This window comes from Podarcis gaigeae (genome assembly GCF_964106915.1).
Source record: "Podarcis gaigeae genome assembly, chromosome: 1".
Taxonomy (NCBI): Eukaryota; Metazoa; Chordata; class Lepidosauria; order Squamata; family Lacertidae; genus Podarcis; species Podarcis gaigeae.
The window spans coordinates 93,759,126-93,901,785 of record NC_139678.1 but is presented as its reverse complement, the minus strand read 5'-3'; the positions used below and the strand labels follow the sequence as shown (position 1 = coordinate 93,901,785).

General features: G+C 43.4%; 6 protein-coding genes across 16 annotated transcripts; 4 read left to right on the top strand and 2 right to left on the bottom strand.

The window, feature by feature from the left end:
• Positions 1-10,967: 10,967 nt before the first annotated feature.
• Positions 10,968-39,830, top strand: STEAP3 (STEAP3 metalloreductase). 2 transcript variants are annotated; one of them, XM_083710699.1, is made up of 5 exons: positions 10,968-11,066; positions 25,671-26,165; positions 27,051-27,578; positions 31,110-31,271; positions 33,838-39,830. In XM_083710699.1, exons 2-5 carry the CDS (start codon positions 25,680-25,682, stop codon positions 34,126-34,128), a joined length of 1,467 nt encoding a protein of 488 aa, XP_083566825.1. In that variant the 5' UTR covers positions 10,968-11,066; positions 25,671-25,679; the 3' UTR covers positions 34,129-39,830. The 2 variants fall into 2 exon arrangements, with proteins under 2 accessions (XP_083566825.1, XP_083566826.1); XM_083710700.1 differs by lacking the exon at positions 10,968-11,066 and adding an exon at positions 23,321-23,465.
• LOC310832905 (UPF0538 protein C2orf76 homolog) lies at positions 27,558-57,594 on the bottom strand. Of its 5 annotated transcripts, XM_083715234.1 has the most exons (8): positions 57,488-57,594; positions 56,727-57,002; positions 55,172-55,324; positions 53,906-53,956; positions 51,465-51,502; positions 51,242-51,319; positions 45,596-45,714; positions 27,558-27,626 (listed from the first exon to the last, which is right to left on the bottom strand). In XM_083715234.1, the coding sequence occupies exons 3-8, from the start codon at positions 55,302-55,304 to the stop codon at positions 27,575-27,577; spliced, it is 471 nt and encodes a 156-aa protein (XP_083571360.1). In that variant the 5' UTR covers positions 55,305-55,324; positions 56,727-57,002; positions 57,488-57,594; the 3' UTR covers positions 27,558-27,574. The 5 variants fall into 5 exon arrangements, with proteins under 5 accessions (XP_083571360.1, XP_083571358.1, XP_083571361.1 ...); XM_083715232.1 differs by lacking the exon at positions 56,727-57,002 and having other exon boundaries at positions 57,488-57,588; XM_083715235.1 differs by lacking the exons at positions 56,727-57,002; positions 57,488-57,594 and adding an exon at positions 56,512-56,720.
• Positions 57,595-58,458: 864 nt separating this feature from the next.
• DBI (diazepam binding inhibitor, acyl-CoA binding protein) lies at positions 58,459-64,592 on the top strand. Its single transcript, XM_083715638.1, has 4 exons — positions 58,459-58,588; positions 59,958-60,075; positions 63,604-63,666; positions 64,362-64,592. The coding sequence occupies exons 1-4, from the start codon at positions 58,580-58,582 to the stop codon at positions 64,436-64,438; spliced, it is 267 nt and encodes an 88-aa protein (XP_083571764.1). The 5' UTR covers positions 58,459-58,579; the 3' UTR covers positions 64,439-64,592.
• Positions 64,593-72,806: 8,214 nt separating this feature from the next.
• TMEM37 (transmembrane protein 37) lies at positions 72,807-81,429 on the top strand. Its single transcript, XM_083715101.1, has 2 exons — positions 72,807-73,397; positions 77,614-81,429. Exons 1-2 carry the CDS (start codon positions 73,377-73,379, stop codon positions 78,184-78,186), a joined length of 594 nt encoding a protein of 197 aa, XP_083571227.1. The 5' UTR covers positions 72,807-73,376; the 3' UTR covers positions 78,187-81,429.
• Positions 81,430-82,330: 901 nt separating this feature from the next.
• Positions 82,331-112,422, bottom strand: SCTR (secretin receptor). Of its 6 annotated transcripts, XM_083711346.1 has the most exons (15): positions 112,343-112,422; positions 108,496-108,881; positions 102,195-102,324; positions 99,392-99,502; positions 95,711-95,829; positions 94,338-94,435; positions 93,185-93,320; positions 92,066-92,219; positions 90,676-90,736; positions 88,636-88,702; positions 88,345-88,436; positions 87,228-87,366; positions 87,085-87,120; positions 85,487-85,528; positions 82,331-85,400 (listed from the first exon to the last, which is right to left on the bottom strand). In XM_083711346.1, exons 2-15 carry the CDS (start codon positions 108,538-108,540, stop codon positions 85,218-85,220), a joined length of 1,413 nt encoding a protein of 470 aa, XP_083567472.1. In that variant the 5' UTR covers positions 108,541-108,881; positions 112,343-112,422; the 3' UTR covers positions 82,331-85,217. The 6 variants fall into 6 exon arrangements, with proteins under 6 accessions (XP_083567472.1, XP_083567473.1, XP_083567474.1 ...); XM_083711347.1 differs by lacking the exon at positions 112,343-112,422 and having other exon boundaries at positions 102,195-102,321; positions 108,496-111,194; XM_083711350.1 differs by lacking the exon at positions 112,343-112,422 and having other exon boundaries at positions 85,232-85,400; positions 87,068-87,120; positions 108,496-111,199.
• A 10-nt stretch (positions 112,423-112,432) lies between these two features.
• CFAP221 (cilia and flagella associated protein 221) lies at positions 112,433-140,941 on the top strand. The gene is made up of 25 exons (XM_083707052.1): positions 112,433-112,763; positions 116,999-117,186; positions 117,944-118,044; positions 119,090-119,176; positions 119,296-119,391; positions 121,018-121,118; positions 124,048-124,151; positions 124,998-125,157; positions 125,666-125,798; positions 125,894-126,005; positions 127,143-127,254; positions 128,233-128,320; positions 129,255-129,344; positions 130,571-130,666; positions 131,791-131,887; positions 132,857-132,984; positions 133,838-133,918; positions 134,597-134,704; positions 134,847-134,984; positions 135,239-135,397; positions 135,499-135,599; positions 136,844-136,936; positions 137,430-137,537; positions 139,457-139,522; positions 140,722-140,941. Exons 2-25 carry the CDS (start codon positions 117,045-117,047, stop codon positions 140,843-140,845), a joined length of 2,625 nt encoding a protein of 874 aa, XP_083563178.1. The 5' UTR covers positions 112,433-112,763; positions 116,999-117,044; the 3' UTR covers positions 140,846-140,941.
• The last annotated feature ends 1,719 nt before the right edge of the window (positions 140,942-142,660 follow it).

The window sequence follows — 142,660 nt, the reverse complement described above, 5'->3', positions numbered from 1 at the left end:
TTTAATCTTCCCCTTTCAATTAAACTGAATTGTCTGTGATCTTCTTAACTTCCTTTGCTTCTCTGAATCGCAAATTCAGAGCGAAGGCTAATTTTGGCTCGACCCTTCATTTTAATATTCTGCTTTGTTTTGCCTTCCAAAGGAACTTTCTTTTTACAAATCCGACTTTCAAGCAGATACTTTAGATAAAGATTCTAATCTTATGAGGCCAATGATGATATTTGGTTTGGAAGACTTTCCTGCTCAAGTTCTCATTTGAATTTAATTCCACGCACACACCAACACCACCTGTGCCTAATCTCAAGAAACAAAGGTTTTTTGATGTGGAGTGGAAATCCATTCTCTACTTACTGGATAAGTTTAATTAGCACATGAAAGTTGTGCCAGCACATGTGCAGTGAAACATACAAATCCCTTATGTGTGATCACAATATCTGTGAGACCATCATCTGATGATGACAATTATGGTGATAATAAAAGATTTGGAAAGAGTCTCAAAATATCCTCCTCTGTACTTTGGGCACCTTTAGAAGAGGCAGCAAAAACTGGAATGTTTTGCACATCTTTTTCCACCTTGTTTTAATTTAGGGCAGACCATCATCTGCTGGAAGAACTCTCAGGTGGTTTGGGGCCTGGACAGGCCGGGTTGTCCTCTTATATACTTGCTGGGATTGACAAGGCATCTGACCCTCACCTGAATCTCATAGCTTTCCTGTAACTGCCTGTGATTAGTTATCATTAACTCTTGGGCATCACACGTCATGTGCATGGAAGTTGCTGAACCAATTAACCAACTAGAAGGATTACTGTTAATAACACCAGTTTTCCTATAACTTGATATTGCTGGATAGTTTTGGTGAACTGCAAAAACATTTTTAGTTTGCTTTCTGTTTCCACCCTGGAACTTTTCTTTATTAGTGCCCATTGTATGCATTGCTCTTCCCAGACCTGCTCTCTTTTGGCCTGTATTTTAGAGCTTTATAATTTAGGAAGACTTTGGAAGAACAGGTTGACAAGTCTTATCAGTCGCTGACATATGAGCGGATTTTATTTGCTGCTATTCTGTTCTTCTGATGCACCAGGGTTTACACCAGCATAATAGAGTTGGCCAGGATGCCAGAAGGGATACAATTTACCAGCTTTCTCCATTATCTGCACAGCAGGAGGTGTTCAGTCAACAGTGCAAAGGCTGAGCTGAAGTATTCCCTGCTGGTTACCTGCTTTCAGCAATAGGAGTCGCTGTTTGGTATTGCCCAAAAAGTCAGAAGCCCAAGGCAGTATAAGTTCCTCAACTAAGTTTATTCAACATTTGTCAGTGACAACAGCTCACTCACTCATTCATTGCCATGAATTCCACAACCGCCCTATATCCCACAGTTTGCATCAATCAAAATCATTGCAGAACAGAACTGTGGCATCAGCATCCAGTTACAGGCCAAGCAGCTGCAGCACTGATGACAAAGCCTGGTTTTAATCAAATGCCAGTCCTATTTATGTCTTGATGAAGTTGTTAAACCCCACGGCTGCACTTCTGGATTAAGAGCAGATGCAGATAAACAGTGGAATCCTATACATGTTTACTCAGAAGTAAGTTCCCCTGTGTTCAGAGGGGCTTACTTCTTAGCAGCATTTAGGGCTGAACTGTGCTGAAATCCTGACCTACTCACAAAGGAGTATGAACCCATTGAAGGCAACGAGCTTCATTTCTGACTAAACATGCATAGAAACACACTAATTGTTCATTCACTTAACAGATTTGTGATCTGCTTTTCAAGAGAGATTACGCTATTTTTATTTCTGTAACAGATTTATAATCTACAATTCGAAAGGCATTATTTACAAAGCAGCTTACAAAACGTACATCAAAATATAATAACCACTTAGGTTTTTGACCACAATATAATTTCTACAGTTTGGTTTGCAACTAGCCATCAAAGTCCATGACAAAAAGGTGTTCAGGGTCTGTTTAAAATAGCTTGCCTGATTGTACACAGTCTGAAACCTTGCAATGTCTCTTCTACGGCTCATTTCTAACCTGCATATTCTGCTTTCACAGCTTCTGGTAATCAGTGTAAGTTGATTTGCTTGTTTGTTGCTCCAGGGGGCCTCTTGGCACTGCCACCGCTGCTTCCCAGACAACATGCACGTACTGCTTCCCCACACACACCTCCCTTCATGCATGGACATTATTCTGTCTAGCAGAAATAATGGTTGGGCTGTAGGAGGGAAGCTGTGGCAGTAACATCATTTGGAAATGGCAACTGGATACTGAGGCTGTGTACACACTATACCTTTAGAGCACACCTGAAATAACATTCTTCCCCTCATAGAATTCTGAGCACTACAGTTTGTTAAGGGTTGCTTGTAATTGTGACTCTGAGGGGGGAACTACAGGGCCCAGAATTTTTGTTTTTCGAATCTGCTTTGAAGGTGTAGTGTGTACACAGCCTCTGTGTTCAGGGACAAATGTTTCATTTGCTCAATAAGAAACATACCCTCCAACATTTCTCTGATGAAAATAGGGACGTCCCAATCCATAATGATAATTTTACTATTTATACCCCACACATCTGACTGGGTTGCCCCAGCCACTCTGGGCAGCTTCCAACGTATATAAAAACATAATGAAACATTTAATATATTTTTTTAAGCTTCACTATGCAGGATTGCCTTCAGATGGCTCGGGGGGTCGGATAACTCCATACCCTCCAAAATTTCTCCATTCAAAATAGGGACGTCCTAAGGAAAAGTGGGGGACGTGGGTGGCGCTGTGGGTAAAACCGCAGTGCCTAGGACTTGCTGATCATATGGTCGGCGATTTGAATCCCCGCGGCGGGGTGAGCTCCTGTCTTTCGGTCCCAGCTCCTGCCCACCTAGCAGTTCAAAAGCACTCCTAAATGCGGGAAGGTAAACGGCGTTTCCGTGTGCTGCACTGGTGCTGGCTCGCCAGAGCAGCTTCGTCACGCTGGCCACGTGACCCAGAAGTGTCTCTGGACAGCGCTGGCCTCCGGCCTCTTAAGTGAGATGGGCACACAACCCTAGAGTCGGACAAGGGTACCTTTACCTTTTTTAAGGAAAAGCGGGACATTTCGAGATCAATCAAAAACCGGGATGGCTTCTCTAAATCAGGGGTGTCCCTGTAAATTAGGGACACTTGGAGGATCAGAAATAAGCTGGTATTCATCATGTTAAACACGGTATCAAATTAAGAAGGACATATTTGTCTCCTCCAATTTACCACTGTGCACAAAAAAAACAAAGGAAAGGAAAGGAAACATGTCTTAGGAATTATATATCTCAGATCCTCCAAGTGTCCCTATTTTCTAGGGACACCCTGAATTTACAGAAGCCATCCTAGTTTTTGATTTGATCCCAGGTGGTCCCACTTTTCCTTAGGATGTCCCTATTTTCATCACAGAAAAGTTGGAGGGTATGATATCTTGACTGTATTTTTCAATATTAGTAGCTTAGGGGAGAAGATAGAAACATTTGTATGCATGTGTGTGTGTGTGTGCTGAATGTATGTGGGGGGGCGGAGTTCGGTGTCCCCACCCACTTTCAGTTCTGGATGCTTACCCACTTTGATTTTGGCATTGTCTGCCATTGCCATGCGGCCCCCAAAACATGGTCCTCAGACTGGGGCATACTCCAGCTAGAGTTAAGGGGCTGAAGTCAGGATCGTCGCCTAGTATAACTTTTCCAGAGGTAAACAAACAATGAGCATATTCCAATATGCGGAATGCTCACATAATCAAATACATATTTTCTATATTAACCACTAGATGGTGCTCAGGGTGGCTGCTCAGGATCTTCAAAAGCAGATTCTGTCTTTACTATTGATTTTCCCTGTCTTGGGGAAAAATGCCAGATATGCGTCTGTCATAGAAATTGTTATAATCATAGTGTCAGCTATGGAAAAAAGCCTTCTCTGAGAAAGCTGATTAAGGTGAATTTGAACTGAAACAAGAATTCAGAGCACGATTAATACTCAATCCATTCCGCAAAATTATTCAGTCCTAACTCATACTTCTGCTCCACTTCGTGGCTTCTCGGTGGGGTTCATCAAGCGATTGTGAAATGTGTTCAGCGATGACCTTGCCATTGTCTTCCCCCAAAGATAATAGGGATGGGGGGGGATGCCTGGGAGAGCAAGGGTTAAGCACCACCACACACCAACCACAGGCACTGTGCTACAATTCACCCCCTCCTGAAGTGGTGTGGCCTAGGGGTGGCTGCAGGCCATTAGGTTCAGTTACATGCATTTGTGTGTCTTTAAGCTCAAGTCTCCAGTATTGTTCAGCAGCTAGTCTCATATCCTGCCTGCTCCTCTTTTTTCATGCTCATATAAACTAACCTAATTCAAATCTCTCAGGGCCAGGGCGCATAGGACATTTCAGGCAGGAAGCAGCGTGAACGCCACATGTCACTCATTATGTTTTGCTAAACATAAGATGCTCTTATTCCATTCACTCGGAAGCTGCTGCCAGTTGTGGCTTCCTCCCATACCTACAGGCAGCTAAATAAGGAAAATCTGCACTTGTCGCTGTTGATGGACTGAATGGAGCTCGTGTGATTTGATGCTCGGAAATGACTTCCTTCGGGGAAACTTGCCTTGTGCAAAGTTTTTACTTTTACTCCCTTATGCTGCAACAGTCAGAAGGACTCCACTCCCCCACCGACCCCATGAAGTTACAGTGGTACCTCGGGTTAAGAACTTAATTCGTTCTGGAGATCTGGTCTTAACCTGAAACTGTTCTTAACCTGAAGCACCACTTTAGCTAATGGGGCCTCCTGCTGCCGCCGCACCGCCAGAGCATGATTTCTGTTCTCATCCTGAAGCAAAGTTCTTAACCCGAGGTATTATTTCTGGGTTAGCGGAGTCTGTAACCTGAAGCCTATGTAACCCAAGGTAGCACTGTATCTGGAAATGGACACCATACATTCAGCAAAGGGAATATATATATATATACATGTTTAAAAATTGAATTGGGGGTCATCTCTGCTCTTTTCAAACCAATCAGGCAGGATCCAAGTCTCACCTGTTACAAAAGGATCTAGAGGTCAACTGCTCCTTCATCCAAATAAATGAAGATCTGTCAGGACGCGTTGTTAGCCCTCAACAGCTTAAAAGTGCCTGAGAAGAATAATCTGAAAGGGGGCAAAAGATCGGCATCCTGCTGAACTAGCATTCAGATTCCCAAAGCACATGCATTCTCCCTTCATAGTCATAGCTAACATGCTTGACCCCTCTAAGCTGCAGAGATCTGACAAGATAATTGCCCCCAGTGGCATGGCTGCAGGCGAATCAGTGGCAGGCAGGGGGGGTGAGAGGGAGAGGGAGAGGGAGAGAGAGAGAAGTGCTCCATGTAAAGGAGCAGAGTGAAGCAGCTGCTCCTCTGCTCCAGCTCTTATTTGTTCTCCTGATCCTTTTCTTTTCCTGGTGGCACGGATGACATCAAACAAAAGGGAACAAAACCCAGAAAGAAATTAAAAGGGGATGATGTGAGGATGGAGAAGAATGAAGAGAGGGAAATATTCCTTGGGTGGCTGGTAGAAAAAGAAGATTAAACGATCACTCTGCCCAGACCTGACATTGTTATGCTAGCCTGAAGCATCCATTGTCCACGCACTGTCCACAGGGCACCATGCCACCTTGTGAACTCAGCCTGCCAGCCAGGAGGATGCCCTTCTTCCTTGGTCCCCCGCCTGCCTGGCTGAACGCCTGGATTCCTCCCAATATTAGAAAGTTATTCTAGGGAGTTGCCCTGTCAGCATTTATACGTCTTTTTAATCAGCCCAGAGATTGAGGGAGACTGCCTGGCTGACCAAGGCAAGGCTCAGAGTGCCTTTCCAATAGGACACTTGGACAGACACACACCTATAGCACATTTATCCTAAAACAAATAATACAGCATTTTGTGGAACAAGGATATTGCTAAGTGGCTATAACTCAGCGCTACATTGGATGCAACCCATTATACCTATAAAGTAAGCCTGCAGCTTACATGGGGGTTACATTCCGGGGAGCGGGCCCAGTGTAAGAAATTAGCCGGGGGCCAGGTGTGTTTTGCAACTGGCACAGGTCCAATTGTGACCATCTCTGGATGCCAGGTTAGCAACTGACATCTCCATCAGGCTGGCCCCTCCAGCTCTCTTAAGCAGCTAAGCAAAAGAACTTATTTATTGCAGGTTTCTCCCACCTTTTCCTCCAAGAAGTACATTGTTCACATACACACCATTCAGATAATCCCTACAATGACCCTGTGATATAGGTTAAGAGGCTGGAGCTGGCTTATGGTTACCCAGAGAGCTTCATGACTGAGTGGGGATTTGAACCCAGATCTCCCAGGTCCTAGTCCGACACTCTAACCACTACACCACCCAGCCTTCCTAGGGTACTTCTGCTATGGAGCAGCTGTATAAACTAAGAAGGTCAATCAATATGGGGAAAGCAAAATGTCACTTAGATAAGGATCTGAAATATTTCCCCTGAAGCTTGAATTTGTTTTATTCTGGATTGTTTCATCTGATGTTTTAATGTGTTGTCAACTGCTTTGAGATTCTTTTTCTTTAAAATATAAAGCGGTATAGAAAGGAAATGAACAACAACAACAACAACACATAGTCGAGGATGAGATGCCTAAATTTTCCTTTGCAGTGACTGCAACCTAAATTTAAGGTGCCATTTAGCAATTAGCTTATACAGTATATCTGTGTTTCTAACACTGAACGTGCCTAAAGCCAAAATCATATATAGCCAAAACACATTGGGTGCAATGGTGGGTGGGATTGCCAAAGAATTTTTCCTGCAACCCCACCTCTTTTCTGCCCCCTTTTGATTTATTTATTTATTTAGCTAGCTAGCTACATGCCTACAACTGAATGCACACAAGTTAAATCTGGATTCTTTAAAATCTCAAGCAGTGGAGTGAGGAAGGAAGCTGCCTGAAGCAGGGAGGGGGGAAACAGAAACCACAGAGGGAGAAAAAGGCTTCTTCTATCTTTTCTATGTAGCTGTATATTTTCATTTAGCAATGGGGAGGAAAGAGTGATGCTGACAAAAGTGATGAGTAACTCAATAAACAATAAAGAAGCACTTGGCCCTCTGTTCTTAATTTCATTAAGGTTTTCATTTTTTTACTAAAGTTATATAAGCATGGGTGTAGCCAGGATTTGGGGGGAGGTAGGGGCAGCCAAAGTTGTTGAGTTTTTTTAAGGAAATTGAGTTGTTGAGCTTTGTAGAGGAAATATTTCGATACAGTGGTACCTCGGGTTCCATACACTTCAGGTTACATACGCTTCAGGTTTCAGACTCTGCTAACCCAGAAATAGTACCTGGGTTAAGAACTTTGCTTCAGGATGAGAACAGAAATCATGCTCTGGCGGTGCGGCGGCAGCAGGAGGCTCCATTAGCTAAAGTGGTGCTTCAGGTTAAGAACAGCTTCAGATTAAGAACGGACCTCCGGAACGAATTAAGTACTTAACTCGAGGTACCACTGTATTTCAAATATTTCAATAATATTTGTGGATCTAGGGCCGCACAGTTGCCTCCCCTGCCCCCCCCCCGATTATACCCATGTATGAAGTATAAGGAATCAAATGACAGTTCCAGACACCTTTATGGGTCTTCTGTTGTTGTTCCACACTGACTTAATTTGTCCTCCTCCTCCCACCGTGTCCCACATTTTCCACATTCAGGCCGGGGTCAAACTTACAAAGTTATCAAATCATTTAACTACCTCCCTCCCCCCCCTCCCTTTAACATCTTGCATCATTCCAGTTCCCCAGATGCCTTGGGATCTGTAGCAGCTTCAACAGGAATGTATGCTGGGAATCCATCCCAGAATGCCTCAGGAAACTACAGCGGTTACTGCAGCAACAGGCCAAATATGTGTTGCTGCAAACTCAGCTGTCCTCAGCTAGTCAACCCCACCACCACCTATAGCGGCGACTGTTGAAGGCCTCATAACTTGTCTAACACCACCCTTCCTCTGAATCTATTGCCTCAGCCCACATGGGGAGTTTTCCAGGTAGAAGCAGCTCAGCTGCAAAGAAGCTGGAGAGGGAGCCACAGCCGTGGAGATATGTGAACAAAAGAATATGACCATCGCCCTACTTTCTAGTTTTAAATCAGATGCTGCCGACTGTTTGTAATCAGATCCGTTCGTCACTAGCTGCCTGGTGATTTTATTCATAAGATCGTCCTTTATTCACAGTAGGGGTTAAATACAATCTCCTTTCCTGAAGTATAACATTGCCTTCCGCAGGCGCTCCTAGCGTGCGTTTGGAGGCTAATGGAACAAAGCTGCAAGGGGCCAAGTTAGCTGCATTGTTTTCAACACATCAGCTTTTCTCCCTGTCTAGCGAGGGTAAATTCTATTATCTCCTTTACACCCTTTGGCATCTCTGGGCTTGGCTATTGATAGCACGCAGAGAAGTTATAAACAAAAATCCCACACTTTCTCCTAAGGAAAAGGAAGAGGCCACATCTTTGCAGCTGTAAAATGTGCTCACTAATAGAAAATTAAGATCTGTGTCGGACTCCTGTCTCGGAGCAGAAACTGGAGCTATCTTGTTCCAGCATGCTGATGGCGCGATAATCCACCTGTCATTATTTCATCTCTGTGGGTTTATTCAAACTGGATTTCACATATAATCAGCTCCCTACTCCTTTGCCTCTAAAATACTTTCAGCTTTGGGTTTAGAAAAGACTGTACCATGTCAGACCACAGATGAAGCAGGAGTAATCACATTTTTTTTAATACTCTTCTATGTAAATATCCCTTGGAAATATATATATATATATATATATATATATATATATATATATATATGTAATTTAAAAGCTAGCACATCAAGGAGAAAGGTTCTCTCCCCGATGTGCTAGCTTTCTTACTTGCAGGGAGATGTCACCAAAATGAATGCATTCACAATTATTATCTCCAGCCTGAAACCTGAAGTGACCTCCCCCCCAATTCTGTCACCTCATATCTCTGCCACCTCATTCCGCTGCATGTATAGACCAAGCCTTGGAGTGCAAGTGCCTTTGGAGATTTCAGTGCATTGCTTGCACACAAGTACAACCAAGTCTTTCACCACTTTGCAGTGTGTGTCCGTAAATGTTTGACAGTGTTTTCTCCTGACTTTGTAGAGAACAGTTCTACATTTTACACAGGAGGTGGTAGAATGCTGGACATATTTTTAAATACTCCACATTTAGGGCAGCCACTTATGCATCACCAGAAAAAGAGGACAAAAGGCTTTGCATAAAATTTGCACTTGCCGAGTCAGTTTTGCACATACTAATTGATACATTTAGATGCACATTTAGAAACAATGACTACAATCTAAGTAGAAATAAAATACAGTTCCCCATAGGAAAGAAGACTGTGAAGAAGCAACTTGATTGGTCAGCTGTCCAGCAATTCCACAGATGGAGGCAGCAATACTTCTGAATCCCAGGAGAGGAGAGTGCTCTTGTGTTCGAATCCTGCTTGCTGGCTTTCCCCAGGCAACTGTTCAGCCACTGTAAGAATAGGATGCTGGGCCAGATGGGCCATTGGCCTGATTCACTAAGCTCTTCTTATGCCCTTAGCTCCTGTTCTTACTTCTTTGGGTTTAGCAGCTTTATCCTGGCTTGGACCAGACAGCCCTACAATAAAGCAAAACACATGGTCTCATATCAATTGTAAAAATACCTGGCGCATGGCCCCTTTAAGAGACCAACTCTTGGACAGCTGAAAAGGTTTGATTGCTGCTCTGTGCAGACTCTCGGGCCTTATGACAAATCAACTTTATTTAGCCGCTAACTCACCTTGTGGTGCTGAGAACAATGCCTTGACATTTTTTGTTTCCAAAGCAAAACTCTCTGCATGTAGTAAACAGGAAAAACAGCTATGCTAAATATATCACCAAATGATACTGGCATTATTCCTTGATCAAGAAAAACCGCTGCCACTTTGCAGCCAAGCTGGTGCCTTGCTTTCCTTAGGGTCACATCAGCGAGGCCTCTTGTCATCTGGGCAACCCAGGACCTACACACACACACTGCCCAGGCTTGCACCCTGGGGATGGCACTTCAGTGCTACTAACACAGCCGTTTGACTTCACCCCAGAGGCACACCCTATTGTTGATGCCAACATCGACCAAAACTAAGGCCCTCTTAAAGGTAAAGGTAAAGCACCCCTGACAGTTAAGTTCAGTCGCATATAGGCTGTTTTTCCGGGTCATGTGGCCAGCATGACTAAGCCGCTTCTGGCACAACGGAACAGCGAAACCAGAGCAATGCATGGAAATGCCGTTTACCTTCCCGCTGGAGCAGTACCTATTTATCTATTCACACTTTTTGGCATACTTTCGAACTGGTAGGTTGACAGGAGCTGGGACCGAGCAACAGGAGCTCACCCCATCGCCGGGATTCAAACTGCTGGCCTTCTGATCGGCAAGCCCAAGAGGCTCAGTGGTTTAGACCACATCGCCACCCGCATCCCTTAAGGCCCTCTTATGTTGTCCCAAACCTAGGAAAGTGGAAGCTAAGGCAAATGCTTCAACAGGAGAGCCACCTGTGGTCCACAAAGATGTTGCACAATGTCACAACGGTGTGTTCCTCCATGTACCCCCAAATCCACCTGGGGCAGTGCCTGGGACCTGCTGAAGCTACCCCACGTTACCCTGGTCCTATATGGCTTTAGGAAGCTTTCTTGCTAGAGGACTGCTCCTGCGTTGTGGCTTGTTGGCGTTGTGGCTTGTTGCTGCTGCTGTCACCACCGACCAAGCTAGGGCTGCATCTGGGTGGGTGGGTCTGGCACGATATGTCTGCACAGAGAGATGCCCAAAGCCACAACGCGCCACAGCCTGGCCTGGATAAGGAGAGGCGAGGCAGGTCGACTCCTCACGCGAAGCAAAGGCGGGGAAGGGAGGGAGGCTGGAGGGAAGCGGGCGGGCGGGCGGGCGGGCAGGCGAGGGAGGGAGGGAAGAGGCGGAGTCCCGCGCTTACTCCATTACGCTCCGAGCGCCCATAAACCAGCCTGCGTGCTCTTGCTCGCTGCCCGGGGCCCGAGGAGCGGTGAGTAAACAGCCCCAGGTGGCGAGGCGGCTGGGGAGCCGAGCGCGCACCGAGAGCGCAGCGCGACTCCGGCTGAATCCCATTTGCTGGTCGCAGGTGTCAAGGAGGAACTCGGGCGGGGGGGAGAGGACGCGGAACTGGATCGCCGTCCGCAGAGGGGAGCGGGCTTGCGCTCCCGGGACTCGGCAAGGAAGGGCGCGGAGACCCGGGGAGGCTCCGGGCCGCCCCAAAAGGCGCCTGCCTGCGCGCAGAGAGCTCTTTCTGCGCGCCCCTCTCTCTCTCTGGTAAGAGGCAGGCCTCAAAGTAGGGTCTCTCCTCCTTGGCCTTTCCGAAGCCCACAGGCCAAATACCCAATCCATGATTCTCTGAAAACACCGTTTGTTTTTAAGGGGGTGGGGTGGATAAGTGCGCGCGCGAAGGACACGGCCAATTTCCTCTTGACCACCTCGGCTGCATTTGCTCGCCCGTCTCCCTTGCCCCGTTCAGCCCCGCCGCCTCCGAGTTGTGTTTGTTTAGTATCGCATTGTAGAAATAGGCTCCGAAAGGTGGTGTCCTCGGGGTCAGTAGTTCACGGTTGGCGTCCCCACCCTTCCCTCTGTTACAAAGGCATGGGTACTTTGTCGTTTCCCACCCCAGAGGAGCTCCCATAGAAAGGAGGCCCTTTCCCTGTCCGCCCCACGCCCCATGAAGATTTAGTATAGCATGCATAGGAAGGATGTCTTGAAAACCTGAATGAGAGGGGAGCATCCGGGCTTGCTCCGCTTTCTGGTGTGTGTGTGTATAGATATGATTGCTTTCTGACAGTGATTTTTTTCTTTAAAAAAATGTTTAGGGGTACTCTCGTTTTCCTACTTATATTGAAATACTGCCCCTCAATGAGGCCAAACTTAGATTCACAAAATGTTTAGGGGTATGCGGCCCCCCAGGAAAAAAAGTACTGCTCTCTGATAATGTTCTGATTAAGACTTCCAGGACTGTCTCGTTGAACTCAATGGTACTTGCTTCCGAGTAAATGGGATCATGCTGTTAACATCACATGTGGCCAAGGCTGCATGCACACGCTACATTTAAAGCACACCCTAACCCAAGAACTGGGAACTATAGTTTACCCTTCATGTAGCCTAGCACCCTTAAACTACAGTTCCCAGGATTCTTGAGGGGTGTCTTAAATGCATGGTATGTACAGTCTTAGGGACATTTGTTCTGTAGGCCCACTGATAAGCAAGTGTTGGGTGGGGTGGGTTGTGTTATCTCTTCAGACCCTTGAACTACAAAAGTTACTAGCCTGCAAAAAAAGAGATATGTTACTAGCCTGCTGGAGCTCTGTTGTCCCTCTTCTCCAAGCCCACCCTGGCCCTGGAACTTCTGTTTCTGTTCCAGCCACCTGCATGCATTTCTTGTTTACAGCCAACGGAGAGACCTTGCTCTGTTCACACATCTTAAACCCCAGTAATTCAAGTTCAGCAGAAACATCATCTGCAAAGTACTCCTCTTCTGTCTCCTCCATACTACCAAAGCAGTAGGTAGTAAATGCTTTACAGTCATACCTTGGGTTACAGCCGCTTCAGGTTGTGTCTTTTCAGGTTACGGACCGCCGAAACCCAGAAGTACCGGAATGAGCTACTTCCGGGTTTTGGCGGTCGCGCATGCGCAGAAGCACTAAATTGTGCTTTGTGCGTGCGCAGAAACGCCGAATCGCAACCTGCGCATGCGCAGATGTGGGTTGCGAACGCTGCTGGTTGCGAACGTGCATCCCGCACAAATCACGTTCGCAACCTGAGCGTCCACTGTACTGTGTAAATTACTGCTGGAGGAAACCACAGCTGATTGAAGGATAAATGTGAATGCATTTTAGTAAGAGTTATCGGGTCATGCATTGGGGTTGGTTCTGATACACTTTACTGAATCCCATTTGCTCAGAAGTAAGCCCTACTGGATCCAGTGAGACCAACTCCCAACACTTAGGATTGCAACCTGTGGGCATAGAGGTCTTCCATGCTAATTCCAGCTCTGCGTAAAAAAAAAAAAAAAAAAGCTCTGACCTTGCATATGGTCGCTATTCTCGGTCAGTGTGTTTCTGGTTTCGAATTTCTAGAGAGCCAAGTGTGTTAATCTGCTGCAGTAGAAACAACAACAGAATCCTGTAGCACCTTGAAAGACTAAGGCTAAGATCCTGCTCTCACAGAAGCAGTTTTCAGCAACTTGCCCTGTAGCTTCCTGTGCTCCCTGGAAATCTGCTCCGGAAACCTGGGGAGGGGACCCTCTGGAACAACATTGAGGTGGGGTAATACAGAGGGGCTGCAAGGTGTCCACAGAGGGCTTATGCCACAATAAATCAGTTTGTCTTTAAGGTGCCATGAGACTATTGGTATCGGTTGATAATTGTGCCATTCTCTATTGCCAATTCTTAATGCCTCTTAATTTTTCTGGAGGTGTTGTGGAAATGCTGTAATGTTATCAGCACTTCTGTCCCATGATCAGAGTTAAGGACACTTCCAGATGACCTGTTTGTCAAGCATTCATCCTGATTTTGCACCACATTTGTGGGAAAGCTAGGTGCCATTGTGCCAAATTTCCAGTGCATTTCCCCATCACTTTTCTTATCACAAAAAGTCCAGCTTGGGGGTGGGAAGTGGATATGTTGTGCACAGCCTCCCAATCAATTATAATTCGTGTGCTGAATTTGCCAGTATGTGGCTAAGTCTCACCCCAAAGTAGCGACTCTCTGGAAAGGGCCTTTAGCCCACATTGTGTGTGTGCATGTGCATGTGGGGGAGGGGGAGAAGCCAGTGATGTTTCACTTTGCAGATGATGTTTCTGCTGAACTTGAATTACTGGGGTTTAAGATGCTTCGCTTCACCCAGGTAATAATGAAGAATGAGACATTAAGGGTTTGGTGTGGTTTCACATAGCAGAATGCTAAATGAATGTTAAAAATGAAGATGGCGCTTGAGTTTTCATCCCTTTTCTTCCCAGGTTTGCTTTTGCTGCTTTGAAAGTATTAACATAAATACAGGAGAAGAAGAAACTTGACTAAAGAAAAAGTGGCCACTCTGATGAGGAAGGGCTTCACGCTTTGAGTTTCAGAGCGGAGAAAGGGAGAGAGAAGCCTTTAGGTTTTCTTAGTTGTTAGGGTATATCAGAAGGGTTCTCCTGCATGTACCAATTCAAGGTTTTGGTATTTTATGGAAGTACCTGAACAGTTTTGATACCCCAGCAGTGAGTGAAGCAGCTAGGCCCCAGGATCTTCATTATACCTAGGTTCGACAGTGTTCACTCTTCGTTGAGCATTTGTTCGGATTTGTTTGTGGGGAGGTTGTACAAAAGTAGACGTTTGTCCTGATTTGCCTGCATGGAGCATATACATCTTCCTGTCAATTGGTCATTCATCCCATGTTGCCTGTGCATTTCCATGTCACCTTCCTAACTGCAAAAAGCCCACTGTGTTTTCTTTTAAGTGGATATGTTGTGACAAAGTACTTCACTTCACTTTAATTGCTCAGACATAAATTTCCAGTGTGTGAGTGAATCCATCTTGCAAAAGTTCTTATAGGCTAAACTAGAGGCAACCTACATCTGATTCCATAGCATCCTCCAAAGTGTTGGTGCTGATCTCAGCCCTGTAGACCCGAAGGAGCATCTCCACCCCCATCATTCAGCCCAGACACTAAGATCTAGTTCTGAGGGCCTTCTGGCAGTTCCCTCACGGCGAGAAGTGAGGTTACAGGGAACCAGGCAGAGGGCTTTTTCGGTAGTGGCACACACCCTCCCATCAGATGTCAAGGAGATACACAACCTTTAGAAGACATCTGAAGGCAGCTCTGTACAGGGAACATTTTATTGCTGGGTGTTTTATTATGTTTCTGTATATGCTGGAAGCTGCTCAAAGTGGCTGGGGCAACCCAGTCAGATGGGTGGGGTACAAATAATAATAATAATAATAATAATCCTGCATGTAGGGGAGCCTTCAAATTACTTTAGGGCAGCTGAGAAGTTTTCTTGCCCAATTAAATAAAAGAAAACGTGCATCTCTTCACTGGTTGTGGTGGTGTTTGTGCAGGAGAACTTGCCAGTGGACTGTGGACCTAGTGCTTGGCTGTTTGTGGTTGGAGTCAGTCAGGGTCGTAATCTTCCAAAATGTACTGATGTTCCGGAAATTGAGAAAGGGGATTGGAAGCAATATCAAATATTGATTTTGGTGCTTGTGTGAGTATATAAGGTCAGGTAAGATCAAATCCTGAATGCAGCAAGCTGTTAGGTGACAGAAAGTTAATGAATGCATCAAATATGGCATCTGTTTGTACAAGACCCCCCCCCACACACACACACCTTTTGTCCTTGCTGGTGCACACACATTTATTACAGGAATATGAGCCCTTCTCCTAAGAACATTTAAATTGCTTTCAGAATACAATGTATGCATTGAAATATGCCACTTCCTGGCGTGGCCAAACATGCTGGGAAAGGAGGTGTAGTTTATAGTATCAAAATTCCTGCAAAGCTTTTTTTTCCTCCTTTTAAAAAAAAAAGATTTAAGAATGACACTAAGACTCTTTGTGCTGCTTGTTGTAGCAGATACCAATTTGGTGGTGCAGTTTTATATGCCATAATTGCATACAACAAAAACTGAAGGGGAAAAAATCCCCAAGATTGAGTGAATTATGCAACAACAAAAACGTAGGAAAATATGCATTATAGATGCCAGTTGTTTAGTCTAGCATTCAAGAATGCCTTGACTTTGCCCTTGAACATCTCCAGTAAGAGACTAAATGGAAATAATCTTGATCAAAGGTTCTCAAAGCGTGTCGTGCCAGCATCTGCTAAGCATTTTTATATGAAAAAAATCACATCTCCAAAAATATAATTACGAGGAAATAGAATCCAACAGATGTGCAATGGTCATTATCTTTTCAGGTCTGGCAGTAGGGTAGGCAGATTATGGAAAACAAACAGGAGAATGAACAAAACACACTGTAGCCAGAAATACTATGCAGTATTTAAGGTAAAGGTACCCCTGACCATTAGGTCCAGTCATGGATGACTCTGGGGTTGCACGCTCATCTCGCTCTATAGGCCGAGGGAGCCAGTGTTTATCCGCAGACAGCTTCCAGGTCATGTGACCAGCATGACTAAGCCATTTCTGGCGAACCAGAGCAGCGCACGGAAATGCCTTTTACCTTCCCGCTGAAGCGGTACCTATTTATCTACTTCCACTTGACGTGCTTTTGAACTGCTAGGTGGGCAGGAGCTGGGACTGTGCAGTAAATAAACATGATATATTTCAGCCACATCACAAATTGCATGCAATAGAATAGTATCAAAACATTATCTGGGAGAAAACTTACAGATAAAAATAAAAGAAGCATTATATTTTAAAAGCCAAAAATTGCAAATATAATAGTTTGAAATTCAGTTAAGTCTATCTAGGCGTAAGTCCTATTAAGGCTGCAGTTCCATAGACACTTACTTGGGAGAAAACTGCACTGAGTGCCATGGGCCTTACTCCCTGAGTAAGCATACATAGGATTGCAGAGTCAGTAATCTAATGAAGAAACAATCTTCTGTGATGTTTTTTCCCAGTGGGAGAAGCCTGTTTCAACCCAAATTCTTTCTCATGGAGCTTTTGCTTCATTTCATGTGTGCAAGGCAACATTCAAACATGTAGCCCTTTAAGAGCTGAGGGAAATCTCTTTTGTAAACCTGTAACAACCTTTCTGGCCTCCTTGCTTTGTATCTAAGCAAACAACACAGTGTTGCAGGTGAGTTCTAAACAAGACTGTAGAAAGAAGTTTTTAAAAATAAATAAAAAGAAGGCGGGGGACCATTTCAAAGTATTCATAGTAGTAACTAAGTACCAAACAGGAAAGTTAAAAAGTTGAAAATACCCATTTTCTGGAACTACCAATAAGCTCTACTAGAAAATAGAGGCTCCTGATGTTCTCAGAAGTGACTGTTAATGCCAAAAAGGGGCAGGCAGCCTTTGCATGTCACTCAGAGTGCATGTAGGAAAGTTGGTGCAAAAGGAGTCATGAGAGAGCACAGCTAACCACAACCACCTTTCTAGAAAAGTAGGGCAGCAAATGTGCAGAGAACCAGGGTTGGAGTAATGGTTAGAACATTGGACTAAGATTCAGGAAGACGTGGGTTCAAATCCCGCCCACCCCACTGCCATGAAGCTCATTGGGTAACCTTGGACCAGCCCCTATCTCTCAGCCTAGCCTACTTTGCAGGGTTCTTGTGAGGCAAAATGCAGGGCTGTATACACACATGCCGTCCTAAGCTCGTTTGGAAAAGGGTGGGATGTGCATTTAAACAATAATAGTTTAAAATAAAAATACATCTGTTCCAGTATAAACTTGGTGATTTTGTGCAATAATTAATTCGGCCACTTGCCCAGCCAGGTTTCATTTCTATTTATTTAACTTTCAGCATTTTATTAGTGTTGTGGTTTGGTAGTCATTTCATTAAAGAACATTTTCATATACAGCTCTATGCTATATTTGTAATGACTAAACCGCTTCTGACACAATGGAACACCGTGACAGAAGCCAGAGAGCACGGAAACGCCATTTACCTTCCCGCCGTAGTGATATCTATTTATCTACTTGCACTGGCATGCTTTCAAAGTGCTAGGTAAGCAGGAGCTGGGACAGAGCAACAGAAGCTTCCCCCGTCACAGGGATTTGAGCCGCGGACCACCTGATCTGGCAAGCCCAAGAGGCTCAGTGGTTTAGATTACAGAGCCACCCACATCCCTTGCTGGCCACATGACCCGGAAAGCTGTCTGTGGACAAATGCCGGCTCCCTTGGCCTGAAAGCAAGATGAGCACCACAACCCCAGAGTCTCCTTCGACTGCACTTAATCGTACAGGGGTACTTTATCTTATATTTGTAATGAATAATAATAATAAAAACCTTCAGCAACAATGTGACCACTGCAGTCAGCAAACCCGTATAGATCCAAAAACAAAACATCCTGAACATGGCCATCTCAGGAGCAAAGCTGAGCCCAACTGGCTGTTGTCAGTGGGAGCTCAGTGCACATGCATTGTTTCTTCCATTGTTTCTTCCAGTAGGTTTCGTTAAAAGATAGTGACTGGCTCAAAGTCACCCAGTGAGCTTCACATCTGAGTGGAGATTTGAACCCAGCATCCCCAGTTCAAGTCCAATACACTGATTACTACACCACACCTGCTCAATGACAATAATAATAATAATAATAATAATAATAATAATAATAATAATAATAATTTATTATTTATACTCTGCCTATCTGGGGGTAGTTTCCCCAGCCACTCTGGGCAGCTCCCAACAGAGTAATAATAAGAAGAAGAGAAAGCAAGCAAGCAATAAAACATTAAAAACTTCCCTTACAGCTAGCTCCACAACCCTCTATGCTGTTTCCTGTCCCCATTCTCCACCTAAATTCATCTCACATTCTCTTCTCTAATTCCGTTCACCTCCTTCATGGCCTGCAGCCTTGTGTGTCTTTGGAGAGAGATTCTAAAATTATTGCAAAGTCTTTGTTTCCAAAGTAGACTAAATAAGGCATAGTGAGTGCAAGTGTGCTTAATTATCATAGTGATAATGATAGGCTTGACTTTGGATATTTATCTTTAGCATTGCCTCTTGTGAAACACAGCTTCAGAAAATAATTCGCAATGCAAATTTCTGGAAACAATTAAACTTCCAATCCCGTTTCTGCGAACTTGTGTGTGTGTAAATATATATTCACATGGTGGGGGGAGGGAAGGAAGTGCTTGACTCCCTTGCCACAAAAACTGTAAATTTGCATTATTTGTTAGGCTAAAATCATGGTTGATCATCAAAAGTGATTAGGGATTGGGTAATGGTAGCAAAAAGCAACAGGAGATGTGAGTAGTAAATGTCACCTCTTATTAATAGGAAAGAATTAACTTTGTTTACTGGCGGTTGTTTGGCATAGGCACTGGGCAAGTTTCCAGAGGCCTGACAGGTAGGATTTAAGGTTAATTAAGCCTCGGTTACTTGATTGCCTATCATGAGTAGGGGCTTCTGGCATGCTAAATGCAATCAACCATCCACTGGTCATGTTATGTCATGCATCTAGAATGGTGAGGTCCATTTCCACAAATCTCTGGCTCTACCTAATAAGTGCTATCTGACCAAAGAGGCTTCTAGCCCCCCCAAAAAACTATTGATTGCTGAGTGGGCCCATATTGATTCATAGCCTGCCTTAGTTACCTTTACAAACAAAGACTCCAAGGGACACAGTACAATTTCTAGGTTTTCTTGATCATCACAACAACCCTGTGAAGTTTCAAATAGCTGAACAATTCAAAAACTTAAAATTGTAGTAATATATATTAGCTGCTTTCTCTTTTAAATCAGTGGAGGTTTTTATTGCAATCTCTTATTCTGCTGCTTTTTAGTGATGGCTCTGATTTTTAGGGTTTTTAAAATTTGCTATTAGTTTTATTTATTGTAATGCTTTAAATGAATAAAATTGGCAGTATTAAAAGCAACTGGTCCCAATAAAATCAATATTGTTTTTAAAAAAGAAAGGCAATCAGCAAGCAAATTTTTTTTCAAACAGGTATCTTTTAACTTGCCATTCATCTTTGAAAGGACAACAGAGGAAAGAGGCTGCACACACCTCTTGCAGAGAAATAGGAAGATAAACTAGCCTCAGTGAAGGATATAATTTGTAGCCGGTCCTCATCATTAGTGCATCTCAAATGCTGGGGAGGATCACGTAGATTACATGAGTCTTTGCCAACCTGGCGCCCTCCAGATGTTTTTGACTATAACTTCCATCAGCCAAAGCCAGCACAGTTATGTCGGCTGTGGTGTTGATGAGAGTTGTGGTCAAAAGCATTTAGAGGTCACCAGCTTGGCAAAAGTCTGGGCTAAAAGGAATGCAGAAACAAAATAAAATCAGAGAGCAGCAACAGCGGCAATGGTTTAAAAGATTAATGGATATATTTCATGGCATAGTTAATCTCATAATTGGCCCTGATTGCTATGCTAGGTTCTTCTGTGGCAAATCTTTGTGGAATCATAACATTCTTGGCATGATGGCGGAAGCCATTGTGGTGGGTCTGCAAGTCAACAAGAGCCTCTTTTAAGACCTTTCCTGTATGTTCATTGACCACAGTGCCCTGTTGCGCTAGCAGGACTTAGTGTGCTGGCTTCTGCTAGCGCAACAACAAAGTTGAATCTGGCCCATTGGCAGTGATGGTATCAAATGTGAACACCTGTTATGCATAGACAAGCAAACAAATCTCTGGCAATTATTATCAAAACAACCTTTAACATTTTCAGACTTTCCAAAGAAAGAGTTCTTTAAAAAAACAAATCTATTATCGCCAGGTATTTGAGTAGTTAATGGAATTTGAGAGGTATTTTGCTGGTCAGTAAATGCATATTTAAATGTACACAAGAAATGCTTATGACCCTTACACAACCATATTCCACAATTAAACTGCAACAGCAATTATTGTGCTGTCTGGGAGAAGCATCACATTTTCTGAACTGGAAAATAAAGTCTTTTGACTGCTTGGAAAAATGAGACTTCCTTGAAGCAGTCTATATGGAAACTGTTTGCTAGAAATAAAAGACAAATGTGTGAAAAAAGGTCTTAAAGAGCCCTTAGATAATCAGCCATTAGCTTTTCATAGTTGTGAGTGAGGAGCCAGGGCTTCCTGCACTGCGGTCAAAAAAGGCTGTTGCTATTTGTGGTGTCTATTAGGATATTGGGAATCTTACAGATGGCCATGATGTTACTCTGCCTACTTTATAGCGTCTATAGTCTTAAGAACCTGATTCAGCTAAGCCCTTGCGATTCAATCCCAAGGGGATTCAGTTATGCTCTTAGTGTCTTAGTGTTAAATACATGCTTAAGTAGAATGCTGAGTCAAACTCCTTGACTTTTATCTGCTCTACAAAAATAACTATATTTATACACAGTTGGTTATGTAATATGCCTTCTGGGCTGGATGCTGTGCTCCAGCAACAGAACATATGATCTATACTAGGGTTTCAGTGTTGGAGCAAAAGGGTTGTTTGTCCTTTTGCTTAGACACCAAGAACTGGTTCTGTCTCCTGCATTAGGTAAAGGTAGGCAAAGGACCCCTGGATGGTTAAATCCAGTCAGGCAACTATGGGGTGCAGCACTCATTTCTCTTACCAGGTCGAGGGAGCCAGCGTTTGTCTAGACAGCTTTCCGGGTCATGTGGCCAGCATCACTAAACCATTTCTGGTGCAACGGAACACTGTGATGGAAGCCAGAGCGCATGGAAACGCCGTTTACCTTCCCGCCGCAACAGTACCAATTTATCTACTTGCACTGGCATGCTTTTGAACTGCTAGGTTGGCAGAAGCTGGGACAGAGCAACAGAAGTTCACCCCATCCCACAGATTTGAACTGCTGACCTTCCAATCGGCAAGCCAAGAGGCTCAGTGGTTTATACCACTGCGCCACTCGCACCCCTATGGCAATGGTGCCATGGTGGCAGCAATTGACTCTGCTCAGTTAAAGCCCATGTACAGTATTTCCCCATGGATTTGCTCCATGCTGGTTTTATTGGGCAAGAACAGGACACACAAGCCTCTCCCAGACTGGAGAGCTGCCCTATAGGAGAAGAGTGGGAAAGCCCTTCACTAAATACAACACAGCTGTACAAGAACGTAGGCTTAAAGTTACACTATCAAATTCTAATGTAATTATATTCTTTATTACGAAATGGATTCATGCAGGTCATTCCATTATTGCACTGGAGGAGTAACTGCATTCAGAAAATCCTGCAAACTGCGTTTTTTATTATAGCAAATAAAGGCATCATATTAACTCACATGCTGACTTCTTCCAGTTCTCAAGCTTGGCAAACAGAGATGTTTAAGGTACAGGCTCTTCGCAATCATGTATTATTTTTAAATATCTCTCCTGTAGCTATGGGGGCAAGGGAGGTAGCTATGCACAATGTATCATGTGTGGCAATTGTGTTGGACTTCCTTCTAGATGTTGTAGCCTAGCTTTGGAAGCCCCTCATGTCCCAGAAAGAGAAATCGGAACAGCACATTTTCTTGCCCTGAAGCACAAAATACGTATTGGGCAAATCACATTCCCAATTTTTGGCACTCTCAAGACATGTAGGTGGCTGCCTCCCTCCCACTCTCATGCTGCAATCTTATGCAGAGTACAATTGCCTGGGAGTACACCCTACTGAGCACAGAGGGACTTACTTCCAAAGATACATGCAAAGGATCATACCGTCAGTTTCCTAACTTTCAAAAGAGGTTGACAGGAGCCTTTGCCTTACTGTTAATTTTGCCTCGCATACTGCTGGTTGTGATGCCAGTAAAAGGTACCATGACTGACACTCACCTTCGTAAATTTGTCTTGCTAGATATTACTGCTGCTGCTACTGCTATATCGGAGGTGTGCTTAACCTGTCCTGGAAACCAAGCCGTTAGTGTTGCCTCTCCAGCACTCATGAATCCATTACCAGCTGAAATCAGACAGGCACTGAGTGTGTGGTGTTGTGTAGACACCTGCTAAAGACATTTCTGTTTGGGAAGGCTTTCCCTGAGGTGCAACTCAGTCATTTACGGAAGATCAATTTTATATTTGAGGAAATGTTTCATGTTTTTTTAAGTGTTTGCATGGGTGGCTTTATTGGTCTAGAATTCGTAGAATTGATTTTGTTCTTACAAGTTCGTGTTCCTGTGTTTTAATTCTGTTTAACAGTGTACTCCACTTTGATGGGTTTGTGCCATGAAATGGTCTCTACATTTTAATAATAATAATAATAATAATAATAATAATAATAATAATAATATCCCAGCTTTCTTACAAGGAGCTCAGTGTGGCATCCTTGTTTTTCCCCTTCCCTATTTTATGCTCACAGCGATAGTGTGAAGTAGCATAGACTGAAAGATGGTAAGTGGCCCAAGGTCACCCACTGAGGTTCATGGCTGTGTGGGGATTTGAACCCTGGCCTCTCACATCCTAGTCCAATGCTCTAAACATGACAACACAGTAGCTCTACTTTTCCTCTACGCCGGTGGTGGTGCTGAGATATATATGATTTCTGCTTAGCATCTTTGCTGCGGTAACTGCAAATTGTATGCAGATGGGTCAGGTTTATTAACTTTCTTTCTGGATGGTGAGACTCTTGGGATATCTTGTGGAGCTGGAGACAAAAAAAGAGTCTTTGATTAAAAGGTCTCTGTCTTACCAAAATCTGTTCAGTTCACAGCAGGGATGTGGCACCTGCTCAGTTCTTCTGAGAGAAGCCTCTCCAGATCTGAGGAAGGAATTAAATGACTTTGTTTCCCTCATAATGAAGCAGCTGCAGGAAGTTTTTGGGGGCCCACTTTTTTAAAAGAAAAATTGGTTAAAACTGACGTTTATTTTAGGTGCCAATGTTCTTCTTATTTTCCTATCTTCCTTTAATGATGACTAATTGCACAGTCCTGAGACCAAATAAATATGTATAGAACTGAGTAATTAATATAGTGCCCAAATTTATACCAGATGTGTTGAAAAATTAAAATGTAAATTTTAAAATGACATGATTAAATGAGAGCCTATCCACTTATCTGCAGCCTTTTAAAAAGAATAATAAAGCAGTGCACATTTTATTTCCTTCTGACCAGTGCCCTGACATTAAAGAAACTCTCGGTCAGGAGTAGAATTAAGCAGGGCTGCTTGCAAATTGGTAAATCAATTTCGCCACCTCTTTGACTTGAAGAGGAGTAGAAATTGCTGTCCTTGGGATATGGGTTAGGAATTCAGCATACTTTTCAACCAGCAGTACGGCTGCCTCTCAAACTGGCAACATTGGATGAGAGCTGTTCCTGGTTGCATTGAGGTTGAAGTTATTTCCACTGCTCTTAAGAATAAGTGCCAATTATGGGAAGGAGAAACAAGAGCAGAGTACGTATGTATGACCAGTCCCAGATAAACATTACATGTGAATCAGCAAAATAAGGTTTTGGACCACCAATGATGCATACTTTAGCTCTTACCAGCCATTCTGCTAGACCACACTGTTTCTTAAACAATCATCTTACAACTTGGCTTAATCGCCTTGAGCTCATGATAGCGCAGTATTTAAAACAAGGGAGTTTGTTTAATCCACCTTTAATTACAGAGGCCATGCCTGTTCATCTCCTTTAAAGCACCTTGGCTTGACTTACATTTTTTCAACCATTGAATTGTCAGTGTTTGTGCAAGCCACATCATCCATCAATTTGCCCCGTGAAAAACAAAACAAAAACCTGCTTCTCTCAAAACTTTGCAAACACATCTTTCTTCCGTTTCTGAAAGGCACTTAATTACAGAATATAAATGCCAAGCTATGAAAGAGAGCAGAGCAGTTTGCTGCTCCTTAGGGAGAACGTAACTGTGCTTTTGCAGTGCTGTGGGCCCATTGTGAGAGAAGTTGCCAGGGGGAAAAAACCTACCTTGATGTGTAAAATATTAATATATCTTTATTTCACTCGCTCAGAAATGCATTTCTCTTTGTTTTGAGACAGGTATGAAGAACTTGTGGGCCCTCCAGATGTTGTAGGACTATGCCTTCTGTCACCATCCCAGACCATTGGCCATGCTCGATGGGGTACATCAACATCTGGAGGATCTCAAATTCTTCACCTTTGCTTTAAGACTACTTCTTACTTACAATGCAGCTCAAACGAATAAATAACCCAAGTGACCTTTCATAGCCTGACTCAAGCTTTGTCTACTCCTGTGTTCCTTCAAAGGCAAAAACTTAACATGTGTCTGCAACTGCACTATTCTCACACGTATGTTGGGCAGAGCAATAGAAACTATGTCACTCAACCCTCTTATGGTAGCTACCTCACTCTTGTGACTGCTACCTCAAGGCTGTTTGCATCAGAGCAGCAAAAAGCACTGGTCCATCTTATCCATATGTTCATGAGTGTGAGAACTTTCCTAAATATTTATTCCAGAGTAAAACACATAGATTAAGGTAGGGCTGAGTGAAGCCTAAAGATGCCAAGAAAACAATGTGTTGGAGGATGGAAGAGATTCTTCCCAAGCCTGAATATGTGAACAAAAAAAAGGTGGTTAAAATTAATTCAGGCTAAGCTAATCTACTCGAAGCAATTATGATAATATGGCATAAGGCTGCAATTCTAACCCCAGCTGTTTATCTTGAGTCCTGAAATATAGACATACATTCACTTACTAGTTAGGAATAAGAGACCACCCGTTTACAGATTTCCTGTTAAGCTCTAAAATGTTATTTGTTTTGTTTGTTTGCAAAATTATATCCCACCCTTCGCTGTCAAACCAAACGGCATGAAACCAATCAATAAACATTGAAACATGCAATTCGCTACATAAATCATTCCATCTGTCAGCATACTACTAGATAGACCAGGGCTCCTAAATCAGAAGGTCTGGAGAAAAGGGTGGACTTCCAGCTGGCCCCAAAAGATGGCCAATGGTGGTGCCAGCTAGACTTCAGGGGGAAAAGAGATTCTGCAACTGGTCCCAGAAGAAATTCCACAACTTTCATACAAAGTGGGGTGAAAGGAAGGTGCCATTTTCAGCCAGGTATCTGATGCGACTTTGTGTTTTGTTTGCTTTAGCTTATCGTGATGCCGGAGGGTGACATGGCCAAGCCACTCCTCGGCCGACAAAATGTGGAAAGTAATGCAAGCCTCATCGCAGCCACTGGTAACACGACGGTGGGGATCCTGGGCAGTGGTGACTTTGCACGCTCCTTGTCTATGCGCCTGGTGTGCTCAGGTTTCAAAGTGGTGATTGGAAGCCGGAACCCAAAGCGCAATGCCACCCTCTTTCCATCAGCAGCTGAAGTAACTTTCCAGGCAGATGCTATAAAGAAGACAGATATTATCTTTGTGGCGGTTTTCAGAGAACATTACACCACACTCTGCGACCTCAGCGATGAGCTGTCTGGCAAAATCCTGGTGGATGTCAGCAACAACGATGAAATCAACCATCACAAAGAATCAAATGCTGAGTATTTGGCGTCACTTTTCCCATCATGCACTGTTGTCAAAGGATTTAATGTCATCTCAGCGTGGACGTTACAGTCAGGCCCAAGGGACGGGAATAAGCAGGTACTGTTCTGATATATCGGTTGTGTGTATACATCCAGACCTGTCACACTTGGAGAGAAAGAAATTATGGTGGGAGGGAGGGAGAAAACATGGCTAAAAATGCAGTTACAATACATTTTTCTCATACCTGTGATGAGGGCTCTTTGCAGTTTGGAGATATCTTGTACACAGCCTGCTGCCTTGCATACACCTCAGCAAAACCCCAAAACTCTCAGCTTCCTTTAAAGTAAAACACTAAATTCTGGGTCTCAGAGTTGCGAGAGCCATGATTTTTATGCAAATGGATTGATTATCTGATTGAGTCAAACAGAATTAATTCAAGCAATCAATTAAGCTGTCTTTATATTAGCAGTTCGAAAGCACGTCAAAGTGCAAGTAGATAAATAGGTACCACTCCAGCGGGAAGGTAAACGGCGTTTCCGTGCGCTGCTCTGGTTTGCCAGAAGTGGCTTAGTCATGCTGGCCACATGACTTCCGGAAGCTGTACGCCGGCTCCCTCAGCCAATAAAACGAGATGAGCGCCGCAACCCCAGAGTCGGTCATGACTGGACCTAATGGTCAGGGGTCCCTTTACCTTTTATAATCTAGTGACAGCCCTTGTGAAACAAAAACCAAAAAAAGCCACCCTCTCTGGTATTCAGGTTCTCTAGGAGTCTGGGTCATAGCCTACAACGTACCTCAAAATTCAAGAAACTTGGGAAGAGGAAGTACATATGAGTCAACAGAGACAAAGGTGCACACATGAAATGCTCAGGTGTGTCTGTATTATTGCTTTGTATGGCACTCGCCATGCCATCGCTCGTCGTCCTTCCCTTGAACCCCGTACCTGTGCTCCTGGTCTCTGCTTGCCAGTCGCTGCCATCACATGTCCTCTGTTTCCTGCAGGTCTTCATATGCTCCAACAACCAAGAAGCCAAGCGTGCCATTGCTGAAATTGCTCACATGCTGGGCTTCACCCCGGTGGACATGGGCTCCTTGTGCTCAGCTCGTGAGATTGAGAATATTCCGCTGCGGCTTCTCCCTGCCTGGAAGATCCCCGTCTTCTTGGCCCTGGGTCTCTTTCTCTGCTTCTACACATACAACTTCATCCGGCAAGTTTTGCACCCTTACATCCGGGAGCAAAAGAACAAGTTTTACAAGATCCCTGTGGAGGTCGTCAACACCACGTTGCCTTGCGTCGCCTACGTCATGCTATCCCTCGTCTACCTGCCTGGAGTGCTGGCGGCCATTTTCCAGCTCTACCGCTGCACCAAGTATAGGCGGTTCCCTGACTGGCTTGACCAGTGGCTGCAGCACAGGAAGCAGATAGGGCTGCTAAGCTTTTTCTGTGCAGCCCTGCACGCTGTGTACAGCTTGTGCCTACCCATGCGGCGGTCCCATCGTTACTCGTTGCTCAGAGATGCTGTCAGTCAGGTACTGTACTTCCAATTCTTTGGAATGCTGGTACGTGGTCTGTTCTGTCTGCAAATGATGTGGGTGTAAAAAAAAATGCTGGTGATCTTAGCTCGTCCCTAAGATCAGCCTCCATACCTGAGGACTGGAAAGTGGTCAATTTAGCACCATTTAAATAAATAAAAAAGCAATTTGGGTCAGAGAAGATTTTGGGAAATTACAGGGCAGGTAGCTTAACATCTGAACCAGGATAAGGGGTGGAAAGCATTATTAAAGCTAAAATTACCAAGCACATAGTCTTGCATAGTTTCTGCAAAGTTAAGTCTTGTCTCGAGTGTGTCAAATAAGTATATGGATAAGGGTAATCCAGCAGACACTGTGTACTTGAACTTTCAAACAGCTTTTCATTCTGCCCCCTCACCAAAGTCACTTTATGGTCCTTTTATGGATCAGTAACTGGCTAAAGAACAGGAAGCAGAGAGTAGGACTAAACTGACAGTTAAGACAGTGGAGGGATTTAAGTAGTCAGTACTGGGACCAGTGCTTTTAACTTGTTCACAAATGATCTAGAGTTGCTGTTGTTGTTTCTACCCCATCCATCTGGCTGGGTTTCCCCAGCCACTCTGGGCAGCTTTCAACAGAACATTAAAAACAGAATAAAACTTCAAACATTAAAAACTTCCCTAAACAAGGCTGCCTTCAGATGTCTTCTAAAAGTCAGATACTTGTTTATTTCCTTGACATCTGATGGGAGGGCGTTCCACGGGGTGGGCGCCACTACCGAGAAGACCCTCTGCCTGGTTAGAGGTGATTAGTAAGGTGGCCAAGTTTGCTGATGACACCAAATTGTTTAGGCTGGGTAAGAACAAAACAGGTTTGAAAGGAGCTGCAGAAAGATATTTCCAAACAGGGCAAATGAGCAGTAAAATTGGCAAATGCAATTCAACGTAAACAAGTGTAACTTCACATGTACACTAATGGGGTTCTGAGCTAGATACGCCTGACCATCGTGATCTTGGGATCACGATGGATAGCTTGATGAAAATGTCAACCCCACTGTGTGTACTAGCTGTGAAAAAGGCAAATTCCCTCATTAGGAAAATAAGCTGCCATTATCATAGTGTGTTATACAAATCTATGCTGCGGCTGCACTTGTAATACTGTCTATAGTTCTGGTCTCCACACCTCCCAAAGGATACAGTGGTACTTCTGGTTATGTACTTAATTTGTTCCAGAGGTTCTTTCTTAACCTGAAACTGTTCTTAACCTGAAGCAGCACTTTAGCTAATGGGGCCTCCTGCTGCCGCGCAATTTCTGTTCTCATCCTGAAGCAAAGTACTTAACCCGAGGTAATATTTCTGGGTTAGTGGAGTATGTAACCTGAAGCATATGTAACCTGAGGTACCACAGTATTGTACAGCTGGGGGGGTGGGGAAGGTACAGAAAAGGGCAATCAAAATTACCAAGGGCCTGGAGCGACTCTCCTTTGGAGTAAAGGTTGGAATGTTTGCGGCTTTTTCATTTTAGGGGGGGGAAGGCAAGAAAGGGTGGACGTTGCAGAGGTGTATAAAACCATTCCTGATGTGAGGAAAGTGGACACACACACACAAACTATGGAATTCATTATCACAAGGTATAGAAATGGCCACCAATTTGGACGGCTTAAAAAGAGAATTAGACAGATTGATCAAAGATAAGGCTACCAGTGACAATGAATCATGCTGACTGCATACTAACCCCCCGTATCAGAGACTGTCTGCCTCTTAAGTAGCAGTTGCTGGAGATCATAAATTGGAGAGTGCTGTTGTCGCCAATGTCCTGCTTATGGGGCTTCTCATGAGCAGCTGATGGACCACTCCGGAAAACAGGATGCTGGATGAAACGGGCCTTTTGTCTAATAGCAGAGATCTTCTCTGCTTTTGCAGCTAGTGGAAATATATTCCACATTAGCATTTTTAGACTCACAGCCTAAGAAATACTGATGAATGCAAGATGCCGCAATGAGTTAGCACTTTTCAGTTTTTTTATTCCTGCTAATATTGTCTGAGCCTCCTTCCCGATCACCTTGCTGTATTCGGTGCAAGGGATGCAGTCCCCCAACAGCCTCTTAATTCCAGCTGCATTTATTTCTCTTCTGTGATTCTTGTAAATAAATCCCTTGCAAGCCGTTGATGCCCATTTCCCTCTTTTCTTGCGTTGTTTCTTTCTTTTTTTTTCCCCCCTGAGCAACATCCTTGCTTCATGAATCGCATTGATTTTAATGGAATAAATGGCTGGGTCTAAGTGTCAGTCTCTGTAATATAGTACAAATCCCATTTCTTTTTTTCCATTAGCCTGAACGCTTCTCTCCTAAATGCACTTAAACCAAATCCCATTAAGCCCTGAGCAGTCAAGTATTCAGAGAGCGACACTTGTGGACTTAGCTCGAAACTGGAGCTGATTTCACATATTAATTGCAGCCTTCGATGGCAAAGCATGGTCTGATCATGGAGGTGCCAAGTTATTGGCAAGCCCTGCAGAGGTCAGCGAGAAATTGTGGCTGATACAACAGAGGTGTTGTGTATTTGACATTCTCTGGTCCAAGAGGTGGGAAGACAGTCTGCTGTGAACAGGGCTGCACACTTCTGGAAGGAGCAGGTCTGTAGCTTCCTCCAGTGGAGTCGCTGGAGGATCTCTGTGGCTAGGAATGCCTGTTTCCAGTTACCTGGCTGCTGCATTTTGGACCAGCTGAAGTTTCCTAGTTGACCAGCTACAGCGCTTTGGAACAGAAGCGAAGCCACTGAAACTTCCAGCTTGAATTGTTGCAACATGCTGCAAGTGGGGCTGGCCTTGAAAACAACTAGGAAATTTCAGCTGGTCCAAAACGCAGCAGCCAGGTTACGGGATTGGCTTCCATTTAGAACACACATAAACCCCTATATCCTTTTAAATGTGTTGTGGACGGGGGGGGGGGTGTTTTTATTAAGTATTTTGTGTTCTTTTCCTTTGTATTTTAATGTTGTGAACTGCCCTGTGATCTTCGGATGAAGTTAATTTAATTGTTTAATAAATAAAATAAATGTCCAGACCCAATTCGGTCCCCAAAATGTCTGAAAGGCTACCTCCTTTCTCAGAGACCCCCTCAAGTGTTAAGATCAGATTACCTTCTTGATAATTCCACCATCCTCGGTAGTGTGGCAGCACAGGAGAGGGTATTCTTTGTGGCAGTTGCAAAATATAACTTGTAAATGGTGATGGCAGCGATGGATGAAATATAAGGTTGCTGGATGGACAACACTGGTGCAAACTCATTTTATCCAGGAGTGGAGGCAGGGTGCACCAGCAGCAGATAGAGGCCAATGGCAGAATTAAATGCCTAGACTGGAATGGGAGTTAGCCATGTGCTGGTGCAGAAGAATTTAATCATTGCCACCTTTGACAGAAGGGCCACCAGGCGGCTGCTGTTAAAGAAAAGAAACCCCATGAAAATGCTTCATGGGTACAGAGCGAACTGTGTGTATCTTTTAAACCCTCTTTTGTTGCTCCTACACACCTTTGCTCTTGTTCCTTCAGGTGGAGAAGAAAACAGATCCATGGGTAGAGGAGGAAGTCTGGCGGATGGAGATGTACATCTCTTTTGGCATCATGGCCTTGGGCTTGCTGTCTTTGCTTGCCATAACCTCACTTCCTTCCATCTCCAACTCTCTCAACTGGAGGGAATTCAGTTTCATTCAGGTAAGTGCTGCAATTCAAGGGTTTTTAGAGAGGGAGGAAGACAGTTCTCAGGGCCAAACCAGACACAACAATGCTGTGGTTCACATAAAAAGCAAGGGATGTTTTTCTAATCTCATTCCAGTGCAGGGTGGCTGGAGAAAACTTTCCTTTTCTTGTTTTCACCGTAAAACAAGTAAAAGTAATGAAAGTAGTTCAGAAGATTGAAAAGAAGGGTCAAGAGCTGTTTTAGCCATGCCCAACATTAAAGCATTTGAACAACCCCTTGGTTTCTCAAGCCATTTGCTGCTGCTGTTTGAGAAGTACAAGCCCTAAGTTCCTCTGGTGCACAGGATGAGTGTTGGGGTTCTTTGGACCTCAGACAATTCTGCAGCATAGATTTGACACTTAAAAACTGATTTGCGGCTGCCACCCCATATTAAATATAGAAAATATCAGCACAAAATACGTTCAATACTAGTTCAAATCCATTTTTTTTATTTTCCTTTTCATTTTGTCATTTGCTATTTGTTTCTCTACATTGCATTACCCTAACAAAGGACTTTGTTGTTCCTCTGCCCCCCAGTGGTGAAAGTTTGTGTTTGTGTGTGTAAAAACTACTGGTAGTTTAGAAGATCTCTACTAGGACATGCATGTTGTAAAACGACATCAATAATTTATTTTCCATGCATGTGTATTAGGATACAGTCCACTGCACACTTGCTTAATAATAAGCCCTACTGAATCCAATGGCCATTTACTTCTGACCAAATATCCATAGGATTGTGCTGCTCTTTATTTTAAAGGAAGCCATTGGACTAAGACAATGGTCTGGATACTGAATTGCCCTTCCATAAACAGAAGGGACTCCCAAATCAACAATTCTTCCTGTTAGAAGAAAGAGGTTAGGGGTTGGAGAGAGGGGAGAGGCCATTTACGTACATCAATTCCCCTGCAGCGCCCAGCACATACCCCAAGCTGTTCTGGAGCGTCCCCTCTATACTGTACTCTGGAGTGGATTTGCAGAGGACATACAGTGGGAACCTGCAAAAAAATCACCGCCGCCAGCAGCAGGATCTCATGAGCAGAGTTCCACTCTCAGGAACTTAGGATCCATGCCAAGGACTCATCAGAAGCAAATCGCTGGAAAGTATCCTGCTCCAGTCATTGTATCTATTTTAGGCTGAATTTTAGCTGCCTGAGTTTTGCTCACTTATAAGAAAAGAAAGGCTTGTGTTACAGTTGTTCCATACCTATAGTTAGAGTGGTTTGTGTTAAAACTGCTTCACTGTGGTGGTGGTTGCATAAAGGGAGCTGTAAACTTTTACAAATCATTACTTAAAATGGACCTGATTACTTTGTGCCAGCCTTTGACCAGGAATGTAAATGTGAGGACAGCTCATCTGATCAGGCCAATCCGCTGTGAGAGTCTGGGAATTTGAAAAGAGTAGCTTCATTCTGCCCAAGTAAAATGCCCTAGAACAGGGGTCAGCAAACTTTTTCAGCAGGGGGCCAGTTCACTGTCCCTCAGACCTTGTGGAGGGCCAGACTATATTGGGGGGGGGGTAATGAATGAATTCCTATGCCCCACAAATAACCCAGAGATGCATTTAAAATAAAAAGGCACATTCTACTAATGTAAAAACACGCTGATTCCTGGAACGTCCATGGGCCGGATTTAGAAGGCGATTGGGCCGTATCTGGCCCCTGGGCCTTAGTTTGCCTACCCATGCCCTAGAAGCTCATATATTCCCATCAACAGAATCTGGCCTAATAATAACAACAACAACAACAACAACAACAACAACAAAAATGTCAGCATGACCCATTTTAGCTCCTATCCCACTCAAATTAGTTATAACTACATCACATTGAAATCAACAGCTTAGCAGTTTGGTTAGGAGGTAAATCAGGGCCATTCGGGTGTGGTGGCTTTGTCCAGTTTGCTGCTCAGGATGCCAGGAGCCCCAGAGAACCCACATGCACCTTGTTGGAGGTCCCAATAGATACGCCTGTTTCAAATACTAGGTCATCCACCCACCCACCCTCTCCATCATATCATTCCTATTCATTTTCTCTTTCCAGTCTCTTGTTCTTTTTGGATTTGCCCGCCCCCCTCATTCTCCAAGTCTGTGTCCCTTATTGTGACAAAGCTAAAGTATACCTAATTGACATAAGCACATATTGCCTGTATGCCTCCATTTCCCCCTCCATCTGCTTTCCCTTATTTTAGCATTCAGGGACCTGTCATGCTTGCTCTATTGACGCACATTCACATGGCTACTAATCATAATTTTCATTGGTTTCGGACCTAATTAAAACTTACTTGACCTGGATGGAGGGCCACCTTTGGGGATAAGGCGCATTTCAAAGCTGCTGCTCAGGTGTGTCCCAACCCTGTGCTTACTCAGAAGTAAATCCCACTGAGGAAAGTGGGACTTGCAGCCAAGGAATTGTGTATTGGACTGTAGCATTGGGTAGGATACAGCTACATACAAAGGATAAGCAACACTTGGGGAAACAAGAGTACCCAACTCCAGCCACATCACTGAAAACAATGTTGTTGTTGTTCTTCTGCTCCCCTTTTCAGTCCTCCCTTGGCTTTGTCGCTCTGGTGATCAGCACTCTGCACACCCTGACTTACGGCTGGACCAGGGCCTTTGATGAAAGCCAGTACAAGTTCTACCTGCCTCCCACCTTTACTCTCACGCTGCTGGTACCGTGTGCTGTGATCCTGGCCAAACTCTTCTTCCAGCTCCCTTGTATGAACCAAAGACTGCGGCGCATCAGGAACGGGTGGGAGAGAGGCAGGTATGTCAAGTTCACCTTGCCCAGAGCATCGGGGGAATTTTCGAGTGGAGAAACCAGCAGCACTGTGTGATCCAGCATCTCTCTCTCTTTCTTCCATCATGACAAGTTTTCAAAGAGCACTATGAAGATTCTGGGGGGGTTTCTTAAAATAGTTTTTGTTTGTTTTTTGAAGCTTGTAAGTTTGGTATTATTGAATGGTGGTGATAATTATCATCTTGTTTCAGGCACTTAAGGAAGGAATGTTACCAGTGTTTTAGAATATACTGGTAATTCTGGGGAGAGTGGTTGCCTTAAAACTTAAATCTTTTGGGGGGTGTTTGATGCGGCAGGGGAGAGACGTTACCAATGTATCTGGCTTACACCGCAGTATTTGGAATATACTGGTAATTATGTAAGGCAGGGGTGGCCAACATGGTGCCCCTGCCAGAAGTTTTAGACTACAACTTCCATCAGTCCTGACTATTGCCTAGCCTGTCACTGATAGGACTTGCAGTCCACAACACACAGAGGGGCCCATGTTGGCTAACCCTGACGTAGGGGGTGCAGAATGTTTGCCTTAAAACCTCAGTGCACAATTTTAGTGGCACAGTTTAATGATGCATGGGAAAATAGAATCACTCTGCTGATGCATTCAACAAAGGGGTGGGACACAGCATTTTCTGCGCACCTGGCAAATGGTTTCTGCCTTCTTCTTTTAAGCCAGCATTCCTGCATGATCACACAGAGCACACAATCAGTCCACCCGTAAACCAAAGTGGCAACTCTGGAAGGGCCTATTCTCCAATAACAAACGGTGTAAAAAAAATATACTCTAGGTCAGATTGGAAGTTTATTACACGGCTGCCATTAAAACAGCAACCACATGTTTATAAATCCCTCCTCCCCTTCTGTATACAAACTACCTGTGCCCCGATGCCACAGCCTGTGCATTTGCCCACCCGGCATGATGGTCTGAAGCTGACGGGACAAAACCAAAAAGTGTCATCGGTTGTTGCAGAGGAAGAACTAAGTGTGAAACTGCCACACATTTAAATGCAGTTCCAGCCTCACTTTTCCTTTGCATGGGCCAAATTCACACATTACTACTTATGTATTTATTACATTTATATAACACCTTTCTGCCAAGGAGCCCAAGTCAATTTATGATTTTTTAAATATTGAACAAATAAATGATGCAAAATGTAAAGTTGGCCCCGACTGAGCTGGTGGGGGAGGAGGGAATAGGTCCGACTGGAGCAAACCAAACCATGATGTTGTCTTTGCCTGCTTGCCTCTCTCTTCTCCTTCCCACACAACTGGTGTCCATTGACTGGAGGAGGCGACTATGTCATCCATGCAGCAATTGTTCAAGTCTCTTTGGCAGCTTTGAATAAGTGAAACGGCAGGTGTGCCAGTGATCGTTTTAGCATGTCAACAAATTAGGTAAAGTGAGCTTAAGAGGAACCAGGCTGCAAACTGAGCACATGCTGGCCCTCAACATGAATTCCCTCAAGATGTCTTGCAAACAAATGGTGCAAAAGTTGGAAAGCAACCTCCATTCCCAAGAGGGAGTAACAAGAAGCTGGTAGCTCTCTAGAAACATGGAACAGTTGATTCTAAGCAGAGCCTGTTGACCTATGAAACGTCCTCCTGTGTCCTCATCTGCAGCATGTCGGTCTCCCCATCCACCTCGCCCTCCAGCCACTTCAGGTGACACACAGGGAAAGATCTCCTGGAATGGCTCACAAAGTTTGTAGTGGCTGGCGAGGAATCTCTTCAGTCCAAGGGTTACACTCCCTTCTGAGGAAACCTTTGGGGGCTGTGTGCAAGTGGTGGGTGTGGCCAGAGGCAAAAGTGGGCCAAGCAATGGATGCAACTCTTTGTGCCTTGGTATTGTAGACCATGTTCCAGCCGGGCAGAAGCACTTAAGGAGGGCTCTGAGCAGGGCTGGTCAAGGGCTGAACAGGGTGGTCTGAAGGCTGCATTTGGCCCCTGCAGTCGTGGTTCCCCACCCATTTAATATGGAGGAAGGAATACGTACAACAGTTTATAGAAAGAGAAGAAATGAGCCTTCCCACCACCTCATCTAGTGTGCCCCTTTTATATGATAGAATTGCAGAGTTGTTTTAAAACCGCACAAGGGAAATTGGGGGTGGTGAGGCAAGGAGGGAGAAAAACAAGGGAGCAGCAGTAATTTGGTTGCTGGCCAACCACTTGAGAAAACAATGAAAACTTCCAAACGCAACTACTGACCAGGAGCTTCTACAACCAGCTGACATGGCTGAAGAGCATCCATTTTTATAGCATCTTGTAGGGAAGAAAGAGGCTCATTGGCCCACTTAGAGGTGACCAGAGGGCAAGCATTTAATGTGACATTTCAAATTCACATCCTTCAAGACTGCCAGTCAAATGCCCCCAAACACCAGGGCACCTCAACTCCCTGCATCTTAAATCTTCATTTAATGAGCTGCTGTATTCCCACCCAACCTTTTCCACAACTTTGATGCCAAAGCATTATCTAATGAAGCAACTTCCACAGTTGATGTACAACGGAAAGGCATTTCTGCACGCCAAATATAAGTCCTGAGGTTCTGGACGGTAAAAACGCATACAAAGTTCTAAATGAGGAATGAATTCATCGGCTCAGAACCACTTGTTCCAGGACCTGGAAAAGCCAATGAAGGAAGCTGGAACACCTGTAATTAAAAAAAGCCATGGTTCAACCTTAACAAAAAGAAACAGCTGAGCAGAAAGTGGGATGAAGCTGCTTTCAGTATTGTCTGGAAAAACCATGTCTCCTAAGTTAACACTAGTGCAAGTCACTATAAACAAATAAAATAACGACCCAAGACTACTGATTCACAGCACGGACAGCTTATTACTCCATTAAAGCAACAGAAATCTTTGTCTAGAAACGGGCTGCTGCACCCATGCACACTCCACTTGCATTGCAAAGCAACCCTGTTGAACTGACCCGATAGTGGTTTCAATGCCACCAGGGATGCATGTTACCGTCAGCTGCTACACATACAGTATGTAGAGTGGGACTCGGGCTGCTAGCTCTGATGTGTTGTCTCATATCTTGAGGACAAACGCTGTAACCCTGGCCAGATCAGATCCTGACTGCTGAATGGATTAAATGGTGCAAAAATGTTTTGAAACTACAGACATGCTCGTTGAATCTGAAGATACAGCATAGACATTTAGAAGTAGTAGCATTATTTGATTACTGTTAGGATATTAGATACGGAACCTGTCTTGATACATACCACAGGACCATTTAGACCACAATATGCAGCTTCCTTTTGGGCTACTCTGCCTATACAATTTAGAAGGGGCATATCAAGGCAAGTATCAGGCTGTAGCCTACAATCATAAGAAGCATGAATACATTCTCTACATGTACCGGAAGATGTTCTTGGGGACTGTACTAGTAATAATTCCCCCCACCCTTGCCTCTTACACTTGGCTTGAGTTCAGAAAGGCAGTTTTGAAAGTTTGGGTAAAAAAAAAACAATTTACAGGGAAACCTGGGGAGTATTGACTGTCGTGCACGATTTACAATTTCCCATAATTTAACTGCTGTCATACAAAATCTTGGGAGGAGTTTAAAAAGCAGTTTGGGAGTTCTGCAAGGGCAATCTTTGAAAAGCTAACTAAAGAACATTCAGGTGCATGCAAAGAGCACTCCTTTGGGTCACAATGTTGTGTAACACATGAATCGTCTGAAAGGCTTTCAAAACGCTGCAGAGGGAGGAAGAATCAGGCAGAAGGCAAACAAGGATTCTGTCGAAGGTAACAAACTCAGGCAGCAAAAAAATGTTAGTAATGGGCTGGCCTTAAGCCATTGTTACCACGGAGGATGGAAAGACAGAAATGCAATTGTTCCTTTCAAGAGTTTGACATGGATCTGAGCTGTCTTCATCTGGTATAGAAAAGTGAACACTGGCACCAGATGTAACACAATCGTATAGGACACCCACGGTTCTTTGTTGTAAGTCACTGTGAGCATGATTTTTTGTGTGTGTGGGAAAGCGGCATACGAAGAAAATTGAATGAATGAATGGCATTCCAGTCAGGGCGCTATGAAAGCAAATGTATCTGAATGTCTCTTCCAGAGAGTTGTGCTTGCTTCGGTGGGGGCTGGTCTATGGGGGCAATGGAACACTGGACAATCAAGCTCAGGCTGCCAGCTGCCAGCTCTCTGCCTTCTGACTTACATTCAGTCCAGGGAGTGGCCCAGCCTATCTGCTTCCTCCTCTTCAGTCTCAGAGGTCCCCTTGCAGAACTCAGCAGTGAGAAGGATGGGGACAAAACTAGAATTAGTCGGCTCACCTAGTCATTGCCTCTGGTTCTGCCTCCCCCCCCCCCCAGTCCCAATGGGACACCAGATACCACTGACTCCATTCACACGCTATCCTTTCAAAATCAAGCCTGCAGCTGCAAGATCAAGAAACCTCTCTCCTTGAAAAGTAGCCAGTTGACCCTATTTATAAGCAAAAACCCAGTGAGGACAAGAATCGAGAAATCCAATGTGACCAAAGAGCTGAGACGGAGAGGTGGAGTATTACTTGTCACAATTTTATGCAGGTCTAGAGGAGAAACTTCCCAGTGATCAGACAGCTAAGTGCTACCTGCTTTTCTTTAGCAAGCAACAGGGTAGCTACCGCACTACCATGGGAGAAGCAAAAGGACTGGGAGAGAAAAGCACCACCAACCATAGGCAAGTAGTCCCTTATGTTCTCTAACCTGCCCCTCCCTTGCTAAACTGTGCCAAGACTGCTACTCGGGAGTAGCAAAGCGTAGCTCCTCCCCAGATATTCTGAAAAAATGTCAACCTATTTCCACAGGGTTGCTTTCCACATTTTTGTCTGCTTTCAAGACGCGAAATTCAGCAGGGAGGGCTAAGCTTGTACTGTGCTGCCCGGGGGGCCAAGCAGAAGGAGGGGGTGCAGTTGTTTGGGGACCTGGAAGATAACGACAGTCATGGTGAGAGAACTGTAAGCCTCCGTGACTGTGCCCTTGCAATGGAAATCCTGTGGGGATCCAGCCTCTTTGCTTTTAACAGATACCACTGATATTTTCCGACTTCCCTCCACAACCACAAGATCCAGAAATACACAAACACACACCCTCTAGCCCCAGACAGATCCTTGTGCAGTGCACACAAGGAAGACCCAGAGCTCTGGCAGCTGTAACTTGACAGGCCACCTGTTCCTATTGTAAGATGCCCATATAGTTGTTACATTCTCACTCATCATTTCTTCAAACGAACCCCAGCTGCTTTACATACAAACATGGAGGAGGCCAGGTTTCAGCACCTTCCTTTGTCTACAATGAACAACCCATAAAACATACAAGAACATACGAGAAGTTAAACAGAATAAAGCCTCTTTATAAATAAAAAAAGTTGCAAAACAAAAATCTTTTGTAAATAGTTTCTGCATTTTTAACCCATCAGTACTGGGATAGAAGGGTTACGTGACGCTTGTTTGAAGATACATACCTATGTTGTTTTTCTATTTATATTCTGTATGGATATACTGCTGCAAAATGAGAGACATGAAAATGTATACTGCTTACCATTGATGTTTTCTGCACTGCCCCAATTGTGCCTTGGGAGTTTTAACCAGTTACTATCCTGCCTCATACTGGAACTTTAATGCGTCCTGTTGCTATCTTGTACAAAGTGTAACCAGGATATAGATCTATGAAATGGAAGCACTGATACTAGCGAAGCCCTGCTATTTATTTTCTTTCTTATTCGCAGTAAAAAAAAAAGTTCTTTCTAAAGTTCCTTTGCATTTTATCCTAGTTCGGTTGTTTGAGGCACATTTTCTCCCCTTGCGAAACACCAAGTTCCAGGGAGGGAGGGAAGAATCCTAAGGCCAATAGAGATTCCCCTGCACTAATATTTATTGTTTTTATTTAATATTTATTTGATATTATTTTTATTTAATAGGCTAGTCACCTGGCCTCTGAGCTTCTTCTAAGGAAGGGTGAGCCATTATTTTATTTTATTTATTTTATTTTTTGAGAAAGTGATGACTTTCTTGAGAGGGGAGATGTTACTGAAACAGTCAAGTTTCTTCCAGCCTCTCCACTTCCTCAGAGGCAGATGGAACAAGAGAAGGCCTCCTACTGCAAGATACAGAGCTGAGTTGTAAGAAAATAAGAAATGGAACTCTGCCTCTACTCCTTTGATGCCATGTGAACCAACAAGTCTACCACGAGGTTGCTGTATCCATATTCATTGTCGTACCAGGAGACCAGCTTCACAAAGTGATCGTTGAGAGCAATGCCAGCAGCAGCAGCATCAAAGATGGAGGAGTAGGTATCACCACTGAAGTCACAGGAGACAGCCTGGTCCTCGGTGTATCCCAGGATACCCTTCATAGGGCCGTCGGCAGCTGCCTTCACAACCTTCTGAATGTCATCATACTTGGCTGGTTTCTCCAAGTGGCATGTTAAGTCCACGACAGAAACATTGGGAGTTGGGATGCGGAAAGCCATCCCTGTGAGTTTTCCATTCAGCTCAGGGATGAGCTAGCCAACAGCCTTCGCTGCACCTGTAGATGCTGGGATGATGTTCTGAGCAGCTCCTCTGCCATCTCGCCACAGTTTCATTCTTGGCTTAAGATAGGGAGGAAACACTGTCAGGGAACCTTTACTGATCCATACAATGACCTAGGATATCTCGAGGCAACAAAAGTCACTTCATTCTCTATTTTTAAAAGCTATAGCAGGAAAAAGCGAAGAAGCAAAAGAGGAAAGGCAACGATTGCCTTCCCTCTTCATCACTTTTCTTTTTAGCCACTACCTCAAAAGAATGCAACATGTTGAAGACACCATCTCCTACTTAGGAGATGCAGAATTTTGATGAGCTTATTTGGCACATGGCTTCAAGTGAGTTCATTTAAATTCTTGCACTGAAGCTTAACCTCTGCAGGTAAAGCTTTCAAACACTCCCTAGGTATTTGCACTGGATTTTTTTGATTTTTTTCAATTCCACTAGTTTCCATTATGCAAAGCTTTCCCTTTCAAAGTCTTAGGATCTAGCGAGCGCTTAATTTGAAGCAGGATTTATGGGGGGGGGGGGGATGTTTTATATTCACCCCTAAGATCAACACACCCAACAACTGTAATTTAATACAACGAAATAGACACGAAATACCCCAGCTATATTTGCATCCATTGTAGGCAAGTATTGGTTATGTTTTGTAAATTAATAAATACATGTTACTTAGTGCTATTCTTATGGGGAAAAAGGGGCCGGAATTCACCGTGAATGCCTCCCTTGTTCTCTTATAATGGCAATGGCATCCACCTGAGAGGTGCCAGAACTGAGTTCAGGTGAGTTCCAGCGGGGGGGGGGGGGCTGATGTTAGCACTCAGTACTGACCATATTTATTCCTACAGAAGCCCCATCAGTTTCAGCCACACCTGCTTCTGCATATGTATTCTTAAGGAAGCTGAACAGCCTAATCCTATGCATCCACACTCAGAAGTAACAGTACAATGGCAGTTGCTCCCAAGTAAACATGCAGATGACTTTTTCTGTGATCAATATCTTTAACGACCAAATTGCAATGAATGCACACTATTTCAGCAAACCAGATCTGTTTTACACAAACAGAACTAAATTAACAGCATGAAGAAGATTCCACATCCATGATCTGCAGGGAATAGATTCAGGTTAGCATATAATAAAGAGGATTAACATACAGGAGAAGCAAGCTAGGAGTTTCCCCTGGCTTTTTGCTTAACATCAGTCCAGCAAATATTTGTCTGCGCAGCCTTTGGCATTTCGTCGGGCATAGAGAACACAGGCCCCTTGGGTTAAACCAGTTCACTAATGGTTATTCATAAAGGCATCGCTATTTTTCCTTGCACCTGCAAAACAAAAGCACAGGCTGTGCTGACACCTTGTGGCTTTTGCCGCAGACAAATCCGCTTCTCCCTTCTCCCTGCAGAGTAAAATTGCATTGGTCTTTCTTCAAAAGCAACTAGTGCGTCTGTCTGCCACAGTCGTGCTTGCTGAAATTCCAGAAACGGCTGTCGGCAAACCATGTGCTTCTCACTCGGAGAACAGCTGCAAGGTGACACGACACGAGTAAACCAAACTGAATGGGACACTCGCACCAACTCAAGTAGAGGACAAGCGTCCTGATGTGCTAGGCGGCTAAATGGGGGGGGAGGAGTCTCTGCCCCTTACCTTTGCAGAAAAATAGCATGCTAGCACAGCTCAGACAACACAAGGAGCTGAAAATCCCTCGCCTAACAAGACTCCCAATGCTCTCTTTGCTCTGTGACCCTGTCACTGGGTGCATATCCATCAGTTCAAAGCAGCTGGTGACAGGGAGATTAAAAACTGCAGGGTTTTGGATGAGAAGAGGATGTATACAGAAACTTTGTCTCTTGCCTCCTGCACCCCGTAGTTCATCCACAACTCCCCCAACGTGTCTCTTACATTCCTTGGGCACCAAAGAAATCTCTCACTTTGCTTCCCAATCACTGCTTTATCTCTTCTATGTAATAAACATCAAAACTCTTTCCAAGCCCTTCTGTGTTCTCCTCAAATCCATCATCACAGAAGTGCAAGGCAGTTTCACCCAGGTTCAGAAGGATATACGTTCTTTCTGCATTTGTGACTTTTCATCCAAAGAGTTTTGGTCCCCCTGTAGGCATGGTTTTCTCACCGGCTACAAATTTTTTATCCTCCTGACCATTTCTCCTACAGTCAATTCAATTCAGCACTCTAGAAACCATAAATTTGCTTTTTAACCTTGAAGCCAAGAGCAGCTACACATTTGTGTTCTCCCTACAATAAAAGATGTTTCCCTTATGACCATGGCAGAGTCATCCACTTCTCTACATGGCAGTATATCTAAATGATTGCAGTGACATGAAAACAGGTTCAATTCACATGTTATTTTGGTAGCAGAGATTATTTTATCTGCAATCGCTTGCACTTCCAAATCACCACCAACACCCCACATTCTTGAAGCATCGTGATTGATCTAACCCTGTAAGGTATCTGCCACAAGCTGAACTGCACAGCACACACAAGGAGATGCATCTGTTTCCATTTCAGGTATTAATTTAATCAAATATTCAGAAGTTAGTTATTCGTGCATCTGGAATCCCTCATAAAATCTGAATGAGTTATAAAACACATTTATTTCAATTGGGACTAAATTCTAAGGAAGCCTAGGCATTTTCACACCCACCATTTTGCAGAAAAGAAAATTGGAAGGCACAGTTTATGCATTCCCAAAGGCCAAAAATTACTTGGGGTTTCTGATGTTCCAGCCATCATCTTGTATTGCAGTTCAAAACGTTATACCTCAGAGCTCCACCAGTACTTTTTTTGCTGCTTGCCAACCAAAGCTTATCACTACACAATTTTGAACTATGTACTTCTGACTCCTTCTGTAAGCAGAAATGAGGCACTCAACTTGTAGAGGAAAGAGGATGGGGTAGAAATCTAAAACTAAAATTTTTCAATGTTAGTGTTTCTCCATGCCTTTGGGGGCGGGGAGTCATTTTAAATAGCTAGTGAAAACACACAATAATCAGTACTTCAGAAAGTCGTAATTCAGAAGCATCGTTGCCAGGAATAAAACAGAGACCCTATTGTTAAAGCTCACTCAAACAATGAAGTGCCCCTGCTTTCGCACTGGAGAATTCCTGAAACAGCACCAGCATTAACTCTTCTCTCAAGAGTTTCTTTATATATTTCCAGATTTTTTACACTGGGCAATACAACTAGACAATGTGGGAACACTAGGCACAGAGTGGAACAACTGTAATAACCTTCAAAAAGAGCCAGTGCACAATGGACAAAGTGCATAAAAAAAAAACACTGCCAGGTTCTGAAAATATCTGAACCACACCTGTACCTCTCTTCTTTAAAGAACACCACAAAACGGAAGCTGCAGACTTTAAATCTGCAATGCATTTATGTTACTATCCACCTCTTAAATACGCATTCTGGTCTCCAAATGGCTATCCCTTAAGACCAAAGTATATTCTATTATTCTAACAGAGAAAATAATCCCAACATGCCTTGGGATGGCCACTGACCAAATGGCAACACACCACCTTGTTGGAAGCCCCAGTAACCAGCCAATATGATGCAAAGAATTTTACTGCATATCTACACCCAATCAGAAAACCAAGGAAGGAAAGTAGGTGGGGCTGCTAGAAATTATTGACTCTGCAAATGGTTCTATGCCCTCCAGGGTAAATGACTGGTTAGTAGGGGGCAGGTTCAGCTACAAGGAAGCTTCTTCTTCTGCCCCAAATCTACTCTAGTGGGTCAGGAGAAACCAAAGAACAACATGTGATGGCGGATGGGGGGAAAGAGGAGCTCGTTCCGTAAGGCAAGCCGAAATACTTACGGTGATGGAACAATCTCCTCAGTGCTACAAGGAATTCCAACCTATTTCCAAAAAGAACAAACAAAATTCTCCATTTGCTGCCCACAAATCCACCAAGCATCACCCCTGTGCTTTACAAGAACGTATTTCACTTAGAACTCTAGCCATCCCTTTAAAAAAAAAAGCATTTTGTCTGCAAGGCTGAAGAAATGAATTTGAATATGGAACATGAAAGATTTGGCATGAGTTAGTGCTAATGGATCAGTCACACCTGTTCCTTTATTATTTTCCTCACAGAAAAGGATCTTTGAGAGTGAGCTCTGAGGGAGGAACTGGCTATGGTGTGACAAGATTTTGAACAGCAGCCATTCTGACAAAACCCCACAGGATTCCCAGCCCCAGCAGTAATGACTCACTTGCGATAAATAATCCTTTATTTCAAAAGTTTCCAAGTTTGTACACAACACTTCCCACCCCCTGCCCCGTGAAATTTTTCAGATTTGTAGCAATAACATATAACCATTCAGCAGCAAGTAACCATTTACATTTTATCCAGAAGACACAGAAAGGATTTTTTTTACAAAGGGAAAAGAATGGAAAATTAGCTTACATATATATTTGGGTTGTGTACAGAAAAAACCCACCTCATAGGCTTGGCTATGACTTCGTAGCTCAGATTAGCATCATATTTTGACTCAGATCCAAAGCAGAGCTCATCTTGCCATATTTCCCAAATTCTGAGATGTCTTCCCCTTGAACAGAATTATAAAAAAATATAGCCCAATATATTTCCTAAGTCTTGAAGTCAGCCAGCTTCACCTCGGACTCAAGCTGCCTTGGATTCTAAGGAGGTCCAAGTGCCTCCAAGGAAGAGATTCTTGCCTCTGACTTGCATCTCATCCAAGGCCAAGGCACAGCCCTAATAAAATACTGGTGTTAGTTAATTACATTTTACATCTTGTCCACAGCCAACCTTTCACATTTTTAAAATGTATGGTGGATTGGTATGTTTCCACTGTAAAACACTTCCCATACGATTTGTGATTAGGGGCTTGTGTTTGAAAAGAACTGAAGATAGCAACTGTATGAAAAGAAGGGTTTGTTGTTCCTGCAAACAAAATTCATAATACTTATAATATACAGCTTTTTAAGGTTTAAGAATTTACAAAGCCTCACAAAACAAGCAGCGGGGGAATCTTCTCCCAAGTTGCAAAGTCTTCACCAGGTAGCGACGGGATTGGCTTTATATTTCCTGTAATCATCCATGCAGAAAAATGCGAGCTCCGTTTCATTTGCTGAAAGGGAAAATATTGAGCGTGTTTGGTGAAAACATTAATTTTCAAGCCACAGAACGTTAGATTAACATTAATTAGAATCACAGATGGTGCTGAATACTCTATGGTTCAAGGCTATTGCTAGATATTCGCTTGTTTGTTTTTACATCAGATCCAAATAGCAAGAATGCGCTTAGTACACCCAACCCCAAAAGCATACTACAGCCAGGGGCAAGAACAGCACCCTTGTTAAAAGGCACCATTTTAAAACAAGGGCTATGAAACCATTTGCAGAGCATTCCATAAATGAATCCAGTGCTTCTCTTCAGAATACATGGGAAAATAACAAAGTTCCTCATTCTGTTCCGCGGGAGGGGGGATATCCCCCTGAAATTAACCTGTAGCCATAATAATTTAACACTTAGAGGATGAGTAGAATATTTTACAGATCACTTTACATTCTCCCTCATGACCCATAAAAAAAGTGCGTCTGAGGGAGCTAATTTTTTTGCCCTGCCGATGATTAATTCATGAGGCTTCAACAATATGCAAAGTGAAAGACACAAATTGGCTTCTCCAGCAATACCTTCAAATGCCTCTAATTATCCACAGGGGATATGGCAGAGCTGAAGGACCCGCAAAGGTTCAGAGCAGCCACAATTCTTCCCACCAGCGGGTCAAGGACTTCCTCTTCTAAAACAGTAAGTCAGCAACATTACTAATTCAGAGCGGGGGATGGAGCTGATGGAAAGCCATCACAATTAAGAGACGTCGGATTCTTTTGAAGTGGCAAGCCACGACTAAGTTCCACCGGTTTTATTTTTTTTAATAAACTAAACCAGAAGTTAATGAAGTCTGCCTGTGTAATGCAAAACAGGAACGAGGGATGGCAACTCTGAATATTGGCTAGGATGCCTGCGGAAACTGGGGGCAAGGGAAAGTGAGGAAGATACACCAGCAGTTCCCAAACTTTTTTGCCCTCCCCCCTGGACCTCTTAAAAATGGTTGAGGGTCTTGGTGGGTCACTTAATCATATTTCTTCTTCCTTTTTTCACAATTGTAATGTGCTATGTTGTAATTCTTAATTGTATTTCTATTGCTTCTTTTATTTCTTATATGGCGTTTTATTGAATGCCATAAAATTCTACAGCATTCAAATTCTAAATGTTCCTCACAGGCCCGTTGCAAACCATCTGAATGAAGCTCGTGGACCACAGTTTGGGAACCTCGGTCATTCAATATACAGTGGTACCTTGGGTTAAGAATTTAATTCGTTCTGGAGGTCCGTTCTTAACCTGAAACTGTTCTTAACCTGAAGCACCACTTTAGCTAATGGGGCCTCCCGCTGCCACCGCACGATTTCTGTTCTCATCCTGAAGCAAAGTTCTTAACCCGAGGTACTATTTCTGGGTTAGTGGAGTCTGTAACCTGAAGCGTCTGTAACCTGAAGTGTCTGTAACCCGAGGTACCACTGTACTTGCAAAACAAAAGGGAGATGGTGGGATGCTGCTTTAAGTCAAGGCGGACCACTGGTGCATTTAGCTCAGTATTGTCGGCAGCAGCTCTCGCAAGGTTTCTAGCAGAACTTCTTCACATGTTGGGGATTGAATCTTCTGCAAGCCACCCTGAGACCTTTGGGGATAGGGCAGAATATAAATTAAATAAATAAATAAAATAAATCTTCAACCTTCTGCATGCAAAGCAGATGCTCTACCACTGAGTTCCAGCCCTTCCCCACGAGACAGTTAAGCCTCATTTATCAGACAATTGTTGCCAATTTAAAAAAAAGTTAATTCTCCCAAGCACTTCCAGTTATAGGGCCTGTTTCTACAGGGTGAGTCCTTTAAAAGAGGCCCCATGGATACAGAGTACACATGTTCCACGGGGCCTCTTTTAAAAGACTCAGCCTGTATATAACATTTCACTCCTGGGTTTATAACCTGGGAGAAATAAGCAGCAAGCTTCAGGTTCACACACTGACCCCCACTGTCCACTCCCTCAAGAACCACATTTCTTTGAATGCAGGATCTTTCTGGTTTAGTTACTAGAGCCTCCTTGTGACAAGGAGACTGTCGTCTTCAAAAGCAACTACTCTACTCTGAACTTTAAAATGGTAGGCGCAATGCCGGTGGTGAACAAAAGAGGTTCAAAGACTCTCTCAAGGCAAATCTTTAAAAATGTAGTATAAACACCAAAAACTGGGAAACACTGGCATGCGAGCGCTCCAGTTGGGGAACAGCCTTTACCAAAAGTGTCATGGGTTTTGAAGATGCTCAAACTCAGAATGAAAGGGGGAAACGTGCTAAGAGGAAGGCACGCTTGGCAAACCCTTACCGTGATCAACTCCTGCCCGGAAATCTATGTCCCTGCTGTGAAAGGACATGTGGATCCAGAACTGGCCTCCACAGTCACTTATGGACTCACTGTTAAAACTGTGTTTATGGAAGACAATCTTACTTGGCTACAAGTGATCGCCAAAGCAGCAGCAGCAGCACAGGTTGAGAAGTGGGTAACTTGTGGCACTCCTGATGCTGCAGCCCTGGTTTCTGGCCAAGCATGTTGGGCTTTTAGGAGTTGGGAGTCCAACAGCAGCTGGAAGGCTGCAAGTTTCTGCACCCCTGCCATAAAGGAAGGATGCATTTCCCAACTTCAGAAAGTAGAGAACGCAAAGGTCCATATCCCCTCCTCTGTATCTTCTTGGGCTACATCACTAGCCAAACCAAAATAGTAAAAAGGGGCAGTAATGACAGCCCTCTGTATCTGACTCAATTCAAACAGAGAGTCTTTTTTAAAGTGCCCAAGTCTCTTAGCTTTTCAATTTAATTTTTCAATTTGATTGATCAATTCAAATTCAATTCATTAAGTGTTTCACCAGCTGAGAACCCCATTCTGGGGAGGGTTGAACATAATTCTTCCACTTCATGAAGCAAAATTTCTATGGTCCAAATATTCAGGCAAAAGGTATACAGCTTCCTTTAATGCTTGCCTCCTACATCTCCACCACGAGAAGACTGGCCTAAGAAAGCCAATCTCACAAGACAGCAAAAAAGCATTTAGGTCAGGCAACCCCCAGATGTTTGGGGACTACAATTCCCATCATCCCTGACCACTGGTCCTGTTAGCTAGGGATGATGGGAGTTGTAGTCCCAAAACATCTGGAGGGCCGAGTTTGGGCATGTCTGGTTTAGGTTCTTACAGGACTCATCTGTTCCAGGGCTTTCGTTGAGAGTATATCTACATAGCAGCTGCCCATGTTTCTGGTTCAGTGCAGATGATAAGAATTCTGGAGCTTTCCCCCCCGCCCCATGCAAAGTTTTCCATTTCCATAAGTTCATTAGCAACAATTAATGGATGCCAATTGCAAATACGGGAACTGGCAGCTTCAAAGTGGCTGGATTTGCTTACAAAATCCAAGTAGCATCAGCATGCGAAATCAGGTCACTCTCTAGGGCGCCATAACATTTTCCAATGATAATTACCCCTTACAAATTAGCCGAATATGCAAATTAGCCTAAATGAGCCAATTCAAACATTTCTGGAAAGCCCACATCCCTATTACTCTGTTTATAACCACAGTCATTCCCTCCATTCCTGATGTTTACACTGTGAGTGCCATTGCTTACGATGCTACCGTCAGAGGGCAAGAAGGGGTGGGAGGAGGGGAACTGAAAAGTTTGAAGAGGTGCAAAAAGCTTTAGGAAGGGAGAGAGAAGCCCTAAGGGGGATCAGAGCCCAAAACAATCCAATGAGGGCTGCGTATGCTCAGAGACCATGGAATGCTGACTGTCGGAGAGAGGCAGGAAAAACTGAAGAGATGGGATGGAACAGCCACCTCCATGCTGTAACATTTTGCTGCGGATCCCACCAGTGCTCCACTAAACAGCTGTTTTAGAACACTTCCAAGAAGCAAAGGAAGTTTTCCCTTACAGTAGCAAAAGCATATTTCTGCCAGGAGAAAGAGGCCAGCCATGCAGATACAGCGTATCATTGTCTCATAATGAAGCTCCCCTGTAAGTGCAGAGCTTTTAACAACACTACATCAGCTTTCCAGTCAGGTGCCCTCCTTGTGTTTTGCACTACAACTCCCATGATCCCCCACCAGCAAGAGCTAAGGATGATGGAGAGTTATAGTCCCAAACATCTGGAAATACCAGGTTGGGATCTTATCAACCCCCAAAATTAATTGAATGCAGAAATGCCCTAACACACCTTACTGATTTAATATTTAAAATCTCTTCATCATGTAATACAGTGGTGCCCCACAAGACGAATGCCTCGCAAGACGAAAAACCCGCTAGACAAAAGGGTTTTCCGTTTTTCGATGCGCTTCGCAAGACAAATTTCCCTATGGGCTTGCTTCGCAAGAAGAAAACGTCTTGCGAGTCTTGCGATTTTTTTCGTCCCCCCCCCTTTTTCTAAGCTGCTAAGCCGCTAATAGCCTTTTAGCCGCTAAGCCTTTAATAGCCGCTAAGCCGCTAAACCGCTAATCAGCTAAGCCGCTAATAGGGTTGCTTCGCAAGACGAAAAAACCGCTAGACGAAGAGACTCGCGGAACGGATTATTTTCGTCTTGCGATGCACCACTGTACATTTGATTGCTGAATATGTAAGCGAGTGTATAAAGGTATAAAGCAAGCACCATTAGCTGTACTGCTGGATAAGTGTTTAATGGTTCTTGTATTTGTACTTGTTTAAAAACCCAATAAAATTTTGTTTTAAAATACATATATTTAAAATCTCAGCAGTTAACTGGGAAGCTTGCTGGTCCAGTAAACAAAAGACCAGAACCTAGATCCCCTCATGCCATCAGTAAGCCTGAGTAGTTTGCCTACCTCACAGGCCAGCCAGAGTATCAACCCAAAAGCTTACTTTTCATTTCGTATAACGTGAATCGAATGAGATGTGATCGCTACCTGCTCAACGAATGTTTCAGAAGTTCAGCTGGCTTATGTGGAGCAAAAGTTTACACCCACCCAGCGGACACCTGGTTTGCCACACAACACTGTTACCTTGCATTTATCGCTGCATGACATGGCCTATGGCACTTCCCAATCGGGTAGCAAGCAAATGTGTTCCAATATTCCCTTTTTATACTTATATTCCCTCTCAAGTACATTATGCACATTATTGAACAGGCTCTCCTCATGACTCCTCACTAGTTACACTGCTTAAATTTCCAACCGAAGCATCAGTGTAAACGTCGCTGAAAAGATGAGGCAGGCACGGTACGAATAACCAAGCTGTCAGTCATTTAAAATTACCCTCAACAGAATTCCAAGCATAACCTTTTTATTTCGCGGTGGGGACAGGACGACAGAGGGAATACCCCCATTAGCATTCTGAAGAGAGGTACATGGGGCCCTCGAACCCAATGATTTGAATGTACGTTAAGCACACATACACACTGGTCCTCAATAATAGTCAGGTTGCGTATGGAACATCAGGTTTAGCATTTGCTTTTCAGCAGGCTATCCAAACATAATCAGCCAGGATAATGACAAGAACAACGAGCTGAGGCTTCAGTCAATCCCAGCCCACTACCAACCTACGCCAGCGGCTTTCAGGGTGCTGTCCTCTGCCAAAATGAGTTTGTCATCATCTTCTAAACTCACGACGAGTTCATTGGTCTAGAAATGGAGGGGGAGGAGGGGATGAAAATAAATACGGAGTAGTCAAATAACATTATACCCTACTAGAAGGCAGGCACCTTCCAGCATGAACAAATTAAATTTAGAGAGATTTAGGAGGGGAGTGAGCAGTCATAAGATGTACCTTAGAGCCATGCGCCTGGTGAAGAATCTTCATTGTATCTGAAAGAGATTGCTTGCTTTGAGATAGGTTTTTTGTTTTTTCTACTGGGCATTTAGCTATAATGCTCCATCTAAGGTCTTGTGCATCACACCATACATTCTTCCCGCACATTTGTTACCTTGCAATATTTTTCTTCTTATTTTGCTTCTCTCAACTAGAATTGGACAGGCAGTACAACATCATCACAATCCTAGAAAATCCCTCCGAATTCAACAGAGACTTGTTCTTTACAAGCTCAAAAATACTAATGGAATCAGCTGTAGAAGGTTTATATACTTAGAAACATGCAATCTAATCTCACATCCATTAAGCCCTGAACACAAACACCGAGCAGAATCCTTAAGACTACTCAAAAATACAAATAAATTAAAAACCCAGTTGACAGTATAGGCTGCAGAATTCAAGCCACAAAATGAATCTGAATTTCCAATCGCAGTTTTGATTAGTAGTTATATGGTTTAAAAGTAAAAACTCACACACACACACAGAAAGCAGGTCCCTTTTTAAACTGTTAATCAGAAGTTGTGTGATACGAGATCATCTTTCTTCCTAATATAATCACAGTTTCCCAATCCGGATTGGAGGCAACCTCAGAATACATCCCTACTTGATAAACCTCTACTTGCAACAAACATGTTGAATTGTGCATGAAATATAAAAGCTGGTGGTGTTTGCTAAGGACACTCACTGAGGACCTTTTATACCAAACACAGAGAGGCCACATTACAACTGACTTTTTCTTTATCTTTGCAAAGTAAGTGGCAATCACCTATTTAAAGTAATCTCAGTAAAAATATGAAACAACCACCATGTCTTGCAATTGCTATACTGTTGCTGAATGTCCAGCCTACCTATCGGTGTTTTCAGGAAAGTCATACCCTCAAGCTATGAGCAGCATTTTATTTTAAAGTAGGTGTGCTTCAAATGGCTGTTTTTTCTGATAATTGCACTCTGGTTTCTTATTATCAATACCTGCTGCTTTTGTAACCATTATTATGTTATGCATTAGCAAAGCAAGGCAAAAGGCAAATGTTCACAACCAAAAAACCACCCATCCATTAGCTAAACTGCTGTTTTCTTGCCGACAGTTAATGAAGAACTATAATGGATTGTGTGGGAGAGGGCGAAACCTGTCAGTTTCGGTTCTCAGTTTCTTATTTTTTTCAATCTTAAACTCAGTTCTCCAAGATGCTGCAGCAGTTTGCAATTTTTTCATAAAAATTAAGTGCTATGATCATTAAAATTTAGTGCTATTGTTTCATTAAAATTTTAATGCTATTTTCACCTAATGTACACATTTTGCAAGGATTTTTTCCTAATATGGTACTGTATGTTTTGCATGCTGTTTTCACTAATATCTTCATTTTTATACACATTTCCCCAGCTATGTGCATGTTTGTAAACACTGGTTAGAGAACTTTGTTTCAGAAAATGCAAATTTGATACATTCAGCATTAAAGGCAAACTGAATTCAGTTTCTTCCCCCTATCCCAAGACAGGGCTGAACTGCAAAGCACTGCAACTAGTAACCACTACAAATGTCCCCTGTAACTCCTGAGCCAAGCCTAGATCTTCTTGACAACAAACAGGAGAAACCTGCTGTTTAATTGTTGCTCCCTGAAAGTTGAAAGTTTTCAAAATGTCAGATTCCAAGCTAGATATATTATATATACTATATTGCCAAATCAAATATATTTGATTTTGCAGCCCAAATCCTGTTTGTTTTCAATGATTAATAAAATACTTTGCTTTAATTTTATACCCGTTTCACAAATTCATACTTAAGCTCTTTCCTGTTTACCTCCAGCCTCATTCCCACTCTCTTCTTATTTACTATGTAAATTCTTTCCACACATAAGCCTCTCATTCCATGCTTCTTGCTCCTGCTTGGCTACCCCTTCTGACCTCACAATTAGTTGCTGGATATTGAAATGCAGAAGCACGGAGGAAACTGCAGTTCCAAAGGATTGTGGGTCATGAGCAGCACTTCAACATGTGAGGCGAGTTTAAAAGGCACTTAAGGAAGATGATAAAAAAATTAATACCCAAAAGACAATGCTGCCAATTAACACCAGCATGAATAATCTGCAGGCTAATACTGAAATGAATTCCAAGATGTACAACGGTTTAATTATTCCATGAGGTAAAGCTTAACCTGTCATGGAACCAAACTCCCAATTATTTTCCAGCCCAACCTCTACATCCAGCTTCCCCTCACAAAAAACCACAATGAGTATCTAATTAGGTTCCCTCCAGATGTTGTTGAACTACATCTTCCATCATCCCTCACCAAGCTAGCTGAGGCTCACGGGAGTTGTAGTCCAACAACATCCAGAAGGCATCACAGGCTAACCCTGATGCAAATAAACCAATTTAATGGAAGTGCAAGGAAAGATACATACCGTATCTATATTTTTTAAAAGGAGGTGGAAGTCCTGTCCTTAATACCACATCTAGAAAAAAAAATGTTGAAAAGGAACATTAACCATTTTCACTTGGATTTAACAAGATACACACAATGGGTAAAATTCAACACTGCATTCTTCCAGTTGTTCCATTTGTATAAGCATTTCCAGGTGGAGCAATCATCCCTACTTCCCCTGCACGCTCTTTTGAGGGTTCTCCCAAGCCCCCCAGAGCCAGTTTGGGGGGGCACGGGGAGAAGATGGGGGAAGCCCCATTTCACAAGCAGAAGTTCTTGCCCTGGGCTCCTGCTTTAAGTGAATCCTGCCCACAGTTATTATCTGTTCTTAGAATCAGCAGCACAATCCTATGCATGTCTACTCAAAAATATGTTCATCTGCGTCCAATGGAGCTTACTCCCAAGTAAGTGCTCCTGCAGTCCAAGTCATACAAATCAATGGAATCCAAGTTCCAAAATAAAAAACATGGAAAAGGCTTATAGTGGCACATTAAGTGTACCAAAGGATGTTTGAAATTACAGGTTAAAATCATGCACAATACATCCCAGTATCTGTGAACAGTCATCATAATCCCATGAATTCCATCCACACTGTTACAGTGGTACCTCGGGTTAAGTACTTAATTTGTTCCGGAGGTCCGTTCTTAACCTGAAACTGTTCTTAACCTGAAGCACCACTTTAGCTAATGGGGCCTCCTGCTGCCGCTGCACCACCGGAGCACAATTTCTGTTCTCATCCTGAAGCAAAGTTCTTAACCTGAAACACTATTTCTGGGTTAGTGGAGTCTGTAACCTGAAGCGTATGTAACCTGAAGAATATGTAACCCGAGGTACCACTGTAGATCCATAACTGCAAGAAGCCTTATATGTGACATGTCTCTGAGAAGCTGAGGGTCCTCTGAAGGATGAGCAATAGAATGGAACCTACGGATGCCTAGAGCGTTGTTCATCCAGGCGATGACATAGTAAAAACATAGGAAGTTGCCTTATACCAAATCAGACCATTGGGTTCATCTATCCTAGTATCATGAACACTGATTGGCTTTCCAGGAGTTCAGGAAGGAGCTTTTCCCAGCACTACCTAGAGATGCCAGGGATTGAACTTGGTACCTTTTGTATGCAAAGCACTAGGCTACAGCTCTTCCCTGGGGCCTATCAGCATGGGGCAGTGTCCCCCCACTTTCCCCCCCTGCCACATGTTCCTTGGCACACCAAGAAGCACTAGCCAGCCGTAACAGTTTCTTACCATTCTTCACAAATTCAATAAACTCTCCGACAGTCTGATCCAGAGTAACATCATGGTACACAACAGGTTTAAAATTACGGTGCTCAAAGGAGCGAACTAGACGAACAGTGACAGTAACGTCTTCCGATGACATGTGAGTTATCCAACAAGTACCTGGAAGGCAAAAATGTAAAGCAACATAATGAAGGAGCTTGCTTTTGGAAAAAACAAGAGCATAAGGTCCTAGCATTGGATACAATCAATGTTTCCGTAGCAAAAAACTTCAAGTTCTTTTGTTTATTTGTTTAAGATGTAATCCAGCGTTGTACATAAAAGAATTGTACCCAAAATGCATATTGATATCTAACCAGAACTATATATATATATATATATACACACACACACACACACACACACACACACAAAGAGCAGCCCCTAGGGGATAACAATTGGCAGGCTTGTAGTAGACAGCAAAGGGGAATTTAACCCATCCCTGCCCTGTGGAATACTGTATCATTCTTTTGAATCTAGCATTTGCACTGGAAGGATTCCCCTCCGGCACCAATTGAGGATTCTACTCACTTTCAAGTGAACAAAATTTATATACCGCTTGACTGCAATAAAACCTCTAAGCAGTTGACAATAAGTAACCTATTGAAACAAATCTAAAATGGTGACTTGCAGGTACTATTGGGTGAATAATATTTATTAAATTTCTATACTGCCCTCCATCCTGAGATCACAGGGAGGTTTAAAATATAAAACACAAAAATACATAGCATAATAACAAACAAAAAAATACCCCTGCTGCTCAAAAGGCCAGATTGTTTAATCAGTGATTTAGCAAAGTGTTTACAATGTTCATTCTTGTGCCACTTCCAGTTTGTTGTAATACGGTTTGTACTTGTAAACAGATGTTTCATTTACTTGTGGTACCTTATTTGCTAGAATATACTATTTTGTCGTTTTAACCATTTAAGTAAAAGGGTGTTTAAGAATCACATCGGTTGCCCCACCCACTTTTGGTCTGGCACGTTCAGAGCATCATGCAAGCTACACCAATACCACACGGAGGCATAAATAATGTTTAGTAAAAGTCAAGCAGCGCTGTGTCTAACTAAGGCACTTAGTTTTTAGCACCATGAACTGTACATTTGCTCATAATGCACAAATACAAACGTTGTACTCTCCCAGATACTATTTTTCGCTACACACAATGTACCAGGGCACTGGGGTCGGAGCCACCCAACCCAAATCTCCCTATCACTCCAAACTCTATTTTTATTTTATTAGTCTCTTGCTCAATGGTGTAGCGGTGCAGGGACGAAGCACCGCCACTTAGCTCAGAGTGGTGAAATCACCTTATGGCGGGCGCCAATATATAAATAATTGCGTCAATCCTCTGCAAAACCACTATAGCGACCAACCAAAGTGTCAAACAGAACGTGGAGCAATTCTGCGCTTGACACCATTCTCATGTCAGGCTAGGAAATGTCATTCTTGCTGCTACTGGGAATCCCCGACCAACTCGCACGACGAATCCCGCTCTCCTCATGCTCCCCGCACTTTGCCTCACCGGCGCTCCAGGCAAACGCCTTCCCTCCAAACACGTGGCCCAATCTCAGGCAGAGGTCTTCCACTTCCTGGTACTGTACTTAGACGCCGCGTTTCCCCGGCGGCCTCCAGACACAGCCTCGCCTCCTCTGCAAACGCCTTCCACGAACTCGCCAACGATTGGCTGTCGCGAGCACATTTATCCCGCCCTACTGGGTGAGTTGCGTCGCCCACTTGTCCCTTTATAATTGACGGCAACTTTGCCCATAGAGAGAGCAAAACCCATGGCCGGTTAACACTATATGGGAAATATAGAGATATGGAACTGTAGAAAGCTTAACCTGCAATCTTATATACATACACGTTCTTGAAACTCGAGAGGTTTACATACGTGTTTCATGTTCTCTGCTTTATTTGGGATTTGCACTGTACAGCGGAATCTGTTGGGAGCTGCCCGGAGTTGCTAGGGAAACCCAGCCAGATGAGCGGGGTATAATTTATTATTATTATTATTCACGTTTACATTCGCGTGAAAAGTGTAATCAGAATTTTAAAATGTATTAAAATTGCTTTGCTGTATAGTCCATTCTCCCCATTGTTGCAGGTTGGGGAGAAGGCTGTGGCCAATAGTGGCTTATGACAACCCTGCAGTGTAGCCCACTGTTAATACTGCAAAACGCTCCTTTCGTCGCAGCAAATATTTAATGCGCTGAAGTTGCCTTGAGACACCCACTTCCAACCCAAATCAACCGCTCAGTTTCATATTAAAATAGCATGATTTACGGTCTACGGAGACGGGAACAATCTTCTCCTTTGGCGAGGTGGGGTCTAGGGCTTGAAGCTGCGCGTTCGGCATTCCCTTTCGACTGCAGGCGCTTCTCTTTTCGGGCTTATTATCCAGAGGCCGCCGTCATTAACGTTGATATACTTCCGGTTGTCGACTAGTCTGTTCGAATACTCCATGTGCGGGTCAAGAATGGGGGAAGCCGCGCATTGATAGAAATCATGACATTTTCTCAGCATAGTCTGCATCTATCAATTAGAGCAATTTCCATGATTTGAAATTGCTAATCAAGAGTTCTTACCCCAGATAAGAACCGTAGCTATTCTGAGCATGCAGTTTTGCTTAAGAACATAAAAAAAGAAACCCCGGCTTGCAAAGTCCACCTATCGTAGCATTACCTCTGCAAACGAAAAAACAAGCCAGCAGGCGCTGGACGGTCCACTAATAATCGCGGCTGCCTGCTTTTTAAAGTTGCATGCACGCGCACGACTTCCGAAAGTCCTTATGTGCAGCCCGCAGCTTCCTCGATAGACGTCATCGTTGTTGCTGCTTTTCCCCCATCCCCCCAAAATACTTGCTTACTTTAACCTTAATATGAATCCTTATGTATTTTTATCAGCTTTTGTCATGGGCCTAGCCAAAGGAGGGGCAGCTGCCCCTGCCCTGATCAAGTAAAACAATAGGAATGCCTACTTAATTGGCCAATCACGTCGGTTCTTTCCCCCTTAACAAAAGTCCTGCCCCTTCCTAACAAAAATACAGTATTGGCTACGCCTATGGGCCTTTGCCTCACTCGCGAAGAGGGTCTTCAAACAACGTAAGGAACCAGGGAGGAAGGCTAGTCTTCCATTTTGGTTATACGTACATCTGTGGCCACCATCAGAGTCAGGCGTTGCCTTTCGCCCGTCAGTCCCAGCCGCTTGCCGAATCGTGGTGGGAACAAAGGCCGGCGAGCGCCCGCCCCCTCTCTTCTGATTGGCCGCGCGAGCTGGGCTGATTCGTGAAATAGAGACTTTGGGGCAAGAAGCTGCAACGGGCGCAGTTCAGCCTTTTGTTGCACCGGGAGGAGGTCGCTGCGCGCTTCTGCAACCATGGCACAGGTAAGTCCCCTTGTCCCTAACGAAAGGGCGCTCTTCCAAGACACCCCCCCCCCTTTGCAGGCGCGGCAAGTCTGCTTCTCTTTCGCTAGGCTTTTCTCAGTGTCGGTTTCGCTTTTCTCTGCAGTAGTCGGCGGAAAGGTGTACGCGCCTCTGTTGAGGTCTTGTTCCTGCTTTCTTTCTAGTTGGAAGTGTCTTCCGCATTTCTCCCTCTGGCCGCTGCCTAATAAGTTTCTGTTTTACTGTATGTTGCTCCTGCAAGCACCCACACAAACCCCACCCCGCAATATAGGCGGCCCGGAAGGAGGTGGGGGGGTATCTCTTTCTTTCCTCGGGGAGGAGGAGAAATGAAGCGCCCTTGTTCTCCCATTGCAGAGCACGCGCTTGTGCCTTGGTAGGCAGTGCTAAGTTCTCCAGGTGCTTATTCCTCTGCAAAGTTGCGGCCAACTATTAGAAGTAGGTCGCTGCTTCTGAAATAATAGCCAGTGATCATTATAAAACCACAAATGTGAAGCGTGTACTAGCCAGGTAAATTATTCCAAAGCCGTTACTTTGTATCTTCAGTCATGGTGGTTGAAACTTTTCAGAAGCCAGACTTTCAAGATTTTGCACAGTGGGTCTGCAGTCCTTATGCATAATAGCTTGAAGCTGAGTTCTTGTTTAGAATTGCTAATACTGTACAGGCAGCCTTTTCTTCTCTCTCTCTCCCTCCCTCCCCTCCCAATCTGGAACAGGCACTTTTGCCTAACTGATCTAGTGGTTGAAGGATAGGTGATAAAACCTCAGTTTTTATGGTATGCGAGGCTCTTGTGTGAAAGGATTCCTTAGCATGCTGACTGCGGATGCAACAAGAGAATTTACAAAGTTGGGCCTGGGAAAAAGCATGCAAATGTAGCTGGAGATAATGGCCCCATGTGGCTTCCGCTGCCAAGGGTACGAGCAGCAGCACTTGGTGGCGTGTGCAATGTCTTGGTGAAAGTGGCTTGCAGGAACTTGAACTTGAAAAGAAATTGGGCAACATCGGAGGCAGCCCTCGTAAGTCGTGCTGGGACAGCTTTTCTGCCAAGTGTTAGTAAAGCAACTCGTTTTGCAACCTTCCACCCTCAGGATAGTTATCAAGCTTCAAAACTCCACACTTTTTGCCCAACTAAATTCCCACACCTTGAATCTTATGCATGCTTGTCTGGGAATAAGTCCAACTAACCTGGTGGGACTTATTTCAAAGTAAACATGTAAAGGACTGTACCACAGTTCATGAAGCTCTAAAACGTTTGGTGCTAAAATTTATTCCGATTTAGATGAATTATGTTTGCCTACATTAAGTGTACTGAACAGCAGTAAATCCCTTAATTTGAATCCTTATTTGAAATAGGCAGAGTTTGAAAAAGCTGCAGAAGAAGTCAAGAAGCTGAAGACCCAACCAACAGATCAAGAAATGCTGGATATCTACAGCCATTACAAGCAGGCCACAGTTGGAGATGTAAATACAGGTATGAGTTAACTTCATACCACATTCAAATCCATGCTTAGGGATTGGTCACTGAGCAATCGTTGCTTATTGTGATTGCTCATTGAGCAATTCTTTCATCCTAATCTATTGAGTTATTTCATTGAGAACTATAAACTACTATATGCTGAAAGGTAACGGAACTTACACCAGGTAGATAAAGATCCTATATGCTGTGTGTCCAAATGAGCACCGTAAGTTAAATGTGGGTATATTAACTGTATGCAACACTTGATAGTAAATGTGCTCCCTCAATACAGAGCTCCTTAAATGCTCAGGGCAGCCTTTCAACGAGATCAACTTGCCTTTCATTTCAGACTTGCTCGTTTGCTTGAAAGCAACTTGCAATAGTAAGCAATTTACTTAGCTGCTTATAACCTCTTTCAAAATCTGCTTCATACCATAAATAGTTAAAAGCATCAATTGCTACTGCTTGCATACATAGCATGGAGTACAACAGCATATAAATAAGTGGATTAAAAAGTAATATTGCAGCAAACATAACTATAGTTTCAGGTACATCATTTCACATCAAGTCTCCCTATTGAGGTGACCATCACGGCTAACTTCTGCTACAGCAGCTCCTTTGAAATATGTAATACCTCACATACTTCAAGGAGTGTAGCCAGATTTAGCTGATTCTTATGAAACAGTAGAAACTGTAAGTGGGATGTAACTTGCAATAGTGCCTGTAGAAATGTTCTACATTGCAAAGGCCTAGTCAGGACGAGTTGTCTGATCCTTGCAGAGATTCCATGTTCTAAGTGAAGCAATTTACCCAATCCAGTAGTTCAGGGCCTTGCTTAACTTTTTGGTGTCCTAGTCTAACTGACTCTCAAGAGCTTTGGGCTAGGAGCACTCGCAGCTCTGAAAGATACCGTATTTTTCGTCCTATAGGACGCACCTCGTTTTTCGGCGTGGGGAATGAATAAAAAAAATATATTTGCCGCCCCAAGCCTTGCACACGCCTGCCCGAAGCACAGGGAGCCCTCCGGAGGAGCCCTCCGGAGTGTATACCATCAGATACACTATCTGAAGAAGTGTGCTCCCGAGGGCTCCCTGTGCTTCGGGCAACAGGCTGCCGCCCCAAGCCTTGCGCGCTCGGCGGGAGCTCCTGCCGGGCGCGCAAGGCTTGCAGACACTCGCCCGAAGCATGGGGAGCCCTCGGGAGCACACTTCTTCAGATAGTGTATCTGATGGTATCTGAAGAAGTGTGCATGCACACGAAAGCTCATACCAAGAACTGACTTAGTTGGTCTTTAAGGTGCTACTGGAAGGATTTTTTTTTAATTTTTTTTCAGTTTCAGTATGTAAAACTGGATGGAAAGTCTGTAGCTTGTGTGTGTTTTGGAGGATGGGGAGGGGAGAGAGGCTTGGTAGATGAATAAAGGATAGCATACTGGTTCTTGATAATGGGTCCAACCAGAAGACTGACATGAGTGCCCCTGTTTTATTTTGCAACAGTGTGGTTACTGATGGACATGCTGCAGGAGGGAGATCTGAAACTCTTGGCTAATTGCCTCCGCTTCCAGTGCCAGCAGTGCAAGGGTCAGGCAGTAACTTAGCTTCCCTCTGGGATGACGGTGCCAACTAGAGCTAAAGGTCACCCAGTACCTTGCAAGCAGCTGGTTTTCATGAATAGCCCCATTGCCAATCCTGGGGTAAAAATGACAGTGCTGTGTTGGCATGCAATTCATTCTAAAATGCTAACCATAGAACTTGAGCACAATACATTTGTTTATGTATGCCTCACCCCTCTCCAGCCACTCCTAAAGCACAGGCATGGAAAGTAGGTCAAAAGGCAATATTTGACCATCCTGGGCCTTCAGGCAAGTCCTTCTAAAAGAGCAGTCAAATACGGACAAACCTACCAGACCAAATGCTAGTGTTCAATAGATTGCCAAGGAAAGAAAGGGTGCTCTGGTACAGTAGCCACTACATTAGGCCAAGGCACAAATGGTTAACTGGAAGTCAGATGAGAAGTTGCTGGCTCAGAGTTCATTCAATCCTTGGGAGGATGCTGTCTCTTTTCATACAGGGTAGCTGTACAATGATTACTGGAAATATATGTGAACTTACTCAGATGCTTGATGTTCACTATATAAATGCAAAATAACATGGTATGATGGAGATTGTGATCAGTTACCAAAAAACCAGAATCGGTTGGAACCAAAAGGAAGAGGTCGTTTGTTCCAGGTGAACATTTCTACAATGGAATCTGCCCCTGTATCTCTGTGTACCATAGAGTGGCTAGTTGGGCAGATCAGAGAAGAAGAGAGTGCCAGAATATTGTCTTCCTTATTGCTGAAAAGGATCCTCCTTGTAGATGGAAGTGGAACAACCAATATGGCAGCAGTGGTCCCAAAGTGAACACTAAGTAACTACCAGAGCTTGCTCCTGAGATGTTCTGTGCATTTTCTGTCCCAGTGAAGGGTTGTCTGAAGTGTCCTTGGATATATATAGAGAGAAATCTATCTTTTCGTATCTTTTTTATTTCCAAATGGAATATTACAACACATATGGCATGCAATTTTCATGAAAATGTAGGGTGATTCCCTAATGTCCAACTACAGGGCATTGCACCCTGCATGAGATTGAGCAAGTTGCCTACCATTAAAATTAGTTGTGAATTGATGAGTCAGTTTCTGATAGGTGCAGCCAGTATGGGCATATTTGTCTTAACATCTAGGCTGCCTAACTTGGCAACACAGGCTTCCTACCTTATGGAAGAACAAATATGCAGGCACTTCTGTTGATGTGTTAGTGAGTTGAGTTAGATGATCCAAAGGAAACTTGCTCATCTTGGTTCAGGGGGCTCCATTGTGGGCAATGCGGTGCTTATTTTGCTGTCTCTCCAGCACTTGGTTATTCTGGTTCTGAGAATATAGGTTGGCTTTTAGGTTGCACATTAAACCGTGTATGCGAAATCATTTTGAACAATGATTAGTAAATACTCTTCATCCAGGAACAAACACACCATGTTGACTGAACAATCCTTGGATTAAAGCTGTCCTTCAAAAGTTGAGAGGCAGCAACTTTGCTATCGTTAGCAACTCTTCAAGGAAGTACCTCTAGATTGGATATCAACTTGAGAAAAACAGCTAGAATCGGCACACAGCAAAATGTGATCTATCCTAATGGAAACTCAGAGTTAACAAACAGCTTACTATACAATGAACAAAAAACGGGCAGGAAGTAAATATTTGGCAGGCTTAAAGTTTTTTAACAAGCAGGACTAAACTTCTGTTTCTAGGCTGAAAAAAACAAACAGTAAGTAACAAAAGGATGCCAAAATCTATACCCCAACCATGCTGTTGCCTCTTAAATCTAAATGGGAAGCTTAAGATAAATAAGACTCTAACTGGTCAGGATCATGATCATCTTTATTTTTAAGAAGTTGCACCTGCAAGTTGATGTAGTTTGCCTTTGTTCGTATACCCAAAGTGATCTCTTGTACTGTGGGGGGAAAGCAAGGCTGTTGAATTACTATGTTAAAATGTCACTGTTTCAGACCGTCCTGGGATGCTTGATTTCAAAGGGAAGGCCAAGTGGGACGCCTGGAATTCCTTGAAAGGTAAGCCTTAAGTGCAACAGCAAATACAACTCAATTGCTATCAAATCATTGGGATGGCTGACTCAACTTAATCTCACCCATAGATCAATGTTACTTGCCTTAACTCTAGCAGTTCATTCCTTCAGCTTTATGGCCTTCCTTTAAGCCCTTAGTTTCAGTGTCACAAAAGCTGGCTGTACTGCAGCCATTTCATGTTTCCACATGTGCACAGATGTGCTGGTGTCGATGGATGCAGTGGAGGGAGGGTATCTGTGTTGAAACTCCTCCTAGCAGGCTGTTTCAGCACCTTTAGAATTGCCAAGAGTCGACTTTTATAGATTCCCAGCTCTGTACCTGAGAAGCTAGGAGGTTCCTTTGGCCAAAACGCATAACTTGTAAGGTGTACATGGGAGTCAAGGTTGTTTGTTGCTTTCCTTTCCCCACCTTCTCCATTTTAAGGGTTCATGATCTCCACCACTTAATCCGGTTTCAACATACAGCTGGGCCATCTTTTAGACTGAGTTGACTATTCGTGTTCACACGCCACTGAAGTAAAGGTTAACCTACCATACGGTTACGTAACAAATAGGCACAGAGGAGTCCTTGCTTAGGTGACCAGGGCGAGGGAGGCAGGCTGATACCATAGATCTAGCATGGATTGAACACTACTTCATGTTTTATCTCTGCTCACATACACAATCCTTTTTCTCTTTTAGGAATGTCCAAAGAAGATGCAATGAAAGCATATATTAAAAAAGTGGAAGAGCTGAAGGAAAAATATGGAATGCAATAAACCCCTTTCCTGCATGCCTTAAAATGGAATCATGCCTTACTCTACTAACTTAAACTGTGTTACACAGTATGGCAGTGCCAAGACTTGATGCCAGTTTCTATAATTTGTGCAAATTTACTTCTAATGGTTTGTATAATAAACACTATCAAATTCACTTGTTGGTAGTCTCGTGGATCTCGTATCAGGAGGAGTCCATTACTGTGCATGATACCTGCTCAAGTTGTATAGAGGACCACTAGTATAGAGGCTGGCCTCTGTCTGGCTCTCCAGCAAGGATGGCAGGATACTGTTGAAATATCTGAAGCCAGCCACAGATTGCTTTTAGCTGGAGTCCCATGGCACTTCCTCTCTTTGTCCCTTGGCCAGTCATTAAGAGCTGCTCAGCTGCTTCCAGTGCTGGGGCAGACACTGCTTCACAGTTCCAAGTCTCTTGCCCATCTCATGTGTGAACAAACAGTGTGACACTCCACTGGTCAGAAAAGTGGCGAGTTCAATTCACGAAGGCTAAGGAGCCTTGTTCTTGATGTAAGATTGGAAGTGCATTGCAAATATTGTTGTCTGTGCAGCTTATAAAACTTGTAGGTGCCAAGCACAATGATGCCGCACTTACTGTAATTGAACAATGCAGCCATTGTGAGGCACACCTTCAATAAAAAGGTAAAGGACCGCTGACAGTTAAGTCCAGTCGCAGACAACTCGGGGGTTGCAGCGCTCATCTCACTTTACAGGCTGAGGGAGCAGGCATTTGTCCACAGACAGTTTTTCCGGGTCATGTGGCCAACATGACTAAGCTGCTTCTGGCGCAACGGAACACCGAAACCAGAGCAGTGCATGGAAACGCTGTTTACCTTCCCGTCAGAGTAGTACCTATTTATCTACTTGCACTTTTTGGTGTGCTTTCGAACTTGTAGGTTGGCAGGAGCTGGGACTGAGCAACAGGAGCTCACCCCATCACAGGAATTCGAACCACCGACCTTCTGATCAGCAAGCCCAAGACCGCATCCTAAACCTTCAATAGCAGCTGTACAAATAATGTAGTATAAAGCACTGGAGGGAACTCAACAACACATGACTCACCTGCACGAGCATTTCAGCTTCCCCTATGCACTCTTCTGGGAGTTTTGTAGAATCACGGAATTGTAAGGGACGCTGATGACCATGTCGTCCAATTCCCTACAATGCAGAAATATGAAGCTGTCAAACCTGCAACTGTAGTGTTGTTAGCACCTCTAACTAGCTGGGCTATATCTATGCTCCCTCCAGGCCTCCATAGCTGGTTTCAAGAGGAGCAGAAGGAAAACCCATATTGTGAGAGCCCTTGTGCAGTCCTTCTGCTCATGAGATGCATTAGGCATATTCCCCTCAAGTTGTTTGGAAAATACTAGAAGTGATATCAAGCTGCTCCATACCTGGAGTTAGACCCACTGAAATAAATGGGCTGATTTTGTTAGATTGCATTGGCTTCAGGGAGTCTGCTCTGAGCAGCACTTGACATTGGATGTTGCCCTATGATCTAGCCTCAAATAGCAAAGATGACCCTTCAGTACAGGATGGGGCAAGCCAGCTTAATCCCTTGGATGCAGGCATAGTCTTTGAAAACTGCCTATTCACAGGCGGTCTTAGACTGTGTCACCTTAAAGGCTTAGTATCTTCCACAGGTTTCATTCAAACAAGTGCCAGCACAAGGGACCCCAGGACAAGCAGTGAAATGGTGTGAAGGTGTTTTTTGGCAGGGCAGAGCCATGGCCCTGAGACATGGCAGCCTGTATTGTATTGGGACAGGGCCGGATTTAGGTTTGATGAGGCCCTAAGCTACTGAAGGTCATAGGGCCCTTTATATGTCCAGCTGCCCTTTGTCAACAACAAATTGTCGCTGTTTTTTGTGTTGAATATATGCTATATGGTAATTTATGGACCCAATATGTATCTAAAGCCATTTGCACATAACCGATAGGAGCCTACACAACACAAAACACTGTTGCTGTATGTAGGTTTTATTTTATTTGTTTTTTATCTTATATTTTGGAAATGTACATCCAGTTGTTTTTTTCCTTTAAATTTTTTTGGGGCCCTAAGCTATAGCTTCTTTAGCTTATAGGTAAATCCGGCACAATAGGGAAGATTCCTAAATCCTACTATGGGCAACAATCTAGGTGATGCTTCTAGGACGATGAGGTGTTCCCTGCTGCAATTTTGAGAAGCAAATTGGGTCATAACTCAGAGATGAGCTGCAAAGCCTATCCTGGTCACCAGATGGAGCCAAATAACTCTTAATGTAGGCGATTTGGACGCCCTTGCCTACTCTTGGCAAATAAAGTTCTTAACTGCATCTACTGTTTTTTAAAGGGTATTCAAGCAGTATCTGTTAGAATATTCAATTGGAAGGATTAAGTAGAATCTTTTCACTCCTAAAGCTCTAGTGTGTGCTGCTCAAAAACCTTGCTGGTTCAGCTCAGATTTGTTTTATCTGTTTGGAGGTAGCCAAAAGAACCTGAAGCTTAGTGGAATCAAGAGGGAAGAACTAAGGCTGGCAGGCTTCGTACAGAAGCAGGTAAGAAGGCCTAAGCTGGATCATATCAGAGTAGACTTGGAATTCCATGATGCCTGTTAACACTGAATGCTGACTCTCCTTGAGTAGTTGCTGGGACCAAAAGAAGTTCCCAGGCCCTGCTCCTTAGAGCTCTGCAGGTAAAATGAGCAGAAGTGTGCCACTTGGACCAAGCCTTTCCAGTTAAAAGCTATAAAAAACATATCCTGTGAGAAGGCTAAGCTACATACACAAATGAAGTCTGGCTATGTGTTTTCCTCATGGATGTGTGTGTTATGTGCTTCAGAAGACAAGTACAGTCATACCTTGGTTCTCAAACGGAATGCTTGCAGAAGTCTGTTCGACTTCTGAAAATGTTCAAAAACCAAGGCACGGCTTCCAATTGGCTGCAGGAGCTTCCTGCACTCAATTAGAAGCCGCGTCGGACATTAGACTTCCAAAACAAGTTCACAAAACTTCACTCACTTCTGGGTTTGCGGCGTTCAGGAGCCAAAACATTCGAGTCTTGAGGCGTTCAAGAACCAAGGTACGACTGTACAGGGGTTGAGTCTTTTTTTTCTTCCTAAAAAATGCTGTTCTCCATCTTGGGAGTTTAAGATTTCTCCCATGGAAGAAAATATATAGCTCCCATATCTTTTTCCTTTGGGAGTAGTTGTGGGTAGGTGGGCTATTTTCAGCAAAAAAATACTGCTAGGAGGAAAGGGGAGAAGATCTTTTTCCTTATCACCTACTTTTCTGAGGCTGAGTGTTGCCTTGAGAGGGGAGTCACAAGCTAGATGTGACTCAAGGATTTGTTCCTAAACAAATAAAAACTTATCTCTTGAGTGTGTGTAGGGGTCTATACCATGACACAACAACAGCCTCTTGCCAGACATTCAAAAACAAACCCTTGCACTATTTAGACCATTGCTAGATATGTTTTGAAAATGGCCTTATTTGTGGATTTGAAGAGCTCATGCTACAACTCTTGAAGGTTGATTAAGCTGCCACTTTGCCTGCTCAGCCTAGAAGAAAATCTGATAACTGGGCAGACTCTTGTTTTTATGGATGCATTGTAACAAAGGATGCCAATCTGAACTTTTTCTACGGTTTATTTCTGTTGATCACAGTATCACTGCAGTTGGCACTACTTCATATGAAAAGAGGCCCCCATTCTGACCCTGATACTATTCCTTAACTTAAATGTGACCTAGAAAATGTAAGTAAATATCCTGACCTAATACGTAATGTAATGGTCAGCACACACAATCCTGTGTTACCAGAAAATGTTAACTGCCATTTCCTGTAAGAAATAATTGGGTTCAGCATAGGCAGTGCCATCTTTCTCCAAAGGTAAAGTAATGATTCAGGAAACATACAATCAACAGTCATGTCTCACTAGGGTCATGTCCTTCCAACTTCAGACTTGGTAAACAGACAGTAACTTGTAGGAATAAACAATAGTACAATGAATAAATGAAGTATAACAGTCAGGAAGATCCTGCCTCTCCCCAGAGAGTTATGTTCAAAATTATACTTAAACCCCATATTTAAGTTGGTTGGGATTCTGGGAAGTTCACAACATCAGGGACCCACTTTTCACACCACAATCTCAAGGATAAACTAACAGATCAAGAAACAGGTGAGAGACACTGTAGTTGTGCTGCTATAGAATATCAACATAGGGAGCTTGGCACACAATGCACAGATCTTTAGTTCTGATTGCTTCAAGACAAATACATGTGACCCCCCACCCTTTTTTTAGGGTAGATACTACAACAAATCATATCCACTCCAGGCTTTTAGATAGATAAGGATCCTGGGGGGAGGATCACTTCACCTTTATGATCAAGGTATGTACTGCATGATTTGCTGCCTATTATTATTATTAATTTTATTATTATTATTAGTGCTTTTTACTGGGGGCCGCAGGGGTACGCATACCCCTAAACATTTTGTGAATCTAAGTTTGGTCTCACTGAGTGGCAGTATTTCAATATGAGTAGGAAAATGAGAATACCCCTAACCTTTTTTTTAGGAAAAAAAGCACTGGTTGGTTGTTTATTTATTTAATTTCTGTATGTAAACAGGCTGCCTTAAGCAGCATCCGTATGCTCTCTCTCCATCTTATTTCATGTAAGAAACCAACCTTTATTCCTCTGTTTTGTGGACTTCATTATTGGGCGTAAGGTTAAAGGTAGAAGCACTTATTCATAAATGGACACATACAAACTCCACCCAAAGTTCCCAAACGTCTTCAAAACTGCGGAGATATACGCATGGGTTCACCTGTACACCTTGTATCTGCAAGTGTCTCCACTGTTGGGGAAAAATTGACTGCTGTGTAATGAATGACTTTCAGAGCTGCACATTGCATGAGTTCTCTATAAGAGTTGAGAGCACACAATTCTAGAGCTCGCTCATAGCTGTACTGATGCCTTTAATGCAAATTTGCCCTGGAATGTAGCTAAAACTGTTAAACACTCCAAATCTCTCTTCTCTTTCTCCTTCAACCCCCTGTATCTTTTGAGCTTCAGATTGTTTCGCAATACATTGGCTGACTAGCTTTGTTTTGCACAGAACCCTTTCCACTGGACATCCTGTTTTTCATTACAAGGTCTGCATCGAAAAAGGCCAAACTATCTTGCAGTGTTGAAGTGAGTCAACATGATGAGCCCTTCTTTCAGTCTCAGTCCTTGTAGTTGAGCAAGCTTTTCCATCATGCCTCTATTCTACACTGATATACCACTGATATAACATGAGCCTGTAACCTTGTATTTATCTCATTTGTGTGTGCTATGAAAGGGCGCATTCAAATATTTGTACAGTGGTACCTCAAACGTCTCGGAAGTCGAACATTTCAGTTTTCAAATGCCGAAAACCTGGAAGTAAATGCTTCAATTTTCAAACGCACCTTGGAAGTCGAACGGCTTCCTCAGGGTTTTTTTCTTTCTTTCTTTTCAATTTCCTCTATTGATTTTGCAGGCCGCCCTTTGAGCCTCGGTTTTCGAATGTTTGGGAAGTGAAAGGGTCTTCTGGAATGGATTACGTTTGACAACCGAGGTACCACTGTATTTTCTATAGCATCTGAAAGAAAGGGTGGAGAACAATGATTTGGGATTATGGGAGTTGTAGTCCAACATCATCTGGTCCCATATTTCACACCTAAAGACCGCAAATATCATCTCAGCCCCAAATGTATTTTGGTGGCACTCTTTTCAAGCACCACTTTCTTTTCTCTCTGCCCCAGCATTAAAATAGAACTTTATAATACGGGCCTACCTTACAAGACTGTTGTAAAAATGATTGAGGTGACCATAAATCATGCTGAACACTTTGAATGTGCTAAGGTATGCTTAATCAAGATGAGGCAGCTGTTTTAAAGTGTTGCCTTACATTTCTCATTATGCAGAGTTAGACCACTGGACTATCTAGGCTTGTATTTTCTACTTGGGCGCACAGTGCCTCTCCACAAAGCCTTTCCCAGTACACCTACCTGAGATTCTTTTAACTAGAGATGCCAAAGATTGAAACATGGTCTCACCCTGAACTATGAGCCTTCCACTTGGTTTGGAGTATTTCCTTGGTGGGGTTGCGAACTGCCCTAATCACACTCTTAAAATGCTAGATTGCTATGTTTTCAAGACAAAGCTTGGACTTTGACAGCAGACTCTGATAAAGTTGGATGTTTTTCCTTGTGATTCACATGCTGCAATCTTTTCAAAGCAGTAACGACTTTATCAAATATAATGAGAGAGTGCAAAAGTTCGCTGTTTTATTATTCTGGCTAGGAGCTTCCTTACTTTTATGTGGAGTAACTATAACACTATCAGATCTCAGGCATGTAAAATTGGAGACCTTTAGCCCGTTCCCTCACTTTATACAAGGCTGTATCCCCTAAGGTGTGCTGCAGAGGACTATATCTGCTCTATTTCACTCTACTAACTGCTGTTTCAGTTGATCCTGAAAACTAGCTGCTGCTCTCAGAAAAGAGACTTGACTCCTAATTTGTGACATAGTCCAAAGGGAGCATGAAACAAGAAAATAGCTGACCAGTGCTACAAGTACATGAAATCCCAATAAAGTGGCTTAGATTTCTTTCCATTTTGTTTTTTCTTCCACATAACCTGATTTAAGCAATGAAACAGTCACCAAGTACGAAACAATATTGGCCTTTGAATGCAGAAATATGGAATGATCAAGGAAAGCATGTGGATGACAGCTTGCAAGAAATAACATTTCTCAGTGCTGGTGAAAATACTGCGTGGGCAATTATCAAACACAAGAAGATAGCTTTTTAAATGTTAAGAGCTATAGATTTCACAACCAGGAAGAAACTGAGGATATATACTTTACATGGATATGACAGCAGACAAATCAATAAGCCCACCCATCCTGCTCCAACAATCAATTTACTGCAAGGGTGAGCAGCAAGAGAGTAAGAAGGATCCTCTGTCCACCCTGCCTCCCTTATTTTGCTCAGCAATGCCTTGATAGCTGCAGGCGGTGAACATAAGAAGGACTTGAGGGTACAAATATGTTAGAGCATCAGCCTTCAATCATCCTAGCATGCCAATGCCAGTTTAACTGCAAGCATGTGCAGTCTTCCCCAGGCAAGAAGCTGGCACTGGATCCAGTTTTCACAGGCTGCTCAGAGCTGCCCAACTGGCATTTATCTTGTGTTTTTCTTATGTTAAATGTTGTGCAATCATTGCTGGGAGATCCCTACTGTGAGTAAGAACTCCCAGAGAGAGTGCGTGGGGGGGGGGAGTGTCTAGTGACACCTCTAAAACAAACAAAATGGAGGCGATATGCTTCTCTCAGTGGCAAAACACTTCTGAATACCAGTTGCTGGAAACCACAGGACAAGGGAATGTTATTGGGCTCATGTCCTACTTGCAGGCTTCCCATGGGCATCTGGTTAACCACTGTGAGAACAGGATGCTGGATTAGATGGGCCTCTGGCCTGATCCATCAGGGCTTTTCTTATGTCCTTAGGATTATTTCAGAAGCTTTTTTGTGACACGTTATCCCCAATTGACTAGTAGACTTTCAAAGGGTGACTTTAGATGATAATGAAATGCAAAAATGCAACCTGTTGCTGTTGTCGGCCTCTCTCTGTCTCAGGAGACAGTGGAGAAGTGTGCCTTTGGGGGTGAAGTCAAACTGTTGCAAGGTTGCAGTGGAGGCTGTAGAGACTAATACCTGTATGGAAGAGACATGTTTTGTTGAAAGTGTCTGGTTTTGCTTCTGCAGATGCACCATGGTGCTTCATTTCTCTGCGCTTCTCCCCATGGTCATTCCTCCTCTGGTCACAATTTGATCACAACGCCTAGAGACAGTCCAAGCTATCTGAAAGACCACATTCCCTCATACAAACCTGCTTGGGTTTTGAGACCTTTGGGGGAGGCCCTTCTCCCAATCTCCACCTGAGAGAATGTGGGGAAAGGCCTTCTTGGTGGTAGCAACTCCGGAACTCCCTCCCTGAGGAAGCTAGCCTGGCTCTCTTTGTTGTCCTTCCATTGGCAGGTGAAGACCTTGTTCCAACAGGCTTTTGCCAAGTGTCTGCTTTTAATGAAAGGGCTGGTGCCCTGCTGCTTTTTATCACAATTGTTGGTATTTTTAAAACACGTGCTACAAAAACGCTTGGTTTTTCTACGTTTTTAGTGATCCCCCCTCCCCTTTGTAAGCCACCTTGAATCCCGTCAGGGGCAAATAAGTTGTTGTTACTGACAAATTGACAAACTGTATTCCAAGTCTTGTTTTGTTTGCGGTTATTGCCCTGCTGTGGAAAAAAAACAATAAAATGCCTATTTCACAAAGAAAGGCAGCACAACTGAAAGAGGCGGCTTGGAGCACTCCAGGTCACCTGCGCATGTAAGCGCGCAGAAAACAGCGGATCCCCCCGGAAAAGGCGATCCGTGGAGATCTGCGTGGATCCCTACCACCCCCGGCGACCCAGGAGGGGACCCTGCACTTCTGCCGCGGCCCCGGCGAGGACGGCAGTTGTGCCCCCCGGCGGCCCTTCCCTGGCGCCGGGCTTGCCCGGAGCGCCCTCCGCCTCTCTCGGCCCTCCTCCCCCTGCTCCTCCTCCAGCCGCTCGCCGGCTCCAGCCGCTTTCGGCGGCCTCCTCCCCTCCTCGGCTCCGCTGCTGACTCAGCCACAGGGAAAACTCAAAGGGCAGTTCGCCTGCCTGCCTGCCTGCCTCCCGCCGCTCTCGGCAGGACGCGCGGGCGAGAGCGGCCTTTGACGCGCCCCACTCCGCCGCCATGGGCCCCTGGCCGGGAGCGGGCGCGTGAAGCGGGCGCCCGGGAGACATTTCTCGCGCTCTCCTCCGCCGCGCAGCCGCCGACCTCAAAGTTGCTCCCCGGACTTCGCCGCCTCGCTCCGCGGGAAGGGGCGCAAGGCAACATGACAGCCATCGCAGTGCAGGTAAAATCGGGAGCTCAGGAGGAGCCATTCTTCCTCTCTGGCGGGTGGGACAAATATATATATGTATCTTTTTGTTTGGGCTGGAGCTGCGTGTTTTGTTGGCATCGCTGTGTGCCGCCGCCGCCCTTTGTTCTGGCGTTGCAGCGCCTCTGCCCGCGTTTCCCCCTCGCCCTACAGGCAGAGCCGCTCATCGCAGCCCGCGCTTCAAACTAGCCGACTTTCTTTTGCCACCTGTTGCTCGATGCAAATTCCCCGCTTATTATCATCGCTTTGTCTTAAAGCAAGGCGGAAAAAGGTATCTTATGTGTTATTGTGTCGATCCCCCTTAGCTGTGGCCAACTCTCTGTCTCTCCCTGTCGTTTCCTTTAGGAGAGCTTCCCGGATAGAAGATCTTCTGTCCTCCTGCAATCTCAAAATCTCTCTCTCCATCGCTCCTCTTCCTGTAGGTGTGTGTGTGTGTGTTTCAGATCCTCCAACATTTCTCCGATGAAAATAGGGACACCCTATTCCATCATAATAATAATTTCACTATTTATACACCGTCCATCTGACTGGTTTGCCCCAGCCACTCTGGGAGATTTCATACATACATACATACACAGTGGCGTAGCATGGGTTGTCAGCACCCGGGGCAAGGCAAGTAATTTGCGCCCCCTAACCCGTGGATTTTAGCACTCGAGTGCGAGCGCCCCCCCCCCAGATGTTGCGCCCGGTGTGGCCGGGCCCCCCTGCACCCCCACGCTACGCCACTGTACATACATACATACATACATACATACATATAACACTAAACTTTTTTAAAAAAAACTTCCCTATACAGGGCAGCCTTCAAACATCTAAAAATGGTACCTTATCTCCTTGGCTGGGAAGGGATCACATAACTCCATACCCTCCAACATTTCTCCCATGAGAACATTCCAGGGACATTCCAGGATCAAATCAGAAACCAGAACAGTTTTTGTAAATCTGGGACTGTCTCTGGAAAATAGAGACACTTGGAGGGTCTGGCATTTACATCTGACTTTGAATGTCTGGACTGCTTTTCTAGATTTACATTCACCATCCAATGAGGGAAATCTGATGAGAGACAGTAGTTAGAGCATGGGGGTTAGGGTTCGAATCCTCCCCGCTCGACATAAAGCTCACTGGGTGTCCTTGGGCCAGTCGCTGCCTCACAGCCAAACCTACCTCACAGGGTTGTTGTCCCATTGAATATGCAAACTCTGTATGCTTTCTAGCTGCATTCTTGGGGGGTGGAGACTTTTAAAAAACTTGTTTGCTTTCTGACATTTCTGCCCTGCCTTTCTTCCGCCATGAAACCCCTTTTAACATCACGTGTACAAAACGATTCTGCTCCAGAGGCAGAGCTATGGTCCGCTGGGGTTTCACTGTGTAAGCTTTTGTCAACTTAAGGACTCAAATAACATTCTGAACTTGCTCCATTTCCTCCCTTCTCTCCTGGAATGCAATGAGTTGTTTACAAAGATCAGTGGCTCTGTTCCTCCCTGGGACATGATTACTGATGTTTCAGCAAAACCGACTCTCGCTCAGTGGATCTTGTGAGGATATTTTGTGCAAGAGCCATATTTTAATATATAGAGATAGATAGATATATAATGAACCACAGGGGCTGCAATTAAGAAAAGAAGAGATATAGGATGTTACAAGGAAGATATGCTCACAGCGAATGTTTTTAGCTTGTGAACTAAGCTCCTGAGAAATGGGAGCAGGATGGCATCATAGAGACTTGCTTTATACTGAGTCTGACCATTGGTCCTTCTAACTGAATCCTCTGCACTGGCATCTGCTCTCCAGGATTTCAGACAGAGGTTTCTCCTTGCCCTGGAGATGCTGGGATTAGAACCCATGACCTTCTGTATGGAGAGTGGATGCTCCAACCACTGAGCTACAGCCTTTTCCTCAAATTTCCATTTCAGCAGTTTCCAGCGAAATCATATAAATCTATGCATGTGTACACACACACACACACCCCCTTAAAATTATTAAATAATATTATCAAGCATTTAAAAACACTTAACCTTTAAGCAACTCCTATCCAGCATTTATTATTCCTCTGCAGGATGTCTCATCATCAACGCAAGCTCTGCTTGACTGAATTTCCCATCTTCCCCCCCAAGTTGTCCTCTCCTGCTTCACACTCCTTATCCTTTGAAAACATCACCATTCATTGCGCTGATCAGAGAGGAAGTCCTGGTTTTCTCTTTGATACCTCTCTGCCTGGGATAGCTCACTCGGTAGAGTATGAGACCCTAAATCGCAGGGTTGTGGGTTCGAGCACCCACATTAGGCAAAAGATCCCTGCATTGCAGGAGGTTGGACTAGATTACCCTTGAGGTCCCTTCCAGCTGTACAATGCAATGATATTCCTTTCCTCCTTATGTTGTGCCCATATCCAAAGCAGCCTGGATAGCTCAGTTGGTTAGAGCATGGTGCTGATTATGCCAAGGTTGCAGGTACAATCTCTGTATGGGACAGCTGTATATTCCTGCATTGCAGGGGGTTGGAATAGATGATCCTCAGGGTCCTTCAAACTCTACAATTCTGTGAAATCATGTCACAACATTATAAAATGATGGCCCTGGAAAACCCATGGGACAGCTCCTCAGGCAATAAAGGTTATCTTGATGGAGACATCAAAATAGTCACGGTCCTTTCCTCCAGGAAATCAGAACTCGTGGAGCTGCAATACTCATTACTAGAAAAGTGTGTATAGGGAGAAGTAGAACATTTTAATCTCTCACTTTTAAAACTCTGGAAGCGGCGTCAATGACAGCCAACACTTCTGCACAGAACAAGCCATGGCAAGACAGATCGAAATGTTAAGCTGGGGAAGTTTCAATGCAGCCTTGGGCGGGCGGCCTGGGCAGGCAAGCTTGCAGTGGCAGCGAGGGAGGCAAGTTCGTAAAGTGGGGCAAGCCACATGCGCAATAGGCTTGTTCCTACACACACAATTAAAAAAAAATGCTCTGATGGTGGGAGGATTTCCTGGTTCAGCCAAGAACAGGTCTGTGCTGCTTTGTTGTTGTTGTGTAGTTGTTTAGTCGTGTCCGACTCTTTGTGACCCCATGGACCAGAGCACGCCAGGCACTCCTGTCTTCCACTGCTTCCTGCAGTTTGGTCAGACTCATGTTTGTAGCTTCGAGAACACTGTCCAACCATCTCGTCCTCTGTCGTCCCCTTCTCCTTGTGCCCTCCATCTTTCCCAACATCAGGGTCTTTTCCAGGGAGTCTTCTCTTCTCATGAGGTGGCCAAAGTATTGGAGCCTCAGCTTCACGATCTGTCCTTCCAGTGAGCACTCAGGGCTAATTTCCTTAAGAATGGATGCGTTTGATCTTCTTGCAGTCCATGGGACTCTCAAGAGTCTCCTCCAGCACCATAATTCAAAAGCATCAATTATTCAGCAATCAGCCTTCTTTATGGTCCAGCTAGTGGGAAATAAAAACTCTGTTTGCTAGTATATGGTGCCTTGTTGCTTCTCTGAATAGTAGTCAGCCAGGGCATTGCCTACAAGACCAAAGAAAGATGTGACTAAGTGTAGCCTGCTTCACTTTTCTTTTTCTTATGAATGAAATATGGCAGATAATTTACTTTCTTTCCAGACTCTTTTCTTAACAGCATAAATGTAGCATCTCTCTCCCTCTCTCTCTCTCTCTCTCTCTCTGTCTGTCTCTGTCTCTGTCTCTGTCTGTCTGTCTGTCTGTCTGTCTGTCTGTCTGTCTGTCTCTCTCACACACACACACACACGATGTTATATTCAAAAGATTGGTTTGGTAAGACTTCCACTGCTTCTGTGGCATTTTAAATGTTTTATCACTGTCTTCCCTTTCTCACAGCACTCTCAAATCATTTGTATATTAAGGCTGCGTACACACCATAGATGTAAGGCACATTGCTTCCCCCAAAGAATCCTGGGAACCCTTCGCAGATCTAAAGTTCCCTGCACCATTAACAAACTACAATTCCCAAGATTCTTTGAGGGTAGCAGTGTGCTTTAAATGTATAGTGTGTACCCAACCAAGCTTGTCTGCCCGGTGTATTTAACCGACTTCAACGACTCTTGCTGTTATTGAGCATCCTTTCTAACTGGTCACAACATCAATAGCAATATAATTGCTGGCTGCGATTTAAAAGCAATCTGTGTTGCTTTAATATGAGGGGTATTTAACTTCTTTCTCTCTGGACCGTCTCTTTAAGGCCCAGTGGTTACTCACTCGTAGAAGACGGACAAGATCGTTTTTTGAGATGTTCATCAGGAGCCTGATTATCCTCTGCGTTGCGATAGCCATTGTCCTGTCCTCCATTGCTGTGTGCGATGGGCACTGGCTTTTTGCCAAAGGGAAGCTCTTTGGACTGTGGCACTTCTGCACAGTCGGGAACAATAGTGCCCTGAAATGTGCCACTGATCTCACGTTGGCCAACATTCGAGGGATCAACGCGGGAATGACTTTTGCAAGAAGTCTGGTGTCTTTTGCTGTTGTCGTCGCAATCTTTGGCCTGGAACTTCTTATGGTCTCCCAAGTCTGTGAAGACGTCAACTCCAGGAAGAAGTGGTCGATGGGATCGATCCTCGTTCTTCTCTCGTTCCTGCTCTCATTCACTGGAGTTTTGAGCTTCTTATTCCTTCTGAGGGACCACATCACTCTCACGGGTTTCACACTAACCTATTGGTGCGAATTCATTTCTGCCTTCCTTTTCTTCCTGAATGGAATCAGTGGACTTCATCTTAACAACATCACATTTCCGTGGAATAGAATGAGGAAAAATTAAAAGAATGGTGGATATTAGCTTCACCAGATACACAGAAAAGTAAACTGAGGCCTTTCAAAAGGAGACCAAGTTTTCTTAGTTTACATTAAGAGAAAACATATGAAATGGATGTCTCCAAGATCACTTGATGCTGGATACTGGAAGTTGGCTATTATGACCTGCTTAGATTTTGAATGATGTAACTCTCCACAGAAATGGAAGTGCAAAAGACTGGTTTCCTTTGTTTAAAGCTCATTCATTTAAAAGTGGCCCAGTAAAAGCAAAACAAACTTGGTTTGCTGGTTTTAATGCTATTTAAGGCGCATCCTGACTGTAATCTATCTGGAGTTCTTAGATTTATTAATCAAAAGCCCCAATCAGGTCACAGTTAATCTCATTAAAACCAATAGGTCAGATTGTCAGGACTAAGAAATCTCACTGGAGGTCATACTCAGTATCCAAGTGAGAAAAGATTATAAATGTGCTTTGTCCTTTTCAGAAAACTTCATGGTTTCATTTTTGCACATCAGCTGGGATCAAGATTAGGATCATTTGTACTATGCAAAATGCTGAGAATGCTAACTAGGGTCTCACCTCCAAATTCAAATAATTTGCATTTTAGCATAACCTATTCAAAAAACATTATATGGGCTTTGGTCCTTGTTGTTTCTGCCATGAGAGTATATCTGATTTATATACAATGCCAACATTTCAACAAACCAGCCGTGCACTGTGGAGATTATTGCTCTCATCTGAACTGTACCTCCCATGAAGCTTTTTATGGTGACAATTTGGTTTCACGAGATACAGGGCTTGTCTTACATCTCACCACATTCTGGTGTCTCTCTTAACCATTTTCCAAGTGGGAAAGGAAGAGATCTCAGGCCAGAGTGCAAGAGGTGGCTGGGCTGCCCTGGAATGGATTTCAGTGGCTTTCCAGATGTGGTTGGACTCCATTTCCCATCAGCTGCTGCTGCCAGCATGGCCTGTGGTCAGGAATGATGGGAGTTGAAGTCCAACAATACATGGAGGGCCACAGGTTCGAAGCACTGCCCAGCCGCATCTCCTACCTGGAAGCAGGATGGTTTGAAGGGGAACCACAGGAAGGCGCATTGATGGAGACGGACACAGACAACCAGACTTTGGTCATCATGACAAAGCTGCTTGCCTGATTTGAACCACAACAAGTAGCCTAATGACAGTAGGTATACTCTTAACAACACCGGCCAAATGATAAAATAACACCTGCAGTATTCATTTGGTTCAGTATAAGTGATTTTAAAAGAAACTTCCTTAAGATGTCCACCTTTAATTTTGTAACATTCAGGCACCCCTGTTGCTAGAGAGCAACACAGAGAATCAAAATGCTTAATATATAGGTTTCAGTCATCTCTTACATGGCTGGAACTTATGCTATATAATTTAATATTATGTCTGATTGTTATTTCTTTCATTCATGAATAGCAAGCATGGACCCCAGTCATTTCTATCTTAGAGTAGGCATCTTTACGAATAAGTATTATTCTCCCTCTCCCTTTTTCTTCACATGATTCCACAATCTCATTATGTGGCCAGATGGGTTAGAATGATTTCAATTATGGAAGATCCACAAGCCTCATTGTGTTGGAGCCGAAGAGGTGAATTGGGCAGCTTAGCAGCAACAAAGGCACTTTGCTGCAGAGAGGCAGAGCTATCTGCCCAATATATTGTTAAAGAGGTCTTTGCTACTCAGAGTTAATGAGGAAAAAACAAGGCAAACTCTTCCCTATGGGCTAGAGATGATCTTTCAAAACGCCATCACTCTATGCAGTCCTCAGAGAACAGGATGTAGATCAGGGAATGCTGTGCTAGCATTGCCAATTTCACTTCCCCCTTCTCAAAATCACAGGAAGCAAAGTTCCTGCTCTCTCTTTCTCTGAAGGCAGTCATCCAAGCTGGGAGTGTTGTTCAAATTCTCTTCTTGTTTTTTTTAAAAATTATGCTTTGATAAAAATGCTTGGAAATTTTTTTGTTTGTGTTTCAGGAGTGATCTAGTGTATATCTGCTGGCAGGATTGTTTTGAAAATACATCTAGGGACACGTAACTACCTATGTAGTTCTGTATGGATTGCCAATTGTTTATTGGTGAAACAACAGCTGTAATACCCTCAAGAACCACCATTTACCCAGTGCAGCCATTTCATGACTAGTGGAGAAAGAAGTATCCTCACGATGGCTTAAAAGGGGTTGGTCAAGGTGGCTTTTATGTGAAGCTGTTCAACACACCTGACCCCCAAATAGTTGTCAAAATGGTGAGCGGTTGGCACACATTTGTTCATGATTATGTTGCAGAAGTGTTGACCAACTGTCCACAAATGGGTCAGGCGTTCTAGGTGAGTTGTCAAATGGTAGAAAGGGCTAATGAACGCAAACCCTTATCAGAAACATGTGACGTGTGGACAGGCCCTCAGACTGTGCTTTAAGCACAGTCCTTTTAAAATAATGGACATCTGGCAACTGGAAAGAGGCAATATTGTGCCATGGATTTCATTCAAGGGCAATCCCAAACGTTTGTTTAGGAAACATGATGTCTTTTTGGAAGAACGGTCTAGTGAATGAAGGAATTGTGGCAAGGCTTTGTTCCCCATGGGCCTCCCCAGATAATCATCTTGTAGCACAACAACTGTGCAATTGTGACTAATCTGCTGTGTAAGAGCCACAGAAGTGATAGCTTCCCTTAAATAAGTACACATGCTTGGGGGATTTTGCATTCCCTCCCCCTATCACTGGCTGCTTCTTAAGAGTTTCAGCTCCATTTTTTAAAAAAGCTCAACACTCCAACACTCCCTGAAGTACACATCATTCAGACTTTTCTAAAATTGGCACATTATGATAAGGCATCCCACATGCATTAGGCGGGCCTGGGTATCACACCATTTCCACTGAACTGAAGCTTTCAAGACTATCCCATGGAGGTTAAAACGCATTAGAGACCCATTTTGAGCTGACAATCTGAAGGAGCCCTCCATGCCATTCTATAGCTGGTTCTTCATATGGGCGTATGATTCCATTCCTATTAAAGGCCATTTTGTCAGTAAAGACTGGAGAGTGTGATAGCAAAGGGGCGTGTTTGTATGTGGTCTTTGTCTCAAATAAGTGTTGTTTTTTTATTATGAAACCTGCAGCTTTTCTAAACTGTTTTCTTAAAAAAAATGGTAAGAGAATATAGGAAGAAATCTCAGATCTGAATGTCAAATGTTCAATAAACTACTTTGTGAATTGCTAGTTCTAGTCCTCTGTTGCAATTTGGGGGCAGGTAGCCTTTAAACAAGAGCATGGAAACGGATGCCGAAGAGGCCATTGCTCAATGGGAGAGACGTGCTTTGCACCCAGACAGACCCGAGTTCAAACCCCAACATCTCCAGGTAGAACTAGCAAAGATCCATCTCTGAGAGACTGGAGACGGCTGCCAATCAGTGTAAATTATACTGAATCGGACTGTTTCCTAGCCTTCCTCCAAAATCAAAAAATGGAAGACTGTTGGAACACACTGCATGGCACAGTCTCACAGCCACACATTTCTCTAGAGCAGAGTGATACAGTGTGTGGAAGGCTTAGCAGAAGAGACCAAATTATATTTGAAAATATTCAATTTTGATCAAAGATACACGTGCAACTGGTACTGTGCCATAGTCACATGGTGGGAAAGGATGCACATTCACATCCAAGGCTGAATAATAGCAAGGAATTGCTATCTTCATCTTTCTTTGCTTGGGAGGTTCACGAGGGCATCCCGTTGGCCACTGCCACAGACTAGAAAAGTCTGGCACTCCACAGGCAAATCATAGGCTCTTAATTAGTACTTTGGCTCAAGGTGGCAGCATCAGTAGCTTGCAACAGTTCAGACTTGGAAGGGCGCTACTGTAAATGGGTCATTGATATGCCACAAACGGGTTGTTGGCAGTACAGGTGAGATGATTTGTTTTGTTAATTACTGGATTTCCCAGTAAACAGGGATAGCATCCAGCTTACTTGGTTCTTCCCTGAACGCAACGGCAGACTGCTTTTCTCTCAGATCCCCAACTCATATGCATGTGTAGTGGGATGCCAAAATGATATAGGCATGTTGAACAGAAAAGCAAGTCCCTTTCAGCCTGGCAGAAATGCACACAGGACTTCAACAGCCAATTTCACAAAGTTTATTATGAGTTAGAAAGAAGCTAAGATGACAACCGGAGGAAGCAGAAGAAAGAGGGCAATTCAGTTTAAGCCTACCTGCCTATGTATAATGTTGTTTTCGCCTAATATTTAGCTTTGGATTCATCACAACTATTTGTTCAATAAGTGATAGTCCAGAACAATCACACCAGACAAACTAGATGATTCAAACTATAACACAGAGTAGATGTTATTATCTCTTCAGTAGGAATGGGCTACTTGCTCCACATTGCAGCCTTCTGGGAGACCTGTAAGCTATTGGACCACAACTAAGGAGTGCATATTTATTTATGCATCATTAACACAATGCAATGCAAAAATAAAAAAGAGAGCATGATAGAGGCTTGGTCCCAGCTGACGTATATTATGCTTCAATTTGTTCAAGGTCTCATGTGAGAAACAGTAGCTCTGAAAAGATGGATGACAAAAACATTCAATTAAGAGAAATGCTAATTCAGACTTTTTTGGTAACTTCCCTTGTGGCATTTTACTTTCAGGATTTATTTTAACCCTAGCATGTTGGAAAAGTGTGACAACTCCCCTTATCCTTAGTTTGAGACTTCTACATATATTTCTTATTTGGAGATAATAAGTCCTTTGCTTTAATTCTGGATTTTGGTTCAGACAAGTGGTCATACAAACTGCCACAGTCAGTACAGAGCCCACTTTGGCAGATGCATGAAGTGGGCACCGAAAAGTGTGCTTGTATCATACACATGCACCCTGAGTGCAAAGAAATAAATGAGGGGAAAGTATTCAGTTTTTACAGCAGGAGGTCAAAAGGCCAAACAATACAAGCTGTACTATGCAGGACATGCATGAATGCCGAATCCAATCAAGATCCATTTAGCATGGGTGTGACTGGCAGCTGCTAGCGATACACAGGCATAAGAAAATCAATAATGTGGGGGGCGGGGAATGATTACTTTCTCTAGCGAGCAATGAATACCCAGGATCGGTTGGAACCCAGTTTCACAGTGTCAGTCACATTTGCTAATGAATTTCTTCTACCTGGTAGGTTCATGTTGGAATCTCACATGTGAGCAACACCTGCATGTGGTTCCTGTAAGAGGGGAACTCAAATGTGCACATCCTTATTTGCACATGCAAATCAAAAGGCCTCAGATGCATTCTTTCTTTTTTTGCTCACTCGCTCTACCAGTTTGAAGGCTCTTGCACTTCTGTGGGCAAGGCTGCAACTCCGTGCAATAGAAGAGAAGGCCAGGAATACACAGCCACAAATTATGAGTAAGGAGGAGTGATGGAATCTTCTTGTTAGCTATTGCCGCCCATTGAGGAAGAATTTGCTGCTTCTCAATGCGTACACATTGCTCCCAAGAAACCGCGGGGGGGGGGGGGAGTCACTGACACCCATCCCTCCCCAATCAGGCTAGCTGTGGCTCCTGCAGATGCATCATGTGACACAGGGGCATGATCCAGATGGTACAAATGAGCAGCAGCACAGATTTCCCCAAGGGAAGGGGAGAGAAAGCATTTTGCAGAGGCAGCCGTGAAAGCAAAGCAAATGCAACGACCCAAGCACACATGCCTGACATCTGGAAGCAGTTTTTAATGGTCAGAACGTCTCCACTAGTCAGCCTGGCAGAGTGGCAGCGTTGTTCCACTTGTGCTGGACATGATACAGTTGAAGTTCTGTCGGCTCAAGCTCTACTGGCATGCAGTCAAACTAGATGACCCTTTGAGGTCTCTTCCAACTCTATGACTCTAAGCCGTGTTTATCTACCTATATGTTTAAATAAAAAAAATACAGACATGCAACCCATTGAAAGGAATAAGCAGGTAAGAAATGCACATTAACCCCACTCATCTGGTCAAGAACAGTCTTGCAAACACATCTACCTTAGCTCTGGCTTTGGCAAGTCTACCTGGAAAGAGTTTAATAGTAATACATCAGCCACCACAAATAACACTCTGCATGTGTTTGATGTCTTTTCTGGTTTGGTACCGAAATCATTAGCTGGGCATTCTCAGCTTATTGAAGAGATCATTGTACGATGGGAGGAAAAGGTAGTCTGTAATATATGCAAAACGCAAGATGTTTAGGGCTTTCTAGGCATCTTGGATTAGCCCCAGAAGACAATAGGAAATCAAGGTAGACGATGAAGAATAGATATGGCACCCAGCTTCCTTATTCTTGAAACATCAAGGCAGCCCTTCACAGAATGTGTTACAGCAGTCAAGCCTCAAGATTACAAAAGCACGAACAACAGATACATGGGCTGAGAGAGACATCATCTTCTGAAAGTAAAGTAATTTTAAAAATATTCCCACAACCATCATGGCAGCTGAATGTCCAAGGTCCAAAGCCGCAAACCTGTGAGATCTAGTTTCAGTGCTGATCACAATCCATCGTTGAATCCTGCAGCCAGTTAAGGGTGTAATTTTTTGCTCTGTGTGTGTGTGTGTTGTTGTTGTTTTTTAAAGCTTGTATTCTACAAAGTGTCTCCAGACAACACAATGTTTCCCCAAGGAAATGCAGCTCATGAGTCATGTCTTGTCCAAACTATTCAATGCCGCACAATATTCAGCAGTACAAAACAAATCAGAAAAGCCCTTTAATCTGGCATTCACATCCCACTAGAAAATGGCATCTTAGAATGGTGTAGTCAGAAGGGAATCTTCCACCAGGAAACAAATCTTCATACATCTTTTTTGTAAAAAAGTAATTTAAAAAATCCTACAGCTCCTCCAGGGGATAATAAAGATACTGGGCACAGACAAAGCCAGACTCCGCGCACAGCTAATTAAGGGGCAAATTCAGATCCATAATCTCAATTCTTGAGCTTTCCAGTTCCCTCCGAGTGAGCAATTAGTTCTTTTCTGCACAAGATCCATCACATTTGACTCAGATTTGGGGCAGAAGGTCCCCTTTCCTCCTGGGGGCTGGGCTTCATCAGCTGCAGCACCTGGGTGAAGCCACTGACATCATTAGGAAATGTGCAGCTGTGATGCTTCTGCGAATGAATGTGTTTTCTTAAGTGCCATTGCCGCCATTTTCTGTGGATCTCCTGCTGGACCTAAACAAAACATTATGGGATCAACATGCAAATAAGAAGAACACGTATTTTGATTTTTAGTACATTACAATCCATGGGAAACTCACCTCTCCGTTAAGAAAACAGTAAAGCACAGCCACAGCAAAGCCCTGAGAACAAAAGAGGCCCGGGTCAGTCATGAGATATACAACTGGAAATGGCAGGTTGGCACTCCAGAATAAATATAGAAGCAAGAAAAAGCTCATGTAGACCTTCCAGGCACGCAGTGTGCTGCCAGATGTGAAGAAAAGACAGAGTGACTTACAGAGTAATCTAAACCAGGGCCAGAGAAGAGTGGTCTGTCTACTACTGCATCCCAAGTCCTGCCACCACAAACTAGTCCGGGGCAAGAGGTGCAGTGGGGAGAGGGGGAGATCACATGCACATAGGGGCCCCCAAAGGGCTCAGCCCCCTGAAGCTGGTGCCCCTGGTCAGGGCAGAAGGTGGTGGTGGGATTTCCACCATACCACTCCCATGAGCTCCAGGATTAGAAAGCTGGAGCAGCTTTGGAACCAGTGACCATGGTCAGCTCTGCTCTATTCCTGCCCCATAACACTCCATTTCGGGGGCCCATGCTGGTTAACCACCTGTGCGAACGCTGCCATGCGTAGCGTCTCAAGTGCAATGCTTTCTGCTACCACAGCAAGTGTGGCAGCAGAGGTGATGGTCCCTGTCACCTGTGCCATATGTTAGGCCCCTCCAGCAGCAAAGATCCATGGGTTAGGATTGGATTGTTACACTAGGAGAAATGATATATTTTGTTGGACCAATTGGATCTTTTAGCGGTTGCAGTGTTTTCAAACTCACGCAGGTCCTTCTTGCAACAAGGGCATTCTGAGAAGAAAGTGAGCATTGGGCAAGATGGAACAGGTCCTTGTTATAAAGAGGGTCCTGCAAGGTGCCATGAGAAATACTGGATCTCTGGGGTGTTGGTCTAATCAGAAACCCAATGCAAAGGAGGGCTACATCATGCCCAACCTGAATGTGTATTTCATTCCTTGTTCCATTTAAAAGAGAAAGAAGGTTAACTACCTTTGTCCTTGTGGGAGGACTTTATTCCTAAAGCAGGCATGGCTAAACCCGTTTGGGTTAGGGACTCACCTACCCTCTCCCAATTTATGAAGTGCCCAAGACCCAACAATTATGATGGTGAAAGGTGGGGGAGAATCGACAGCACTGGGAGAGGCATAGACCAACACCCTGTTAGGGATAAAAAAATGTTCCCTCCCCAGTCATCTAATCCAGTGTTTCCCAACCTTGGGTCCCCAGCTGGTTTTGGACTACAACTCCCATCATCCCTAGCTAGCAATACCATTGGTCAGGGATGATGGGAATTGTAGTCCAAAAACAGCTGGGGACCCAAGGTTGGGAAACACTGAATTCTAATCAACCACTTGACCAGTGGAAAGAAGGTAATAACCTGTCCTCCTCAGTTGATCTGCCCAGGTCTGGGAGGAGGGGGCTGTGTGCCAATGTCTGTGTCTGCTTGTGTTTGTTTGCGCTCTCTCTGTGTATGTAAAAGTATGCATGAGAGAGAGTGGTGCAGCCATATTCACCACTGGCATGCAACCTACAAAAGATTTGCCAAGTGTTAATGTGTTGGGCCCCCCAAAAAATCATTAGCCAATAACCACCCCTGTCCTAGTTACCTAAGAATTCCAGTTACCTCTTTGCATCCTGTTTGCTCTAGACACCCGGGGGCCTGGAAAACATTAAGGAGGTTTGCCAACACAGCCTGTTTTGATTGCAAAAGACGGGTGGGGCTTCTTTCATCTGAAGATGATGAAGACCTTCCAAGGAACAGATTACCTGGAAAGATCCGATGGCTTTTTCAAACAGAGCTTGAATCTCCATGGTGCCGTTCGTGGTATCGAAAGGGAAGAAAGCAAATATGATGTAATGGACTCCAAAGAGAGGGATGAGGATGAGTGTGGATTTAGCGAGTCTCCTAGGAGTAAAGACAGAGATAACAGAACAAAACAGAAATGAAGAAACGGCCTAAAGAGGGTGAGCTTCATATTGATCTCAGTTTGTAGACAGAACTATCCCCTCCAGTAGCAACAGCAGAAAACGCAGAGGGAAGTTTCAGGGGCAGTGCAGGCTTGCCTTTAAAGATCAGCAGTATCACTAGTGCCAGACAACAGGTCACAAGGTCTAGGTCCCAGAAGTCCCTGCAGCTTCTGTTTTTTTACACAGCAGGCACCATGGACATCCTCCATGAATCTATCTAAGCCCCCTTGAAGTGAATTCCATAGTTTAAACTCTGTGCTGTGTGAAGAAGTGCTTCATTTTCTCTCTCCTGAATCACCTACCTCTTCAGTTTCACGGGATGGCCCTTAACCGAAGTACAGTGGTATCTCAGAAGTCAAACGGAATCTGTTCCAGAAGTCTGTTTGACTTCCAAAACATTCAGAAACCAAGGTGCAGCTTCCGATTGGCTGCAGAAAGATCCTGCAGCCTATCGGAAGCCGCAGAAGCCTCATCGGATGTTCAGTTTCCAAAGAACGTTTGCAAACTGGAACACTCACTTCTGGGTTTGCGGCATTCGGGAGCCAAAACAGACGAGTACCAAGGCATTCAACAACCAAGGTATGACTGTATTACAAGAGAGGGAATGGGGATTTTCTCCATCAGCTTTTATCACACTACGCTCAGGGCTTTGCATCCAGATTTGTGCTCTGTTGCTGCTACTATAGATGGGGATAAGATATTTCCAAAAGAAGTACAAGCAGACCTGGAGGCATTTTATTGGGGTGGGTGTCCTTGAGGCAGCTAATCAGACAAGTTTATCTGGGTGATACATATCTTTGCATATATTTGCAGGCAAACAGGTAAAACATCTGTGCACAGGTATCTCTTGCTGCTGTACTTATGTGTGAGGCTGAGGTTTTGTTTTGTTTTGTTTTTTTGTTTTAAGCTGTCTTACTTGTATTGACTGGAATCCTTGTTCCTTCCATCTGGCCATCTAAGTTTGCTCATTAGAATCCTCACAATATTAACAAACAAAACGAAATTGATCTGCAAAGAGAATGAAAAGCTGGCATTGACATTCACATATTTGAAAGACACGCATCAAATTTGCTCTCTTCAGTTCGATCTTCATCTCAGAAATTGGCTGTGAAATGGACTTACAGCAATAGCATGAATTTGTTTATTACGGTCACAGACGAATAACATTTGGTACAAAAATAGAAGAGGCATTGTAATTCAGACTTACAACAATAGAAACCACCACAGGGCCTTGAATGAGCCACCGGGCATATGTAAGATGAGTATCCCAGCATCTGTAAGATAGCAAAATTCATTCATTATGCTTTTCAGGTCAACAAATGCCAGCGAGCATCATGTCAGCAATATTTGTCTTCAAAGGAAAAAAATCGCAAGGCAACATGCCCAGCAGATAGGAGCTGGCATCCATCCTGGCCTTTCAAATTATACCGGATGGATGAAACTATTAGAATACTCAAGTGTGCAGAAAACAAGCAGGGAAAGCAGAAGAATACATTTGCATTTTACTGTGAGTCATGATTCAGAGGAGCTCAACAAATCAGCAATGCCCTAGTCACCATCCTTTTTCAACTTGATGCCCCTCTTCGCCACTCCCATCAGCCCCGTCCAGCCTGGCCAATGGTCACAGCATGATGGGAGTTGTAGTCCAAAGCCCCCCCCCCCCCCAGGATCGGGAAGTGTACCCTGGTCTAGGGGTGGGGAGGAGCTGGATCCATCTAGACCTTGATCACCCTCAACCTGGTAAGGGAAGTCTCAATGGTGTCAGATGATCCATTTTTGCCTGTGCATTTTGAAATCAAACTGTGCAGGCAAAGGCACAACACTATGCATGCAAGCCCTGAGGATCAGCTGATTGTCTGGACTTGCATAGCCCTGTGGTGACTGCAGGCAGCCTTTCTGCCCAGCTGCTCCTTTACCTGCCACACAGCTGACCTCACATCGGACATCAGATGTGCAGCAGGAGGATACTGTTGGGCCAAAACAGGCTTGTGGTTCTGGAGGGCCCCAGGCTAAGTAAGAAGACCAGGGCTGAGGTGAGGGCTGGCTGAGGACAGACTGAGGTTAATAGAGTCTCATAGAGCAGCCTCTACAGCTTCACCTGGCTCTCACTATAACCAGGACTACTTTTCTTGAAAAAGAGGGGCTGTGATCACCTCCCTTATTCCCTTAGAATGGCAATGGCGCTCACCTAAGAGGTGCTGGAACTGAGTTGTGGCAAGTTCTGGCTGGGGAAAAAAGCCTTGACTATAACACAGGTATATATGGCTGCTGGCCTGAAAGATTTTTACTTCTGATACCGTATTCCGACCCCTGTCAAACGTCAAAGTCCAGAGGCCTCACAGCAATGCAGCTGAGTCAGCTTCTTATCCTTTGACTTGAGGTTCCGAAAACACTTCCTTGTTTTTCAAGATAATATTGTGTTTTCGTTTAGCACGGTCTTTGCAACGAGAAAACAACAGCACTTCACAAACAACCCAACTCCCCCTGCTGGATGGTAAATGATCATAATCAAATTAACGCATATGCAACAATACGTTTTTAAAAAAAGAAGTGTTTAAGGTTCCACAATAATCTGTGTTGTTTTTGATGCAACAGGCGAGGAACAGCTGCCCTTCTGGAATTTATTATCACAATAACTGCAGATACAGCTGCTTCCCCTCTTGCCATTTTAATACAGAGAGCTCCTGACAATGAGAGTCTTTCATAAATGCGCTGCTGCTGCTGCTGCTGCTGCTGCTGTTGTTGTGATGTGATGTTCAGATGAAAACTCTGCCTATTTTCTTTTACTGATAATAATAAAAGTATGAGTTCTAGATGACAAATGAAGGCTACAAGTGGTTATTGGAACAGAACAAAAGACATAAACATGGTCTGGAACCAGATTAACTGGCCTGCCTTCCCCAGCGTAGAATGATGGGGATTGCTTGAGACAATATATGTCTGGGCAGTGGGAGATGGCAAAGAGAAAAGAACGGATTCTGTTTTCACAAGGAAGCTGCAGATTTTTTTTTATACTGGCCAGGCACTTGTATAATGGGATACACACTATTTTTAGGAGTGGTTTGATCAGTATTAATTGCAACTGAACTGCTACTGTTATTCTCTTCTTGTCTCAGTGTTTCAGAACATTGCAAGAAAATAGGATTGCAGCCATTTGAAACCAGCTCTCAAAGGTTCTGTGGGCACACAGCTGAGGCAACGCTAATAAATACAGAGCATGGAAAGATGTAATGGAAACACAACTTACCCAACATTTTCATGTAATAGTCTGGCCGTGACCCATGCAATTGCAAAGAAAGTTGGAGTGCCTGCAGTGAAGAAATAGAGAGAGACACCTCCCCGGGTCAATCCTTAAGGCTTATCCATACTTCCTCTTCTCCTGCTCCTTTCACCCAGAGCAAAAACTGCTCTTTAGTGCTCAGTTGGAGCAAATAGCAATTCAGGTGTTTTGTGGATTGCCCTTTGTTCCAATTTAGAGCTAAAGACTAAGCAGAAGTGTGGGAAAGCCCTTAATCATAGAACGCACAAGGAATCATAGCATTGTAGAGTTGGAAGGGACCCTGAGGATTATCTGGCCTGCAAAGCAAGAATATGCAGCTATGACATCACCAGCTAAATGAATATTTTGATGCATAGTAGCAAACTCCTGTGGTTCTGTGAGGCAAAATGGGAACAACCACAAACCAAAGAGAAGTTCCCCTGATACAGTGGTACCTCGGGTTAAGAACTTAGTTCGTTCTGGAGGTCCGTTCTTAACCTGAAACTGTTCTTAACCTGAAGCACCACTTTAGCTAATGGGGCCTCCTGCTGCCGCTGCGCGGCCACTGCACGATTTCTGTTCTCATCCTGAAGCAAAGTTCTTAACCCGAGGTAATATTTCTGGATTAGCGGAGTCTGTAACCTGAAGCGTATGTAACCTGAAGCGTATGTAACCCAAGGTACCACTGTATACCCAGGGGAATATGAAGCTATACACAAGCACATGATGTTTCAGTTCAGTTGTCCCCAACTCAAAAGGGAACAACAACAAAAAAGAGCCTGTGGAAAACTGGCTGCTGAGGACTATGCATGCATATTATTGGCTTCTTTGAAATGTTTTTGTTACCTCAGCTGTGTAAGCAATACATTCTGCCCCTGCAAACCCTGCTCCATCACACACCTCAAAGCTGTACAAAGGATAGCGAGAGAAAGAAGGAAAGCGGCGAGTGGGGAGGCAAGAGGAGAAATAGAGGGAGGGGAAGCATCAAAAGAAGCAATGTAGCAAAGAGGACGAAAGAAAGAAGAATAAAGCAGGAAGCAAGAGCAGGGAATGAAGAAGAGGGAGCCATAGGCTGTGTACACACCACACTTTTAAAGGACATGACTTCCCCCAAAGGATTCTGGGAGCAGGAGCTTGTTAAGAGTGCTAGGAATTGTAGCTACAGCTCCCAGGATGCTTTGCAGGAAGCCTTGTGCTTTAAAGTTGTGGTGCCAGAGATGGAGTGAGACAGGAAGTGAGAGGCACATGAAATGAGGGTAAGCAAAGAAGAGTGCAGGAAGGCAAGGGAAGCAGAGCAAGGACTGAAACGGAGTCACTGGGGGATAATACTGTGCAGCATTCTGTTGCAGCTCCCCCACTGGTGTCAACTGGTACTTACCCCATCCCAGAACCACAAACCACCAGAAGAACTTTCTTTCGGAGAAGAAAGACATCACCAGCAAGGTATGAAGATAAAGCCCTTCCACAAGAAGCCAGCTGTAGTTAGCCATGATACAGAAGTTAATGAAGACCATGATAATCTTACATCGACCCTGAGGAAAGAGGGAGAGAAGCTAAACAGCATGTGCTTTGTCTCCCTTCCCTAGGCATTTCACAGTCCTGCTCCCGAGCTCCAACTTGCTGTGTCATGCTTTATTTATCACCAGTGTAAAAGTCAGGTTGTGGTTGTTACAATTACTACACTCACTTTTGTCGTTCTCACTGTAGATTTTGAGTGATACACAACTAAATCACACACAGAATAGACCTGTGGGAATCAATGGAAGTTGCTTAAATCAATGGGTCTGTTCTGAGTATGATATCATGGGATATAAGTCACTGTTACCCATGTATTTTATTTATTGGTTTGGATTGTTTTATTTCTACCACTAGCATCCATGTTTAAATGTATGCTGTATTCTTTTTTTTAAAAAAAATGTTCTAAAAGATTCAAAACGTTATCTTTTAAAATCAACGAGTCTGCAACAAATTATTATTGTTCAAGTCCTGAACAGTTTTGCCATTTTCAAACCTACTGCCAATCACAGAGGTTCACATTCACTCCCTTGTGAAATCTTTATAAGAGCTGATTAATGCACTTCAATTAATTTCCTTGTAAAGTGTCATGATGCCATACGGCACGTTATCCAAATTGCGTTTAAACATGTTTTGCTCTTTGGTTTCTTTGGCCTTGTGATTATTTCATTCCCTTGTGGTTGTGGTATTCATAAAACCAAAGAACAACTAAATATATAAACAATATATTATTTATGTTCAGACCATACATACACAAACAAGCAGATGAACAGCACACTCATTAGCATTTTTAACTCATACGTAAATCCTCAGTTTTCAATGGGTCTTCCCCAGGGAAGTTCACATAAGCTTTCACCTCAAGTCTGCCATTTTCCCTGACAAAATGGCTCACAGGGATGGAAAGGGAATTTAATTCTTAGGCACCTTTCTTCAACCTGTGATGAGCTGGATGGTAGGCCATATTTATAGGCTTCTTCCTTACCATGTGTAACTCACAGTAGACTGTATCGTCAGTGTCTTCAGACAGGACAGGATCTCTGATGAAGTTTGCCAAAGCTCGCAAAATGAACGATGCAAAGAGCTGCATGTGGATGCAATTTCTCGTACAGCGAAGCCTTCTGTGGCCCAAAGAGAAAAGCACCAAGAAGGTTTCTAAACAAGGAACTGCTTGGGTTTCTTATCAGACATATGAACAGATCTTACACCATCTAAAGCAGAATCAGATTATTGATCCATCAAACCCATCTGCTCATGGGTGTAGTCAGGATTTGGGAAGGGAGGCAGAACTGACATGATTGGTCAGTTAGTTAAGTATTTCTATGGTTTTACTTGATCTAGAAGGGAGGAGCTACCCCCTTGCCCCCCTTGGCTACGCCCATGCATCTGCTCTGACAGGAAACTGCTTCTCCAAGATCTCAGTCTTGCTACTTGAAGTCACTGAGGATTGAATATAGGGCAAAGTGTGGTACCACTCAGCAATGGTCATTCAAATCAACAGGAACCTCATCAGTACTCTGCAACCATCCAATACCATTGCCTGATCTGATAGCATCGTGAAGCAAAACTGACGTATTGATGGTAAAAGATCATCTTTCCCACAACACTAGGCTGAGGAACTAGTGACCCTCTGGATGTTTCCGGACTAGACCTCCCTGACTCTTAGCCATGCTGGCTGGGGCTGATGGGAGCTGGAGTCCATAGCATCTTGACAACTGTGGGTTCCACCCCTGCTTTAATAGAAAGACAAAAGAACTAATAAAAGGGGGAATGCAGTCACTGCTTCTTTGCCAGGCTTCATCAGATCCACCTGAAAAACCTATCCAATGAGCAGGATATCCACCTAACATACAGATCATCTTCCCAAATCCACAGCTTAAGTTTTAAAACTTAAGTTTTTTCTTCTACCCACTTGAATATACACTTCTGCCTGTTGACGTTTGAACGGAATGTGCACTTCCCCACTGTTACTGTGCAAAACAGGAAGCCCTTTCAGAATGAATATCTGACGAAAGATCAATGGAACGGCTTTTGAAATAACACTTTATTTCACTATTCATTTGGGGGTTGGTTTTTTCCACAGATTAACCAGGAAGTATAAACAAATATTTAAAAAGGAATGAATAATTCTTCTTCACCTGAAAGAACCCAGAATGCCCAAGGCAATTGTCAGCGCCACTAGAGAAGCGCTGGTTCCGATGGTGTACACAATCTCCAACTTCCTCAGGTAAGACACCTGTCAAGAAACATCCAGGTACACTCAGTCCCAGCAGAGATGTGAATGTGTAGGAAACCCACTTGTCTCAAAAAGAGTGACAACATGTCTTTTTTCAGAACATGCTGTCCCATCATTTGTTCTAAAAGCACTACCATGAACTAATTTGGTTTTGCCTGCAATCAGAGTGATTAGAAAACACTGCCCCAGGTAGAATTAGGCCAGATTTAAAATTTAGAGACACAAAAACCCCACAGAGGGTTGTAAGTGGTTGACAACATATTTAAATGGTTTTACCATTGTCTACAGGTGCAGTATTAGTGTGCCATAAATCAATGGCCTGGCTTTGCTTCCATGTCAACTGCGCTTGTGTATAACTAGTCCCAACTGAGCTTCAGTCACTTAAAGCAGACTGTTGTCCTATAACAAATTTTTGAAGGGAGAAAGGCTCTGTTTGTATTATGACTGAATAATACTATGTTTTGTCACCAGGTGGGGCTATTTGCAACACCTTTTCCTACTCTGCTCTTTAGTGCTGTGTTTCAAACCCTAGTAAGCCACTGGTGGAAGATAAACGCATAGGATGAAGGCAGATATCTAAAAGTGTGGTATAGGTGGCTTGAGTGCACTTTTTCTGCTGCAGAACGAAAACATATGTATTTACGATATTTCTATATCCCACTATTCTATGCCAATCTAAAAACAAGTACAATAAAAGTACAGCCTAAAAACAAAACAAACTACGAAGCAAAGTCAACAGCAGCTAAAATCAAACAAGCAGCAGTTTTAAAAGCACAACAGAAGACAGAGCCATGGAACTGGACTCTCCTCCTCCCCTCTGGCTCCAGTTTTTGAATATCAGCAGGAACCTCATCCAGAGTTATCAGGAAATGATGCAGATCCAAAAGAGTCTGGTGAGAGGATATCCTAATGGGTTTTCCACCTGTGGCTTAGTGGGTCAATCTAAACAAGCAGAAATACCCAGGAATACAGGGAATGTGTGCTCAAACCACTTCCACCCCACTTCTGATGCTTCCCGATGACCTGCCCATTGAGCATTCATCCTGGTTTGTTTGTTGACATTGCTTTAGGGCGAATGTCATCCCACATTGCCCAGTGAATTTCTCCTTCACTTTCCTTATCACAAAAGGTCATGTTTGGGGAAGCAGGTTTATTGTGAAAAACCTTCCAATCAACTATAATTGCCCAACCTGAATTTTCAGTATTGAATTCCACCCCAAAACAGCAAGTGTTTGAAAGTGCCCATAGGATACTGTACTGATTATTTGTACTTACCCTACGCTGCCACGCAACTATAGGAGCATTAATCTCTTCCACATTTAAACCACAAGCAATATAGGGTCTTGGATATTTTTCCGACCAGCCATCCTTGGTGCAGTTACGATATATAAACCCTTGGTTTGTAATGACAGAAACAAAATAAGTCATACAGTTAGTAGTTGCAATTAGCACTGGTGAAAGCTACTATTATACAGTAAATACACATTCAAGGCCACATGGTGGAGTCTGGAAGTTTTTGCTTCCCTTTTAGATTACCTGCAGCTTGCTGTGATGTCAGAACCCGGGCAAATTGTGGTTCATCTTAACTATGGTTTGCTGAAACAAGCCAATTTCAAACTGTAGTTTATGAAGCTGGCTTGTTTCAGCAAAGCATTTTCAAGATTAGCGCAGAAAATTGTTTACTGTTCTTAAACCACGGACAAAAATAGCTGTATTCATTATGTTCCAAAGAGATGCATTAATCCTGTTATGTTTAAGAGCAATTAAGTGACTCTGTCTGAACAGACATTCCTGCTTCTGTCTCTGTTTTACTTTTTTGTTCTACAAGGAACAAAGTTCATTGTTGGCACCATAAAAATAAATGGTTCCCAAGAATGAAAACATCATTTCAGGATTGCAAGTGCGGAGATATATCACACAACTGGTTGCACTTACGCTGTGGCTGTTATGGCATGCTGTGAACCATAAAGCACTGGCATCAGTCACCTATAGTATAGTAAATGGTATGCAGTTAAATCCCAAGTATATTAATTGGAAGTAAGTCTCACTATGTTCAATGAGACTGGCTCCTTTCTAAGTACCATATACTTAGGCTTCAAGTTGTTTAAAATGTAACTGATTGATCAAGGCCAAGTTGAGTCGATCACCTTGGGCAGCAGGATCCACTGGGGTAGCATATCTGGCCTCCAAGAAACACAACACATATAGATTTTTATTCCTTCCTGGTTCCTGATACACAGCTTCTCATACTCTTCCCGCTTCTTCCCTGACAGATAGGTTGGGGTGTCATTTTGTGGTTCACGTCCGGTACCAAAATGTCTTGTGGCAACGCTGTGATTGATCAATATGTATTTAAAGGTTTTCTTATCACCCTTCATCATTAAAGCAATAAAGCCCAGAGCAAGCGTAACAAATCAAAACAGCCAAGAGCTGAGTTGTTTCAATTTTACCAGCTCCCTCTAGCGGCTGAGTTTTCCATCTGCAGGCAGCTGGTGGGAGAGGCTGTCCGTCTTCCCTGACCTGGTCCTTCCAGCTGCTCTGGAACTAACAACTTCCATCCGTCTCAGCCCCAGCCAGCGGGGTTGAGAGAGTTGTAGTCCAAAGTAGCTTTGCAGTGTTCCCAGCGATCAGGCGACAAGCTGCTCGTTGTCCCTTTTCCAGACCCTCTCAAGCAGGCTGTTAAGGTGCTGAATGATAACACCTGAATTGGGAGAGGTTGTGCAGTCCTTTGATGCAGTGGTGAAGTGGACGAGGAAGAACCAGAAGAGCTTGAATCCTGGCAAGACAGGGGATCTGTGGCTAAGTGATTCCTGTCACCTCTACAGTTCAATGCTCTGGGGAGCAGTTGCAGCAACAGAGGACCACTCCTCCTCTGCCAGTGTATGTAACTTCCTCTGACGAACTGCATACACGCAGCTGGAGACTGTGCTTGCATGGAATCTTCCTCTGCTCATCCCTTTTCAATTCCCTCCTGGTTCTGGGAAACAGGAGAGGGTGGGGAAGCAGGTGGGCCCTTCCCTTGCCTGACCTGCCTCTTCCTCCTCTTCCTCCAACCTATCTGGTGCTCCACCAGCCTCCACCCGCCTCTGATTATTGCCTCCTGGCTGATACAGGTCCCCACAAGCCATTGCCCCCCTCTCCCGAGTCAGACTCCACCTGCCCCCTGCCCAGATACACACTTGCCAGTCCCAGAAAGGGTGCTTCTGGATCCAGCATTGTCGATGGAGGCTCAGGTAACCTTGGTGGCTAGAAGCACCTTTCTGCAGCTGCAACTGGTACAACTGGTACAACTGTTCCTGCACCAGGAAAACGTAGCCACAGTAGTTCGTGCATTGGTTACTTCAAGACTGGGCTACTGCAATGCACTCTATGTGGGGCTTCCCTTGAGCTTGATCCAGAAGCTGCAGTTAATGCAGAATGGTGCAACGTGATGCTGACAGGAGTGAGTCCTTGTCTGCATATAACACCTGTGCTCAGAGATCTGCACTGGTTGCCAATTTGCTGCTGGGTCAAGTTCAAGGTGTTACTATTAGAATATAAAGCCCTTAAGAGACAGTTTACCTTACCCTATATATATCCACTCAACTGCTGCAATCTGCAGAACTGGCACTGCAAAGGTGCCACATAACACCCATTTGTAGCAAATCAGTATTTTAGGGTGGCAGCTCCCACTATTTAGAACTCCCCATCCATTAACATCAGACAGGCACCTTCAATTGACTGTACTCTTTTCGGTGCCTGCTAAAAACATTTTTTTCCTAGAGAAGACTACCCAAATATGCAGAATGTTTACATGGGTTTTAATGTTTTTAGCTTATCACTGATCTTAATCACCATCCAAAACAACCCTTCACTGTGGCTCCATGAAAACACCACAGAACAAATACATCAGGCAGGAGCCGTCTTTCCTTGTTTATATTATGCTTCGTTTTTATTCCCAGGGACCAGAAGGGGAAATTACCACTTCTATCTGTGTGTTTATAGATCCATATCTATATCTATATGAACAAGCAGTTTCCTCAGAAGCACTCTGCGGGCAGCCCATTATTTTTCTCATTTTGCAGATAGGAAGCCTAAAAAGTTTCATTGTTGGGATCTGAGCCCTGATCTTGGTCCAAATTCTCTCCGTGTGTGGCACAAGAACATGAGAAGATGATTCAGGCTACAGATCCATCTGAATCACCATCCTGCTGCACACAGTGGCTAACCAGGTGTCTCTGGGAACCCTACAAGCAGGAGATGAAGGCAATAGCCTTCTTTCCCATTCTGGCTCCCCAGCAGCTGGTGTTCAGTGCCATACTGCCTATCAATCCAGAGATTATGTATACAACCACCACAACCAGTTGCCCATGATAGATGGTGGATTCGTCTAGGAATGACATTTTTAAAAATCCAAATAGGTTGTGCCACTTGTTAAATTCTGCTTGACGTCACAGAAAGAAAAGGCCAACGTAACATTTACAGAATTCACACTCTGGTCCGAATGGGATCCTGAGAGGAATTTACTGTTCACCTTCTTGCCTGGGGCGAACAGCAATTGTCCCACAGGGGAATAGGCAAGGAGCAAATGCAGAAACCTGCTATGCCTCCTGATGCCAATCAGCTTATGGGACATCCAGCAACATCAATTAAGCCGAGCCCCAGAAGGGCTCTTGGTCTGTGACATTTCTTCCTCTTTCTTTTTTTCCTTTGTGATCCTTGGATGAAGGGTGGAATATAAATTTAATTAATAATAGTAATAATAACTCTGTGCAAGGCTAAGATAGCAGCATCAGACATTTCTGGAAGCAGCTCCTAGATTCTAGGTAAGATTCTACTTTCCCTAGAAAAACAGTACATGACAAACCATATTCTAGCCTGTGCTACACTGAGGACTCAGCCTTTAATCCTTGACAGGGTACAAGGAAAGCCTGGCATCAGACAGTGCCTGTGGAAGTGTTATGTTTTAAGTTTTACCTGTTTTCCCAGTTACCATTTGGAAGGCTTTGGGGCAAGGAACGCTAACTGTTTGCCCAATGGAAGAAGACAGCCAGCAGGTTATATTATCCCACATTCCAAGGCATCTGTCTAGGAGTCAAGAACAACAACAAAAGTTACATACCTCACGCCATCCAGACGAAGAGGAGGAATTACTACATTCTGACCCCCAGGCCTGAGGTTCCTCAACCCTGCTTTAAGTACATTTCTATGCCTCATTTTCCATTTGTTACGCCTATAGTGGAGATGATCAGTATCTTATCTTCTGGGAAAGCTTGTGGCTTCTCTAGGGTTGTCACAAATTGTGATGGAAACTCAAAGTTTAAAACTCCCAGATTTGTGCAGGCATTAGCGATCATTTTTCATACACACACACTTCTGTCCAGAGCAGCTTTTCCTCTATTGAGGCTCCCTGCTTCTGATGGATTAGCTGGAAAATCAGTTTGGCTGATTCTCTGAGCAAACCCCAGAATTTTGGCCATCAGTGCTTGAGATGATGTGGATGGGCTAGATGGCAGCTCTACTCACTGCAAACTAATCTGAGCAGCCCACTTGGCATCATCTAGGCACTGCAGGTGCTACAAGGAAGGGGAAAACCTACCATATATCATGCAGCAATGCCTGATGTATAGCAACGCTTTGTATCATTCCCTCTGCTGCCGCCACCGCCACCACCCGACGCTACAAGTGTTTTCCAGCTGGGGCAAAAATACAAAGGGCTCCTTTTATTTATTCTGCATCTTCACATGCTCATACTTCGTTTTAGACTACTTGGGTCTGCTTCATGTAGAGCTCAGACACCACGGGAATTGGCAGCCTACAGGCATCCATTAACTAAGCCAAGTGGGCATTAATCAGGCAGTTCCAGGAGCATTTGAGAAGGAAACTGTGATGAGTGTGCTGGGAAAAGGGAGGAGAAGTGATCTTGTTTAATTGTATATTATTGTGCCCCATATACATATCTTCTGAAGTAGGCATTTGTCATTCCTAACAGAGGACTCCCGTGGTGCCAATGGCATATAGAGATAAAGCGTAGTTGGGGGGGGGGGGGCAGATAGATGACAGACAGGGCCATTTAACGTCAAAGGTTCCCACAGACCCACTGGATGGCTATCACCAGACTTCACCTCACTGATAAACAGGAAGGGCAAGGACACTGTGTTGTTTATTTAAGAAATGACTATATTAATAAAATGTCATTAATCAAGACCAGGAGGAAACAGATCAATACTACCTTTCAACCAGCCATTGTTCTGAAATCTCTTTCCCAGAAGTCAACCATTCCCTATCCCACCTGAAACATGCACACCCACATTCACTCACCCAGGTCTCTGTGGACACCACAGTAGGGGAAAATATTTTAGTCTAGCTACTAAATACAATACAGTGGTACCTCAGGTTAAGCACTTAATTCGTTCCGGAGGTCCGTTCTTAACCTGAAACTGTTCTTAACCTGAAGCACCACTTTAGCTAATGGGGCCTCCTGCTGCCGCCGCGCCACCAGAGCACGATTTCTGTTCTCATCCTGAAGCAAAGTTTTTAACCTGAAGCACTATTCTGGGTTAACATAGTCTGTAACCTGAAGCGTATGTGTCATAGCTGCCTCTAGGTCCCAGCTCACAGAGGACCAACCCCAGGTTGATGTAATGTACAAAAGTCTTTATTAAAGTTTAGTTTCCATTTCAACGCCAGAGCGTGCAGCCCTACGTCTTAGACCTTAGATCGGCGAAGTCCCGTCTGAATCACCTCCCCTTCCGCACCAGTTTAAGATCCTAGCCCTGCTCCACCTTCTGCGCTGTTCTCTCCTCCTCTGGGTCCTCCTGCCCACCGGGACATTGCCCTTTCTGGACTCCTCCGACGCTGAGTCGCTTAGCTCCTCCCCCTGCCTCCGGCGGGCTTTAGGACCCGGTTCCCAATCCTCATTCTCTGCTGTCCCGCGCTCCTGTACATTTGAACTTGTTTCTCGCGCCAACCCAGTGACCTTTCTCCTAACCGTTACACTGCTTCTATCACTGCTTCCCTCTTCCGTGACACTGGCCGGATCTGACCTCCCCTCCGTTGCCTGACTCTCCGATGGAGGCGTGGTCAGCTCTGCCTTGTCTCCTCTCCCTGGTGGGGAAAGCACTGGCCCCGATACCTGGGACTCTTCCCCCCCACTCTGCTCTGGTGGGGAAGCTGGTCCTGATTTCCAACTACTGCTCTGGGAGTCCCTGCTGCCCCCTTGCTCCTGGGGCGTTCCCCTTGGGAACCCCCTGCCCCTGGCCACTGGCGCCCCCTTTTGTGAATCTTCCGATTCGCTGGAGAGGCTCATGGAATCCCTCGGACCACTGTCCCCTCCTACGCTCCCCTCGGATTCCTCCCCCTCGCTCTCCATCTCCCCTCTTCCCTGTGCCTCTGCTCCTGAGCCCCTGACAGTATGTAACCTGAAGCGTATGTAACCTGAGGTACCACTGTACTCTCTGAGCACACTAGATTTGATTCCATGCAACACTGAAATTTTTGAAACTGGAGCTTCCTTTTTCAAACATTATACAAGAAGCACAAAAGCAGGATGTGAGCGAAACGAGGCTGAAGTTAGTCTAATTTTCTATCAAAAACGATGACGACAAAAAGAAACAGCTGCTTCTTAATTCCAGAATCCTTGATGCGTATCCTGGTATCTCTAATGACTGGGACTTTCCTAGCCTGCAATCTCTGTTTTGGAAATGAGTCCCACAAGTGAACCCATGGTTACAACATCAGCCTAATTTTTCCTTACGCGCGCGCACACGCACAGTTTTACCTGAATTCCGAAGCGATTCATTTCCAGTTGTCGCATTCACTTCTTCCTTGGAGAGGACCAAGCTGCAGAGTTGTTCTTCTGTTGTCATAATTTTCATGATTTCACATGATGAAATAAAGGCTCTGACCTGCTCGTTGAGAAAGCATTTGCTCTTTTATTGGTCAGTAGCCAAACACACACCCTACAAAACATCCACATAAAGGTTTATGGGCAGCTTACAGTTATAGAAATAGATGGATTCCTAACAGTGCAGCATGTTAAAATAAGAGAATGCCCTTTGAAGTTTTGCCTGCCCTTCTGAGCTCATTTTGAACTCACTAGAGCAGGAGTGGGGAACCTCGGGTCTGAGGATCAAATGCAGCCCCTCCAGGTCTCTGGCTCTGGTCCTTGGGGCTCTCCCAAGCCACTGATTTCAGTGAAAGCAGCTGAACTACACCAGTTTCAAGTCTATGTCATCAGGGTTAGATTGCAAAGGGCTTAAGTCAGCTTCTTTCACTGAAAAGATATGTTCATGAATTAGAGGGAGTTTATACAAAAGCCACCCCAGATTAGCTTGACACGACCTGCAGCAGGTATAGCCGAAAGCACACTGGGGCTTTGTCCTATAACAGCGGGATATCCTTGTTTCCCCTTAGCACATATTTGATTTGCACTGCTTTGAGCAAATTCCATGCCATCTGCACATTTATCTAATGCTTTTAATCTAATGTACATTGTAAACTTGCAGTAACACATCGGGTTACGATACCAAGGTAACCCAGCCAGTTCTTGAAAATGTGTCGGCAGGATTTGTTGGTCTGCTGCTCCTTCGATTGCCTTTCAAAAAAAAATCTCTTTCAAATGAATGAACCCTTGCCATTTGCCATTCAAAAAATATTAGAACATGCCCAAGAAAGATGTTAGATTGTTTCTGTATGACACAACTGCTGCTAGAATTTTGTTGGCCAAAAACTGGAAATTACATGAAGTACCAACAATGGAGGAATGGCAGATGAAGATGATGGAATTTTTGGAGCTAGCCAACCTGACCGGAAGAGTCTGTGACCAGTAGGAGGAGGAGTACCAGGAGGATTGGAAGAAATTTAAAAACTATTTAGCTAAATATGCTAAGATAGAAATACTTGCAGGTACCAGATTGGCCTAGGATTTAAATAAGTGATGTTATAGAATAATATGTTTCAAGTAAAAATGAAAAGAAAGAAAGATGTTAATTGAGTAAGTAAATTACATGTGAAAATAGTTTTGGAAAACTGTTACAATGATATACATTGAAATTCAGCCTGGGGGAGTCGAGGAAGTCACCCAACAATGTAAAGAAAAATGGAATTATTATACTTAAGATTTATGTTTGTTTGTTTGTGTATATATATATATATATGGAAAATCAAAAATATATATTATATTATTGAATTTTAGCAGGGCTGTTCCTGTCTAGGTTGCCTTTTCCGCTGCCAGTTGTGAGGGATTTCCCCTCTTCTTCTCTCTCTTTTTTGTGTGCATAGTTCCGATATATATTTAGCCCTGCTAAAATTCAGGATAACGAATGTGTGGAATTTCCAGTGCCCCCCCCCCCCGCTCTTTTCTTTTGTTCTTTTCTGCACACAGCAAATCAAAATGGGGAAAGTCCATTTCAGTCTTAACAAAAGCCAGTCCTGCTCAGCCATAGCAACCATTCCAAAACTGGCCAGTGTTAACTGCAGACAGCATACATTTCATCGGTGTTAGAAAGGTCTCCAGTTAGCAGTGACAGACACAGGAAAGCAACAGGTAAACAGATTAAATGCTGCAAACAAGGCTACGACTCTTACTGGGGTTTCATTTGAGCCTTGGCCCATAAAGAAGGACTGGAAGTTGACTAAATACATTGAAATAGATTATCTGTATGCATTTTAGTCAGCTCATTTCTTAAGTTTGCACAAATCTGCCTATAGATTGAACATATCACCTCCTGGTTAGGAATGTAGCCTAAATTTATTATTTATTTAAAAAAAAAAGATTTACAACCTGCCTGACTGTAATCTGTACAGTTTTCAACCATAAGATGTTCAGATGGCCTGGACTGGTCCTTATGGCAAGTACCAGAGAGGCTGTCACACTCAGGGGGCAGTCTGAAGGGGTGGAATATATCTGCTAGATTATAGAGGTGGCTGGTGGACACACACACACACACACACACACACACACACACACACAGTCCTTGGGTTTATTTTCTTGCATTTTTAAGGACTTCTTTCTTTTCTTTGGCTGGTCATTTGAGCAATGACAGGAGGGGAGATCCTCTCTTATCTGTCAGTCACTCAGCATGGAAATCATAATATTTATCCTAAATTATTTGTGACAGTACTTGACTCAAGGCGAAGATGGAAACACAGGAGGGAAGGCGCCCCTTTGCTTCAAATTCCAGAGAAGCTTGACGAAGAGCAGGGGTGTAATCTAAAGACACACAAATTTGCAATTGCCTAAAACTAGGAAAGGGAGGGTAGGGTTCAAACTTTGCACAATCACACCTATAAGGAAGGTGTACTCTTGGGCCCTCACTAGGAAAAGGAAGCAAAATGTGGGGATGGTTGGCCTGCTCAACCATAACCATGGCTCATGACATTGGGCAGGGGTAGGCAAACTAAGGCCTGGAGGCCAGATGCGGCCCAATCGCCTTCTCAATCCGTCCCGCGGACGGTGTGGGAATCAGCGTGTTTTTACAAGAGTAGGATGGGTCCTTTTATTTAAAATGCATCTCTGGGTTATTTGTGGGGCCTGCCTGGTGTTTTTACATGAGCAGAATGTGTCCTTTTAATGCATCTCTGGGTTATATGTGGGGCTTAGGAATTCGTTCATTTTTTCTCCCAAAATATAGTCCGGCCCACCACATGGTCTGAGGGACGGTGGACCGGCCCATGGCTGACAAAGGTTGCTGACCCCTGACACTGGGCCTTACGTCAATGAACTATTACTCATCGTGAACCATGACACTTGGCTAGGAAAACTGAACTGACAGCCACAGTCTTGACAACTAGCCTTGCATTTTAGAAGAGGGAGCTTTCTGGATGACAGCAAGTACAAAAAAGGCTTCCTTTCTGTCTGCAGACATAGAATAGAGCTTGGAACCATCTTTGCTGGAAAAATCCCTCAGCAGCGTAGATAGAGCATGTTAATTCCCTCAGAGCCACCTGTGTGTCACTAGAAAGCCCCGTTACATGCTTTGAGAACTATGTGTCCAAGCTCTGAAATGGAAAATAAACCAGAAAATATATATATATATACCAAGCCATGACTTAAAATAGTCTGATCGCTCTGCTTTGTTTCCAAACCAGATGAGTTCCAATGAGAGAGGGGGATTTTTACCTTGCCTTGTTAGATATAAACATGTCAGAAAATGTAAGCATATGCGTATTTTGGTCAGCTAGGATAGCTCAGTCGGTGGAGCATGAGATTCTTAATCTCAGGATCATGGCTTTGAGCCCCATGTTGGGCAAAATATTCCTGCATTGCAGGGGGTTGCACTAGATGACCCTTATGGCCCCTTCCAATTCTACAGTTCTATTATTCCAGCGTAATGGGTTCAGATGTTATTCAGCTTGAGTCTGCCATTCTAAACAACAAGGGGGCGCTTTAAAAAATAGCTCAAGCAACATGACTGAAAAAGGTAAGGGCACAGCTCTCCTGCAGGCAGCCAGGATTCCTTTATGGTTGTGTAAAAAAAGGGTAAACTACGATAGTTCAGTGTTCGAAATGTGGAAAGGACAATGCTTTCCTGAAACATATGTTTGTACAGTGTTCTATAGTTACTAAGTTTTGGGAGAAAGTGCTGGACTGTGTAGCTATGACTGTACAGAAAAAGTTAAATCTTTCAGTGGCGAATGTTCTATTGAACTACAGTATTTACCTACTGTATGGAAATTAACAACAGGACAACAAAAAATGGATCCTGCGTGCCCTAATGGTGGACAAGAGATTGATATTGAAGAACTGGAAAAGTAATGATACGATACCCTTTAATCAATGAGTTGGCGATATGATATCACTCGCAACCTATGAATGGGGGGGGGGTGTACCACTTTTAGATATATTTTTGTTGTTCTTTTTCTCCCCCTCACTTTCCCTTTTTTCTGTATCACTTTATATTTTACTGAAGTATTTTCAATTACAGTGGTACCTCGGGTTAAGTACTTAATTCGTTCCGGAGGTCTGTACTTAACCCGAAACTGTTCTTAACCTGAAGCACCACTTTAGCTAATGGGGCCTCCCGCTGCTGATGCTGCGCCGCCGGAGCACAATTTCTGTTCTCATCCTGAAGCAAAGTTCTTAACCTGAAGCACTATTTCTGGGTTAGCGGAGTCTGTAACCTGTGAAGCATATGTAACCCGAGGTACCACTGTAAAACAAATAATTTTTTTTAAAAAAAAGTTATAGAGAGTGAGGCATAGCTGATCTTCTGTAGTGGAGAAGCCTGTAAGACTTATGTCAAAAAGTCCTGCTTCAAATCAAATGAATTCCCTCAGGGAAGCCACTGTCTTTTAGGATGTGTTCACATTACCGCCCAGCTGTGCATAGCAGCTTGGCTTCAATTGTGTCAGATTCGTTTCTGTCTGTGTACACACCAGGGGGCTTTCTCGTGTCTTTACTCCATGCAAATGTGTTCACAGCTACTTGTGTGATGTGAAACAGCACATCAAAGTTGTATAACAAAGTACAGGATGGATATGGATTTCGCACAGCATTCTATGAACACAGATTAGAAACCCAACACTGGAAATGCAGCAAGAGCACTGTAAATGGGAGGGTTAATGTATCCTTAATATCAGCCCCCCTCCCTGTATCTGCAGCAGTAAGAACTGCTGAGGTAATATATGTGAAGCATTTTGAGCACTGAATTGTTAGACCTCTAGGATGTATGTGGCCATGGTGTGTGCACACCAGAAGAGAGATTTGAGTGGAATCACTCATTCAGTGCACCTATTATCCCAAGCAGCATGGCTAATCCATGCTGAGTCATGTGCCAATTTCCCATAATTTTGCAGATTGGGGGTGGGGGGGAGGAGAGATGTAGGCTCTGTAAAGGTTGTTTTTTATCTCAGAAAATCGGTGCCAAGTAGCTACTTCTTTGTACATCATATTTTAAACAAATGGAAGACGTTATAATCACAAAAGTCAAAGGCAACCTGTGGGAGTCATTGCTTCCTATTGTGGCAACAGGTCTAGCTATGGTTTTAAGCTAAGCAACTTAAGTGGCGGAAATTTTTGTGTGAATATGAAAATCTGGTTATACAGGTCAAATAATACCCTTGTTTCCAAACTAATAGTCTGATACACTGTTGTACTTTGAGCAATAATTTTACCCAATCCTTAAATAATATTGGATACCTTATTTTTTAAATATTTGAAATGGATCGATTAAAAAAATGTTTAATTACAAACTCTAAATAATTTAAATTTTGTTCTGGGTTTTTTTAATGTTTTGCTCGTCTCCACATGACATTTATTCTTCTAGCCTCAACTAAGCAACATTGCATTATGGAAACAAGCAAGCAAGAAATAAAATTTTGAACAGGTGTATGTCAACAAAGCTATTTATTTCTCATATAATTTAGTATATCAGTTACAATCAATAATGATTATATAAAACATAAGCAAATATGCTTTTAACCAGCAGCTGTCTCAATATGGTTTATGAAGATAAAGAAAGCAGCTGTCATAAAACTTACGTTTATAGACTGAACAAATCGGGAGACTATCCATTCAGCTAATACCCTCTGCATATACACAGCACTTAAACATTCTAATCCTCATAGCACACAGAAACTATTTGAGGACAAGACTGTGCTACGTGGTCTGAAAAGTTTACTTTTCCACTGAGCACACCTTTAGGGAAAGAAACTTTTCCCAAGGAAAATCTCATGCATTCCTAAATTGAAGCTGCCAGTGTGAATATGCTCCCCTAAAATAACTAAACTCTAATCTCTCTTCTAAAGCACACTTTTCCTATCCTCTCACTGCTTTGCTGATGCATCAGAATGTTTTGTATGGGACATACAAGTTTTTAGAGTTTTATGTCCTCTCCTTGGGGAATGAAGCTCAGAATTTTTCCAGCTTTATCCCACAGTGCTTTGTTTATTCAATAAGAAAAATGCCTTGGTGTTCAGTAGGGCTTACTCTCGCAGAATCGTATGTATATATATATAGGATCATAGCCTTAGTGCATCAACCAGGCTCTCACAAATTTCTCCCCCTTTCCCTTTTCAGTGGATGGGCTCTTGTCTGCGTTTGCAGCAAAACAATAATACAAGGCTCTTTGGTTACTTACAGTTAGTGTTGAAGAGGAAAGGATTATTATTACGATGGTCCACATGATCGGCTGTTGTCTGTCTCATTCATCTCCCAGGTGCAGGATCAGAAGTCATTTCAATGGGCAATCCTCAGCAGGTTCTCTCAGTTTGTTTCCTTGGGTTCCTGAGCTTGCCTCATCTTTCACCACTGCTGTTGCTTCTGTTACTGAGTCCCAGGAGGGCTCTTGGTGCTTCTTTGAAGCAGGATGTTTGACACACACCTTGCACTGCAGGCAACTCTGAGGTCCATGTCCCAGATATCTTCGTCACCTGTGCCCCCTTTCATTACTCATTGTTATCGCTGCACTTGAGCAAGGAAAGGTCAATCTTTTACGTTCCCACGGTAAGGGCAGCAAGAAAAGTTCTGGCATAGATGTCACAGGAGCCAAGGGGGAGGGGGAGAGAATTTAATATCCTGGAGACTGGAAGGAAACAGGTGAGCACACAGGAAAAAAATCTAGTGGGATGGGATGGGGGGAGAGCTTTGTACAATGGGATTCAAGCTGACCAAAACGCCTCTGCTAATGTCTGCCTGGAATGTTGACCGGAGAGCACAAGGGAAAACTGATGGAGAGAGACTAACTTCAGTGGAAATGAAAGCTCCACTCCTGCGGAGCTTTAGTAGGAGCAAGCTTCAGTGGGTGGGTATATGGAATATGATTCATTGTTCACACACACGTGGGTAGGGATGCAAGTACTCCCTGGAAGCTACATATGGAGACAACTATATTGATCTAGTGTAAAAAGTAGGGCAACAGCTGCCACAGGTGCAGCCCATGCCTAATCACATTTATTCAAGACTTATACATCTAAGTAATGGTGCACAAAACTGCATCCTTGTATTATTGACTTTTGAGGGGAGGGCAGAGTTATAACCTGGTAAAATCATTTCAGAGCCCTCGACCAAAAACAAACACATTTCATGCCTCCACCTCTTGAACACACATGCTTATTATCAAATGTGAAATTTGACTACAGACCTGAGTCCCCACTCTTGTTGTGTCTTACTGCTGGCTTGCACTGATTGTATTTGGTATATGCCACATCCTTTTTTTAATTGCTGCCCAAGTAGCCCATTTAAAAAAGGGTAGCTATGTCCAGGAAGGGGATATTGCACTCTAGAATGTTTTACCTGCCTGCATTTCTGATATTTGATCTGCCACAAAATGTTAATCACTGTGCAGCAATACAACAAATGCAAAAGGAAAAAAAGGAAAGGCTAATGTAGAATTAAATTAGAAGCATTATTTTTCTTATAATGCTACAAGACCATATTAAATATACTTTGGGCTAATATTATCAACATCCATAGGTACTGAAATGATTTGCTCCCTCAGATATTCTGAAGAACCCAGAACGACATTAGTAAACCGCAGAACTACTGTGGTCCATCAATTTCCCTGTCTGGCAGCCCAAAACATTTTGATGTGTCACGCAAAGGACAAGATGGTGATTTCCATCACCCCGATTCCATATTGAAAAGCTAACCCGTTGGACTAATTTAAACAGGACAGCATTCTTTACTGCACCTCAGGGCAGCAGACTAGCTTAGAAGGCACAGGGCAAGCTGTCTGGCTCACACAACACTCTGTCCACTCTGCATGCCTTAGCACATGAGGCAGCTGCCCAGTTCTGCCCAATGGAAGAGCTAGCCCTGTGAAATCCCTGTTGTCCCCCCAACGTTTTAAAGGCCTAGTTTGTGGCAGTTCTTCTGCCTTGCACAACACAACTGGTGCATCAAAGTTTCACATCCATATTGGCGAAGTACCTTTGCTCCATCTGGTGCAGAGGAATGGTTCATGAGACAGCTAGTGATGTGGTTGATGACGCTTCACCTTTCTGCAATGTTTGCCCTGCATTTAACAAAAGAATCTAACAAGAGCCCCCTGGACTGGGCCAATGGCCTATCTAGTCCAGCCTCCTCTTCTCACAGTGGCCAACCAGGTGCCTAAATAGGAAGCACACTTAAGCCAGTCTTGAATACAAGACCATTCTCTCCTCCTGACCCCAAGCCATGAAGCCCTTTGGAAAATTCCAGAGATCAGGTATTTGAGAGAAGGAACAGGACAACAGATTCCATCTCCATTGGCAGAATTTTAACCTGCTTTGCCTGCCTGTATCTTCACCATTACAATGTCCTGCTGCAACACAGTTCCTTTCCCGTTACCTGTCATTGCCCTTTTTCTTAACTTTCTCATTTGTGTTTCATTTTTGAATTAGACAGGTAGTCTACTAACAAAATAATGAGACTTTTGTTTGCTTGGGATTGCTATGGCTGGCTATTAAGCACCAGCCACATCCCCTTGGCAAAGATGCATCATAATAGTCAGAAGTGTTTCTGTTATAAGGTGGCATATGAGGCAGGAGTTCCACCTTCAGGTTGTAAGGTCATCGTCAGATACTACAGGGAGCAAGACACCTTCCTCTTGCTTGTTTTGAACTTCCAGGTCATGCATATAACACAGGGCCGGATTTAGGTTTGATGAGGCCCTGAGCTACTGAAGGTAATGGAGCCCTTTATATGTCCAGCTGTTCTTTGTCAACAACAAATTGTCACTGTTTTTTGTGTTGATTACTTACATCATAGGAGCCTACACCACACAAAACACTGTTGCTGCATGTAGGTTTTATTCTATTTGTTTTTTATTTTAAATTTTGGAAATGTACATCCAGGTTTTTCCCCCCGGGTAAATTTTTTTGCCCACCCCAAGAGAGTGGGGCCCTATGCTATAATTTGTTTACCTTATATGTAAATCCGGCATTGATATAACATGCAGCTAAGGAACTGCTTATTATATCACAGTTACATGTAGAAGCAAGGTGGGGGACTGTTGCACATAACTTTTAAAGGTGCGTGTTTGTTTTCTTCTAGTGCAGTGGTTTTGCAAACCTTATGCCTTCAATGAATGCTTTTTACATCAGTCAGACCCTGAGGGTCTGCTGTGGATCTGCTGCATGTTGCAAAGGATTCTGGGGCCAGCTGGGCCCTTCATCAACTGAACAACCTCTTATATATCAGGGAAAGGTTGCAAACGGAAATCGGGATTGATGGGCAAGCTGTATTACATGGAAAAATCCCTACAATTCTTACCGATAATCAGAGAAGCTCTGACAAGCTTCCAGGGTCCCTGGAGCTACAATACTTGCAATAATTAATGCCTAAAATAGGGGTTGGGGGGAATATAATCTGACCAACCCTGGAAACCCCTGTTTTGCCTTCTAATCCTAGGTGTGCAGATGCTGGCGGCTGATATGCCTGGAAGCATCAAAAGCTACCATATGCCAAGTCAGACAATTGATCTATCTAGTTCCGTACTGTCCAAGAGTTAGATTCTGGAATTGGTTTTCAATCGCAGAGGCAACCCTGGAATATAAGGAATGAATACTACTATTACTGCTGCGGCTGAGCATGGACCTGGCCTTTCACCTCTGACGGAAGAAGGGCCACAGCCCATTGGGACAGCATCTGTTTTGCACGCAGAAAGACGCAGGTTCAATCCCCAGCACCTCCAGGTCGGACAGGGAAAAGACTTCTGCCCCAAACCCCAGAGAGCGGCTGCTAGTCAGTTCAAATTAAGCCCGGTAAATAAAGCCACTAACATGCTGGAAGGCAAATTACAGATAACAATAAGTGTACTGCTAAAAACATACCAAAAAAAACCCATTAAAAGCAATTAGCCATGGAAAGAATTAATCTATTGAAACCATACCAATAATTAAAGCAACGCACGACACCAGCCCTTTCGTTAAAAGCAGCTTCCAAAAGTACAGTACAAGCGCCGGAGGAGAAACCCATGTCTTTTCCATCCTCCCTTCCAAACTCACTTCACTAACCTGCTCAAACTAATGGTATAGCCCCCCATGTCTTGAAAACCCTTTCCGAGGTAGCAAGCACGAGGTTTTTTGTTTTGTTTTGCTTTTAAGGAACCTAAAGCCACAGCTTGAAGCATAAGCCTGTGGGGAAGACAGAAAAGCCTCCTGCTGCCTGGCGGGCTTCCCTTCCTCGCTTCCCCCCCGGCCGAGAATGGCACGGTCCACAGCGTGCTGAGTGCCTCGGAACGGCGGCTTGGCGACCGGCTTAGCAACGGAGGTGGAGGGACAAGCTCCGTGCGGAGGGGAAGGGCGGGTGCCGCCGCCTTCTTTTTGCTCCCCTCGCCTTCCCCATGCCCCTTCCCCGCGCAGCCCCCCACTACCTACCCGGCTCCCCCGGCTGGCCCTGGGCTGCGTGGAGTGACCCGCACGCACGGTAGGTCCCTCCTTGAGCCCAGAAGAGCCAGGGAAGGTTTACACTGGGGGCCCGGCAGGTTGCAAGCGCAGCAGGCTGTTGTTTGCCCGGGGATTCATTGTCAGAGCAGAAACTCCCCTGCGTGAGGCAGCGGACGAGGGTGTGGGTTTGTTGTTGTTATTGTTGTTGTTATTATTATTGCAACTCTTTCCCCATCTGTCCCAGTGTTGTCTATTCTAGGGCGCAATGCAGTTGTTCCCAAACTTTTTTCAGGCAGCTTCCCACCCCCTTTAGTTCCACAAACTCATTCATAGTGTCCTCTTAAAAGGCATTATTCAAAATAACGGTTTGCATAAGCCGCATCATAAAATTTAGAACAGGAACAATTAATTGCGTGTTTCTTCAGAATCCAATTAAAACTTTTTAGTTTAATTCAACATAACTGAGGGATTTGATCCACTGATGACACCAGTTTCCCACAGCCTGATAGTCATTTATGCCTCCAGTGCCACCCTGACACCCCCTTAGTGCCATCCTTGGTATCCTACTGCCCATTTCATTATAGACTAAATATTTGGCATGTGGTCCTTTTTGGCTGCTGGAGAATTGGGTTGCTTCTCTATGCAGGATCAGGCCTCATCAGCCTCCTTAACCACTAACTCGGCTTGTAGTGAGTTTCTACATGAGCAACTGCAGACAACACCCAGGGGTTGCCAACATGGTGCAAATGTTAGTTTGAGGGCCATACATGTCTACTGCTTCAGGCAGCAGATTGTCGAGTACAAGTGACCAGCCTGTGGCATGCGTGCCATAAGGGGCAGTGGTGTTGGTAGTGCACTTCAACAAGGGTGCTTGAGAAAGAGGTCCTGTGGCCTTAGATAATGGCCTGCTATTGTTCCTTTCTCTTCAGTGCTGCCCTGTTACTAGCTAAAGATACACCTGCCTCTGGATACAAGGAGAATTTTATATGCACTGTAGTAGTGTGGATTGGAGTTGTAATACAGCATAGTGTCCTTGCCCAAATGATTGGCTATCACTCTTCTAGAAATACCTGTGGAAGTTTGTTCCATCCTTATATTTTTTTTAAGAGTCCATGTTCTCTTGAGATCCCGCTATACAAAGGGAGGTTGAGCTGAGCTGGAGTGTCTGGCCCAAACTCATCCAGAGACCTTCATGTCTGGTTGGGAATTTGAATCCAGGTCTTCTGAGTCCTAGACACAAGTTCTCACACACTTTATTTTTTAAGGTACATTGTTCTCTATTTATTTCCCACCATAAACAGTATGTTCCAATATGATACATACAACCTATTTTAGAATAGATAGGTGAGGAAGCTGTGTTGTGCAAGAGACACATAGCACAGGGTTGGTACCAAAAGCAGCAGTTCATCTCCCCTCTCCCTCAGTTTGGGTAGTATTGCTGGCCTCATTCTCCATCTGGCTGCAGCCATCATTTATGTAGTTCAGCTCAGGAATGTGTGACAGTATCATCAAGATACTGGGTAAGCATTGTGGGGCGGGGCAGGCCAATTTGAAAGTGGGATGCTGTTTCAGTGTCTACTTTATGTCAAGTATAACCAGTGCTATTTTTCTAGGAAAAGAGGAGCCAGAACTCACCATGAATGCCTCCCTTGTTCTCTTATAATGGCAATGGCGCCCACCTGAGAGGTGCCAGAAATGAGTTCTGACAAGTTTCGGCTGGAAAAAAAGTCCTCAGTTTAACATGTAGTTCCACCCAAAAGATTTGCTCCTCTTCTCTCCCTTTCTGTTCCAAGGCTTCACCTGGTTTTGCGATGTCATGAAGGGGTTGGCTGTGACAGATGCCCAGCAGATGTTTTGTGAACCCAACAGACCGTTTATTATTTAATTTTCTGTGGCAAGCCCCAGGCTCTATTTACATTTAGATAACTCTGCTTACTTCAACCGGACCTGCAATTCCTCTTAGCTGCTGCTGCTGCCTTTTGTAATTGTCTTCATTAAGTAAACAACTCATTCTAAAGTTATTTAAAGCAGGGAATTCAAATGCCGTTACTATAACTCCACATATTAATGTCTAACAAATGAAGAGGAAGTTGGAAAAATTAAGATATTTTTAAAAGATTGCCCTAGGAGATTAATTTATCATACTCTTAAAAAAATAATCAGATGGACCTTGAGAGCAGCTCATGTTCGTTTCCTGGAACATTCTGAGATGGATGGAAATAAACTTTCTGTACATTACATTTGTTTGGTCAGGACCTGTTTCTTAAGCATAAGAGTATATCTGAATTGTGATCCTTTTATGTGACAGAATTATGGATTGTTGACTTACTCTAAAGCATTTGAGCCATTATGAGGTTCTTAAAGTTAATGAAGTTTGGCAATTATAATTAACATTACTGTCTGGATTTCTGTGATGAAGCCTTAATTTGTGTGTCTGATGTGTCAGATTGTTTGCTGAGAAATGGCAAATACTCATAGATACATCCATTATACATAAATAAAATGAAAAGAAACAGAAAAAGAAAAAGAATAAAAACAAAAAATAGATAACTAACTTCAAAAAACAAATATTTTCAAATTAACTTCTACATAGGGAGTACAAGCCTTCTTTACACAGCTTTGGCTTGACTCCTTAATTCGAATCAAGACTTCCCGCTATCCATGAACGTACTTAGTAAATCATTTTATTTTTTTTACAGATAACCTTGGAGAAACATTCTGATTGCAGTAGGGTTTAGTCTACGCTAAGCCAAGTGATGCTCTGGAAGCCTTCTTTATCCATGCAATTTATAAAGACATCCCATTCTCTCATTAATCTTTCTTTTGAGTGACTTCTTATTAGGTCTGTTAATTTGGTAAACTGCCTTCTCCCCCCCCCCCCATCCCCTTTCCTGACTTCATGCAAATCCAGGATTGTGGTGAGGTGCTACCAGTACTCCAATGGGAGCTGCACAATGGCAGCTCAACATTTTATGTATTATGTATGTATGGGAAGAAATCAGCAGGTTTTAAAAAAAATATGCATTCTAAAACAAGGGGCTGGATTCAGCTAACAAGTCCTGCTAGCAGAAGCCTGCACAAGGATTTTGTTGACTCAGTAGGGCTTTCCTCGCTTTTCTTCCCCTGTGCACCCCAAGTTGGCTCGGGGTGGTGGTGGTGGTGGTTGGGAGAACCCCAATAACAGCACAGCAGGGAAAGAGAGGACCGTTTGTTCCATCAGTCAAGCAGAAATGCTTGCATTGACAGCAGTCTGGTTAGTGCTACGTTGAATTCCTCCCAGAATTACATATTTAAATAAACATCAAGTTTACATTTCTGGGTAGGCTTCCATAAACAGAAATGTATTTAGTAGGAATTAATAACAGCAAAGGTGCCTATTGTCATGTCATATGGCACTTGTAAAAATGCCGGTTCCATAGATTGAAGCAGGCACATACAGGGAGGGGGGCCAGTGCTTTTTTCCAGCCAAAACTTGCCAGAACTCACTTCTGGCACTTCTCAGGTGGGTGCCATTGCCGTTCTGAGAAAATGTGGGAAGTGTTCGTGGTGAGTTCCAGCACCACCATCCCTCTCTCATTTTTGGACAATAGCACTGGTGAGGCAGTCCTCCAAGTAAATTGGCTCCAGGTTGTTAAGGGATTTTTTTACTAATAGCAGCACCTTGAATTTGGCCTGGTAACAAACCAGTAGCCATTGCAGATCTCTGAGTAGAGATGTAGTAATCTGACAGGGTTCAGATTTCAGCCTCCTATTAAGGTTTAAGCCTTCCCCCGCCCCCCACTAAACTTTGTTCTACAAACCTGTTGCTGAGGGAACTGAGACATATCCTTCAGTGTCTACCCTGTTCCCAGATGAGTGAGTTTGGGGAAGGAAGGATTATAGAACAGATTTGTAAAAAGCCCCCTGCTTGTTGTCTATGCCATGTGAGAATCACCTTCAGGCAACTAAACAAGGAAGTGTCATTAAAAATTGTTGTTGGGTTTTTCTCCTGCCATAAAATAATTACATAGATATACATGGGCAGGTAGGTTTGTATAATTAGTGGAGTTATTTGCATGTTGTTATGGCCATTATGAATGAATCTAATGTCCTATTTATAAAGCATTGGTTGGTTTTAAGGGGGGCGGATTCCTTGGAAATGCTCAGCAAGCTGTGTAACAGTGTCATCCATGGCAGCAGGAATTGAACTTTCGACTAGGAATTTGTGCAACAAGTGTCTTTGCGCATGTAGGATTTTCATATGTACTACTACTATATTTTTGCATTTGATTACAGGGAATGATCATTTTGATGCCTGGGAAGTTGTATTAACCACAAGAAGATGGAAGTGGTGAAATCAGCCTGTTCCGAAGACTTCAGCAACACCAAAGAAACCCCTGAGAAACTGCAGTCTCTTCTTTTGGACAGCCTGGTGGATGATACTAAGGAAGCAACTGATGTCCCCAATCGCCTTGTGGAATCCAGTAGGTGATTGGATATACTTATGCAGGCGGGACTTCTTGGTTTATAGGTTTTTGAAGGCCTTCGAGTGCTTCCAAATGTTAACTGTTTTCGGTGGGGTGCAAGGTTCATTACCAAGAAATCCAGGTTGTGCTGTTATAGTTGATTGGGAGGTCTTACACAAAAAAAAAAAAACAATCTTCTAAAAGTTTAGACTTATTGGAAGAAGCTAAGAAATGGGGCAATGCATTGGATAGTGGAGGGGGGCGGGGTAATACTTGCTTTGATACAATACCATTTCCTTGCGAACAAATAAGAGGAAACGCTTATTAAATAAACCAAGGTTATCTAATCTCCCTGAATGCTCAACAAATAGGTCATCTGAAAGACCTTCAGTCTTGCTCCTAATGAAGTTGACTGGTTGGCCAAGCAATCCAGAGATACACTGCTGCTGTGCAGGCAGAATGGCTAATCCTTTGCCCACTTAGCCCAGGCAGGAAGCGAGGAGACTTACAAAAAGACAACATCTGGGCTAGTGTGGTGAGGCTGATAGCAATGGGCAGGTTGGGAGCGGGTCCCTGATAACTTTTTCGACAAAGAAGGTAGACTGATTAGACTGTGGCACCAATCTACCTAAGCTAATCACAGCTAAGCCTCATTAAAACAAATGGAACGCATTAGTCACCGCTAATTTTAATTGAGCTCTGATCCAGCTGATCTGACTCAGTATACCAATTATTGCTTCTGATTTCTTTCATTCTTTTTTCCTTCTCTTTTCAGAGATATTTAGAAAGCTTCTAAGAAATGATGTCATACAGGCTAAACCTGCCATCATGCATTTTGGAGGGTATATAATGGAGCAACATCACCAGCAAGTACTGGTAAGTAATAATGGTGTTGTTAGGTAGCGGGCTGAAATGAAATAATTACACCTGGAATTGCCCACTGGCCACCTATGCTCATCACGCTAAACCATGGTTTAGTCTCAAGATGTGCATGAGCAGGACGGAGCCACAGAGCATCTTGGACTTGGACATTCTTATCCTCCCCCCTCCCCCTCCTGTACAGTTAGGAAAAGGACTTTGGTAGCATCTGCTTTTTGTTTCACTGGATCTCGAATTGTCATGCCATCCATAGAAGGGACCATGGTTTAGAGCAAGCCATTGTCATATTCAAAATCATGGTTTATTAAGCTGGCTTGTTTAAACTAGTTGCAGCTGACGGTAAACTACAATTCCTTGGGTTAGACAACACAGCTAGGGAAAAATCTCTATGTCAAGCCTATCCACACAGATTTATTTTTTTCTAATTCCCGTCTTGCTCCTTAATTTTGACAGGAAGTGAATTCTCCACACTGGTTCTTCTGAAGCTTCAAACAATTCTTGCATATTTTATGTAATATAGCGTAAAAGTGGCTGGGACATAAGCCAGCATTTGATGCAAGAGGTGATTCATTCGGAATTGAACTCGATTGGTCAGAACCGTGAAAATCTATGTCTAAATCCATTTAAAAATAGATTTCTCCCCCATCCTTAGACACAAAGCAAGATTCAAGGGAAGTGAAAATGCTGCCAGAGCTTCTCCCTGGACCAGGGCAGCAAGTGATGTGCCAGCTCTAAACTTGCTGTAGCTCCTTCCTGCTCATGAAAGTGTCTCTAAACCATAGTGTAAGCATAATATAGAAATGCGGCCACTGCCTTTTGATCACTTTCTGAATATCTTTTCTATTTCATTTGCAAACACAAAGGGGGAGAAAACCCGTAAGAACAATACTGAAGGAAATGATCGGTCAAGGAACTATTTTCCAAAGCTCACTAGATAGCACTTTGAATTCATTACAGTTAGACTGTCACTTAAGATTTTAAAATATAGATGTTTGTTCTTAAAATGAAAGGCAGGAAAAACCCTGCTTATTTTGTTCTGCAGAAACTTCTGAATATTTCAAGCGAAGTTATAAATTTCCATGTTATTCCACCGGAGACAAAGTACTTTCAGATCAAATACAGCAAAATAGTAAGTGTCAGTAGTAACCTTCTTATCATTTGCATTTAATTCTCCACTTTCCATTTTCACATTGCAATATAAATGGCAGCTGGGCACTTCTTGGGAAATTACCGTTCTCTGTTTTACAGCAACGGCTTGTCCCTGGCTTGTCCTTCACAATTACGGTTGATTTCTGTGCTGATGAATGGCGATACTATTATGACTGCCTAAGAATCCATTCTCAGGTAAGACACCACAAGGGGGGGGATGTATATGTGGCCTCCTCCTCACTTTGTATGAGTGAAATAAATGTTGTTGTACTCCGTGATATATAAAAATAATGGATTGATCTTACAGATTAGTAATACTCAATTTTTTTCACTGTATTGTCAGTCTGTATTATTCATCCCTTTCCTTTGTGTTATTTTGTTCTACCCTCAGTGAAGAGATAACACACTGAATTTGGGGGGAGGGGAGGGAGGAGCAAACAGAGGTCTAATGTGAACCTAATGAGGAAATACTAGGAGTGTCTGGTTTGGTTTGAAATACAAAATAGAAGTGTTCAGAAGAACACTGCTTTCAGGTTTTTTAAAATCCTCAAAACTGGTCATTTTTTCACTCGAATGCAGCAAATTTTTGTTGGAATAGATTGCAGTCTCCTTATAGGAAGTACACTTGTGAAATTTGCATGGGAAATTCAACTCAGTGCTGCAGAAAAATAAAAATGAAGCTTCTTAGAATGCTGAACATTTTCAGGAAAGCTTCTATGTTTTTCCATTTTTCCTCATCCCCAAGAAGACTAGAAACATGCCTTTAAAGGCAAAAAAATGTCATTTATCACCATTGGATGGAGAGATATATCTCTGTATAAGGCAAAAAGGTAAAGGACCCCTGGACGGTTAAGTCCAGTCAAAGATGACTTTGGGTGGGGCGCTCATCTTGCTTCAGGTCGAGGGAGCAGGTATTTGTCCACATACAGTTTTCCAGGTCATGTGGCCAGCATGACTAAACTACTGGTGCTTAGAGGACCATTACGAGTGCCAGAACACACGGAAACACCGTTTACCTTCCCGTTGCAGCGGTATCTATTTATCTACTTGTACTGGCATGCTTTCAAACTGCAAGGTTGTTTATAAAAACCACTGGCATGTGTGGCTGGAATGTAGCCCACTGTACAATTTTAAAAGCCACATCCATTTCTCTGGTTTAGACTGCTCTGCCTCCTTTCTTTTAGCAAATGTTTTGTGCCACTGGGGAAGTGGTAATTCTGTATTGATTTGCTTTGGATGTTTGTATGTGATGCCAATAAAAGGTTTGATGATGATGATTTCTCTGGTTTTGGGCTAAAAAAAGTTCCCATCCCTGATTTAGGCAGAAAGCACAGTGATTTGGCCATATGGCTGTCTAAATCTGTTTCCATGTTCTCATATCTGAGAATGGAATAAGGCCGTAATCCTGTGTGTGCGCGCGCACGCACACACACACACACACACACACACAAAGTGACCCTGTAGTCAGAGACCTCTCTTGTCTGTTGCTGCACAGTGCCTAATATATATTTGGCACTTTTTATAAATAATAAACAATTCTTCTGATAATAAGTAAGTCTTGCATCTTGGTAAACATGTATAAAATCAGACTGAAGATCTTTCCCCTACATTGTGTATGTTCCTATAATGATAGGGGAGGCATCTCCATTATTCTCTATTGAAAGCCAGTCATTTTTCACAAAATTCCTGCAGTCCACGTAACCTTGGTTCTTGTAACTCAGTAGTACAAGAGGAGCCAGTTAGCAACCACCCCAGTGCATGTCAATTAATATTTATCTCTTGTAACAGTCTATGTAATTTCCTTCTTGGTTTTCCCTCCAGGGAGATGACACATTGCTGGTTCCTCTACATGCCTATCCTGTGATAAACATTGTAGAATTTCCATCCTTCATTAATTTATCTGATGTTTCTCTAGGACAATGGTAAGCTGTTATGATTTTTTTAAAATTAAACTGTTTCTCATGTGTTGCTAAAATAATTAGCTTAATGTGACGGGTTGGGGAGAGGGCCGAACGAAACAGAGTACCTTTTCATATGATATTAACTCAATCAGGAAATACAATTGCATCTGGTTTTACCATAGCAGTGTGCTTTCAGTGGGCAGGCATTGTAAAATATATTTGATTATTCTGAAAGATTATCTGCGACTGTAATGCTGTATTTCTCTAAGGCTGATGAGATTTCTGAGAGACAGTGTTTATATTCCAGCAGTATTCTGCCACTATGGTAGCCTTGGTTGTATAAATGCTTTTCATTAGCACTGTGCTCTTACTACAGAGTTATAGTACAGAGATGATGTATTATAGGAACAAATGAAGCTGACTTATAACTAATTGATCCACCTGTTTCAGTATTGTTCACATAAAGTAACAGAGACTCTCCAGGGTTCCAGAAGGGAATCTTTCCCAGTCATACGTGGAGATGCCAGAGATTTAACATAGGACCTCCTGTATGCAAAACAGATGCTCTATATTGACAAGCTGGAACGTGTATAGAGAAGAGCGATCAAAATGATCAAGGGTCTGGAAGCCAAGTCTTGTGAGGAGCAGTCGAGGGAGTTGAGGATGTTTAGCCTGGAAAAGAGGAAACTGAGAGGAGATGAGATAGCCATCTTCAAACATCTCAAGGGCTGTCACATGGAAGGTGGAGCAAGCTTGTTTTCTCCTCCTCCAGAGGGAAGGACTCAAACCAATGGCTTCAAGTTACAAGAAAGGAGGTTCTGACTAAACATCAGGAAGAACTTTCTGGCAGTGAAAGCTGTTGGACAGTTGGAACAGTCTCCCTTGGGAGGCCGTGGACTCTCCTTCATTGTGGGTTTTAAAGCAGAGGAAAGACGGCCATCAGTCATAGATGTTTTAGTTGAGATTCCTACATTGCTGGGGTTTGGATTAGACCAGGGGTCAGCAAACTTTTTAGCAGGGGGCCGGTCCACTGTCCCTCAGAACTTGTGAGGGGCAAGACTATATTTTGAAGGGGGAAAATGAACAAATTCCTATGCCCCACAAATAACCCAGAGGTGCATTTTTTTTAAAAAGCACACATTCTACTCATGTAGAAATATGCTGATTCCCAGAACGTCCGCGGCCCGGATTTAGAAGGCGATTGGGTCGGATCTGACTCCCGGGCCTTAGTTTGCCTACCCATGGATTAGATGAACCTTGGGTCATCCAGCTCTGCAATTCTATCATGCTAAACCCTTGAACTATGTCTTCCCGATGCATGAAAGTCCCTGGTTGTGGACCCAGAAACATTCTCCTGAATGCATTCAAGTGAGGGAGAGGAAGCGCTTTGAATGTGCTTTAAAGGTATAGTGTGTGTGTGTGTGTGTGTGTGTGTGTGTGTGTGTGGCATCTACTCACAGGCCTCATTGGAACCATTTTGCTTTTAACTACATATATATATTTTTACAAATCCTGCTCGTTAAGTGAAAGTAAGTTTATTCTTTAATTCTCCCCTGAGTCCCATGATCAATTCCATTCTTCACATACACCCATCTCACCCTGTCCACCCATGCCTTTCCTTTTTAGGAAGGCCACAATTGCTACCCAAATTGGAAATGTTAAAAACCTATCAAGCAGGGAATCTCTTCTTCATCCAAACTTTTTTTTTTAAAGTTTCAAGGCAATACTACATATAAAGTACATTCCTTATTAATCAGCTAGACAGGATTTTAGTCAACAGTTTATAGAATGTTGGAGGAGTTTGAGTAAAAAATAATAATAATAAATTAACAAAGTGAAGAATATGCTGTGTTCTTCTAAGTCATTTTGTTTTGACTAGTTAAAACCAGACATGCAAAAATCCTTACAGATAGGCTTGGGTTTCGGAAAATGCAAAAGGCATCCAAGAAGCGGGTCACAGCCAGCTAGTAATCCGAAGCTGCTTTTTTAGCTCAGGATACAGGTCTAATCATTGGCTGAGAAGATGAGTCTAATCCCAATAACCTGTGAATAAGCCTTATTGATATCAATAGATGAAGGTTATCCCGTTTCGTCTGTTATTAAACAATTTGGTGTCAGAAATCCTTGTTGATCTAGAGAAAACTACCCAAAGATTTACCTTCTGCCCAAGCCTCATATAAATTAAAAAACACTGTAGTGATGACTGCTTTTTACCCATGAAAACATCACAGCTGCCTTTTCTTTCTTACTATTTTCATAAAATAATATAAATTTTCATTCAAGATAATACGGTAATGAAAAAATACAGCATCAGAGCAAATTAAATACATGATTGTTTTGCAGATTATTGTGTTTTTTCTCTTCCAGGAATTGCTAAGTTTAATAAAAATACTACTTTATTGCCACCTGTCTCTGGTTCATATATTGCATTAATTTGACAAGGGTTTCATATTCGTGTCTCTTTGTACTTACGTTTCCCACAATTTTTTTATTATTTCAATATATCAGGAAAGAACAACTTGTGTAACTACACAAAATCAAATCCAGTTATATAGGAAGGCCCTACATCACTTAGTGCAGAGTCAGACTAAAAATAATTGCAGAAAGAACAGCAACCAGTTTAGAAAAGATAGGGCATCACAACATACAACTGAATATGTTTGGGATCCTGTGATCAATCCCAAACATTACTGATCCAGGTCTCTCTGGATATCTCTATAGAAGACTTCTATTGCTGACCAGTAGCCATCTCAAGCTGCTACCAGCAGGAAAAGAGCCAACTTTTTGCGTTTAACAGTTGGATTAAGGTCACTTTGCAGGGCTAAGGAGGGGTTTGTACTTACCTGCTCAGTACATTTCTATCTGTCATGCTGCCCAGGGGTGGGCAGATGTGCTAATGAACATTAATGTAATTATTTCTGATTCTTTTGTCCTGTATCACCTTTTCCAGTAAAGAATATGTGATTCCCCTGGAGTGCAGCTGTCCCATAGATTTTGAGTTCCACATAGACTATCTTCAGCCTCACAAAGCCTTTACGGTTCATCCAACATCTGGTAAAATCTTGGGAGGGGGAGCATTACTTCATTAATGTGTGAATGCTAGTATCTTAAATAGCGTGTACTGTATATATAAACATATTATAGTGCAATCTGCCACCACCCCTCATGCTGGGCTGGGTAGGTAGATGGGTGGGTGGAATGAGGAAAAGTGTCCCTTCACCCAGTTAAGACAACTTTCCAGCAGCTGCTGAATTTGTGGGTTGGCAGGAGCCAATGGAAAGCTTCAAAATGTGGGGTTCAGTGGGAAGGGCCGACCCAAGCTGGCCCATAATTCTCTGGATCTCAAGCCAGTCTCACTGTCCTGTCCACCCACTCCAAAGTCCCACTGTGGCTGCCATGCGTGGCAGGGCTGTAGATAAAGCCCCATCGGTGGTAGGGAGGATGTTAGGATTGCCCCCTACTCCACAAATTAAGAACAGAGATCTTAATTGCTACAAGCTCCCCAGTTGAAGAAAAGGAAGCCTATGAGCATCGAACTGCTGCTAGACTACAATGCCCATCATCCCTGGAAGTTGGGCCATGTTGCCTTGAGCTGATGGCATAGCTTATCTGCACCAAGATGCTTCCAAAAGGTTGAACTTTTGGGATAATCATGTTTGTTTGTTTGTTTGTTTGTTTGTTTGTTTGTTTTTACCAAGAAGCGCCACCAGCTGCTGAACTATACTAATAATTCGCTTTTCCAATCACCTTGCCAAATTCGCATCACCTTTAAGGCCTCTCAAGCTAAGCTTCCAAAAATCCCTGATTGTTCTGTACAATTTCTTTCAGTCATAAAAGTGCTGTGATTTCAAGGTGAATGCACTAACTTTTTTTTTTTTTTAATTCGTTCATTCACTACAGGAATAATTCCTGCCAACGGGAAAGCAGAAATTATGGTAACATTTGCACCATTTGAATACGGAACAGCCCAGATGAAAATGGAGTTGTGGATTTCACAATTTAACTCAAAACCTTATATATGTGCATTCACAGGAACATCATCGCCACGCCCTACATTAACGTATGTGCGGCCGGTGCTTGCTTTGAACATTTTTTTAAAAAAATCATTGTGTGCTTCACTGAGAAACCTTTATAAAATAATATTTCCTGGGAGGGGGTGTCCTATCATAACAACCATACAGTGTGTGTGTGTTAGAAACAAATGAGCCAAGATGATATAAATACATCAGGCTGAATCCAGAGTAAATGAGTAAGTAAATGTGGTGCTTAGGCGATGTTGAAATCAGAAGAAAAGGTTAGCTACAAAGTCCTGTAGATTTAAGTGGGAGGTAAGTTCCTCTAACTTTGGATCCAGCCCATCAGTTTGTTTGGAAAAAGCTGCAGTAAAGATACTCTTTAATAATGCTTTGAGAACAGTAATGTCATATTTTTACATCAGTCTGAATTTCAGCATCATATGTTTATAATTAGGGAGGGAAAGAGCTGTCTTAGTTTCCAGTCCATGTCAGTTTCATGTGCTCATTCCTAGTTCCATTCTGTCCCATTTCTGTGTCTCTTATGAAATCTAGGAGAGCAGACTTTGAGAAGCAAGAAGCAGTTTTGGCAAGAATACCAAAGTCTCCACAAAAAGCAGTGGCACGGCTACTGCAGAAGACAGCATTGCCAAAGCAAGAACAGGCCAGTCCCCTACAAAAACCACAGGTGGGGGATTTAAAGAAAATAACAATGGCGGCAAAAATGGTTAGAACAAAATTGGGCCCATTGTTTGTTTTGATGTGTCACATTTTATTTCGTAGGCCATTGAATATAAAAACTTGAGATTCCCAGCTGATTTGTCAAATCCTTATGCTGTCGCAACTGTTTTAGTTCAGGAACCAGGCAAAATAAAGATTAAATACTTAAAAGAAGGTAATAACTTTGAGTATTATGTGTGTTTGTAATGTGTGGTACTACAGGGCTGGAATTTCTGGGCCTGACTAGAATACATGGAAATGGCAGCAAACACACTTGATCTGTTCAAGACTAAGTGTGTAAGTGCAGTGATCACAAACTATTTCACCTATTTGCATTTGCATTAAATCCCCTCCTCTTCCTCTGTTGTGATGTTCCTTCCTTGTGATGTTTTCTACATTGTATGCTCTTTGTGATAGGGACCTGTGCTTTCATTTTATCACTTTCCATCTTCTCCCCCAATCCACCTCAGGCAGATTGGCTAGTCAGCCCTAGGAAAGTGGTTTGAAGTTGGAGGAACTTGTTCCCACCATAAAACACAGCTTAGTTTGACTAAATTTGGCATCTCTGTACATTTATTAATTTGATTCTGTGACTTAGAGGTACTAATAATGTCTGATTGTAGTTCTTACATAATATGCATAGTATGAATAATTTCATAATTTTATTGTGTGATAAGTCTATATGATGTATTGTACATACATAGATAGATGGATGGATACTGCCCTGGTATCTCTACACTGTAGATGGACAGGTGGTTATAAATATTTTTGGACAATAGACAAACAAACTGAACCATTCCATCTGAATCTGAAGGATCTTCCCCCAGTTGCAATAAATCACTTCCAACTCTCATGGCCTTGCAATTCTGAGCACTGAAGGTCCCTTCGACACAGTATAACTTTGTGTTTGTGAGGACCACGCTTATTAACCTCCCTGCATGGTTTTGGCCTCAGACCCTCTCTGTACTGATACTGCCGCTGTGCCACCCTGGTCATCATATGATCACTTCTTCACATGTGTACCACTTGATGAAGGTTTGTTGTATATCTTGAATTATGTAATGTAAACAAGAAACGTCTCATTTGAAAATATTCATAGAGCCGAGGTCTTATTCCCATAACACCTGAAGCTTCATCATAAACTCCTGTAAAACAGATCTTGGTAGCAATATAATCCACGCTTCTTCAACATTCTGCAGTCTCTTTAATGCCATGCTAAATGGAATAATTCACCATTTGTAACTGCAGCCAGTGGTGGAAGGGCTATTTTACTCTGTCTCCTGAGCATCCTGTTTGTATTTGTGCCCTACAGTCCTTGGAGGGCAAGGTGATGGAGGAGCTATAACAAGGCAGGTGAAAGAAGCTGTTTTTGAACTGAAAGTCAAGCAGGACATACAAGCAGAGCTAACCAACCAGCTTAAATGGTGAGTGGCGCTCACGTATTATGCAAGCAGAAATAAACAAATATAACGGCTCATTGTATTTAGGACTAACTGAATACGCCGCTTAGCGTATCTTTTGCAAAAAGTGGATTAAGTGATTTTATTCTTTGCCTCCCAGTTTGTAGCTGGTGAAAATTTATATGATTGTGATTTATCTTGGTCAATAACTGAACAAAAAACTTACTGGGACGTATCAAGTGATGGTTTTGCGCTAGTGGAAAGCAATTCTCCTTCTGCAATGTGCAGTCCTTCTCTCTCTCCCCCCCCCCCCCCAATATTGGGAGGCCTTCAGGAACAGTAAGGGTTATGTCACAGGGGGCTGTGATAGGTAGAAGAACTGGCAAAATATAGGCGTTGGGCATAAGCAGAAGCACTTTTTGCGACACAACTCGTTGTTGAATCCTGGTTTGTGAATCATTCATGTGCCAATGCAAATGCAGTCTTTGGGATGAAACAAAAAAGAAGCACAGGGCTATAACCAGAAGTGTACTTTAAAACAGAAGGGAGTGATTCAGCCAAAATTAAGCATTTTTGGGTCTTAAAAGTGCTCAAGTTTAATTGTGTCTTCCCCTTGTCAAGTCAAGGCAGGCAATCTACAAAATCTGCACAATGTTTGCACTGGATTGATTTCCTCCTTGCAAAAGCCCTGTTAGTACGGTGGTACCTCGGTTTAATAATAGCCCTATTTAAGAACTATTTGGTTTAAGAACTCCACAAAACCGGAAGTAGTTTCCCGGTTTGGGAACTTTATCTCAGTCTAAGAATGGAAGCTGAATGGTGGAAGGGCGCTGGCGGCAGGAGGCCTCATTAGGGAAAGCGCACCTTGGTTTAAGAATGGTTTCGGTTTAAGAATGGACTTCCAGAACAGATTAAGTTCGTAAATCAAGGTACCACTGTAAATAGTTGTCTCAGCTGAACTTTAAAGTGAAAAGTGTTCTCTCCTCTCTGATTTGAATGCAGGCAGGTTCATTTAGGCAAAGATCCAATTTCTCCAACTTTTCAAAAGCAATTTTCTGAAGACCGACGTAGAGAAGTAGAACTGTACAAGGTAGGGCATATTTTTGTTTTAAAAGAACTGTGTGGGTTCATACACTGCAGGCGACAGCTGGGATGCTTGTACTCAGGCAGATAGATCCATCTTGTTAGAGTATACAAGATGTGTTCAGGATTGTGGCTTATAGACTTATCTTGAGAGGAAGCATGCACCTTGCTGCCATTAATTTTTTGGGATAATATGTGCAGTCCTGTTTCCTGTCTTCAGAGTTCATGTGCAATGTATAGCAGGAAGAAAAAGAAAAGTGGGGGAGAAACAGAAGCACCTACTGTACAAGCTCTTCAGAGATATCTTTGTGTAGCCTGTAGGTTGGGCAGTGGTCCTGTGGCATCAATATACCAGTGCTCCTTTTGGAGCATGTCGTGGTCTTACATGCCTATTCAACTTAGGCAAATAGTCATAGGGACACAGGAATCTGCCTTGTACTGAATCAGACCCATTTTCCATCCAGTTCAGTATCGTCTACACTAACTGGCAGCAGCTCTTAAGGGTTTCTGAAGGAGATCTCTCTGGAGATGCTTGAGATTGGACCTGGGAATGTCTGTGTGCAAGGCAGATGATCTGCCACTGAGCTACAGTCCACTTTGTTTGTATACTCCTTTTCTGTATACGTTATTCTCAAAGTGGTTCACAGCAAAGTATGTCAAAGAGCAATGCACCACAGTCCATAATATCCAGAAATGTAACACCTTGTCCCTTAGCGTTCCAGACAACTTCTTCTCAGCTGGAGAACGATCTCATCCCACCCCTTCAGTGGCAACCTATGAATCAAACCCAGAACTCACCTCACGGATGAGTTCTGCTTACATTTTGCAAGTTCTTTAGAAGACTACAATTTTATTGAGCCCTAAATGCAAGACTTTGCTTAAGGATCCAGCAAAGTACTGATGTGGGTATTTATATATCTTTGTTTATGGTGCTGAGGCAGATTAAGAGCGGAGAGCCTATTCTGGAGAAGGAGTTTCAAAGGAAGAATGTTGAAGTCTCAGTCAAACGTGTCATCCGAGACATTGGTGAGGTAGGTCTTTGTGTCAGAGTCAAATGGGTGGATGGGAATACAGCAAGGAAGTTTGCCTTTGCATTAAGAAATCCTTGTGAATATAACTGGGAAACTTCCTTTTGTTGGTGTCTCTCGCCAATAGGAAATAACAGGGGAAAGAGTCTGGTGAGCACTTGGAGATTTATCAGGGAGAACAGTTGTGTGGGGGTAGCCTAAGATTGCAGCAGTAGTGTGGGGATGTCATAGCCACCTGAAATTTGTTAATTTAAAAAGAAATCCCAGCCAGATACATCCCAGAGTTGATTGGCATGTACTTAAAGAGGAAGAAATGAAACAAGTTGTCACCATGAAGTTCTGATTATTGTAATTTTCTTGCGCTTTTTGGAAATAAGGTTGCCTCCAGGCTTTTTGTATTTTGCTGGAGGGATTCACTCACATGCTGGAAATTTAGGTTTGCACAGTTAAAGTGGATTAAAGTGCACTGCTGTAACAAATCCACTTTTAAAGTTAAATCAATCTCTTTGTGGTTAGGACAGTGATGAGAAAATTTATTGAAAAGTGTAAACAATTGATTACAGTAAGATCATGTCCTGCGCATGGGGTTACATTCTGAGGGGTGGCGTGTAAAGCTGGAATTGTGCATCGTTGAAACTTACCTGCCAGAACTGGCGCAGGATCTTACAGGGCCATCCAAGATCTTGCGAAGCCCTCTGGAGCCTGTGCAAAACCTTCCGAAAGCCTGGGAAGCAAGTCTGAGAGCTTAAAAGCTCTTGCTGTGCCTGGAAAACTCAGCCGGGAAAGAAACTTTTAAGCTCTCCGCGTTGCATGTGTTTAATTTGTGCGATATCAGTTGGCCTGCCGCCAAGCACATAAAGCTGTGATTGCACAAGTTAAATGTGCACAAGTTGTGACCCTGTTGTAATGGGAAGGAGTATCACCACTGCACAAGCAAATCAAGATGAATGTTCATAGATGTAGAACTTGCCTGCAAATGTCAGAACAAATGTTCCATAAAGACTGGCCACTGTCAAACCTCCATGTAAGCAAATTGGGATCAATGCTCAAGAAACAGGCGATCCAGAGGAGCCCTTAGTTCTACAGAAGTCAATGGGTCATACTTCTGTGTAATTTCAGTTACTTTCACCAGTATAAATAGGCTGCTGTTAAATAAAGAGCTTGAAAGTGTTTATTCCTAACTGTAACCCTTTAAGACTGAAACTGTTCCCTTTTTGTGTGCCGTGCAGCCCCCGAAATTCTATCCCACGTTTGATCTCCTGCTAAACAACCCTTGGTGTCACAGGCACTGGAATCTGCGACGGTTCCAACAAGCTGCTCGAAAGGTACTGAAACAAATTGTCTCAGTTAAATACTGGTGTGCTACCTGCCAGCTGCAGGAATGCTGCTCATTCCTAAATCCTTCCTGAATTTACAAGTGTGTTTTACAATTTCTTTTTTTTAAGTTACAGTTTTGTTGTGAAACTATGATTGAATCTATGTTGCGGCTATGATCGCTTCACTGTCTAAATTGTTTGCATTAAAAGGAAACAGTATGCCAGCTGTTTGATAATCCCACCATTCCATACAGCTGCCAAGCCTAATTCTGCATAGGTAGGAGAAAGTGGAAGTCACAGTAGATTCACTGCAGCAATTATACCAGGCAGTTGGATGCCTCACCTTCCAGCTTCACAAGAACAACAAACATTCCTACACTTTAAGGTTCCATAAGTATGTTGATCGGTGCCTCAGATAGGTAGCTATATGCAGCTTTAAAGGCTTTATAATTTTTTGTGCCGCCTTTTACGAATTCAAATTCGCTTGTTTTTTTTAATAATATTTATTGAAATTTCCAAAAAAAGAGAGAAAAAAGAAAAAAGAAAAAAAAGAAATTACATAATCCAAGAAAAAGAATACAAAATACAGGAAAAAAATGAAAAGTAAAAGCAAGTTAAAAACAAATCCCTATTTCTCTATCTTATAATTCATTTACTTATTTCCGTGACTTCCTCACACCTCCCTCCTTTATATTCCAATTCAAATAATTAATTCAGCAAATTTTTCCCTCCTTATTTTATCTTAGTTCTTTATCTTAAACATATTATATCATTCTATTTTTCATCTAATTATCAAACCATTTTTTGCATATTCCTTTTTAACCTTATTGTTAATTACACTGTTTCTGCAAATAGTCCTTAAATTTCTTCCCATAAAGTTTCAAAATTTAAAGCATATTTATACCTAACTTCTCGAATTCAAATTCATTTTTAAAGGGCCACATGCACTTGTTGTGCATATATTTTCCAAGTTTGTTGCACAACTGTGAGGTCTAGAAAACCCTGGGGCTTAAAAACGAAATAAAACAATTTGGCAGTTTCCAGACTTACGTACACAGAGATTCCAGAAAAGTTTTGGAAGACACATGCCACATAGAAAATGGATTGAACAATATCCTAAATGATTCTCCTAGATCTTGGTTCACGGCCGGCTCAATCGTGTGCTAAGTGTGTGGCGTGGAGTATTTAAAAATATGAAAACCCAAGACTGGGAAGAAGCATTCCCATCAGGTAAGCCCTCCGATTTGGAAACCTGTTTTTTAATATTTGTTTTCGTGTCACGTTGTGAAAAATGATTAGAAAGGATGCCATGACACACTGCTGTGATGCGCACCCTTGTGTGCTGTAAATGAATGAATAAAGGAACAGCTAGAAAAATCCTTCCGTACCAAGATGGGTTTTGTAGCACAGCCCTGCAATGCTTCCACTATGCTTTTTCCTCTTGTCCTCTGTGGGTGGGCCACACATCACAAGTACTGTAAAAACAAGAAACAGGAATGTCATACCATTTGCTTTGTGCCATAAATGGCAACAGCTACTTTCAGATGCGGGTGGTGGTTGCTTGTGAGTAACCCGGCAGGACTCCGACCTGTCTTTTACAGGTTTTATTTGGTGCAAACTATTTACAGTGCAGAACCACAAAGTTCATGTCCGTCTTAGTCACTTGCAGAATCCGGGAGTGGCCCCTTCCGGCTTCTCCCCCAACATAAGAACTTAGACACCCCAAATCTCTGCCTCCCTCCTTGCGTTTCACCCCTCAGCGCAAGCTGGGCGATGGAAACGGCTTGTCTGCCTCCTGGCCAGCCGGGCTAGGTGAGGCGCTTGGGCTCTCAGCAGGATCTTCGAGCCCTCTCCTCGCTTGGCTGGCCCCTTCCCTCTCTGCTCCACTGGAGGTGTGGCTTTCCCCACCACTAGACAAGGATCTGCTCCTCAGAAGCCTTGGAGGCTCTCTGAATTCCCCTGCCTCCCTCCCATGTTCTGATGGCAGTCCCATGACAGCTACCATTTAGGCAGAACAGCAGAGGAAAGCATAAGGAATACTTTGGGAAGTGGGGACACCTTCTTCCATCATCTTCCAGGTCCCAGGGGTCAAAAGGAGCAACGAAGGGACAAAAGTATCCCACCGTTTCTGTTGATCAGAATGCATACCCACTCTTCACTCAATCTTAGCATTTGTACATTTCTGTCCTGGTTCAACAGAAAGCAGTTCCGAAACGACCAGCACACTAGCGATAAGTGATGATGGAAGAGTGCCTTGTGTCCTCACGGAAGATCGCCTGCTGCCTTCTGAATTCCCCACTTACAGTTCGTCTCGGGCTGATGAGCTGGTAGGTGCCTCTGTGAGGTTACAAATGGTTGATGGGTTAAAAGAGAGTGTCAAACTCCTTTCATTCGGTTGGACAGCCACTTCCTGTGGCTACAAAACTGGCGTTCTCAAGCCCATCGATCCCAATTAAAAAGCATCCTGTGGTTACCTGGATGCCAGTTATGATATTTCCTCCTCAGTCCAACCGTTAGAAAAGATTGTTGTTACATAAATTGAAAACTAATAACAATATTTATTTATTTTATAAAAAGAGAAGAAAAGACAATTTTTCCCATTTGAAAGATGGATAGTGGAAGGTACAATTCATTACTTGAGGTTACTTTTCACAATAATCTGCCTCAGAAAGTCTGGTGGGACCAGAATTTGGAAATTTCAGTTGAAAAAATCTGGGGGAAGCACTGGTCTAAGGTTCCATTTAAACCTTTGGGAGCTGCATTTGAAGTTGGTCCATGGTTCATATTTAACGCCAAGGCATCTGTCTTGTGTTGCCCAAGGGATGTGTCTGCTGTTCTTGGAAGGGATGCCAAGTTGTAGGCACCTACTGACCTGTGTGGTGGGACTGCCTGAGGTTTATAATTTCACGTTATGGGACTTTGCCTAAATTACCTTTACTACTGCTCAGCCAATCCGGTTGTTTCCACAGATAGCATTATTAATTTTCTTCTTGGCTGAGGATCACAACAATAAGAATCAAGAACGAGTTGCTCACTTCTTAGTGGTGGCTCAGGCCACATGGTGGAATGCTGGAAGACATTACTTTAAGAACTCTAAGTTTCTAGTATAATTAAAAAATGGCAGATAGCCCTATTGGAAATTTGAAACCATCTTACATACTGTTTTGATTTTTTCCCCAGGCACCTGAAGCTCTCGGTATAGTTCCTGTCAGGTCTGCAAATGTTAAGATTAAACAACTTCACCACTTCTATGAATTAAAGGTTAGATGGCTGCTAAGTCGGGTCCTGTTTTTTACTTTATGCTAGATGTTGGGCGGGACGCGGGTGGCGCTGTGGGTTAAACCACAGAGCCTAGGACTTGCTGATCAGAAGGTCGGCGGTTCGAATCCCCGCAACTGGGTGAGCTCCTGTTGCTCGGTCCCTGCTCCTGCCAACCTAGCAGTTCAAAAGCACGTCAAAGTGCAAGTAGATAAATAGGTACCACTCCAGCGGGAAGGTAAACGGCGTTTCCGTGCACTGCTCTGGTTCGCCAGAAGTGGCTTAGTCATGCTGGCCACATGACCCGGAAGCTGTACGTCGGCTCCCTTGGCCAATAAAGCGAGATGAGCACTGCAACCCCAAAGTCAGTCACGACTGGACCTAATGGTCAGGGGTCCCTTTACCTTTACTAGATGTTGGGCAAGGCATGATCAAGAGGGAACAGGTGGCAGATTTCTAAGTTCTCCAATTTTTATTTTTTAAAATTGTAGAACTAGGTCAATAGAGAGGGATATTGATCCTGAAATGCCTGCCTTGTGAAGTGTTTCCTCTACACAGTGTCATGGGAAGGCATGTGAATTACGATGAATATGATATTCCCTTGTTAATTCATTTTAGGTAGTTTTCATTGGTTCATTAGGGTTTTCTACCGTATTTCAATTCCTTTCCCTTTGTCCAAAGGTCCCTCAGCATTTCACCCTCATGGCATATCAGCCATTCTGTGTGCACCATGCGGCAACCAGTTACAAAGTTCCAAAATATTCCCAAATTCTGAGGACCGGTGCAGAGGTAACAAAGCTTCTCCAGTATTGCTCCCCCCCCCTTTTCTTGTGTTATTCTTAGCATTTGTTGGTTTAAAAAATACTTTTTTAAAAACCTAAGTAACAGAAAGACACCTTTCCAGAACATTTACTTTCTGCCTTTTTATCAGGAAGAGTTGATCCCAGTAATACCGGCTTCAGAGGAAAAACTCCAGGCACAAGAAGACGAACTGGACACCACCCTGCTAAACCTCAGAGCTCCCGAAGCTTTGCTTCATCCTCCAACCGATCATCCACTTCAAATTTTCGTAAGTAAAAAAGGGCAGGCCTCAGAAATCGTGCTCCGGGGGCAGCAGGAGGCTCCATTAGCTAAAGTGGTACCTCAGGTTAAGAACAGTTTCAGGTTAAGAACGGACCTCCAGAATGAATTACGTTATTAACCCGAGGTACCACTGTATTCAGTTTCCTGACTCCTTATTGGTAGGCTGTCTTCAAAAGAAGCAAGAATTGGGGGTGTGGTCTGTGGCTCTTGCTTCAGTGTCGCCCTTCGTTTCCTTTTCAGAATCCTAGCCCAGGACTGTATGAGTTCAAGCAGCCATTTCCCTACGCAGAAAGCAGCATTGAATATCATATTTGCCCCATTCCAAAATACGAACTTACCAAGCAGTTCCCAGCAAAATCCTGCATACCAATGACACAGAAGAAGTTCCTTCATCACAGGGTAAGGGCTGTTGAAGTCACTGGGGATTCAAGACATGGGAGCTTGTCTTCTTTTACTGGCTAAGATTGCTAGCAGAATTTTCTGATGTGTGGTCTTTTCAGGAGGTGATTCACGGCCTAACCGGCTGGAGAAAATTCCCATCAGTTATCCATTCAACTTTACCTAATGTACCTGCTCTGAACAACATAGCAATGCCATTCTGGTAAGTAAGAACGAGTGCTTTTGTTGAAGCACCTAATTAGGTTAATTGCACCTCAGTTGTGTATACCCGAAACAACCCAGGGAATGTCGCAAGACTGAAAGTGTGGGCTTCCTGACAGGCCACTGATAGGCTAGTTCGTTTACAGTTTACAGTGGTACCTCAGGTTACAGACGCTTCAGGTTACAGACTCCACTAACCCAGAAATATTACCTCAGGTTAAGAACTTTGCTTCAGGATGAGAACATGCGGCGGCAGCAGGAGGCCCCATTAGCTAAAGTGGTACCTCAGGTTAAGAACAGTTTCAGGTTAAGAACGGACCTCCAGAACGAATTAAGTTCTTAGCCCGAGGTACCACTGTGCTATTAACTTATTTCAAAGCATTCGTATCCCATTATTCAGATGAAAAATGGTGCTAAGAACAACAGCCAGATGGTCCCGGACCATTGCTCTGTACTTTGGTCAGATCAGATGAGCCAATGATGAGTGCTCATCTGGCAGCTAGCCATTTATTTATTTATTTGTCCTAGGCTTACTAATATCAAAGTGAAATGCTTGATTAGTGCATACGGCATTGCATGTGGTCAGTAGAGGTCAGGCTAAGCCTAAGTTATGCCTCAGTGAGGAGTTGAGGGAAGGGGAAGTTGGCTGCTAGATTTGTTCAAAGGAAGAACTTAGCTCAGCAGATTGTGTCCACTGTTTTGTCGACTGCTTAGGTGGCCCCAAACCATTTGGGTTTGAAGGAACAAAGGGTCTCTTTCTAAGCAACACTCTTACATTGCAAATGGCTCGTTTTGATCTGATTTTTCTGTCTACGCATCGGGCACCTTCCCCACATTTCTGGTTTTTTCAGTCATGGATTCCTGCTGTTGCACCACTTTCCACCCACATCATTGGCAGAGCGTTTTTGTCCATCCCCTCAAAGTTGTCTGTGACCCGTAAGGTCAGACCCTGTTTTATGTGTTTAAAGGTTATGATGGAGGTAGGGAGGGTCATAGCATTGTGTTTGCTCTTGTTTCTCTTATAACATTTTCAAGAATAACAATAATTACTAATAAAAACAACTTAAAAGACCCAACAGTGAATGTAGACAACACACACACACACACACACACTACATATTCCTTATTTTTTGTTTGAAAGGCATTGATATAGTTATCTATGAAAAGATAACATTATGGAGAGGGTGTAGATTGTGTTTCTCCCATTCTCTCCTACCTGCATCACTGTGGTTCTGTCTTCCGCAGCATTGATCCCTACAATAAAGTCATGATTCCAAAAGCTGTACCTCCAATACTGAATGACTTGCCAGAACATGATAAGGAAAGTGTAATTGACGAGTAAGTTTCCTCTGTGCTGTTCTTTTGAAACAATTTTGTTGTGTTTCAAGCACTGGGACTTGGTCGCAAACGTGTACGTGTATGATTAAAGGCGTACAAGGTTGCTCTTGTAGGCGTGATGCTTGTGTTCCTAAAGGCTGAAAATGACAAGTTAGGCTACAATCCTAAGCCCACTTAACCCTGGGAGCAGCAGGACCGGTGGAGTGGTGATGGCAGGGCAGTGTTGCGCACCTTCCTTCCCAAGGGTGAGCGTCTCTGCCATTTAGAGGGTGCGGATGGCGGCAGAGTCAATGCTGCTGTGCCCACACACCCCACTCAGCTCCCCAAGCCTCACCCCTCTCCCTCTCAGTAAGCAAAAGCAACATCATTGGGAAGCCAAGGCTGCAACGCCATCCTGCCTTCATGGCCTCACTGAATTAAATAGAATCTGCTTTTGTGTAGACATGCCCTCAAACAACTTTAACAATAAAATAGCTGTCAACTTCATCTTCAGAGTGGCTGATGTGGAGTCTCCAATAATGCTTATACCAGAGATGGTAAAAGCTGAATTTCCACAGATTGACCTCTCATCTGATGAAAACAGATCACAAAAGAATGGAAGGTAAGCCTGTTCCCATTAGAGGGGTGGGGAGGGAACCACCTGGCCTAAGATGATATTGGACCATGACTCCCACTATTGCTGACCATGGGTCATACTAGGTGGGGCTGATGGGAACTGGGAGTCCCACACAACCCTACAACAAAATGTCACACAGCAGTTAAGAACGTATGGCAGCCCATGTTGGTAGTGTAGATTTTGGCGAAATTCATCAAAAAATAGTTCAAAAGGGCACATTATTCTTTTAGATTTTGCAAAAAAAATGTTCAACAACCAGCAACTTGCCCCCCCCCCCCCATCTGTGTCTGGATTTTTTGAAATATGGCAATCTTGTCTAAGTGAAATTCAGCTATTGTTCCCCTCTATAAGTAGATGAATATCATTGGTGGTCATCTTTAGCCACTCCTGAATTAATAATACAGCACAGTTCCTAATGCACAATTATTTTGATTTGTTTTATGTTTTTGCTATTCCTTGTAAAGAAATAACAAATGAGATCGAAACTGAGATTTAATTGTACTGACAGTTGGCGGGGAAGGCAAGCATTCAGGTTGTGCAGAACTGTTCTGCTTAAAAAATAATCCTTTGTACTTTGGAAGCCTGTTACTGTGCCTGAGTTCAGTTCAAGCTTGCTTGGATTTCTGTAGTGAAGCAATAAACATCATAATATTGACCAAACCTATTTATAGCATGTAGGCCCTAATTAAGCTGACATGTTCTTAAGTCCAAGCATATAGAGAAGCAAAGATGATGGTGAGAATGGCCCTTGGATTGTGTATCCATCTAATTAGCTTTATTAATCTGAGTTAGTGTATGAAGATGTAGTCTGCAATCCTATTTAAGGATAAGGGCTAGAGTAGGCATAGGTAAAGGGTAAAGGGGACCCCTGACCATTAGGTCCAGTCGTGGCCGACTCTGGGGTTGCGGCACTCATCTCACTTTACTGGCCGAGGGAGCTGGCGTACAGCTTCCGGGTCATGTGGCCAGCATGACTAAGCCACTTCTGGCGAACCAGAGCAGCGTACGGAAACACCGTTTACCTTCCCGCTGGAGCGGTACCTATTTATCTACTTGCACTTTGATGTGCTTTCGAACTGCTAGGTCGGCAGGAGCAGGGACCGAGCAACGGGACTCACCCCATCGCGGGGATTCGAACCGCCTACCTTCTGATCGGCAAGTCCTAGGCTCTGTGGTTTAACCCACAGCACCACCCGCGTCCCAGAGTAGGCATAAAGTGTGTTAAATGCATGAAAGCATTTAATGTCCTTTAAAAAAAAGAAACCATGGAAGATCAGCATTGGGACCATACATTTAACTTGTATGTTTAAATAAAACCGGCTGGGGGAGGATCAGAACCATAGCATGAGACAAAAATCGCTCCCACCCTATGCTGTCGTTTATACTGGAATAAGTTATCATAGCCATCAGTAGCAGTAACACTTTCCCTCTCAGGGAAAATGGCAGCTTAGAAGCAGGAGGATTTTCACTGGGAACACAGGATGGGGGAAAGTTAACCCCTTCCCTGCTTGCATGCCATGGTCCTGACCCTCTGACCCACATACACACCCCATTGCTACTAAACGGCGTTTCCATGCGCTCTGGCACTCGTCACAGTGTCCCATTGCACCAGAAGCGGTTTAATCAGTGCTGGCCACATGTCCCAGAAAGTTGTCTGTGGACAAATGCCGGCTTCCTCGGCCTGAAAAGCAAGTTGAGTGCCGCACCCCATAGTCAAGTTTGACTGGACTTAACCATCCAGGGGTCCTTTACCTTACAACTACTACTAAGAAAAAACAGGCATGCTAAATGCATTTATGCATTAAACATACCATTTGCTCTTACTCCTATTGTACACAACTGAGGTTCGCTTCTGAAGGCTGTTATGATCCTTGCAGTAGTTAAGAATTACTTTCTCTTCCTAGTGAAATAAATATAGAGCTTAAAGCTGCCTCATGCACATCTGTGAGTACTTCTGCACCTGTATCCAGGTAAGTGAACAATGTGAATTTGAATAGACATTGTACAGTGGTGCCCTGCAAGACGAATGCCTCGCAAAACAAAAAACGCGCAAGACGAAAGGGTTTTTCGGTTTTTGTGTCACTTCGCTAGACAAATTTCCCTATGGGCTTGCTTCGCAAGACGAAACGGTCTTGCGAGTTCTTGCGAGTTTGTTTCCTTTTTCTTAAAGCCGCTAAGCCGTTAATAGCCGCTAAGCTGTTAATAGCCGCTAAGCCGCTAATAGCCGTGCTTCGCTAGACGAAAAAACCGCAAAACGAAGAGACTCGCGGAATGGATTAATTTCGTCTTGCAAGGCACCACTGTATTACTTTGCTGGTATAGTTAAGTAGAAACTGTAATGATCCTTATTGATGGATACAAAAAGGCTACTAAATGGCCATTATTCTGTGGACTCCGTATAGGAACCAAGCCCCACTGCTGCCTGCTTTAAAGGAGATTAGATTGAAGATTTATGGGCAAGATGGAGCATGGTGGAATTCATATATATGTATGTTTTATTGGGGGAAATAAATTAGGAAAGTATATAACATTACACAGCTCTTCTTGCAGTCTTGGTATGATAAAATTTTGTCCACAGTATTTGTTTTATGCAATCTGGCTCTTGGTTTTTAAGCCGCAATATGAAATATTATTATCATAAGAATAAACAACGGGATTTACAATTTCATGAATTATACATAAGATTACAGTCAGTATACATGTCCACATGTACTGGATATGTATATATTATCTATGAGAGGAGTTATAAATACAATACATAGTTTATAACAATATAAACAAATATATAATGTGTGAACTGCCCTGAGACCTCCGGGTATAGGGCGGTGTATATAAATCCAATAAATGAAAAATGAAGTGGTGTTGGTAGAATATATTCCATCGGTTTCAGTAGCCCTTGGATTTTCTGTATGTATACCAAAATTGGGATATGTTTGGCTTGTGTGATGCACCTTTGGACGCACTCAGAATATGGGCCATTATATATGATAGGCTTCTGAGTATGGCAGGCCAAACGTTTAACTTCCAAACAGGTTCCTCTCTTCCCAACCATTTGAATGTGCTCTGCCAAATGTTAGCTACTTCTGGTTAGTGCTAGCTCCGGCTGCTCCAGGAACAGTCTAGTTCATTTTGTTTCATGTCCTGAACTTTTTCCTCTATCGTTTTTCAGAGATATAAGAGACATTGTGGACTGGTATATTCAAACTCAGAACAACATTTTTGGACAAAGGATAGGTGAATCTATGGAGAAACTGAAAGAAAAGGCCATTCAGAAGCACCTAATTCTCAACTAAATACTATGCTGAGATAGTTTCATGCATCAGCCAAACTTTCTACATTTTTTTATGTAGCATAGCTTCTTGTGAAAATAAAAGCTCTACACACTGTTATATTTTCATGTGAGGACCCTGAACATTGCAAATTATATGCCACGTGAATTGGAAGTATAATATGTTTTATTTCCCCTCTGTACCTATACATCGGTTGCTTCAGAAAATGAGCCGTATTGTGTATTAGTTGGCTTGCAAGAGCAGCTTCACACACTAACAGAGAGAAAGGTTGAGAGGAAAACACCAGGTGAACAGTTAATATCAGTGGTGGGATGCCCTCCCATCTTTATTATTTTATACAAAGCTGTTTCTGAGAAACCCTGTGGCTAGATTCTTTGACAACCATGTTGCTATGTATATATATTTTGCCATATACATGTTTGGTCCATAGCTTACCCACCTGTGCATACACAGAGAGAAAGAGCACAGTGTTGTGTATCTTGTGTGACAGCATTAATTGCTTTCTGATAAAAGGTAGAAAAAAACTGATATGCTCTATATTTGAGTTCATTGCCTTCTGTTTAATTGTGGAATTACAACAATTATGAACTGTACCTCAGACTCTAGCCTGGACTCTTTGACTTTCTGGATTCAAAGGGTCACTGTTTCCCCTCAAGGTCTTGCAGGCAGGTAGATTAGGCATAATGAGACAGCAAAGTGAAGGGGATTGAAAGTGAATTATCACATCGGCCCTGTCATGGGCCTGTCAAGGAGCCGACTGGTTGCATGCTCAGGAGCTGTCTCAGTGACAGACAGCGTTAAATGTGAAGTTTGATTGGAAACGGGAACTTAGCCTGAGGAAATGTCATGTAAACTAATGTCTGTAAATAAGTTTTCTAGTATTAAATACAACAAAACAAATTTGCTTCATTTCCCCCTAGTTTTTAATTGGATTAATTTGCCACGCCGTTGTTTTTCTCTGCATTGTTCTCTGGTACGGTCTGGTTTCACGTAGACGTTTTTATCACCTAGTGTAAAATACATAAAATTCCAAGTCATCCTTTGTCACTGACACCCCCAGTTACATAAGAAGTGGTGATTTATGGGCTTTATTAATTGGAAAATTGGAAAAATGCTTAAGATTTTCATAAGCTGATGTCTGTGGGGAAACGCCATGTTCCTTAACATCAGTATCCTTGTTCAGTGCAATATATATTGCCAGCCTCTTAAATTAATTAGGCTTTATGGGATTGTGGGGAGTAACTGATGCGCCTTCTGAAAATATATCTAAAATCTGAGATAGAGCAACATTAACTATAATAACAAAACAAAACAAAAGTTAATATATAGGGTACATCCACTAAAGCTGGGAAATGTTCCCGGTTTAGCCCCAGCAGCTCTTGAGATGATGCCAGGCAGACTAGACAAAGAGTGGCAGAGAATTATGGGTGGACCAGTGGAACTTAAGGAAGCTCTCTAACATCACCAGACTTTGGAGGGCTGTGCTGTTAGTAGGCTTTCCAGACACACATCCCAACCAGGGTAGAGCTTGGCCTTGCTTCTGAAAAGCATCTTGAGCCCCAGGTGAGTGGCTTTTCCAAGCCCCTGGGGTACTTGGCCAGTGCCCAGCCCTGCCACCCGTTGGTTTCAGACCTGTTGCTTTTTATGAAGTCAAACCATTGGTTCATCTAACTCAGTATTGTTTATGCTGACGGGCAATTAGCTCTCCAGGATTTCAAACAGATCTTTCCCAGCCCTACTTGAAAACACAGGATTGAAACTGGGACCTTTTAATGCAAAATTTTTGCTCCACCACTGGACGGATATAGTAAAAGTCAC

Bases quoted from the DNA above. Each gene is read 5' to 3' on its own strand.
- STEAP3 (XM_083710699.1), top strand. From the start codon at position 25,680: ATGCCGGAGGGTGACATGGCCAAGCCACTCCTCGGCCGACAAAATGTG. The intron at 27,579-31,109 runs GTACTGTACTTC...TTGTTCCTTCAG, and splicing joins TCAGAGATGCTGTCAGTCAG to GTGGAGAAGAAAACAGATCC. The intron at 31,272-33,837 runs GTAAGTGCTGCA...TCCCCTTTTCAG, and splicing joins GGGAATTCAGTTTCATTCAG to TCCTCCCTTGGCTTTGTCGC.
- LOC310832905 (XM_083715232.1), bottom strand. From the start codon at position 57,560: ATGCCGAACGCGCAGCTTCAAGCCCTAGACCCCACCTCGCCAAAGGAG. The intron at 51,320-51,464 runs GTACATCTTATG...CTCCATTTCTAG, and splicing joins ACCAGGCGCATGGCTCTAAG to ACCAATGAACTCGTCGTGAG. The intron at 27,627-45,595 runs GTGAGGCTTTGT...CATCATTTGCAG, and splicing joins ATTCCCCCGCTGCTTGTTTT to ACAGAACAGACCACGTACCA.
- DBI (XM_083715638.1), top strand. The intron at 60,076-63,603 runs GTATGAGTTAAC...TCACTGTTTCAG, and splicing joins AGTTGGAGATGTAAATACAG to ACCGTCCTGGGATGCTTGAT. The intron at 63,667-64,361 runs GTAAGCCTTAAG...TTTCTCTTTTAG, and splicing joins CGCCTGGAATTCCTTGAAAG to GAATGTCCAAAGAAGATGCA.
- TMEM37 (XM_083715101.1), top strand. From the start codon at position 73,377: ATGACAGCCATCGCAGTGCAG. The intron at 73,398-77,613 runs GTAAAATCGGGA...CGTCTCTTTAAG, and splicing joins TGACAGCCATCGCAGTGCAG to GCCCAGTGGTTACTCACTCG.
- SCTR (XM_083711346.1), bottom strand. From the start codon at position 108,540: ATGTGGACCATCGTAATAATAATCCTTTCCTCTTCAACACTAACT. The intron at 93,321-94,337 runs GTGAAGAAGAAT...TTTGGGCCACAG, and splicing joins GGCATTCTGGGTTCTTTCAG to AAGGCTTCGCTGTACGAGAA. The intron at 85,401-85,486 runs GTGAGTTTCCCA...TGTTTTGTTTAG, and splicing joins ACTGTTTTCTTAACGGAGAG to GTCCAGCAGGAGATCCACAG.
- CFAP221 (XM_083707052.1), top strand. From the start codon at position 117,045: ATGGAAGTGGTGAAATCAGCCTGTTCCGAAGACTTCAGCAACACCAAA. The intron at 117,187-117,943 runs GTAGGTGATTGG...TTCTCTTTTCAG, and splicing joins CAATCGCCTTGTGGAATCCA to AGATATTTAGAAAGCTTCTA. The intron at 134,985-135,238 runs GTAAGTAAAAAA...TTTCCTTTTCAG, and splicing joins ATCATCCACTTCAAATTTTC to AATCCTAGCCCAGGACTGTA.